This window comes from Budorcas taxicolor, chromosome 2 (genome assembly GCF_023091745.1).
Source record: "Budorcas taxicolor isolate Tak-1 chromosome 2, Takin1.1, whole genome shotgun sequence".
Taxonomy (NCBI): Eukaryota; Metazoa; Chordata; class Mammalia; order Artiodactyla; family Bovidae; genus Budorcas; species Budorcas taxicolor.
Genome location: NC_068911.1, coordinates 165,571,996 through 165,716,174, shown reverse-complemented (window position 1 = coordinate 165,716,174; position 144,179 = coordinate 165,571,996). Strand labels below are relative to the sequence as shown.

Below are 144,179 nucleotides of genomic sequence, written 5' to 3'. Positions count from 1 at the left end.
CTGAGCACATGAGCACATAGCACGTGAATGATGGGGTTATTGGGATGGTATTTTCCCTGGTTTATGTAAGTCTCAAGGAATTTGGAGCGGTGGATTCAGACATGTACACATGGGGTATAAAAGATTTTCACAAATGCTGGTCGGGGTCCTTGGCTAAGAGGAGACTCTGCCTTGGGCCCGCTGGTGTAATAAACTGCACTCCACTATCTGCATTGTCCTTATGAGTGAGTTTGTTTCCCAGAACGCATGGCTACAAGTTGAGAAGATCCCCCTGGAGAAGGGCTAGGATACCCACTCCAGTATTGTTGCCTGGAGAATTTCATAGAGGAGCCTGGCGAGTTACAGTCCATGGGCTCACAGAGAGTTGGTCACAACTGAGTCACACACACACACACACACACACACACACACACACACACACACACAGTAGCCTGCAGCAGACTGGAGCCACTCCTTATGCTGAGCCCTGAGGAAACTCAGGGTGTGAAAATATAAGATGCTGACTCCAGATAGCTGTGGTAAATATCAAAGGAATAATTTCAGTTAGTCCAGACTCCTGCATCTTCCCATATATAGAAAAGCACTAAACTCCTTAACTTGACATATCTGGTTTCTTTAATTAACAGTAATCTTTTGATGTTTCTGACTACCCGCCCTTTGTCAGAAAACTCCTATATATTTTAGCTTCTCCTCTTGCCTCCTCAAGGCAGTTTCTCAGTTATCTGAAATGCTGTCTTCTGGGTTGCAGTCCTCATTTTTTCCCACATGAAACTTGAGACTCATGTTGTGCATATTTTAAAGTCAGCATTAGATCACTAAGTAAAGAATCTGCCTGCAGTGCAGGAGACCCAGGTTCAAACCCTGGGTTGGGAAGATCTCCTGGAGAAGGAATTGGCAAAGCACTCCAGTCTCCTTGCCTGGAAAATCCCATGGACAGAGGAGCCTGGTGGTGGCAGTGTATGGGTTCATAAAGAGTTGGACATGACTGAGTGACAAACATATACTATAGAACTCCTCACTATCCCTTCCAGGTTCGGGCATACAGTCGAGGGCATTTTCCCTCTGTGGTCCCTTTTGCCTAGCAAAGCAGTAAAGTCTGTTCTTTTACACTTTATCCAACATTTTGTCTCTGAGGTTCAACTCAGTACCAGGGTATAGAGGCCAAACTTTGGCTACACCAGCCTAGGTACTAGATCTGTGAATGAAAAAACCTCCGGATGATTCCAGTTTCCAGCAGTTTAAATCACTCTCAGCCACAAGTCTTCCCAGTTAGACTCCAGACATTGTGGAACAGAGACAAGCCATCTCTGCTGGGACTAGTCAAATTCTTGACCCATGGAATCCATGAGCATAATCAAAGTCTTTTGACATATGCCTCGATGTTTGGGCTGGCATGTTACACAGCAAAAGTAATTAGATTATCACTTTTGTAACCAGATCTCTCAAGAACTGCCTATTCTCACCATCTCAATTTCTCCATCCCCACATAGTCCGATCATCTGGAATTTGCTCCCTTAAATCAAGCTCAACAGTGTTCTCTGAAATTAATGATTTCCAAGTTGTTAATAGATATTTGCTCTTGGAGTGTGAAGAGATGTATTGAACACTACTGTTCGGTTCTTCCTTTTTGAATTACTCTCTTCTAGTTTTTACAATACCACACTATCCCACATCTCTTCCTTTCACTCTAGTCACTTCTTAAGACTCAACCACAGATTCACCTTCCTCCAGCCAGCCACTAGATGATGAAGCTGGTGATGTTTGGTTTTGAGTTTCTCCTCTTCTTACTTCATAGGCTCTCTCTCCATCTATATCTATGGTTTTAGTTCCCATCTATATAACGGGGATGACATTTTACCTCCAACAATTTCATCTGTTGTAAAAAGCTATATGGCTATATGTCCAAATGCCTTTTCATATTTTGTACCAGGTAGGGTTCTTGGTTGCACAAAGACTGGCCTTGACTGATTTAAACAGAAGTGAATCATTAAAAGTCCACAGATTCACAGGAAGAGCAAAGCACAGGGGTTGGAGCTTATGTTAACCAGGCAGAAACAACAGCCAAGTCATACCATAGAACTGGCCTGGTGAGGATACCAGCATTTCTCCATGGCAGCTGGCCCCACTGATAGCACTGGCACTGGACACCTTGGAGATTCTGTCTTGCTGCAACTGTCACCACGGCTAGAAAAGATTCTTTGAGTTTTCCTGCTTCTTACAGCTCCCTCTTCAAAGTCCCTGGAGGGTGCATCTGACTATCAAAGTGTAGACCATGGCCCTTGTCTTAACCACAAAAGATTCTGGGAAAGCAAACCACTGGCATTTCCAGATTCTGTTGCAGATGGCCAATTCAACCTCCCACCAATTACTCATAATGTAAGGAATTCTCCAACTATATAAAAGAGTTTCAGAAGCTAGAGGGGGAAGTTGAGGGAAAAAAATCTTACTATTTCTTCCGTGGCCTTTGACTGTGTGGATCACAATAAACTGTGGAAAATTCTGAAAAAGATGGGAATACCAGACTACCTGACTTGCCTCTTGAGAAACCTATATGCAGGTCAGGAAGCAACAGTTAGAACTGCTCATGAAACAACAGACTGGTTCCAAATAGGAAAAGGAGTACGTCAAGGCTGTATATTGTCACCCTGCTTATTTAACTTATATGCAGAGTACATCCTGAGACACGCTGGGCTGGAAGAAGCACAAGCTGGAATCAAGATTGCTGGGAGAAATATCAATCACCTCAGATATGCGGATGACACCACCCTTATGGCAGGAAGTGAAGAGGAACTAAAAAGCCTCTTGATGAAAGTGAAAGAGGAGAGTGAAAAAGTTGGCTTAAACCTCAACATTCAGAAAACGAAGATCATGGCATCTGGTCCCATCACTTCATGGGAAATAGATGGGGAAACAGCGGAAACAGTGTCAGACTTTATTTTTTTGGGCTCCCAAATCACTGCAGATGGTGATTGCAGCCATGAAATTAAAAGACGCGTATTCCTTGGAAGGAAAGTTATGACCAACCTAGATAGCATATTCAAAAGCAGAGACACTACTTTGCCAACAAAAGTCCGCCTAGTCAAGGCTATGGTTTTTCCAGTGGTCATGTATGGATGTGAGAGTTGAACTCTAAAGAAAGCTGAGTGCCGAAGAATTGATGCTTTTGAAGTGTGGTGTTGGAGAAAACTCTTGAGAGTCCCTTGGACTGCAAGGAGATCCGACCAGTCCATCCTAAAGGAGATCAGTCCTGGGTGTTCATTGGAAGGACTGATGCTAAAGCTGAAACTCCAATACTTTGGCCATCTCACGCGAAGAGTTGACTCATTGGAAAAGACCCAGATGCTGGGAGGGATTGGGGGCAGGAGAAGGGGACAACATAGGATGAGATGGCTGGATGGCATCACCGACTCGATGGACATGAGTTTGGGTAAACTCTTGGAGTTGGTGATGGACAGGGAGGCCTGGCGTGCTGTGATTCATGGGGTCGCAAAGAGTCAGACATGACTGAGCAACTGAACTGAACTGAACTGATTTCTTCCTTGCAACAAAGAGTTTATCACTAATCTGATGTGCTCTACTGAGGAACAAGTTTGTAGAACTCTTTTGCATGTTTCAATTAAAGCTAAAAAAAAAAAAAAACCAAAATCTTTTCTATAACAATGCCCATGTCTTTCTAGGAGAATTATCAATGGGGATGCTAGTAAAATAGTCTGAGTACATTCAACATTCCTGATACCTAATGGTTTTCAAACACATTTTTAATGATCTGTGCAGAATAATGTGAGGAAATGGAACTAAATAGCAAAATAACTGGAGAGCAATACAGAAGTGATATTAAGAGATAGTTGTGTTTTGTATCCTATGAACTGTAGCCTGCCAAGCTCCCCTGTCCATGAGATTGCCTAGGCAAGAATACTGGAGTGGGTTGTCATTTCCTTCTCCAGGGGATCTTCCCCACCTAGGGATCAAAACTGCATCCCCTGCATTGTAGGAATATTCTTTACCACTGTGCCCCTAAGGAAGCCCTTCTAGTAGAGAATATGGTCCTCAAAGCACATAATTATGATGAAACCAAAGTAAGAAACTTTGTCCAGTATAACTGAATATGACATGAGAGAAGTCCATCAAAGACTAAATATTTTGAAATTTTGAGTCTTGTTTGTTTTACTATATCACAGAACTTTTCAGTACTTTACTCCAACATAAGGAACTAGAAAACTAATTTATAAAATTGTTTCTATAGTAACAATGAAAATTCAGTGATTATAAAGATTTTAGCAAATACATAATCTGACGTCTGAACTCTGAATATTAGGGACATAAATATGTCAGAAGAAAGACTTGATCTACAATGAATTTTTGTATTTGAAAACACAAAATCTGCTATTCTTACTAGTTTTTTATTTTCTTTGAACTTAACCAAGAATTATTTTCTCTTATCTCAGCTTCTTGTTAGCCTCTTCAAAGAAAATGCAATGCTTGTGACCTGTAGAGATTTAGAAAAGGTATCCCCGACTAAAATGAGTGCCTCAATAAAAAGAAAAATTCTGTACAGATCTCTTCCATTTGACGCTGCTAAACTTAAGTACAATAATGTCACATGTACTTATACAGTAATTGTGGGCACGCCTAAGTCCCTCCCTCTTTCCTAAACCAAATTCCCCAGATCCTAGAAATCCAGCCCTTCTGCCCTCCGGAGGCGCCTTTCCCAACGTAAAGTACAATTTAAAATTTAAGCTCCTGACTAAATAATGATTCCGTAGCCAACTGCTCGGGGATCTGGGCACCCCAGCGCCTCTGGAGCGTGCAGCGGGGTGTAGGGAAGGGCAGGGGGAGTGGGCGAAGCTGCTGGTTGGTGCCTGAAATCTGTGCGTTGCCCCTTTAATTGTGTCCCCAGCCCTCGGGCGTTTCTGTCCAACGCCCACGTCAGCAAATACCTTTTGTTTCTCTCACGTTGGGGCTACTTGTTTTGGGGCGCAAAGGAACGGCTTCGAAAGGGGGAATTTCCCCCGCCGAGAACCGGGAATCTTCCCCCCAGCCCGCGCGCGCGACCCGCCGTTGCGCCGCGGCCCGCGGTAAGTGGCTGCGCGCCGCGCGGGCGGAGGGCGGGCGGGGCGTCGGGGCAGCCTCGCACGGGCCCGCAAGCCTCGCTGCGGGCGGAGGCGCGGGCGAAGGCGCCGCGGGCTTTGCTCCCCGGGCGGTGGCGGCGGGAGACGGCCCGGGCGCTGCGCCCCCAGACGTCCCCGGGCTGGGAGAGCGGCGGGAGGCGCAGAGGCGAGCGGGCGCCATTTGCAGCCCCGGGCGCAGCGGCGGTGGCGCGCCGGTCTGAGGGGCTGGAGACGGTCACAAAGGAGGCGCGGCCGGGCGGCCGGCGCCGAGAACCTGGCCTCGCTGCGGTGGCCGGCGAGGAGAGGCGGGCGGCGGCGGCGGGGCGCACCGGTTCCCGGACTGCGCGGCCGCCGCGCCCGCCCTGCCGCCCGGCCCTGTCCGCCTGCGCGCCCGGGAGGGGCTGCGGGACAATGGCCGCGCCGTCGCCGCCCGCGCCCGCCCGACCGCCCCCGCCGAGCGCCGCGCCCGCCTGGCCGCCCGGCCCGGCCCGGCCGTGGCGCGGGGAAAGGCGGGAAGGCGCGCGGAGCCTCCTGGCGGCGGTGGCGGGAAGGCGGCGCGGGGCCGGGGCCGGTGCCGGGCGTGTCTGGAGCCGTCGGGCGCCGCAGACTCCCGGAGGGTCGGCGGCCGGCGGGGCTCGGGCTGCGCGGCCAGTGATGGGTGGCCCGCCGGCTGGGGCGGCCGAGGTCTGGGGCTTGTCACTTGCGGCCAGGAGTGCGAGTTTCTCCGTACATCTTCCATCCTTTGGTTTTATATCGTGACGCGACAGATCCGGGCTTAGAACCCAAGCAGACTTACTATACCTAACTAATATTGTGCTGTAATTACTGTTTTATGACGGACTCACACATACGCACCTTCTGCCCATGTAGACGGCATCTTTTGTAAGTTAATAGCGGTTTGGCACCTTCGCCTTCAAATGCGCTTATTTATTTTTGATTGTGCCAGTAGCCAGGTTCTGTATCTTTCAAAGGCGGTACCCCCCCCCCCCCGCCCCCGGCTTTCGTTTTTCTTTTTAAATTGAAATATAGTAGACATATAACCTTATGTTAGGCTTAGTACAAAATGCGTTTGCAAGCGGTAGATTCTCACCTATTGGGCTTTTAAACTGCATACATCAGTATTACTTCTGTTCTTAATAAGCCTTTATATTTGCAGAACTTTAGTAAATGGAGTGCTTTCGCCTATATGAATTATTTCACTTATTTTCACATAAAACAACCATCTAGTCAGGCCGGTGGTTTTTCCACTTTCTAGGTGAGGAAACGCATTAAGCATTTAAACGTTAAGCCAAGAAAGAGGTGAACAGTGGCAGGCTTCCAGCGCCCTTGCCTCCTGTTCTTGCTCTTCATTTCCTCCTAAAGTCATCTCCATAGTCTTTAAGTAAGCAAGTCATATCGTTCCCATGCTCTAAAGCCCTTAACCGATCTTATCAGAAACAAGTCTAAAATCCTCAGCAGAATAAACCTCAGGCTCAAAACTTCCTCTCTAATCTTCCCCGAGTCTCAGATAAGGCTTGAGTTTGTGGGACCCCTGGAGCAAGAGCCCTTCACTGAAGGGCTGTCAGGCAGAGTATAACCAGGAATCAGATACCTTTATTCCTGGGAGTGCCCCTGGCCACACAAATGGTAAATGGGAAGTGAGAATCTAACCTGCCACCCTCGGCCAAATGGGCATGTTTGGGTTAGGCTGTGAAATATTAGACCGGGGCATCCTGAGTACCTTGGCTTCTATCAAGTGGTGAATTCCTCATGAAAGAGAGCAGCCTGCCAGAACTTATCTTGCGGCCTTGAAATCACCAGCTCTGCTGTTGATGATGATTTGAGCCCCCAAACTTTGTAAGATGGGTAATACTTGATTCATCCTGTATCATTTAAATCTTATTTTCTAGATAAAATGGAATTTATGTCTAATAGGCTTAACCTTTTCAGTGACCTATCTGTTTATAATAATTAAAGAATTTGGTGCGAGTGTTTTGATCCCCTTGAGGAAAGTTCCTGTCACTTTTTTGCTTAGAGTTGGTCAGTGGCTCCTCATCTTCAGTGGGTCCCCGTCTTACTCAGACCAAAAGCCCAAGGCCCTAAAGAGTCTACCAAGTCCACAGGAACTGGTCCCACTATGTCCTGTGAATGTCACTCAGTCGTGTCTGACTCTTTGCGACCCCATGGACTATACAGTCCTTGAAATTCTCTAGGCCAGAATACTGGAGTGGGTAGCCTTTCCCTTCTCCAGGGGATCTTCCCAACCCAGGGACTGAACCCAGGTCTCCTGCATTACAGGGAGATTCTGTACCAGCTGAGCCGCAAAGTGAGCCCCGGGATGTCCTACTGCCCCACAATCTATTGTTCCTTTCTGACTCCGTCTTTCCTTACTCTCCCCAGCCTTCCATTTTCTACATTTCTTTTAGCTCCCCGACTCGGGATCCAACCCATACCCCTTACATTGGGAGCACTGAGTCTTAACCACAGGAGTGCCTGGGAAGTCCTCCCCAGCTCTTGATGTTTCTCCAACCTCCTTGCCTGCTTCTCTTCAGAGCCTTTGCATTTGCTGTTCCATCTGCCTGGAACACCCTTCCTCCAGATATCTGAATAACTCTCTTACCATCTTTGTACTTTAAATGCCATCGTCTCATTGAGACTTTCCTCAACTATGGTTTTTATTTTCTTAACATTTTTATATGTAATTCTGATTCCAATTGCTTAATTCTAATTTACAGGGGTAAAAGATATGTATCCATACAATTACCGCGCCAGTTTGCTGAAGTTTCTCATGGCCCAGGGATTTATCCTAAGGAGACTGACCTTTGTATTTGTGACCTTTGTATTGGTGATACATTAAATTCTTAATTAATAGCTATGTACCTTTAAAAGGGGTGTTTCAGTGGTAAAGAACACACCTGCCAGTGCCAGAGACACAGGAGATGCAGGTTCGATTCCTGGAGGAGGAAATGGCATCCCACTCCAGTATTCTTACCAATGTTCCACGGACAGAGGAGCCTGGCAGCCACAGTCCGTGGGGTCACAAAGAGTCAGACATGACTGAGCACACACATGCCTTTAGAAAGATGGTCTTAACCGGCCCACAACCGTAGTAAGAGTTATATTTGTTACCTAAATCTTTTCCTTTAGTTGTGGAAATGCATGTCTTTTCCTTCTATTCCAAAGACTTTTTAACTTCTGTTCAGTTCAGTCACTTAGTCGTGTCCGACTCTTTGCGGCCCCGTGAATCACAGCACACCAGGCTTCCCTGTCCATCACCAACTCCCGGAGTTCACCCAAACTCTTGTCCACCGAGTCGGTGATGCCATCCAGCCATCTCATCCTCTGTCGTCCCCTTCTCTTCCTGCCTCCGATCCCTCCCAGCGTCAGAGTCTTTTCCAATGAGTCAACTCTTCACATGAGGTGGCCAGAGTATTGGAGTTTCAGCTTCAGCATCAGTCCATCCAAAGAACACCCAGGACTGATCTCCTTTAGAATGGACTGGTTGGATCTCCTTGCAGTCCAAGGGACTCTCAAGAATCTTCTCCAACACCACAGTTCAAAAGCATCAATTCTTTTTAACTTAATGTTTCCTAAAATATGTATATTGTCTTTTATATCCACCTTTAAAGATCTTGAACTTGGTGGGAATCATTAATTCTTTAGTATTCTTAGGACTGTTATAAATTAAACTCTTACAGATATTTAAAATGTTTCAAAGTTAATTTTTGTGTATTTATTTTTGGCCGCGCTGGGTCTTTCTTGCTGTGTGCGAGTTTTCTGTAATTGTGGCAAGCAGGGGCTACTCTCTAGTTGTATGTGAAATCTCCCCGGGCCAGAGACTGAACCCATGTCCCCTGCATTGGCAGGCGGATTCCCAGCCACTGGACCACTATGAAGTCCTCAATTGAATTTTGACTGTCTGCATGAACTAGTATAACTAGCTGTTTCAACTTATAAGGTCAATCTACTGGAAAGAAAATTTGAAACTTATTACCCATTTCCATGACTTAATCACATACTTGGAGAATAACCTAAACCTTTCCTGCTGACTCAAGAATACAGTTATGGCTCTTTCCCTCTGAGAAGGCTGCAGAGGCAGACTATACAGCCATGGCCGAGATAAAGGCTCAAGACCTTCGTGGCAAGAAGAATGAGGAGCTGCTGAAAAAGTTGGAAGACCTGAAGGTGGCGCTGTCCCAGCTGCGTGTGGCGAAAGTAACAGGCAGTGAGCCTTCCAAACTCTCCAAGATTCTCGTTTGCAAATCCATCGCCAGGGTACTCACCGTCAGTAACCAGACTCAGAAAGAGAACCTCAGGAAATCTGTAAGGGCAAGAAGCCTCTGATCTGCGACCCAAGAAAACGCGAGCCATGCACCGAGCATGAACAGAACCTGAAGACCAAGAAGCAGCGGTGGAAAGAATGGCTGTTCCCACTCCGGGAATATGCGGTCAAGGCCTGAGCATCCAGGCATCAAAAAACAAGCAAACTGGCAAAAAAAGAAAAAGTACAATTATGAGCGCAAGTTACGTTAACGCTTTGTAGGTGGAAATATTAGTATATCGAGTTGTAACTACCCCAATTTATAGGACAGTTCCTATTTTCTTGGAAAAATTCCTGTATATCACTTCTGTTTTTCAGTCTCTATGCCTTAATTTAGTTCCTCACCATTTCTTACTTTGACAACTTCATTAAGCCTTTAAATTAATCTCCCTGGCCCTGCCTCTCCCACTATTTCTCCATGCTGTTTGGGGTTTTTTTTTTCAGGGTATACAAACTGGCTCATCATAACAATAATACCTAATAATTATTGAGCCCTAACTGCATGCTGAGCCACTAGGATATTAAAAAGCAGAGATAATCACTTTGCTGACAGATGTCCATCTAGTCGAAGCTATGGTTCTTTCAGTAGTCACGTATGGATGTGAGAGCTGACCGTAAAGAAGACAGAGCACCGAAGAATTGATGCTTTTGAACTGTCATGCTGAAGAAGACTCTTGAGAGTCCCCTGGACAGCAAGGAGATCAAACTAGTCAATCTTAAAGGAAATCAACCCTAAATACAATATCCATTGCAAGGGCTGATGCTGAAGCTGAAGCTCCAATACTTTGGCCACCTGATGTGAAAAGCCGACTCATTGGAAAAGACCTTGATGCTGGGAAAGATTGAAGGCAGAAGGAGAAGAGGGTGACAGAGGATGGGATGGTTGGATGGCATCATTGATTAAATTGTCATAAACTTGGGCAAACTCTGGGAGATGGCAAGGGACAGGGAAGCCTGGCGTCCTGTAGTCCATGGGGTCGCAAAGAGTCAGGCACGACTTGGCGACTGAACTTCGACAAACGGCATGCTAGGCTTTCCAGGTGGCGCTAATGGTAAAGAAATAATGCCTCTCCTGCCAGTTCAGGAAAGGCAAGAGACACTGGTTCCATCCCTGGGTTGGAAAGATCCCCTGGAGAAGGAAATAGCAACCCACTCCAGTATTCTTGCCTGGGAAATCCCATGGACAGGGTAGCCTGATCCATGGAGTTTCAAAGAGTTGGATGGACATGAATGAGCACACACACACACACCTGCTTGCTAGGTCTTTTGCATACATTATGTCCAGAAAAAAAGTGCAGGACTTAAAAGAGTGCTGGTTTGGGGTCAGTCAGCCTGAATTCCAGTCTCTGTTCACTTGCTTCATGTACAGTCTTGGAGAAGATTTTGTTTTTATTCCTCTGTGTCTCTCTTTCTTGATCTATACCACGTGAATCCCAGTAGCACTTACTTCATGAGGCTGTTGTGAGGACTGAAATAAGATAATGGGTGTAAAATGCTTACTACTGTGCTTAGTAAACCTTCAAATATTAGCGATTTACTTTTATGAAGATATAACTCATAGAGCATAAAATTCACCTTTTAAAGTGTACAATTCAGTGTTTTTTAGTGTATTCACAAAGTTATGCAGCCATCACTACTCTCTAATTATAGAAACACTTTACTGCATAAAGAAAGCCCATATCCATTAATAGCCCCTGACAGCACTAACCTACTCTCTTGTCTCTCACCTGCCCATGCTGGATATTTCATATAAATGAAATCATAAAATATATGGTGTTTTGTGACTGGCTTCTTTCTCTTAGCTTGAGGTTTTTAAGTTTCATCCATGTGGTAGCAAATAGGAAATCAGTTTTTCATTCCTTTTTAATGGCTGAATAACTTTCTATTGGATGGATCTACCACATTTTGTTTGTCCATTTCCCAAATGCTGATGGACATTGAGTTGTTTCCACCCTTTCACTGTTATGAATAATGCTGCTATAAACATTAGTATACAAATTTCTATGGGCATATATAGTTTCATTTCTCTTAAACATAAACATAAACCTAGGAGTGGCATTGCAGAGTCTTGTGGTAACTCTATGTTTAATCATTTAGGAACTACCAGGCTGTTTTCCAAAATGGGTGTACCATTTTACATTCCAACCAGCAGTACGTGAAGGTTCTGATTTCTACACATCCTGGCCAACACTTGTTATTTTCCTGTGTGTGTGTGTGTGTTTATAGTAGTCAGCCTAATGGGTGTGAAGTCGTATCTCACTGTGACTTTTACTTGCATTTCCTTAATGACTCCTGATGCTAAACATATCTTCACGTGCTCATTGTTGTTTGTCTTTATTTCTTATTGCTGTTAATCTTATTTATCTTAGCTATTATCTTACTTAATCCTCTCAACAGACTTCCTTAGCACCTCTTAACAGTCAGTATGTCCATTTTACAAAAAGGAAACTGGTGGTTAGGGTTAAGTAACTTGACTAAGTCACATAGCTAGTCATTGGTAGACCTATAACCATGTCACTCTTCTTAAAATCCTTCAGAAGTGTCCAGACCCACAGAAGTGGAGGGGTTTCAGGAGCTGACACCTACATACCCTTCTCTGTTCATCTCTGTTCATCTCCCATGTTCATCTCCCTGAGTCTCTAGCCATAGCAAACTTTTTTGAAGAGGTCATGCTTTTTAATACTTGCTATACCTTTGCCCTTGGGGTTTCTGTCTAGAATGTCCTTTGTCCTCTTCTCCATTATGAACTTTTATTCATCCTTCAAGACTCGACTGTTACTGCCTTTTGGAAGCTTTTGTGGACTTGCTTCTCAGGTGGCACTAGTGGTAAAGAACTCTCCTGCCAATGCAGGAGACTTAAGAGACGAGGGTTCAATCCCTGGATCAGGAAGATCTCCTGGAGAAGGGCATCGCAACCCACTCCAGTATTCTTGCCTGGGGAATCCCATGGACGGAGGAGCCTGGCAGGCTACAGTCCATACGGTCGCAAAGAGTTGGACATGACTGAGGCGACTTGGCATGCACGCATGTGGACACTGCCAGGCAAAGTCATTTGCTTCCTTGGTTTTAGAGTTTCCTTCTCCTAGGAGTACTTTCTTTCTCTTTCTCTCCCTCTGCTGATGGACATTGAGGTGTTGTAGAGCACCGCTCTTTGATGTGTCATCCGGTTTGTATTCCCAGGGCCAGGGATCGCCTGGCATTGAGCAGGTGCTCAATAGATATTGAATGAATACATTTCACATTTCAGAATATCTGTTCTCATGAAAATAAAAGATTTTTTCTTTAAAAAAAAGGGAAAGAGAGACTTGCCTGGTGGTCCAGTGGCTAAGACTCTGCACATTCAATGCAAGGGACCCAAGTTCCATCCCTGCCCAGGGCACTAGATTCCACATGCCACAACTAAGAGTTTTCATGCCCAAACTAAAGATCCCAAGCATTGCAGCGAAGACCTGACACAACCAAAAAATCATATTTTTTTTAAAAAAAGAACAAAATATATATGACAGTGAAAGTCGCTCAGTCGTGTCCGACTCTTTGCAGGCCCCATGGACTATACAGTCCTTGGGATTCTCCAGAATACTGGAGTGGGTAGCTGTTTCCTTCTCCAGGGGATCTTCCCAACCCAAAGATTGAAACAGGGTCTCCTGCATTGCAGGTGGATTCTTTACCAACCACACTGTCAGGGAAGCCCCAAAATATATATAGCTGTATGATTTTCAGAACAGTGTAAAAGTAGTTATTGTATCAAAGCATGAAGTTTCTTTCTTTCCATTGTTTTTCTAACCCTTCAGTAAATCTTCACTGCTCTGAGTCTTGGACTTTCTGCAGCATCTGAACTGTCGAGGGTACAGCAAACACCTTTGTATTGGCTTCAGGGCACTCTCTCCCACTGGTTGTTGGATAAGGTGAAACACAGGGTTCTTACAATTTCAGCATATTGTGGGGGGAGCTTTATTCCAAAATCTTTTTTTATCATCAGAATACACTTTTTTTTTTTAACACAGCATTCACTTCTGCACACCAAACCAGGCCATAATTTTATCTAAGACCTTCTTAATAAGCACATTAGAATAGCATTCTAAGCCTAAACTTAGAACTTTAAATTTAAAAAATTTTAAACTTCCAATTTTCAAATCTTACAGAATACTGATCTCATTCTCATGAAGTCGCCTCTCTGGTAACATTTTTAAAACAATCTAAGTTTTAAATAAGTGTCTAAGTGTCTGATAATGGACGAATGGATAAATAAAATGTGGTTTATATATAATAGGATAATATTTGGTCATGACTAAAAAGAAATCCTGTCATGTGTGACAACATGGATGGACCCAAAAGATGATATGCTAAGTGAATTAAGCTAGGTGGAGAAAGACAAATACTGCATGTTATCACTTATATGTGAAATCTGAAAAGTCCAACTCATAGAAACAGAGTAGAAAAGTAGCCGGGGACTGGAGGGTGGGGAAAATAGGGTGAGATTGTGAAAAAGGCACAAAATTTTCAGCTATAAGATGAATAAGCTCTGAGGATCTAATGTATACCATAGAGACTATAGTTGATAACACTGTATTGTATAATGGAAATTTGCTAAGGGAGCAGAAATTAAATGTTCTCACCAAAAAAAGAAAGAAAAGGTAAAGATGGCACAGTGGTCAAGAATCTGCCTGCCAGTGCAGGAGATGCAAGAGACACAGGTTCTATCCCTGGGTCGGGAAGATCCCCTGAAGGAGGAAATGGCAATCCACTCCAATATTCTTGCCTGGAAAATCCCATGAACAGAGGAGCCAGGTGGGCTGCAGTTCATAGGGTCACAAAGAGTCAGACACAACTCAGCAAATCAGCACGCATTAATTAACTAGGTAGGAGGAATCCTTTCACAATGTATGTGTATATCAGATACCATAATGTACACTTTAATATCTTACATTTTTATTTGTCAGTTCTATCTTAATGAAGCTGAAAAAAAAAAATCTGAATAACACACACCCTGGTTTATCAGTTCGGTTCAGTAGCTCACTTGTGTCTGACTCTATGCAACCCCATGGACCGCAACATGCCAGGCTTCCCTATCCATCATCAACTCCAGGAGTTTACTCAAACTCATGTCCGTTGAGTCGGTGATGCCATCCAACCATCTCATCCTCTGTCACCCGCTTCTCCCACCTTCAATCTTTCCCAGCATCAGGGTCTTTTCAAATGAGTTAGCTCTTCACAAGCAGGTGGTTAAAGTACTGGAGTTTCAGCTTCAACATCAGTCCTTCCAATGAACACTCAGGACTGATCTCCTTTAGGATGGACTGGTTGGATCTCCTTGCAGCCCAAGGGACTCTCAAGAGTCTTCTCCAACATCACAGTTCAAAAGCATCAATTCTTCTGCACTCAGCTTTCTTTATAGTCCAACTCTCACATCTATACATGACTACTGGAAAACCATAGCTTTGACTAGACAGACCTTTGTTGACAAAGTAATGTCTCTGCTTTTTAATATGCTGTCTACATTGGTCATAACTTTGCTTCCAAGGAGTAAGCATCTTTTAATTCATGGCTGCAGTCACCATCTGCAGTGATTTTGGAGCCCCAAAAAATAAAGTCAGAGCATAATTAATGAGGTAGTATTTGTAATGGGAAAATGGCAAAAATTGTTACTAGAAAATTACTCTTCCTTAGGGTGAGACCCTCAAAAACTAGTTAGAGTAACTAATTAGTTGGCTAGTTTGCTATCCTCAGGTACACTGTGGTTCTGAAATCGTCACTCTCTCTGGGTATACATATATGATGAAACCAGTCAGATCTTTTCTGTGACCACTTGTGTGTAAGTTAAAATCCTTGAGGTCACAATAAAATGTATGGTAATTCTAAAATTAAAAATTCTAAATGTTTACATTTTCTACTCAATTAAAGCAGTGTTTTAAAGTGGTCTGCATAACTAGTAGTATTATTACTGTGATAATAGCTAACATCTCTCGGGCTTTTTCTAAGATTGCTGCTGCTAAGTCGCTTCAGTCGTGTCTGACTCTGTGCGACCCCATAGACGGCAGCCCACCAGGCTCCCCCGTCCCTGGGATTCTCCAGGCAAGAACACTGGAGTGGGTTGCCACCTCCTTCTCCAAGGCACGAAAGTGAAAAGTGAAAGTGAAGTCGCTCAGTCGTGTCCGACTCTGAGTGACCCCATGGACTGCAGCCTACCAGGCTTCTCCGTCTATGGGATTTTCCAGGCAAGAGTACTGGAGTGGGTTGCCATTGCCTTCTCCGTTTCTAAGACAAGTCACTATTATAAGCACTTTTAGTTCAGTTTAGTTCAGTCGCTCAGTCGTGTCCAACTCTTTGCGACCCCATGGACTGCAGCATGCCAGGCTTCCCTGTCCATCACCAACTCCCAGAGCTTACTCAGACTCATGTCCATAGAGCTGGCAATGCCATCCAACCATTTCATCCTCTGTTGTCCCCTTCTCCTGCCTTTAATCTTTCCCAGCATCAGGGTCTTTTCCAATGAGTCAGTTCTTTGCATCAGATGGTCAAAGTATTGGAGTTTCAGCTTCAGCATCAGCCCTTCCAATGAATATTCAGGACTGATTTCCTTTAGGCTTGACTGTTTTGATCTCGTTGCAGTCCACGGGACTCTTCAAAAGCATCAATTTTTTGGTACTCAGCTTTATAGTCCAACTCACATCCATACATGACTACTGGAAAAACCAGTACTTTACTTAGATTATGTTTTCATTTACTATGTCCCATAACTGGAAGATATTATTGCTAGTCCCATTTTGCAGATGAAGAAACTAAGGTACAGGGATGTTAACATCCCAGGAAGGTTAATGTATGGCAGAGCCAGAATTTGCACCGCGGCAGTCTGATTCCAGAGCGTATATCATCAAGCACACTGCTCAGTACTGCAGTTCACAGACAGACCAATCACCCTTCTGCTTATGTATTGAGGCAACTGATGTGCTAATATGTCATCTGGGCCCAGTTGCAGGAAAGAGAACCCACTCTAGCATTTTAGTCTGTTTGCAGAATCACTGGAAGGGCTGGGAGGTGTGGGCCTTCAGAAATTATTTCCAGCACCAGACTACCTATCAGGCCCTCCAGGAGAGGGTCTCAGGAGGCCACCCCAGCCACATCTGAGTTCCAGATGACATTGCTTGCTGCAGTTCAAGGGTCAGGAAATTGCTATTCTGAAACTGCCCCTCAACACCCACCAACTAGAGACAGCTATCTCCACCAACTTGTCTCTTGACAGTTGTGAGGTTCGGGATGCTGGAACACTGCAGAAAAACCCAATGTTTCCATAAATGTGCTTGCCAGGATTAACAGCCAGAAGAGCAGAAATATGGCTCCTGCCCCATTTCTGCCTTCCAAATCTCACGAAACAGCTGACAGATAGACCTCATTTCACATGGGGAAACATAACTAGAGGAGTCTGGGAAATGGACATTTTAATTTTCCACAAGGAAGTTAGAAAGGATGCTGGGGGTTAATACACAAATCTACTCAGATAATTTTCTGCCAGGGTAGAATTTGGTGGTTATCACTAAAGATGACATTTCATCAGTATATATAAACTGTTTCTGGTATAGACTAAGTTCAAAAGTCAATTCTCTTTAAAAAAAACCCCAGAATTAACTTTACTTGCCTCTGTACAGACCCAGTACAGTGGACAGTGCTAGTTAGTTTTCTTAAATAACATTGTTGAAATAGTTAAAGCTAAATAGTTACAGCTATTAAAGCTGTCAAAGTGAATACCCTTTACTGAGTGCCCTTTTTACTCACTGGGGCTAAGAGTGGATGAGATTTTAGGGTTGGGAGGAGTTGTTCTCCAAAGTTATTAGGCTTCCCTGGTGGCTCAGTGGTAAAGAATCCTCCTGCCAATTCAGGGAGCAGAGGTTCGAACCCTAGTCCAGGAAGATCCAATGTGCCACGAAGCAACTAAGCCTGTGCGCCACAACTGTTGAACCTGTGCTCTCGAACCTGGGAGCCACAGCTACTGAAACCTGCACACTGGAGAGCTCATTCTCCACAACAAGAGAAGCCACTGCAAGGAGAGTAGCCTCTGCTTGCTGCAACTAGAAAAGAGTCCATGCAGCAACAAGGACTCAGCACAGCCAAAAATATAGGAAAAAAAGCAGGTTATGTATTTTGTTCCCCCAACTACAGAGTCCTAGTTTACCTCTGAATTAGACCCTGCTGTTTTAATGATGGGTATTTCTTAAAATCCTTTTCATAGCCAATTCTATTCTTTGCTGTACTTCAAATGTAAACACATAAAAAGTGTTGATAACCCATCTCCACAGGTTTGCTGCTTCCCAGCTCCCTCACCTTTTGCTCTCAGCTTGTTTTTTGTCCCTTTATTTAAAAAAAATTTTTTTTTAATCTCCCATTCTTCCCAGCTGTAGAGACTGTGGGAATGTTTTTTTACGTAAACTTTGCCAATCATAAGAGGAAATCACATTGCACTTTATGGAATACTCAGATCATCTTGGCTGTTTTCTCTTTTGGTTGCTGCTCAAAATTTTTTGTTGTTGTTAACTTCCAGGTCAGTGTTTTGAATGCTTTAATTTGCCAGAATTCAGACCTCCTCATGAGTGGGTAACTGATGTGTTTATTTTATTAACTAAAGTATATTTGAGCAGTTATCTTTTGTCTGGTGGTGTTTTCAGGATGCTTATTTAAAAGTTATTTCATTCCATTTTCTTCTTTATAATTGCTTATATTTTAAACTTTTTCTAGAAGTATATAATGCTTTTATTTTATTTTTTAATTTAATGAATTTATTTAGTTTTGACTGTGCTGGGTCTTCATTGCTGTGCGGGGGCTATTCTCGTTGCAGTGTGCAGGCTTCTCATCGCAGTGGTGTCTCTTGTGGCGGAGCACAGCTTCTAGGGAGCATGGGCTTCAGCAGTTGGAGCACTCAGGCTCAGTAGTTGTGGCACACGAACTTAGTTGCTTTGTGGCACGTGGGATCTTCCTGGACCAGGGATCAAACGTGTGTCCCCTACATTGACAAGCGGATTCTTTACCTCTGAGCCACCAGGGAAGGCCTATAATACCTTTTTAAAATTAGAAATAACCTGTATTATTTTAAAAATGATTTCACTAATTTAGTCAGAATTATTTTGATGGGAATTCCTAGCTTAATTGATTGATTTAAAAAGCATTTAATTCATTTTCCCACTGCCTATGAGTGTAAAGCCTTAACAGTCTCTACATTAACAAAACTTCATCAATGAGCAAAATAGTTGAACAGATTTGTTTTGTTTTTGGTAATGAAAAAGGTTTGGATTAGAGTAGAAGTGCATGGGCTCAGTTACTCTATGGCATGTCGGATCTTCCCATACCAGGGATTGAACAGCTGTCCCATGCATTGCAAGGTGGACTCTTCACCAGTGGACCATCAGGGAAGCCCAAAACTGAAACATTTTTAACACAAGAATTATATTTGCAGCTGCTCCTGCAGATTGAACACTGGTTCAATCAGGCAAACAAATAAAAGATCTGGGTGACTGTAATATGCCAAAGCCTTTGACTGTGTGGATCACAATAAACTGTGGAAAATTCTGAAAGAGATGGGAGTACCAGAACACCTGACCTGCCTCTTGAGAAACCTATATGCAGGTCAGGAAGCAACAGTTAGAACTGGACATGGAACAACAGACTGGTTCCAAATAGGAAAAGAAGTACGTCAAGGCTGTATATTGTCACCGTGCTTATTTAACTTCTATGCAGAGTACATCATGAGAAACGCTGGGCTGGAAGAAGCACAAGCTGGAATCAAGATTGCCGGGAGAAATATCAATAACCTCAGATATGCAGATGACACCACCCTTATGGCAGAAAGTGAAGAGGAACTCAAAAGCCTCCTGATGAAAGTGAAAGAGGAGAGCGAAAAAGTTGGCTTAAATCTCAACATTCAGAAAACAAAGATCATGGCATCTGGTCCCATCATTTCATTGCAAATAGATGGGGAAACAGTGGAAACAGTGTCAGACTTTATTTTTTGGGGCTCCAAAATCACTGCAGATGGTGATTGCAGCCATGAAATTAAAAGACGCTTACTCCTTGGAAGGAAAGTTATGACCAACCTAGAGAGCATATTAAAAAACAGAGACATTACTTTGCCAACAAAGGTCCATCTAGTCAAGGCTATGGTTTTTCCTGTGGTCATGTATGGATGTGAGAGTTGGACTGTGAAGAAGGCTGAGCACTGAAGAATTGATGCTTTTGAACTGTGGTGTTGGAGAAGACTCTTGAGAGTCCCTTGGACTGCAAGGAGATCAGTCCTGGGTGTTCATTGGAAGGACTGATGCTAAAGCTGAAACTCCAATATTTTGGCCACCTCATGCGAAGAGTTGACTCATTGGAAAAGACTGATGCTGGGAGGGATTAGGGGCAGGAGGAGAAGGGGACGACAAAGGATGAGATGGCTGGATGGCATCACCGACTCTATGGACATGAGTTTGAGTGAATTCCGGGAGTTGGTGATGGACGGGGAGGCCTGGCATGCTGCGATTCGTGGGGTTGCAAAGAGTCGGACACGACTGAGCTACTGAACTGAATTGAATGGGACTTTGTGAACATATGTAGTAGGACTTTTTCCTCCACTTCCCTGTTAACCATAGAGTTTTAAAGAAATGTTTAACTTTGTAAGTTGAATCTTTAAAGCTATTCTGTTTGGTTTTCTTGCAAATCATATTGATGTCATTTGTAAGAAAAGGGTAATAGAACATATGTTGCTGTCTTGGTGTTTCATCTGTTGGCCAGCCTTTGAACAGCTGTTGTCTTTAAAAGTTTATTTTATTCTTAAAGTTGAAAAGTATGTTTGCTTTCAGTCTGCCATAATATATTTTAATTTTGGAAATCTTTATTACAGACTTTAATATTAAGAGGTTCAGGATTCCCATTAACTAATATTCTGTGCTAGATCTGTTTTTACATGCTAAAGAAATGATACTTGATAAATGCTCCTATATAATGTATTTCCATAAATATTTATGTACCTTAGCAGTTGTTTCTGTCTCTATTACAAATGTTTATTATAAATAGCTCTTTTCTCTCTCTACAGGACAATCCTTCATATACAGACTGTGTCACTTGGACTCTTCTATTTTTATTCTATTCAGCCAGCTTAGCAGGGTTTCAAGAACAGTATTTATAAATTTCCAGGTATGAAAAATTTTAATTGATATTATATCTAACTGAAATATATAGATAAAAAGTTTTTCAGTTATAGATTTTATATATCAGAGTATGGGTTTATTGCTTGAAAATACACTATATAAAAGATTCAGCATTCTGATCTTGGCCAGGTCTCCCTGCTCACTTATGGCTAAATTTCCAATTCATTGCCCATCTTGTGTATATATATCTCTACCATTCTGCCTTTTTTAAAAAAAAATTATTTATTTATTTGGCTGTGTTGAGTCTTAGTTGTGGCACATTGATTCTCTAGTTGTGGCCCATGCGCTCCAGAGTTCACAGGCTCAGTAGTTGCAGTTAACGTGGGATCTTAGTTCCCCAGTCAGGGATCAAATCGAAGTCCCCTGCATTGCAAGGTGGACTCTTAACCGCTGGACTGCCAGGGGAGTCCCTCTTCCATTTGGTTTTAATCAAAGACTCATATTACATAAGAGCTAGAGATTATCTAGACCAATCCCCTCAATTTTCAGAGAAGGAAATGAAACCTAGAAAGGTGAAGTTGCTTGTCCCTGCACATATAGCTAATTTAGTGGCAGAACTCGTGGCAGAACTCTGATCTCCCAGCTCTCCCAAGGAAGCAATGAAGGACTATAGCTCATCAGTTACATCCTGCAGCTTTGAAGTCACTTTCTGAATTAATATCCTCCCCACTTTTTTTTCATCTAGGCTTCACTGCAACTTTTGGGATTTTAGTTCCCTGACCAGGGATTGAACCCCCAGCCCTCAGCAGTGAAAGCTGAGTCCTAACCACTGGACCATCAGCGAATTCCCTGGGTTACTCTTTTCTGTAAAATGGAGCTAACAATACTGTCTACCTTCTAGGTTGCTGTGTCAGGATTCAGGAGATAGAGCACATTGCTACTATTATTATTGCTGTGGCTCTTTCATTTCGCAATGTGTAGACCCCTTCACTGCTTCTTAAAGCTCCTCACCCTCGGTGTACCTGTCACATGCTCTCCTGATTCTTCTTATATTTCTCTGTCTGTAACTCTGCCTTCTCTTTCCCATTCTGCTCCACAGTCAGGGCAGTCCTCCAGCTTCTCCCCACAGATCTCTCCCACATCACCACCTTGAAGTCTGACGTCCCCTCTGAACTTCAGACTAGGATTTACAGTAGCCCTCTGGTCACAGCTACCTGATTTCCCACTCACATCAGACACCATGTACTTAAAACCTAAGTCATTGCTTTTTCCCTAACTTGGCTTTCTTCCTTCTGGCTTTCTAATATCTGTTAGTGATACTGCTAAACACCAAATCACTGGGTTCTCTTTCTTTCTCTCTAGCCTTCCACAGCCAATTACAAATCATGGTGCACTTTGGTACAATTAGGTAAGTCGAATAAGAGTTGTAAAAGCTCTGGAGACTGCAGTGGGGCTCTCTGAACATACGCAGTAGAATTTTTCAATCAGCCATCAAGACCCATGGATTTATATCCCATTCAGGTCATTTGTATCTTTCCCTTCCTTCCCATTCCTGCCATCATCACTGTGTTCAGACCAGTAAGCAGATTGACAATTGCAATAGTATAGCTGTTTGTTCACCGAGCACTCGCTTGGTTTGTTCTCTCTTTCTTCCAAGAAATATAACTTCCTGACGTGTCATAATGGAATGTGAGCTTGTCATTTGTTCATCTGGCACATGAATCTTGACATAAGTAGACACAGAATATTATTACTCTGTGAGCTCCCACGATATCTTACTCATGAATTATAACCTAGATCTGGATAAATGTGAGACTGATAGTTAACATTTCACCCACTTGTTTGACACACTTAAAAAAATTTTTTAATATATATTCATATGATTCCAAACTCAGAATGTTAAAAAAGTATACCATATAACGTCTCCCCTCCATCTTTGCCTCTATGTCCCAGATACCAGCTTGCCTCCAGTTAGCAATCACCATCCTGGTTTTCCAGAGTTTCCACTTTTTTCCCTTATATTTTGTGTGTGTGTTCCTTGCTTTTTAAAAAGACTTAGCTGTGTGTATCATGTGTCATATTTGTATCTTAGCCGTCTTTCCATATGGCTTTCCTCCCCTGCTGATGGGCATTTTTCTAGTCTTTTGCTGTTGCAGACAGTGCTCCAGTGGATAACTATGTGCACGTGTCACCTCGATCATGCACCAGTATGCCAGTGCTAAGGCTCAGTCGCTCAGTCGTGCCTGACTCTTTGTTACTCTGTGGATGGTGGCCCGTCAGGTTCCTCTGTCCATGGGATTTCCCAGGCAAGAATACTGGACTGGATTGCCATTTCTTCCTCCAGCGAATCTTCCTGACCCAGGGATTAAACCCATATCTCTTGCATCTCCTGCATTGGCGGGCGAATTCCTTACCACTTTGCCACCTGGGAAGCCCCATGTACTAGTATGCCTGTAGGATAAATTTCCAGGAGTGAAGTTGCCTGGTCAGAGAATATATGCATTCATCGTTTTGAGAACTGTTGACAAATTGCCTTGCATGAAATGACACCAATTTATATTCCTACCAGTCAAGATTGAATGTGCTTAGTTTCCCACAGTCATCAATATTATCAAATGTTTGGATTTTGTTGCTCATTTGAGAGAGGAAAAATGAAACATCAATATAGTTTTAATTTGCATTTATAGTTTTATGACTGAGGTTGAACATCCCTTCATATGATATTTGTATTTCTTTTTCTGTGAACTATTCTTTGTCTTATTTTTTCTTAGGTTATCATTCTTTTCTAGCAAATTTCTTAGAAGCTTAGTGTATATTATGGAGATTGCCATTTCTCTAATAGATGTTTTTGCCATGTTGTCATCTGTCTTTTGCCTTTTCGTGGTATATTTTGTCATACAGAATTTTGTTTTATCTTTATGTCGTCACGTGTATCAGTCATTTATGGCTTTTGTATTTTGAGTCATGGTTATAAAGGCCTTTCCCAATTTGAGTTTATAAACCTTCTATATATTTTCTTAGCACTTTTATGGACTTATTTTCACACCTAAGTCTTTGATCCATATGGCATTTATCGTGGTATGAGATGGGGGTGTAAATCCAGCTTATTTTTTTTTTCCAGAAGGCTAAAAATTGTCCCAATGGCACTTAGTAAATTGCTCATCTTTTTAACGCAGGTTCATCATATATTAAATTCCCACATATATTGGGATGCTTTTCTGGATTTCCTAGTATACTCCACTGGTCTGTCTTTGTCTTTATCATCAGCATCACAGTTTTAATTACTGATGAAGTATATAATATAACTGAATGTCTGCTGGTGCTAATTCCTTCTCTTTGTTCTTTTTCAAAATTTAACTGGCTGTTGTATATTTATTTTTCCATAAAACTTTAGCATCAACTTGTATTGATCTTAAAATGACCTCCTGTTATGTTTATTATGATCATGTTATATTATAAAATGACTTAGGAAGAATTGATATCTTAATAATATGTTGAACATTCCTATTCAAAGAGTTTGATTTTCTGCAGTCTTCTCTTGTGTCCTTAAGTTTTTTTCATGAGTCTTATGCATCTCTTGTTAAATTTATTCCTCCATGTTTTGTATTTTTAATGCTATTGAAAATAGGAGTCCTTTATTTCATTATATTTCTTACCTGGTATGTTTTTTTTTGCACATATATATATATAAAAGTTAATGGGTTAATGATTTCTAATATGAATTTCATAATCTCCTACCCCCTGTTAATACTCTTTTTGTTTGTGGTAATTTTACAGTTGATTCTCTGTCGTTTTCCAGGTATATAGTCATATCCACAAATAGTGGTAATTTCACCTCCCACTTTCTAGTTTTCCTTTCTCTAGTTTCTTTCTCAAGTCTTATTGCATTGGCTAATGTCTCCAAAATGATGTTAAATAATAGGTAGTGGGAATAGATGGCATCCTTGTTCTGTTGCTGACTTTACTGGGTAACTTCTATTAAATACTAGGTTTGGGGCTAAAATAGATATATTTTTATCAGGAACAAACTTTTAATAGATTATAGACCAGACTCTGTGCCATAAAATGGAGATTAAAAAAATAAAATGAATATGACTATACCTGCCTTCAAAGAGTTTATAGGAAAAGATAAGTACAAAAATTAGTGTGAAAGGTGTCACAGTAAAGTTATGTATAGTTCACAATGGGGACACACAAAAAAAGTGATAACTAATCAGCTTGAACCCCACGTCAAGAGAAAATCCTAAAGAACAGTGTACTCCAAACGTATTGGCTTAGTTTGCCTTTGAAATGTTTTCATTGAATTAATTATAGAATGTCCTTAACTTTAAAGTCAGGATATAGGGAAAGTCATATAAATAACCTTTGTTATTCCTGCCCTGCAAATAGGTTCATTATTACCATTTTTCTAGATTCTATATATATACATTAATATACAATATTTGTTTTTTTCTTTTTGACTTCACTCAGTATAACAGGCTCTAAGTTAATCCACCTCACTAGAACTGACTCAAATTTGTTCCTTTTTATGGCTGAGTCGGAGAAGGCAATGGCAACCCACTCCAGTACTCTTGCCTGGAAACTCCCATGGACGGAGCAGCCTGGTTGGCTGCAGTCCATGGGGTCGCTAAGAGTCGGATATGACTGAGCGACTTCACTTTCACTTTTCACTTTCATGCATTGGAGAAGGAAATGGCAACCCACTCCAGTGTTCTTGCCTGGAGAATCCCAAGGATGGAGGAGCTGGTAGGCTGCCATCTGTGAGGTCACACAGAATCGGACATGACTGAAGCAACTTAGCAACAGCAGCAGCAGCAGCATGGCTGAGTAATATTCCATTGTATGTGTTCAGGGCAGTAATAGAGACATATAGATACCGCAGGGGATGGAAAGGGTGGGACAAATTGAGAGGGTGACATTGAAACATATACAATACCGTATGTAAAATAGCAGGAAGTTGCTGTATAACACAGGGAGCTCATGACAACCTAGAAGGGTGGAATGAGTTGAGGGGTGGAAGGGAGGTTCGAGAGGGAGGGGATATATGTATACTTGTGGCTGATTCACATTGTTGTACAGCAGAAACCGACTCAACAGTGTAAAGCAATTATCTTCCAATTAAAAGTAAATTTAAAAAAAAAACAACCTTGTTAGTTCAGTAAGGAGATTAGTGAAGATATTTATTGAATGTCTCAAACATTAAATCAAGGCTTGGGCTTCCCTGGTGGCTCAGTTGATAAAGAATCCATCTGCAATGCAGGAGACCCAGGTTCAATCCTTGGGTGGGGAAGATCCTCTGGAAAAGGAAATGGCTACCCACTCTAGTATTCTTGCCTGGAAAATCCCATGGGCAGAGGAGCCTGGCTGGCTACAGTCCATGGGTTGCAAAGAGTCAGACACAACTGAGCGACTAAATCACCACCACCATACACATAGACACGGTCTCTCCTCATGTGATTATTTCCAAGCAGGCAAATGAAATGCATTCCACCAATTGCCATGGCATACATGTATACAGTGCAGTGGGTCCTGGAAGAAATAGCCATTAGCATGAACCCAGGAAAGTCAAGGAAAGCTTCCCAAGTGATGCTGTGTTTGAGCTGACTCTGAAGGAAGAGTAAGAGCTTCTCAGACTGAGAAGGGTGGTTTTAATTGTAGCATAGGAACAATATATAAAAAGCTTGGCAGCGTGAAGGGTATAATGTACCTGGGAATGGCATAGATCTTAAGAGTGGGAGGTAGGCAGCTGGAAGGAGATGAGCATACAGAGATTGGCAGAAGTTGGGTCCCAAGGGGTATTAAATCCATTCATAGAAATATGGACTTCATCAAGGAGGCAGGAAGGAGCACTAAAGAATTTTAAACAGGAGAATCTGGAAAAATCACATACTTCAGGATGGATTGAAGGGTAAAAGATAAAAGGCAAGGAGACCAGTTAGGAAGTTTATTGTATTGGTCCAAATATTCTCTATAATGACATTTAATGCCCTCAGAAGAATTCACATACAGATTCCTCCTAGAAGTTAGCGCCAGAAAAATGCTCATTTCATAGTGGGCAAATGTTGCGAGCATTATATAAATTGTTTTTATTTCTGTTTTGTTTTGTTTTTTGCCTTGGATTACAGTACAGTTCAGTTCAGTTCAGCCGCTCAGTCGTGTCCGACTCCTTGCGACCCCATGAATCGCAGCACGCCAGGCCTCCCTGTCCATCACCAACTCCCGAAGTTCACTCAGACTCGAGTCCATCAAGTCCGTGATGCCATCCAGCCATCCCATCCTCTGTTGTCCCCTTCTCCTCCTGCCCCCAATCCCTTCCAGCATCAAAGTCTTTTCCAATGAGTCAACTCTTCGTGTGAGGTGGCCAAAGTACTGGAGTTTCAGCTTTAGCATCATTTCTTCCAAAGAAATCCCAGGGCTGATCTCCTTCAGAATGGACTGGTTGGATCTCCTTGCAGTCCAAGGGACTCTCAAGAGTCTTCTCCAACACCACAGTTCAAAAGCATCAATTCTTCAAATAGTGCTCAATATAAACCTACAGAAACCATCTCATCTCCATTTTAAATTTCTAATTTCTGTTGTAAAGTATGCTTCATATATATGTATTTAAAACTACTTTTTAAAAGATATATGATCACTTTGGAAAATATACACAAATATAATGAAAAAATATAAATTCCTGACATCACTAGTGCCACCGCTCCCCAAGTGGTTCCATCCTAAATCAATGACATTCTACCTCCATCTCAACTGCAAATAGAACTCATTATTTGGCAAGGGGGCAAATTCTGTGTTGAGCAGCTTAACCTGGTATTACTCAAAACAGTTTTTTGGTTTTTTTTTTACCAAAACAGTAAGAAATACTACATTTCACCTCTTGACCAGGACTTAACCTGGTAACTCAGCTGGTAAAGAATCTGCCTACAATGCAGGAGACCCTGGTTCAATTCCTGGGTCAGGAAGATCCCCTGGAGAAGGGATAGGCTACACAGTCCAGTATTCTTGCCTGGAGAATCCCCATGGACAGAGGAGACTGGCAGGCTACAGTCCATGGGATCCCACAGAGTTGGACACAATTGAGCGACTAAACACAGCATATCTAGACCTCTACACACCTGGGATTCTGTATATTAATCTATCTCTCTATCTGAAACAGAAAATTCATGTAAGAATTCTTACTACTTGCAATAAGCTCTAATATTTTCAATTCTATTTTGCGTTCTTTAAAATCCTACTTGTAGCCACTAAATTGATTTCACGGCCCACTAATGGACTGAGATAAGCAGTAAAATAACCACTGACTTAAAACTTCCCAAACCTTAGTGTGCTTGCATATAAATATGAAGACACCAGATCAAGACACCTGAGTTCAAAAAATCCCATCAAGTTCTCATTTTTAAGAAACTGTTCTTCATGTTGAGTTAACATCTGCCTCCTTTTAGTCCTATCCATTGGTCCATTTTGCTTTTCAGAACCACACTGAAACATTTATTCAACAAATATGACTGAGCACCTGTGTGCCAGACATGCTCTGTGCTACGGATGCTGAACAGTCAGCCCTTGTGGGACTTAACGTTCTAGTGATCAGTCCAGAGGACTCGTCTACCGGAGCTGCTGGAAGAATAGTTCTGCTTCCTCTTCCACATAATTGTTCTTCAGTATTGGAAGACAACTATCATGTTTCCTTTTAATCTTTTCTCCTAGTTTCTAAACTGACATAGTTTCTGTGACAACAGCTGTTGAGTCATAGTGATCAACTGAAACTTCCCATACTAAAGATGGACTTGCCAAGGTAACCTCTAATAGTGATATTGAAGCAAAGATTTGTTTAAAGTTGGGGAACAAGTTATGTGAAGATCTGGGTGAGGAGGGTTCCTGACACAGGGGCTATCAGGAGTGCATTGGCACGTTGGGAAACATCAAAACCATTGAGGCTAGAGCTAGGGGCAGATAGGGGATGGGAGGAAAGATCTTGCAGTCCTTTTAGAGGAGAGTAATGATTTGGGAATTCTTTCTGAAAAGAAAACCTCTGGAAGTTTTGAGAAGAGGAATGATAACGACATGGCTTATATTTTAGCAGATCCCTCTGGTAAAAGCAGAGCCAGAAAGAAAGCTAAGGCATTAGTCTGTTTATTCAAGTGTTATTTTATGATCCTCCTTATAGAGTTTTATCATATGCTTCTTAAACTTCCTGCATATTTCTTAAGATATTTAATTTTAACAATTTTGCGAGAACCTTTCATTGCATTGGATAGCTAGCTACTCATTTTTGTGTGTTCACTTTGTGTGTTTTATAACTGGATATCTTCGTATATTCTCTTGTTTCTAGGAGTGTTTTGTTGTTTTTTTTTTTACTTTATTAAGGTATGATTTACATACAGTAAGAGGTACTGTGTTTAAGTGTACAGGTTCAGTGGGTTTTGATGTGTATTCATGTGTAACAGTCACCATAAACGAGACAGAACATTTCTATCACCCAGAATTTCCCTCTTATTTCCCCCCCATGCCTTTGATCAGCCTCCTTTCTGTCACTCTCTATTCGTCTTGCCCGTTTCTAGAATTTCATGTGACTGGAATCACACACTATTGACTGTTTTGTATCTAGCTTTTGTGGAGGCTAATGCTTTTGAGATTCATTCATGTCATTTTGTGTATCAGAGGTTTGTTCTTTTCTGTTGCTCACTGCTGTTCTTTGGTATGGATGTACCACAATTTATCCATTCACCAGTTGATGGACATTTCTTTTTAGATGAGGATGAATGTGGATGAAGCAGCTCTAATTTCTTGTACAAACCTCTTCTGTGGACATATATTTTCATTTCTCTAGGGTAAATACTTAGGAATGGAATTTTGGGGTCCTGGAGTAGGTTTAACTGGAACTGCTAAACAGTTTTCCAAAGTAATTGTACCATTTTACATTCCCACCAGCGGTGTATGAGATCCAGTTTCTCCACATCCTTGTCAACACTTGGTACTGTCAGTCTTTTTAGTTTTAGCCATTACAGTGGGTGTGTAATGACCTTTCATTTTTCATTGTGTACTTCCCTAATGGTTAATGATATTGAACATTTTTTTCATGTGCTAATTTGTGTATCTTTTAGTGAAATATCAGTTCAAATCATTTGCCAATGAGTTGTTTGTCCTCTTATTGAGTTTTTTAGAGTCTTTATCTATTCTAGATACAAGTCTTTAAAAATTATCTTTATTTGTTTATGGCTATGCTGGATCTTTGTTGCTGTGTGAGGACTTTCTCTAGTTGGGGAGAGCAGGGGCTATCTCTCGTTGCAGTGCGTGGGCTTCTCACTGTGGTGGTGTCTCTTGTTGTGGAGCATGAGCTTTAGGGTGCATGGGCTTCAGTAGCTGCTGCACGTGGGCTCAGTAGTTGCAGCTCGCAGGCTCCAGAGCACAGGCTCAGTAGTTGTGGCTCATGGGCTTAGTTGCCCTGAGGCATCTGGGATCTTCCTGGGCCAGAGATCAAACCCACATCCCATGCATTAACAGGCAGATTCTTAACCACTGGACCACCGGGGAAGTCCTGTCTTTCACTTTAGATTGGACTGATCCCAACATGTCCCAGATCCTTTGACCTCTGAAAATGTCAATGAGGAGGCAAAACTCTCAGTCTTCATGGTGTTTGTCTCCTACCTTCTAGCATACATTTTTCTTACTAAGGTATCTAAGATACTTGCTACTTTCTTCTCATTGTGTCCAATCAGCATTATAATATCGATGTAGTGAACTGTTGTCCCTGACAGGTGAAAACAAACTGCTACTAATCCATATAGAGACAAAACATCTCTCAAGTCAATGGCTGTATTCCAAGGGCCTGGTACCATGTTGATTTGCTTCAACAGAAAGATCACATCTGGAAAAACAGCTACAGTCAGAATTACCCAGTGACTAAGCATGCTAATGGAGAAGGAAATGGCAACCCACTCTAGTATTCTTGCCTGGAAAATTCCATGGACAAAGGAGCCTGGTGGGCTACAGTTCATGGGGTCACAAAGAATCAGACATGACTGAATGACGAACAAGCATACTAAAATCTACACTCAGTGCCCAAGACCTGTCCACCTTCTGCAGAGGCGAGAGAGGCAGATTAAATGCAGAAGTTATAGGAATCACTACCCTAACATCTTTGGAGCCTTTGAAGGTGGCACTAATCTCTGTTGTTTCAAGGGATTTAGTGTTGGTTTTGGTTTATGCTGGTAGGAAAGGAAAGTTAAGAATTTCTGTTTGTTTCAAAGTCTCTGAGTCGTGTCTGACTGTTTGTGACCCCAGGGACTGTAACCCCCCAGGCTTCTCTGTCCATGGAATTCTCCAGGCAAGAATACTGGAGTGGGTAGCCATTCCCTTCTCCAGGGGATCTTCCCAACCCAGGGATTGAACCCTGGTCTCCTACATTGCAAGCAGATTCTTTACTATCTGAGCCACCAGGGAAGCCCAAGAATACTGGAATGGGTAGTCTATCCCTTCTCCAGCGGATCTTCCCAATCCAGGAGTCGAACTAGGATCTCCTGCATTGCAGGTGGATTCTTTATCAGCTGAGTTACCAGGGAAGCCCCTTATCATAATAGCCCCCATACCATGATTAGGGAGCTACAGTGGGGTTTTTGCCAGTGGCTAAGTAGGGTTTTTGGAAATGTATTTCAGAAATAGGAAAAATAACCATAGCGTGAGATAGACACAGACCAGAACTCCATTAACATTGCCTCAATAAATGCCTACTTTGATTGGTGGATCACAATGGCGTTTTGGGTACCCCAGGATTAATGCCCATTCAGAACCAGTATCTCTCAGTTCCTAAAAGATCTAGATAGTTCCGTTCTCCTAGTGTTCAGGCATCCTAGTAAATGGCTTCACTTATATTCATTTAGTAATGATCTGCTGCTGCTGCTGCTGCTGCTGCTGCGAAGTCGCTTCAGTCGTGTCCGACTCTGTGTGACCCCATAGACAGCAGCCCACCAGGCTTCCCCGTCCCTGGGATTCTCCAGGCAAGAACACTGGAGTGGGTTGCCATTTCCTTCTCCAATGCATGAAAGTGAAAAGTGAAAGTGAAGTCGCTCAGTCGTGTCCGACTCTTCGCAAACCCACGGACTGCAGCCCACCAGGCTCCTCCATCCATTGGAGTTTCCAAGCAAGAGTACTGGAGTTGGGTGCCATTGCCTTCTCCGTAGTAATGACCTACTAGGACATTATTTCAGGTCCCTTGAGGAAGACTTGTAGGAGATTTTTAATATGTACTTGTGGGAGTTGTAGTGTCCTTCTTCAATCAAATATTCTATAAATCCAGTTCTGTAAAGCAGCTTCAAAATTCTCCAAGCCAGGCTTCAGCAATACGTGAACCATGAACTGCCTGATGTTCAAGCTAGTTTTAGAAAAGGCAGAGGAACCAGAGATCAAATTGCCAACATCCTCTGGATCATGGAAAAAGCAAGAGAGTTCCAGAAAAACATCTATTTCTGCTTTACTGACTATGCCAAAGCCTTCGACTGTGTGGATCACAATAAACTGTGGAAAATTCTGAAAGAGATGGGAATACCAGACCACCTAACCTGCCTCTTGAGAAACCTATATGCAGGTCAGGAAGCAACGGTTAGAACTGGACATGGAACAACAGACTGGTTCCAAATAGGAAAAGGAGTATGTCAAGGCTGTATATTGTCACCCTGCTTGTTTAACTTATATGCAGAGTACATCATGAGAAACGCTGGACTGGAAGAAACACAAGCTGGAATCAAGATTGCCGGGAGAAATATCAATAACCTCAGATATGCAGATGACACCACCCTTATGGCAGAAAGTGAAGAGGAGCTAAAAAGCCTCTTGATGAAAGTGAAAGAGGAGAGTGAAACAGTTGGCTTAAATCTCAACATTCAGAAAACGAAGATCATGGCATCTGGTCCCATCACTTCATGGGAAATAGATGGGGAAACAGTGTCGGACTTTATTTTGGGGGGCTCCAAAATCACTGCAGATGGTGATTGCAACCATGAAATTAAAAGACGCTTACTCCTTGGAAGAAAAGTTATGACCAACCTAGATAGTATATTCAAAAGCAGAGACATTACTTTGCCGACTAAGGTTCGTCTAGTCAAGGCTACGGTTTTTCCAGTGGTCATGTATGGATGTGAGAGCTGGACTGTGAAGAAGGCTGAGCGCTGAAGAATTCATGCATTTGAACTGTGGTGTTGGAGAAGACTCTTGAGAGTCCCTTGGACTGCAAGGAGATCCAACCAGTCCATTCTGAAGGAGATCAGTCCTGGGATTTCTTTGGAAGGAATGATGCTAAAGCTGAAACTCCAGTACTTTGGCCACCTCATACGAAGAGTTGACTCATTGGAAAAGAGTCTGATGCTGGGAGGGATTGGGGGCAGGAGGAGAAGGGGACAACTGAGGATGAGATGGCTGGATGGCATCACGGACTCGATGGACGTGAGTCTGAGTGAACTCCGGGAGTTGGTGATGAACAGGGAGGCCTGGCGTGCTGCGATTCATGGGGTCACAAAGAGTCGGACACGACTGAGCGACTGAACTGAACTGAACTGAAAGCAGCTTAGGTCTGAGGTATCGATGGCAGGATATCATACTCCAATATGACGAACCAAATCAGATTCCTAAAAACAAACAAACAAACAAGTCAGATTCCTGCTCAGTAGACCTAGAGTTTCTGTTTGGTGGTTGGTTGGTTTTTTTGTTATATAGACCGAGTTAATACTCCAGTAAGCTGTTTGTTTAGACAGTTCCGAGAGACAAGATCAGTTAGTCATCACCAAAGATCCATCCCTGCTGTTGTTGTTTAGTCACTAAGTCATGTCCGACTCTTTGTGACCCCAGGTACTGCAGCATGTGAGGTTTCTCTGTCCTCCACTATCTCTCAGAGTTTGCTTAGATTTATGTCCATTGAGTCAGTGATACTATCTAACCATCTCATCCTCTTCCAGTCCCTTCTTCTTTTGCCTTCAGTCTTTCCCAGCATGAAGGCCTTTTCCAATGAGTCGGCTCTTTGCATCAGGTGGCCAAAGTGTTGGAGCTTCAGTTTAGCATCAGTCCTTAAAATGAATATTCAGGGTTGATTTTCTTTAGGATTGACTGGTTTGATCTCCTTGCTGTCCAAGGAACTCTCAAGAGTCTTCTCCAGCACCACAGTTTGAAAGGATCAGTTCTTCAGTACTCATCTTTCTTTATGGTCCAACTCTCACATCCATACATGACTACTGGAAAAACCATGGCTTTTATTATATGGATCTTTATCAGCAAAGTGATGTCTCTGCTTTTTAATATGCTGTTCTAGCTTTTCTTATCATAGCTTTTCTTCCAAGGAACAAGCATCTTTTAATTTCATGGCTGCAGTCACCATCCACAGTGATTTTGGAACCCAAGAAAATAAAATCTGCTACTATTTCCACTTTTTCCCTATTTGCCATGAAGTGATGGGACTGGATGCCATGATCTTAGTTTTTTTAATCTTGAGTTTCAAGCCAGCTTTTTCACTCTCGTCTTTCACCCTCATCAAGAGTCTCTTTAGTTTCTCCTCACTTTCTGCCCCAGTATTCTTGCCAGAAGAATTCCCTGGACAGAGGAGGCTGGTGGGCCACAGTCCATGGGGTTGCAAAGAGTCGGACATGACTGAGCGACTACACTTTCACTTTTTCACTTTCTGTCATTAGAGTGATATCATCTGCATATCTGAGGTTGTTGATATTTCTCCCGGCTTGACTCCAGGAGAGTCTTGACTCCAGCTTGTGATTCATTCATCCTGGCATTTCACTTGATGTACTCTGTATATAAGTTAAATAAGCCAGGGTGACAATATATAGCTTTGATGTACTCTTTTCACACACAAAGGCTTTAGTGTAGTAGTGAAGCAAAAGTAGGTGTTTTTCTGAAACTCTTGTTTTCTCCATGATCCAATGAATGTTGGCAATTTGATCCCTGCTGTAGACTATGGTAATCATATGCACATCGTCACCAGCATTTAACCACTGTCACCTGGCCTTTTGCACTCTGGGATCTTATCATCCCATTTCAGTGAGGACTTTTTCTCCTGTCATCCCCATCCTACAGATGATAACCTCCATATCTAAGTGAAGGAAGTGTCCTCTGGACATTTGGGTTTCTTCCTCTACATTCCAGAATTTTTAGCATCTCAACTTCATTGAATATAGTTCAGTCTTGAGTTCAAGTTGTGGTCAGCCAGTGAAACATTTTCAGAGACATTTCTAAGTGCTTTAACTCACTAACAACTCTTCCTACATGATAATTTTACATTATCCTCCCTGGGAAATACTGGGATCTGACTCTGGCCGTGGTCTGGTGGTAGTGGGAAGTGGGGAGGTATGTCTGGAGGAAAAGTGGCGTCTCCTTGCAAAGCAGTTGCCTCAGGTGAATTTCTTCTGTCTTCAGGAAAAGGAAGGCTGGTCTCCTCAGACTGAGAAGGACAGGCAGCTTCCTTGGTGAGGGAAGCTCTTGGGAATTTAGAGGTTCAAGGTTCTCAGAATCTATTCAGATGTTCCCATTCCAAGTCTTAGGGTCTCCCTCACCATCAGTGCCTGTCGCATCAGAGACTTGGTCAGGGTGTTAAAACAACCTGTGTTGTTATTTTGCCACCCACACATTTGGGGTCTAATTTTCAGCTATATGCACCATGTGATTTCACAGAGAGCTTTGTTTAGGGTCATCATCAAAGTTCTCTGATTCTCTGATGGTGACTTGAGTTCATGGACTGGAAAGTATCATTTCCTCTCTGTAAGTGCTTCAGTACAGTCAGAAGCAGATGGTCTCCCAAGTCCTTGTAGTCATCATTACTATCATGATGGTCAAATGCAGCAGCCACTTGGTCTCCCAAAGCATTGCCTTTGATAGGACTTCATCCTGAGCAAACATGAGTGATGAGGTAGGTAATCATAATGCCGCTACGTTTCCACTTTCCATTGACAGTAAGCCCATTGCTCTGTTCAAGCTCAAGCAGTCAGCAAACCAATCCCCAAATCCTATTTTGGAGGGTCTATTTTTCCTGGGACCTTTTCTGTTGTTAAGATTGTTTAGTAAGAGTCCTATCCAGAAAACAGAAGTCATTTCAGATATTCCAAACAGAGATAATATACTACAGGAAATTGCAAGGGTGTGGGAAGATCTGGAAGAGCACAAATTAGGATGGGGGCTGGAGGAACAAAAAAGAAGAAGGAGATGATACTCAGAGACCACAGGGCTTGAGAGTTCACAAGCCCTTAAAGCTCAACCCACAAGCATGTGCTGCCTGCTGCCCTTCTGGAGACACAATCAGTCTTGGATCTGCTGAAGAGTTGCCACCTCAATCAGAACTTGAATCACCAAAAAGATTCTGTATCTGCCTCAGCTGCTGTCCAGAATCATCCCATCGTGCTACTATTACAACTGTGAGAGCTAAAGGGTGGAAATTTCTCTCTTCCTCTGGTCTTCTGTTTCCATTCTGACCCATTTAGCATATCTTACAGGAAATTAACTGATGAGAGATCCTGGGTCATGAGATTTCAGACTCTTGGCCCCAGACTCTACTTATCAGAACGTAGCGGAATACAAAAGGGCAGTTGTTTGGCTTAAATAGGTATGCTATAGGTAAAAATGATCAGTTCAGTTCAGTTCAGTCCAGTCGCTCAGTTGTATCCAACTCTTTGCGACCCCATGAACCGCAGCATGCCAGGCCTCCCTATCCATCACCAACTCCCAGAGTCCACCCAAACCCATGTCCATTGAGTTGTGATGCCATCCAACCATCTCATCCTCTGTCGTTCCCTTCTCCTCCTGCCTTCAATCTTTCCTAGCATCAGGGTCTTTTCAAATGAGTCAGCTCTTCGCAAGCAGGTGGCCAAAGTACTGGAGTTTCAGCTTCAACATCAGTCCTTCCAGTAAACACCCAGGATTGATCTCCTTTAGGATGGACTGGTTGGATCTCCTTGCAGTCCAAGGGACGCTCAAGAGTCTTCTCCAACACCACAGTTCAAAAGCATCAATTCTTCGGTGCTCAGGTTTCTTTATGGTCCAACTCTCACATCCGTACATGACCACAGGAAAAACCATAGCCTTGACTAGAAGCTACCATCATTTTGACTAGTGACTACCATCACTTTGTTGACAAAGTGATGTCTTTGCTTTTTAATATGCTGTCTAGGTTGGTCATAACTTTCCTTCCAAGGATTAAGCGTCTCTTAATTTCATGGTTGCAATCACCGTCTACAGTGATTTTGGAGCCCAGAAAAATAAAGTCAGCCACTGTTTCCCCATCTATTTGCCATGAAGTGATGGGACTGGATGCCATGACCTTAGTTTTCTGAATGTTGAGCTTTAAGGCAACTTTTTCACTCTCCTCTTTCACTTTCATCAAGAAGCTCTTTAGTTTTTCTTCTCTTTCTGCCATAAGGGTGGTGTCATCTGCATATCTGAGGTTATTGATATTTCTCCCGGCAATCTTGATCTTGATTCCAGCTTGTGCTTCATCCAGCCCAGCATTTCTCACGATGTACTCTGAATATAAGTTAAATAAGCAGGGTGACAATATACAGCCTTGACATACTCCTTTTCCTATTTGGAACCAGTCTGTTATTCCATGTCCAGTTCTAACTGTTGCTTCCTGGCCTGCATACAGGTTTCTCAAGAGCCAGGTCAAGTGGTCTGGTATTCCCATCTCTTTCAGAATTGTCCACAGTTTATTGTGATCCACACAGTCAAAGGCTTTGGCATAGCAGGTTCAAGCTGGTTTTAGAAAAGGCAGAGGAACCAGAGATCAAATTGCTAGCGGGATTATCGAAAAAATGATCAGTACAGAAACCAAAACCTGTTGCCTTAGTTACGAAAGCCTGGCAAGAGCAAAGAACAAACTTACTTAACCCTAGATGGGCAGATTAAGGAAAAACAGCAATTTCTCCTGCCTGTCAGTTGCTATAGTCTAGCAATGCAACAGTTTCACCAATACAAATCCACTGAATATTTATTATCTAATATGGGTTAAGCTCAGTTTATCTTGTGATACTTTAATCTTGTGATTTGAGTGAAAAGTATAAATCAGAGTAGATTAAAGATCAGATAAACATTTTTATATTTAATAACTGTAATTCTACTGTATTACTCCATCTGCATCATTTTCACAAATAGTGATATTTACTTAGAGACCAAAGGCGTCCATAATGAGCTCCCATCCTACTCCCTTCTAAGGGAGTACACTTCGTCTGTACACTCTGTCACTGTCTCTTCCTGTTGCAAAGAGGGTATCCATCCCTCCCATCCCTCACTAATCCTTTCTGATAGTAACCGTTTTCATGTGTTCTCAATCTTCCTGTTTCATCTGGAAGTTTATTTCTTCAGTTATCTCTCTTTTTCTTTACAAAATATTCAAATTCTTCTTCAGCCTTGACCCCACTTTCCCTTACTGTCGCTTCCTCCCTTATTCTCTTTCTCTTTATAGCAAAACTCTTTGAAAAGAGTTGTGTGTGCTTCTCTCTCTCATCCCATTCTCCCTTAAACCCACCCTAACACACACATATACATACACTCTCCACTGATAAATCCAGTGGTCAACCCTTAGTCCTCATCTTACCAAAACTAACACAGCTGATCTACCCTTTCTCCCTTGAAACACTTTCTTCCCCTCCAGGATATTTCTTTTTTATCCTCCTGGCTTTCCTCTCAGGCATCTTTGCTTGGTCCTCTTCATCTCTGTATTCTCTAAATGTTAAGAGTGCCAAGGACTTGTATCTGTTCTATGTAGTCTCCTCCTTTGTAATCGCATCTAATTTCGTGACTGTAAATACCATCTATATGCTGATGGTTCCCAGTCTTATATCCCCAGCCTGGACCCATTTTCTTAACTCTACTCATGTGCCCAGCTGCCCGCTCTTCATCTCTTATTGGATGAATAATGGGACATGTTAAACTTAACGTGTCCAAAATTGAGCTCCAGGTTCCGGCCCTTACCACCTGTTTCTCACCTAGTCTTTCCCATTTCAACAAATGGCAAGTCCCTTTTGCCAGTACTCAGGCCATAAAGCTTGGAGTCATCCATGATCGTTCTTTCTCTTCCCTGCCGTATGTTTGTTACCTGGTTGTGTGTGTGTGAATTACCTCCTTCCTTTTATCTATTGGAATCTTTTCATTAAGCCCCTGGAACTCAGTCTCCATCCTGTCGTGAAAGTATACTTCTCTTTTCCGGACTGGAGTACACAGCTCTAGGAGTTCATCTGCTAACTTGAGGTATTTCACTTTAGGGAAGAATCATGTGACTGCCCTTTGACACAGTCTGTTGCTAAAATCATTCCCCCTGCTCTCAGCCTTTTCAGAGGTCCTCTTCTTTCTTCTGCTTTTCAAAACAGTGTTCAAGTCTCTGCAGTGAGGAGAAGATAATTTTCCACTTTACTTTCACTGTTAACATCCTCCCACTCCCCATCAACTCTCAGTGAGGAGCCTGTTTAAATTTGTACACAGTGACTACTGTTTGCAACTTTTAACAATACTGATGCTCACTTTGAATGTCTACAAATTGCTTGCATAGCAAATTCTTGTTGACAGTTAGACTGAAAAAGAAAATCTGTTTCTCCCCCAAGGAATTAACATTTATTAAATCTTTTAAAAATAGAATTAGTGTTTATGTAAGATATGTCTGAAAAGGAACTGGCAATGACTTGGTCATCAATTTATCTTTCCTCTGTGAAACCAACTTTGATTCCTTTCAGGGTTAAGAATGGATTTTAAAGAACAGTTAACACTAATAGTTAGATGAAAGTTAACAAAGAATTCAGAATCTTCAGATATAACATAAGTTGAGATTATATGGTTACAAGTTAAAAGGAAAACCACCTCAGATTGACTTAAGGAAAAGGACATTCATTGGCTCAAGTAACTTAAAAGTCCAAGGATCGATATAGCTTCAGGTATGACTGAGCCTAGGGCTGGGGTCAGCGAAAGGAGCCAGTGTCTGGTTTTGTTTGTTTGATTTTTGGCCACATTGCACAGCATGTGGGATCTTAGTTCCGGACCAGAGGTTGAACTGGAGGCCCATATGTTGTAAGTGTGGAGTCTTAATCACCGGACCACAAAGGAAGTCCCCTGTCTGTGTCTATTTTTGTAAATAAAGCTTTATTGGAATACAACCATGCCCATTCCTTCTCATGTTGTCTTGATGTTTTTATGCTCTGAATTGAAGCATAGTGGTGAAGCTGAATAGTTGTGAAAGAGATCTATGACCACTGTGTTTTGTGGGTTTTCCCCCTTAACCCCAAGTCCCACAAGAGTGCCCCTATTTCAGATGCTAATCAAAAGTCAGATTGTTCCCTATTTCAGATGCTAATCAAAAGTCAGAGTGTTCCCTATGCTTCTGACCAACTGGCTATAAATCAGAGGTTCCCAGGACCCCCTCCTTGATTAATCTGCTAGAGTGAATCACAGAATTCAGAAAACTAGTTACTTACTGGTTCATTACAAAGGGTATTAAGCGGTCATGAATGAACAACTGGATGAACAGAGACATAGGACAAGATGCTGAAACCAGGAGCTTCTGTCCTGTGGAGTTTGGAGCTGGCAAGTGGGTGAGTTCTGGCTCACCAGCCTGCAAGTTCAGAACCCCATCCTTCTTGGTTTTTATGGAGGCTTCATCACATAGGCGTGATTGATTAAATCATTGGCCATTGGTGATTGACTCAACCTCCAGCCCCTCTTTCTTCTTCAGAGGTCATGAGGTGGGATTGTTAATCCACTAATTGTTCTCCCTGGCAATCCCCCATTCTTTAGGAGACTTCCAAAAGTCACTTTATTGGGACTTCCCTGGTGGTCTGGTGGTTAAGACCCGGCACTCCCAATGCAGGGGGCTCAAGTTCCATCTCTGGTCAATGAACTTGATCCCGAATGCTACAACTAAGATTCAGTGCAGCCAAATAAATAGTCAAAAAAATGTCACCTTATTAACATAAACTCAGTTATGGTTGAAAGGGACTTGTTATAAGTAACAAGATGCCCATTTCACCTTCATGACTCTGATATGATTTCAAATATTATAACACAAGTTGCTCCCATTGCTCTCACCACTTAGAAAATTCCAGGGGTTTGGAGAACTGTGAGCCAGGAACCATGGACAAAGTCCAAAATACATATTTATTATAAATCACATTTTCACACCCACAAACCCTGAAATATTTCCTATCTCGCCCTTTACAGGAATGAATGACCAGCCTCTGGTCTAGAGAAAAAATGATGTCGATTGGATCTGGTCTTTCTGTTTCTCTGCTCTGCTTTCCCCAGGGTTGATCCCTTCTCGTGTAGGTTCTCTTATGGTGACAGAAAATCTGCATAGCTCCAGGCTCACGTCCTCATAAGACTGGTCTTCTTTCCTAGTTGCTCCAATAAAAAATGCTAAGACTTGCTTTGATTGAACCTCCTTTTGTGGCCTTGTTTGATATGTCCATCCCCAAACCAATAACTGGCCATGGGAATGCAGTACTCCGATTTGCCAGGTCAAGGTCACAAGTTGCCCTCTGGAATGATGAGTCAAGTGAGTATCTTCCAGACCCATAAGAACTGAAGAAGTGAAGGGTTGATCTTAAGAAAAGTTGAGGAGCTATTTCCAGAAAAAGGTATTGAATGAGTAGGGGGAGTAGTAGGAATAGAATAATGAGTAAACAGAAGGGAAATTACATAACAAGCTGGTAACCAAAAGTGCCCTTTGAAACAGTTAGAATAGCAACTTTAAATAGCTACAGCTTCTTCCATTAATACAGAAACAAATACTTTCCCTTTTCACCAATTCATTTATTTTTTAAAAAAATATTTATTTATTTTTTAAAAAGATATTTATGTATTTTTTTGGCTGTGCCGGGTCTTAGTTGTGGCACACGAGGCCTTCAGTCTCGGTTGCCACACGCAGGATCTTTAGTTGCAGCACGCAAACTTTTAGTTGCAACATGTGAGATCGAGTTCCCTGACCAAGGATCGAACTTGGGACGCCTGCACTGGGAGCATAGAGTCAACCATTGGACCACTAGGGAAGCCCCTCACCAGTTCATTTTAAATCAAGATTTAGGTCAACTAAGTGAAATTACTGTTTTTATTTATTACAGTTTGATATTGGCAATTTCATGCAGTTTATATTAGCTTCCTAGGGTAGGCTACAACAGAGCACCACAAAGTGGGTGGCTTAAAACAACTGAAATTTATTCTCTCAGTCTGGAGACTGGAAGTCAGAAACCAAAGTGTCAGCAAGGCCACACTCCCTCCAAAGCTCCAGGGAGAATCCTTCCAGCTGCTGGTGGTTGCAGGTATTCCTTGACTTGGAGTTGCATAACTCCAATCTCTACCTCTTCACGTGGCTTTTCTTTCTTGTGTGTATTTATGCATCCTCTCTTCTTGGTATAAGGACACCAGTCATTGGACTTAGGGCCCACCCTAATCCAGTATGGGCTTCCCAGGTGGTGCTAGTGGTAAAGAACCCGCCTGCCAATCCAGGAGACATGACAGACACGGGTTTGATCCCTGGGTTGGGAAGATCCTCTGGAGGAGGGCATGGCAACCCACTCTATTATTCTTGCCTGGAGAGCTACAGTCCATGGGGTCACAAAGAGTCGGACATGACTGAAGTAACCTAGAACGCATGCTCTAATCCAGTATGAGTTCATCCTAATTATATCTGCAGAGACATTCTTTCCAATAAGGTTACATCCTGAGCTTCCAGGTAGACATGAATTTTGAAGGGACAGTATTCAACCCACTACTTGGTTTATACATATATTATTGGAAAATTGAAAAAGCAGAAGATTTATCTTTTCAGCCTCTAAATAAATAGAAAAATAAAGACTGGGTTAGTGTGTATTCCAGGAATGCAAAGATGATTCAATATCCAAAAAATCCATTAATGTAATATATCATTTTAATAGATTGTTATGGGTTGAATTGTGTTCCTCCTAAAAAGATATATTGAAGTCCGAACCTACAGTACCGTCTTTGAAAGTAGGGTTGTTACAGGTGTAATTAATCAAGATGAGGTCATACTGGAGTATGGCTCTTTCATTCAAAATGACTAGGGTCCTTATAAGAAGACATTGTGACGATACAGGAGAGATCTCCCTGTGGAGACACAGAGACACACAGGGAGAAGATAGCCCTGTGAAGATGCAGCAAAGGTGGAGGTTCTGCAGCCGCAAGCTGAGGAACACTTGGGGCCACCAGAAGACAGGGAAAAGCAAAGAAGGGCTCCTCTCTTAAAGATTTCAGAGGGAGCCTGGCCCTGCTGACTTTGATTTCAGATCTCTAGATAGACTCCAGACTGTGAGACAGTATGTTTCTGTTGTTTTAAGTCACCCAGTTGATGGTATTTTGTTAACAGCAGCCCTAGGAAACCAATGGCCAGATTAAGAGAAAAAAGCATATAAATACAGAATAAGCATTCAATACAATTTAGCACTCATTTACGATACTGATTTTTAATGAATGTATTTGTTTATTTTTGGCTGTGCTGGGTCTTTGTTGCTGCTCAGGCTTCTCTCTCGTTGTGATGAGCAGGGGCTTCTCTCTCCTTGCGGTGTACAGGCTTCTCACTGTGCGGGCTTCTCTTGTTGGGGAACGTGGGACCTAGGACTGATGGGCTCAGTAGTTGCTGCACATGGCTCAGTAGTTGCAATCCCTTGGCTCCCGAAGACAGGCTCAATAGTTGTGCCCAGGCTTAGTTGCTCTATGGCACGTGGGATCCTTCTGGACCAAGGAGCAAACCCCTGTCTCCTATATTGGCAGGTGGATTCTTTTACCACTGAACCACCAGAGAAGCCCCTAAACATTCTTAATGGTAAGATTTTAGCAGCATTTCCACTCAGCCCATGAAGCCTACAAGCCCATTCACTATAGCAATAAAACCTATAAGCAACAGAAATAAATCTAACAAAAAACATTCAAGATCATAAAGAAAATAAGGAAACATTACTGAAGAATATGCAGGAAGACCTAAATGAGTGGTGACTTATACCATATTCATGGATAACAGGACAATAGTAGAGGTATTTCCCTGGCGGTCCCGTGATTGACTCCATGCTTCCATGGCAGGGGGCAGAGGTGCAGTCTCTAGTTGGGGAAGTTCCACGTGCTGTGAAGTGTGGCCAAGAAAAAAAAAAAGAAAGAATATTTTTTAAGAAAAAGACTCAGTATTATAAAGATGTATGGTCTCACATAATCTCTAAATTCAATTCCGGAAATAATCCCTATAGGATATTTTAAAAGTGAAATATGATAAGCTTATCGTAATTTTTATATAGACGAACAAGAGACAATCATATTTTTTAATGTTATTTGAAGAAGACTTATGAGGGAGAGTTTTAGTTTTCTAAATTTAGTTTAAATTTGGAGTTTAAATTTAAACTCAATTTAGAGTTTTAGTAATTAAAGCTGTGCAGTATTGGGGGAGAGAAATAGATGAATTGAACCAAAAAAGGAGCTTAGAAATAGACCCATGAATTTATGGAAACTAGATGTATAACAGAAGTAGCATTACAAATTAGCAGGGAAAGGATTTTCTGTTCAATAAATAGTGCCAGAAAGATTGGTATCTTTATGAAAAATATTAGAATACCATATGCAAAATCAATAGTTGGTTAAAACCCTAAAAGTGAGAAACAGAACTTTGTTAATTAAAAAAAAAAAACTCTATGTCCTTGAGATAGGGATTTCTTAAATAAGATAGAGAAAGCACGTTAACAGACTGATGCATTTGACCATACTAACACTAAAAGCTGCTGTTTAATAAAAACTCTACCGTTAAGGTAGTTAAAAAGACAGACCACAGATGGGAGACGATATCTGCAAGACTTATAACCAATAAACGATTAGTTTGTTGGATATATAAAGGATACCTATAAATCAATAAGAAGAAGATAACCAATTTAAAAAATAAGAAAAGGATATTGTGTAGACAGCATTATTGGCCCCAGTTCATCACCCTCTACCAACATTCACACTCTTTGCTGTATGATTTTGCAGTTCTTCCCACTAACAGACCAGAAGATATTTCTTCTCCTCTGTACTTAAGATTTGGCCATGTGATTTGCTTTAGTCTGTTAGGACGTGGTGCATGTGACACAGTGGCAGCTGCAAGCCTAAGCTTTAAGAGACCTCATGTAGTTCCGCTTGGGTTTATGTCCTTTAGCCATTGTTGTGAGAAGAAATTGTCCAGGCTGGCCTACTAGTCCCGGGAGGAAGATGTAAGACCATGGAGTAACAGCCACTTTAGACACGCTGCCGCATTTAACCCACAAGCACATGAGTTAAATAAATACTTAATTATTGTATAACATTGTTTTGGTAGTTAGCTGTTATGCAGTGGTACTTAGCAACATTGTAATGAGCAAAGAAATTCACTTAATCAAGGTCAACAAACATTAAAAGTTGTTCAGCCCATTCAAATAAAAGCAATAGCATACCATTGTATGTTTTGTTGGAGAAGGCAATGGCACCCCACTCCAGTACTCTTGCCTGGAAAATCCCATGGACGGAGGAGCCTGGTGGGCTGCAGTCCATGGGGTCGCTAGGAGTTGGACACGACTGAGCGACTTCACTTTCACTTTTCACTTTCATGCATTGGAGAAGGAAATGGCAACCCACTCCAGTGTTCTTGCCTGGAGAATCCCAGGGACGGGGGAGCCTGGTGGGCTGCCGTCTATGGGGTCACACAGAGTCGGACACGACTGAAGTGACTTAGCAGCAGCAGCAGCAGCAGTATGTCCATAAGATTGGCAGAATTTAAAAAGTCTGATGATATTAAGTGTTGGCAAAAGCTGAGAAGTAGAAATTGATCTATACCATTAGTGAAAGTGCGCACCTAGAGACTAGGTGACATGATTCTAGTCACTGAGTTGCAAGTTCCCTGGAGGTGGCATCTAGAAAAAACTTTTTTTTCCCCCCCTAATAAAAAAGATTAAAATTGCCTGGTAATTGCCTTTTGTCTTTTCACCTTCTTCCTGCCAGGAATGTGGACGTGAAGCTGCAAATGGGGCACTCATCTTGCAGCATGAGGTGTTTTAATTTCATTACTTATGTTTTTCATATGTTCATTTGATTCCTTTTCAAACCTGCCTTTTCTTTTTTCTCCCCATTCTTGTGGATAATAATAATAAAGTAAAAGAAGAATAGCTAAAGTAGTACCTCACAAAGAACTACATTTGTGAAGTACTTACTATGTCCCAAACACTGTTTCAAGTGCTCTAGATATTGGGTTGGCCAAAAAGTTCGTTTGGATTTTTGCAGCCGATGTTGCGGAAAAACCTGAGAGAATTTTTGGCTAACCCAGTCCTTCAACTCATTCAATCCTCACAGTAATCCTATGAAATAAATGCTATTTTTGCTTCTATTTTACAGATAAAGGAAACAGTGATACAAAGGTTAAATATTAATACATTGCCCACGTTCACATAGCTATTAAGTGAAAGAGCCAGACTTTCAGTCAAGCTACCTGGTTCTAGTGTCTGTGTTCATGACTATATGCTAGTGTATGTCACATTTTATCTTTGATCATTTTAAACATGCTTATTTAATGGCCTATTAGATTTTTATTCTGTTTTACTCAAATTTGGGGGGTTCTAATTCCCTGCTTGTCATGCCTGCTAATTCTTCTTTATATCTTTTAATATTTTTGACTCTTTCATTCAACAGGATTGATTAAGCACCTGTTGTGTGCTCAAGTGCTGTACAGGGGGACCTGGGGATATAAGTAAACAAAACAGGCAAACTCTCTGCTCTTGAGGACCTGAAGTTTAAGGAGAAAACAGAGAGTAATCAAATAAGTGGATGAAGAGTAGGGGGAGCTGCATAGAATGGTAAAGGAAAGCCCCTCTGATAAGGTGACATTTTAGCAGAGATCAGAAATGTGAGAATGGGAGCTATGTGTGTATCTGGGGGAAGAATTTCCAAGCAGAGGGAATAGTACCACAAGGCTTCATGGCAGGAACTTGCCTTACATGTTTGGGAATGAGCTTTGGAGCTGGAATGCGGTGTGTGAGGGCTAGAACAGAGGAGATGTGGGCAGAGGGGTACTGCGAGGGACAGGGCGCAGATGGTGTAGGGCCTCACAGGTCAAGAGAGGCACTTTGGGGTTGGATGGGGAACTTTGGAGGGTTTCGTGCAGAGAAGTGACTTGATTTCACTTGCATTGTAGAAAGCCTGCTCTGGCTGCTGTATTCAGATTAGACACTCCACACATTCATTCTAGGAGAGAAAAGTGTTGTGTAAGATATGAAGTGCCATTTTTAAAATTACATCTTAAATATAATGGTTATTTGGGTTTGTTTGTTTTGAACTTTTTCTTTTGTATTGGGGTATAGAGGATTAACAGTGTTGTGATAGTTTCAGGTGAACAGTGAAGGAACTCAGCCATACCTGTATCCGTGCTCGTGTGCAGGCTCAGTCACTCAGTCGTGTCCAACTGTTTGTGACCTGATGGACTGTAGCTCGCCAGGCTCCATGGAATTTTCCAGGCAAGAATACCGGAGTAGGTTGCCATTCCCTACTCCAGGGGATCTTCCCAACCCAGGGATCGAACCTGTGTCTCTTGTGTTTCCTGCATTGGCAGCCGGATTCTTTACCACTTCACAACCTGGGAACCCTCCATGCTGTGCCATGCTAAGTCGCTTCAGACTCTGTGTGACCCTATGGACTGTAGCCTGCCAGGCTCCTCTGTCCATGGGATTTGGGATTCTCCAGGCAAGAATACTGGAGCAGTTTTCATGTCCTCCTCCAGGGGATCTTCCCAGCCCAGGGATTGAACCTGCATCTCCTAAGTCTCCTGCATTGGTGGGCGGGTTCTTTACCTCCATGCATGTATCCATTCTCCCCAAAACCCCCTCCCATCCAGGATGTCACATAACAGTGAGAAGAGTTCCATGGGCTACACATTATTAGATCCTGTTTGTTATCCATTTTAAATATAGACTTGTGTACGTGTCCTTCCCAAGCTCCCTAACTACCCCTTCCCCCCAGCAACCATAAATTCCTTCTATAAGTCTGTGAGTCTCTTTCTGTTTTGTAAGTAAGTTCATTTGTATCATTTCTTTCTAGATTCCACATATAAGGGGTATCATGCGATATTTCTCTTTGTCTGACTGACTTCACTCAGTATGACACTCACTAGGTCCATCCGTGTTGCTGCAAATGGCATTATTTCTTTGTTTTGAATGAAAAGAAGGCTGAGTACTATTCCATTGTATATTTGTACCATATCTTCTTTATCCATTCCTCTGTCCATGGACATGTAGGTTGCTTCTATGTCTTGGCTATTGTAAACAGTGCTTCAGTGAACACAGATGTGCATGTATCCTTTTGGATCATGTTTATCTGCAGATACATGCCCAGGAGCTGGATTGCAGGGTCATTTGGTAGCTCTATTTTTAGTGTTTTTAGGAACCTCCATACTGTTCTCCATAGTGGCTATACCAATTTACATTCCCACCAACCGTGTAGGAGGGTTCCCTTCTCACCACAACCTTTCCAGCACTTACTGTTTGTGAATTTTTTGATGATAGCCATTCTGAGTGGCTTAAAGAGAAGTGTTATAGTTTTTATTTCTATTTCTTTAGTAATTAGGGATGTTGAACATCTTTTCACATGCCTATTGGCTATCTGTTTGTCTTCTTTAGCTCAGCTGGTAAAGAATTTGCCTGCAATGCAGAAGTCCAGTTCAATTCCTGGGTCGGGAAGATCTGCTGGAGAAGGGATAGGTTACCCACTCCAGTATTCTTGGGCTTCCCTTGTGCTCAGCTGGTACTGAATCCTCCTGCAATGCGGGAGACCTGGGTTCAATCCCTGGGTTGGGAAGACTCCCTGGAGAAGGGAGCAGCTACCCACTCCAGTATTCTGGCCTGGAGAATTCCATGGACTGTATAGTCCATGGTGTCGCAAAGAGCTGGGCACAACTGAGTGACTTTCACTTTCAGGTCTTCTTTGGAGAAGAGATTATTTAGGTCTCTTACCCATTTTTTAAGTGGGCTGTTTGTTTTGATGCTGTTAAGTGTCATAAACTGTGTGTAAATTTTGGAGACTAATCCCATATCACTCACATCATTTGCAAATATTAATATTTTCTCCCAATTCATGTGTTGTCTTTTCATTTTGTTTATTGTTTCCTTTGCTATGCAAAAGGTTTGAGTTTAAGTAGGTACGACTTGTTTATTTTTATTTCCATTCTTCTGGAAAACAGATAAAAAAAGATATTGCTGTGATTTATGTCAGAGAATGTTCTGCCTATGTTTTCCTCTGAAAGTTTTATATTAAAAGTGTCCAGTTCCACATTTAGGTCTTTAATCCATGGTTATTTTTTAACATGATAATTATGGCATAAGCATAATTTGAATATTATGCAGCCTGGAGAAAATCTGCACTTTGTGAAGGATGATTCCATGACATCAAGGTTAACTATAAGGAGGACAAGAAAAAAGCAACTTCTTGAAGACAACACTTGACAAGAAGACCTTGAAGATGCTGGCACCCCAGGTCTTTCCAATGTCCAAATGAAGCTGCATGGTCAACAAATGCCTAAATTGGTGTTTATGGCACCAGAATTTATATCAGGTTTTCCTTACCTAGCTTAGGAAAACTTCTTGTGCAGAGATGTCCCATGGTTTTTTAAGGATATCTTCATTTTTAAGATTTGGGGATTCTGATTCTTTAAGTAGTTCCTGTTACTAACAAATGACCAATATTTGTTAAATATTTCTTTGTATGTACCAAAAAGTATTTTAAATTCTGCCAATTTCACTTCAAATCAGTTACTTCTACCTATTACTGAGTCCTAACTTGACTACTTATTTATTCATTGTTTCAACCAACACATCTTGACCACCTACCATGTGCAGTTTGCAGGCTGTTGATAATAGGTGGCGGACTGAAGCGGTATTTGCAGTAGTGGACAGAAGTGGTAGGATTTGGATTTATTTTGAAGGTAAAGCTGACAACACCGAATCAAAGATGACTCTTAATGCTTTGGGTCTGAATAAGTGGGATGAAGTTACCATTTCCCGGGATGGATATAAGACCGTCGAAAAGGCAGGTTTAAGATGAGGATGTATGAAGAGTATGGTTTTGGATATGTTGAGCTCAGGATGCCTATTAAATATCTAAGTGGTGATGCACATAAATATAAAAGTCTGGGGCTCAGGGAAGACGTCAGGGCTAGATGTGTAAATCTGTGAGTTATAAGCTCAAAGATGGTATTTAAAACTATGAGCCTGGATGAGATCACATAGGGAATGATATAAGTAGAGGAAAGGTCTGAGCCTGAGGCCAAGGACATTCCAGCTATAGAGGAGAAAAAATTTTCCTTGACCTTCTTCCTCGCCTGTGTCTGAAAATTAAAGTGACAGATTAGCAGGAGAAATGTATATGAATTTACTCAAAGTAGGTAGGCTTCAGAAGGAAATGAAGACCCAAAGAGACAGATCTGTGTGTTTTTTGCTAGGCTTGATAAAGAGTGGACAGTCGTGGGAAAGAATGTGGTAGATAAGGAGTAAGAGGTAAACTCAGTGAACTGGGGACACTCAGTACAGCCTGTTTGTTCAGATTCTTCTCGGTATCCCTTCATTTCCTGAGATAAGGAGGCTCCTTTCCTCTGTGTCTAGGGAGGACACCTCTCACCTGGGATTTGTGATCTGATGCAGCAGAGAGGGGAGGGGGTATCAGAGTGACCTTCCTGCTTCTGCCTATTTACTCAGACTCCTTCAGTTCATAACATTCACTAGCAAGTTGCCGTATTTGGGGGTAGCATGTCCTGAATCCCATAGCAAAGAGATTAGACAAGGAAGAATTAGGAGAGGAGCCTGAGGAGTGGGCAGTTGAGAACCATGAAGGAGTGGTATCCTGGCAGCCAAGTAAGTGAAACAAGGGTTTCAGGTTGAAAAGAATGATCCACAGTGTCAGTGAAACAAGGACAAAGAAGTGACCACTGGATCTGACAACATGCAAGTTATTAATAATGGTCTTTCCAAAAAATGGGTTTTGATGGATGGGCATGAAAACCTGATGAGAATAGGAGCAGTGAAGCTAGCAAATGAAAAAAACCAAGACAAAAACTCTTTCAATGAATTTTCTGTAAGGCAAGCAGAGAAATGGAGTAGAAATCTACTTGGAGTAGAAACCTATTTCTGGCTAGAAATAGATGTGAAATCAATGGGAGTTTATTATGTTTTTGTTATTTTTTTTTTTGTTTGGCTATACTGGGTCTTCACTGCTTTACGTAAACTTTCTGTAGCAGCAGCTAGTGGAGTCTACTCTGAGCCGTGCACAGGCTTCTCATTGTAGTGGCCTCTTGTTGCGGAGCTCTAGAGCGCGGTGGCTTAGTAGTTGTGGTGCACGGGCTCAGTTGCTCCGAGTCATGTGGAATCTTCCTGGACCTGGGATCAAACCTGTGTCCCCTGCATTGGCAGGCAGATTCTTAACCACTGGACCATCAAGGGGAGTTTTTAAGGTAGGAGATATTAGACATCATGGTGGTACAATACTGGAAATGAGCCAGCCACTCTATATAGCGAAGAGAATGACTTTGAGTTCAGTTTAAGCAGAGCTCATTTTCCACCTGGTTCAGTATCCTTGCCTGGAGAATTCTGTGGACAGAGGAACCTGGCGGGCTACAGTCCGTGGGGTCCCAGAGAGTCAGACATGACTGAGTGACTAACACTTTCACTTTTTTCGGGTTCTGAGAGCTTCCCTCCTAAGCAGCTTGGCATTTGCTTCTGCAAGGTGTCCCCACGGACACCACCAGCCCAAGACTCATTCCCATGTTAATTTTTCAGCTTGAGGTTTTCCACACCAAGCAAGCAAAATGAATTTGGACTCCAGAACTTCACAAAGCACAACCTTGGATTTGATATCTCACCTAGGGACTTTTTTCCTCTCAACCAAGACAAGCTTTCTTTGCTTTTTCTCTGGACTTAGGGGCAAAGTTTACTATTCTATTTTCAATAAGGTTGAACCCTTCAGTTCAGTTCAGTTCAGTCGCTCACTCATGTCCGACTCTTTGCAACCCCATGAACCGCAGCACACCAGGCCTCCCTGTCTATCACCAACTCCCGGAGTTCACTCAGACTCACGTCCGTCAAGTCCATGATGCCATCCAGCCATCTCATCCTCGGTCATCCCCCTCTCCTCCTGCCCCCAATCCCTCCCAGAATCAGAGTCTTTTCCAATGAGTCAACTCTTCGCATGAGGTGTCCAAAGTACTGGAGCTTCAGCTTTAGCATCATTCCTTCCAAAGAAATCCCAGGGCTGATCTCCTTCAGAATGGACTGGTTGGATCTCCTTGCAGTCCAAGAGACTCTCAAGAGTCTTCTCCAACACCACAGTTCAAAAGCATCAATTCTTTGGTGCTCAGACTTCTTCACAGTCCAACTCTCACATCCATACATGACCACAGGAAAAACCATAGCCTCGACTAGAGGGTTCCAGTTTCTGTTACTGATGAAAACCAGAGCCCATGTTGCTGCCCCAGCAACTCAACCATACCTTTAAAGTTTTGACTGAATTTTAGCCAGCATCTCTAGAGATTTGTGACCAGAAGTTTCAATAGTTTCTAGACCACCATTTTGCTGAGGTCAGAAATCATCTCCCTTCTTTCTTTACCTGGCTAATTATGCCTTTGAGGTCTCAACTTAAATGTGACTTCTCAGAGAGGTCACACTCTGAGACCTCTAACACACTCCATCTCAATCTAAACTAGTTTATACTTTTATACCAAGAGTACCCTCCTTCTGTCTTAGCACTTGTCATTTATAACTCCACATGAATATTTGTTTAATGCTGATACTCCCTTTAGGTCAAAAACTACATAAGATGCAAGAAAGAAGCCTATTTAATTTACCATATAGCAGAAGGCCTGATTTATAGAAGATGCTCAAACCAGGTTCTATGACTGAACAAATAATTGTCTAAAAATTAAACAACTAAGAGTAGAATTAACTACCCTTCCCTGGTGGCTCAGCTGGTAAAGAATCTGCCTGCAATGAGGGAGACCTGGGTTCTATCCCTGGGTTGGGAAGATTCCCCTGGAGAAGAGAACGGCTATCCACTCCAGTGTTCTGGCCTGAAGAATTCCATGGACTCTATAGTCCATGGGATCGCAAATAGTCAGGGGGCTTCCCAGGTGGCTCAGTGGTAAAGAATCTGCCTGCTAATGCAAGAGACGCAGGAGATGCCAGTTCCATCCCTGAGTCAAGAAGATCCCCTGGAGAAGGAAATGGCAACCCACTCCAGTATTCTTGCCTGGAAAAGCCCATGGACACAGGAACCTGGTGAGCTTCAGTCCATGGAGTCTCAAAGAGTCAGACACGATTGAGCACTCACGCACGAGAGTAGAGTAGGGACTTTGCTGCCTGTCCAGTGGTTAAGACTCTACACTTCCACTGCCAGGGGCATGGGTTCGATCCCTGGTCAGGGAACTAAGTTTCCACATAAAAGAAGTATTACATGGTATCCTAAAACCTATTATCTTCTGTGTCTGGGAGATGATATTCTCTAAGGAGAAGTGTTTTTAATGGAAAAAGGACAGAGGTTTCTGTCATTTCACTTGGCTCATCTTAGAGAAGCAGTGTTACTCCAGTGTTGGTAACCACTGTGTCTTTTCCTCTCTAGAATGGAGATCTCCTCTCATCAGTCTCACCTCCTGCAACAACTGAATGAGCAGCGCAGGCAGGATGTATTTTGTGACTGCAGTATTCTGGTTGAAGGGAAGGTCTTCAAAGCCCATCGAAATGTCTTATTTGCTAGTAGCGGCTACTTTAAAATGCTCCTTTCTCAGAACTCCAAGGAGACAAGTCAGCCAACCACAGCGACATTTCAGGCCTTCTCTCCTGACACTTTTACAGTTATCCTGGACTTTGTCTATTCCGGCAAGCTCTCTCTCACGGGTCAGAATGTCATAGAAGTGATGTCAGCTGCTAGCTTCCTTCAGATGACTGATGTCATCAGTGTATGTAAGACCTTTATTAAATCTTCGTTAGACATTAGTGAGAAAGAAAAGGATCGCTATTTCAGCCTCTCTGATAAAGATGCCAGTTCTAATGGTGTAGAACGCTCCTCTTTTTATAGCAGTGGCTGGCAAGATGAAAGCAGTTCTCCTCGTTCTCACCTAAGCCCAGATCAAGGAGCAGGTATAATAAGCGGGAAATCTTGGAATAAGTATAATTACCATCCAGCCTCCCAAAGGAATACTCAACAGCCTCTGACCAAGCATGAACAAAGGAAAGATTCCATTAAAAAGTCCAAACATTTGAGGTTGTCACAGCCTTCTGAAATGACTCATTATAAGTCAAGCAAGCGAGAAGCACGGACATCTGATTCTTCCAGCCACGTTTCCCAGTCTGAAGAACAGGCACAGATGAATGCCGAAATGGACTCTACTCCTGTTAGCTATCAGTATGGTCAAGGATCTGATGTCACGTCAAGAAGTTTTCCAGGTACCCAAATAGAGAATTAGTCCTTTCAGTCAGGTTCCAAGACTCCAATGTAAATCAATCCTGTCTCAACATGCCCTTGGTTTTAGGGCAGTTGAACCAAGTCTGTTTTTTTGTTTTTTTTTTTCTTTTTAAAAGGTCATGCTTCGCTAATGAAGAGAAGTACTTCTTCTTCTATACATAAAAGGTTAATTTTTAAAATTAAAATATTGGATAAATTTAGTAAGTCAAAACAACAGAGTTCTGAGGGTCAGAAACCCCATGATTTTCCAGACCTGCTTTTCTGTAGATGATTAGATTACTGTTAGATGTTTAAAATTCTTTTGTAAATGGCTCAATCCTTAAGAAACCTATTTTCAATTTATTTTTTTTAAGTTTTATATTAGAGTACAGCTGATTAACAGTGTGGTGTTAGTCTTAGATGTACAGCAAAGTGATTCAGTTATACATCACGCTTTCACTTTAACTAGTTTATTTATTTTTTTCTGAATATTCACTCAGGAGGAGTATTTTTATATAGAAAAATTAAATAGAGCAATCATGCATATTGGCAAAGGTTTACAGCCCTAATACCTAAAAGAAATTAAATCTGACTTTATTAAGATATAAATGCATAATTTTTAAAAACATAACATTTATACTGTAACTCTGTGTGCAACACCATGAGATATCTCATTTCTATGATAGTAAAATGCAGAGAGATTATGTAGGCTGATAGTTTCAAAGCAGAGAACAAAGATTAGAAATGCATACCATCTGTTGCTGTTGCTGTTAAGTTGCTTCAGTCATGTCCGACTCTGTGCAACCCCAGAGATGGCAGCCCACCAGGCTCCCTGTCCCTGGGATTCTCCAGGCAAAAACACTGGAGTGGGTTGCCAAGTGAAAGTGAAGTTGCTCAGTCGTGTCCGACTCTTAGCGACCCCATGGACTGCAGCTGGAGTGGGGTGCCATTGCCTTCTCTGGCATATCATCTAGTCCCCCCAATTAATCGTTAGCAGATTTGCTTAGTAGTTTGAAAAGTGAAAGTGAAAGTTGCTCACTCACGTCCCAGTCTTTGCGATCCTACGGACTATACAGTCCATGGAATTCTCCAGGCCAGAATACTGGAGTGGGTAGCCTTTTCCTTCTCCAGGGGATCTTCCCAACCCAGGATCTCCCACATTGCAGGCAGATTCTTTACCACCTGAGCCACAAGGGAAGCCCAAGAATACTGGAGTGGGTAGCCTATCCCTTCTCCAGCGGATCATTCCAACCCAGGAATTGAACTGGGGTCTCCTGCATTGCGGGCAGATTCTTTACCAAATGAGCTATCAGGGAATCCATGCTTAATAGTTTACATGTGAATTTAAAGGAAAATTGTGATAAAATTAAACTGCAGAGCATAAGATTTAGGCTATATATTTAAATTTTTTAATTTTAGAAAAGTTCCAAATATATATATATATATAAGTACAGAGAATACTATAATTAACCCTATGCACCCATTATTACCCAGTCCCATTCATGACCAGTCTTGTACCTCTGCTCTTGACTCTTCCCCCTTTTTATTTTAATAATCTTTTATTGTACATAGGATATTCAGAATACAAACAATTTTTATGTACATTATTTTAGAACAGCATCCACTGCTCTGCTTTGTTCAGTCATGTCCAACTCTTTGTGACCCTTTGGACCCACCAAGCTCCTCTGTCCATGGGACTTTTCAGGCAAGAATACTGGAGTTGGTTGCCATTTCCTTCTCCAGGTCTTCCCCTTTTTAAGTAAATCTCAGACATCATATGTCTTCATCTGTAAATATTTCAGAATGTGTCCCTAAAATATAAACTTAAAAAAACTACAATACCATTATCATCATATGTAAATAAAATTAACAAGTCCTTAATATCACTAAAAGCCAGTCAATATTCACATTTCCCTGGTTGTGATATAAATTTTAGAAAATAATCCTGTTGTAGATAACATTTAAAAATAATATTCATCCCAATTGACTTTTACTGATCACATTTTCCTGTAGGATGCTACCATGAAAATAGTTAAGATTGTATCATATTGCAAAGCTTACTGAAAATCCTGAGGTGCTCTACCACTGGCCAAGGCAGACAGAAATAACAGAGCAAATATGGGAAATCTTTGTTGTATTTTAAAACAGCAAAAAAGTTATTGTTTCTTGGGCTTTGCCCTTTTATAATTCTAGGTTATTTAAATCTGACTTCAATAATGAACCATTGGGGGACCTTCCTGGTGGTCCAGGTGTTCAGACTCTGCACTTCCAGTGCAAGGAGCAAGAGTTCAGTCCCTGGCGGTGGAACTAAGATCCCACGTGCCACACAGCACAGCCAAAAAATACAAGCAAAATAACAGTAAGAATGAGAAAATAATTTTTTAAATGAATAATGACAGCTGAATTTAACTATTACTAAATTGATGATGTTTGCCTCCAACTACAAGTAACATTTTGAATCCATATGAGTTTTGAAACTAAAGGGTAAAATATCCTTGAAACTTTTTCGCCTTTGAAAGAAAAGCAGTACAACTGTATGAAAAGTAAAAGCAGGGGGGATAAATATGTGTAAATAAAATAAGTTACTTAAAAACATAAACAGTGAACACTTTAACTTTTGGAGTGTGTCTACAATTTTAAGATCGTAAAGAATCCACCTGCCAGTGCAGGAGACATGGGTTTGACTGCTGGGCAGGGGAAAATCCCCTGGAGAAGGAAATGGCAACCCCACTCCAGTATTCTTGCCTGAAAATCTTATGGACAGAGAAGCCTGGTGGGCTACAGTCCATGGGGTTGTAAAGAGTCGGACACAATTGAATGATTAAACACGCAGCTACCACTTTACTTTTCAAATCTAGTGACTCTAAGACATTAAATAAAAAGATAAGTTGGACAGTGTAAATTACCCAGACTTTGTAAATAAATCAGATCCTGAACTTATAGTTCTGTACTTAGGATAACATCAACAATCTAGTCTTCATTAAATGTCTTCCTTCTCCTTTTTGCCTACCTTTCTGAGATTGGACTTGCCAGCTCCTTTTGGATTCTTGATGTTATTAGAATTGCGATGACAAACTTTCTGGTAATTTAATCAAACTGTCTCCTGACAGATGACCTGCCCAGGATGAGGTTCAAGTGCCCATACTGCACACATGTGGTGAAGCGGAAGGCAGACCTCAAGCGCCACCTCCGTTGTCACACTGGAGAAAGACCCTACCCCTGTCAAGCCTGCGGGAAAAGATTTAGTCGGCTGGACCATCTAAGTAGCCATTTTCGAACAGTATGTACATGGTTTTACATTGTTTCACTTTTAGGAAACACATGCATTTATCTGCCTTAGGATAATTTAGTTTACTAGGAAAATCTTTTCGTATAACTCTGCAGTATCTTTTTAAGTTTCTAATGTTAATGCATTGTCTTATTTGTTGATTTTATTTTTTGGCTGCTCGGGATCTCTGTTGCTGCGTGAAGGCTTTCTCTTGCGGCCATCAGGGGCTACTTTCTAGTTGTGGTGTGCTGGCTTCTTACTGTTGCGGCTTCTCTTGTGGAACACAGGCTGTAGAGAACAGGCTTCAGTAGTTGTGGCCCACCGGGTTAGGTGCCCCCCAACATGTGGGAGCTTCTTGGACCAGGGATTGAACCCCTGTCCCCTGCATTGGCAGGGGTATTCTTAACCACTGGACCGCCAGGGAAGTCCCTATACATTTTTAAAAACAGATTTTCTTAGTCTCCTTTGAAACCTTGAAGTACGGGATGTTCTTTTTTTTAAAGCTCTTATGCATCTTTGGCTGCGCTGAATCTTCGTTGCTGCGAGCAGACTCTGTCTAGTTGTGAGGGGGCTACTTCCGTTACGGTGTGTGGGGAGGCTTCTCTTGTTGCGGGGCAGGGGCTCTAGCGCACAGGTGCAGTCGCTGTGCCCAGGCCCAGTCACCCCGTGGCACATGGAATCTTCCTGGACGAGGGACTGAACCTGTGTCCCCTGCATTGGTAGGCAGACTCTGGACGCTGGACCACCAGGAAAGTCCAAGCGACGTTCTTTTGAATATCCATCTCAATTCACTTAAAATCTAACGTGTTTTTATATCCCAGTCATTTCAGAGCCAAAGACAATGTAAGCTGTAAAAATGTCTAGGTCAGAATCACCACTGCAGATACTCGGCATCCACTGGTGACTCTTGAATCCTTTTCTGGTAGGCTGTCGGTCTGGTTTCTGCTGTCCGACGTCTCCACACTACGCCCTCTCCATCACGCCTCTCCAGTTTCTCTAGTCTCAAGGAAGGGAATAAGAAGGGTTAGAGAGCGACTCTCAATCAGGGAGTAGGCTGTCAACAGTCAGAAAGATCCCAGGGAATTTTCTGTTCAGTGCTCTGGTGGTTTAATAAGGTAGTGAGTGACATAGGATTTATTCCACTGTTCATCTTGCAGCAAGAATTTTTTTCAAAATCTGTGAAGTATTATTCATACTTTTATTCTATTTATACAAACTCCTTTTAATTTTGAAGGGCATTGGGTCACTTGGTGCATTACTTTATAGTTATTTATTCAACAAATATAAATTGAGCACACTCTGGGCCAGACCCTTTTCTACATGCTAGATATACAGCAGTGAGCAAAACAAACTCTCTGCTTTCCTTAATTTCTGAAGCTAAATTTTTAAAAATTAAAATAACCTTTTATTATTACAGAAGCAATAAATATGCATTATAAAAAGTAAGAAAATAAACAGAAGTAAGAATAAGAAAATAAAAATATCATATTTACCACCTAGATAGTACCATTCTTAACGCTTTATCATGAGGCTTCCCTGGTGGTTCAGTGCCTGAGACACGGGTTTGATCCCTGGTCTGGGAAGATTACTGAGCCAGTTGTTTCACAAAATATCCTACATCTGGGTTTCTCTGCTTGCTTCTACATGGTGTCATTTAGCTTGTCCTTCTATCCCCCCTGCATTTTCCAAAAACTAGAAGTTTAGTCTAAAGGCTTAATGGATTCAAGTTAAATACTTTCATCAAGGAAGAAATTATGTATTTCTTATTGTATCACCTGAGGAGGGGCTTCCCTGGTAGCTCACCTGGTAAAGAATCCACCTGCAATGCAGGAGACCCTGTTTTGATCCCTGGGTTGGGAAGATTCCCCTGGAGGAAGGCATTGCAACCCACTCCAGTGTTCTTGCCTGGAGAAGCCCCATGGACAAGTGAAGCCTTGTGGGCTACAGTCCATGGGTTCGCTATGAGTCAGAAATGACTGAGCAGCTAAGCACAGCACAGCACATTAGGAGACACATAATATCTGGTGGACCCATCATTCCCGTTATGATCGATCTCTGGATTAGGGTGATGATACCATTGCATTATAATTAGAAAAGAATCTCTGTGGAACTACTTTGGTATTATATGACTATTTCCCCATCAGTATTCATTTAATAATATTAATACCAATTGGTAATCTCTGTCCAAATGATTAATTTTACTCGGAGTTGTAAAATGATTTACTGATTTTATCCTTCCTTCTGTCTTACTAGCTGGAATTCTATAAAGTAAAGCTTTCCTTCATCACCTGGAGCTATTTGATTACTTTGAAATAGGTTCCTACAGGAAAAAGCATATAAATGTTTATTTCCCTTTAATTAGCAATTTTCAGAGTAAGGAGTTGATTTAATAGTAGCCTCAAATGATGTATGAGTTTCTTCTGGCTTTATTTTTTTTTAATAACATACAGTCTCATGAATTTTCATTGATTCATTGTGTTTGGATCCATAACAGTTATTCTTTTTGATACTCAGGTTTTCAAATTTGTACAGTGGGTACCCTTGAAGCTGGCTCACAACCCATTAAATTTTCAAAGTGTCTTAGTTTTCTGGCTCTAAAAGAGCCCTAGGCCAGTCTTGTACTTCCCCAGACACAAAACTGGAATCAGCCTTTTCTCAAAGGAGCTATGGTACATTTCAGTGGGGGATGAAATTAGAAACCAACATTTGAATACCCAGGGCGCTCACTGTTATTAGGGCATTCTTTTTATATTCTTTCTGAGCTGGTGATGGTTCAGTCACTAAGTCATATCCAACTCTTACAACTCCATGAACTATAGCCCACCAGGCTCCTCGGTCTGTGGGATTCTCTAGGCAAGAATACTAGAGTGGATTGCCATTTCCTTCTCCAGGGGATCTTCCCAACCCAGGAATCAAACCTGGGTCTCCTGCATTGCAGGCAGATTCTTTACCAACTGAGCTATGAGGGAAGCCCCTTTCTGAGCTAGAAGATGCATATTTTTAAAATAACAAGTTCATGATAATATTTTCACTTTTAACATTACAGTGTTTCACTTAATTTGTCTTCTTAATTGTGTTGGATTTGAAGGGGGGTGAACATGAATCTGTGTCAGAACTTTATAACAAGAATAATGCCTCACGATAACCATAATACTGCTACTGTCTCAGGAGAAATAAAGATACACTTAAATTATGTACTTTCAGCATTTAGTGAGTAATATGTCAGTGGTTAAGCAGAAGATAATAAGTGTACTGAGTGTTAGTCCCATACATATTCTTAGCTATGTTACCAGACAGCATTAGTTTTCTTGGGTTTTTTGATTACTTGTATTTGGTGGTCTATTTCATAGCATTCCAACTTCATCTGAATGAATGAATATGCCATAAATATTAATTTAGCATTATATAGTTAATATTATGCAATAATTTTTAGGTTAGAATCTATAATCTACTACTCTGATAGTTATTGAACAAAGTTATTTATTACTAACTATAATATATAATTATTCATATCAATTATAACCTCTTCCCAAAGCATTTCACACATATTAACTCATTTGGTCCACACAAACTGAAGTGTATCCCTGTTGGTAATAAGGGAGCAGTTGTGAATAGTAATAGACCAATATGTAGCAGAACCACCATCTTGGTTGTTTATAACTAGTATCCGTTCTGGTCATCAGGCTTCTGTTCTGTTTGTGTGGTACCCATACCTTACCAGTTTTTAAATACTTTGACAGTCACCCTGGAGGCAGGTTTCTGTTTTAAATGACTTGCTTCACTATACATGGTTAGTAAATGACAAGATTAGAAAATAACAGAAGCAGAGAGACCAGTCTTCTTTCTACTACATCTTTCATTAATAAAAGTGGCAATAATCCTTACATCAAAAAATATTCTTTTATAAATTTACATTTGGGACATTATTTTTTCTTCCTCAAGCAAAATAACAAAATAGTTTTTTCTCCTGAATTAAGATATGTAAAGTCCTTAGAATAGTATATGGCAGATATTAAGTGTTTACAATTATTATTCTCGGAATATGTCCCATGTTACCTCAGATATGGACTTCCCTGGTGGCTCAGATGGTAAAGTGTCTGTCTACAATGCGGGACACCCGGGTTCAATCCCTGGGTTGGGAAGATCCCCTGGAGAAGGAAATGGCAATCCACTCCAGGACTATTGCCTGGAAAATCCCATGGGCAGAGGAGCCCAGTAGTCTACAGCCCATGAGGTGGCAAAGAGTCGGACACAACTGAGCGACTTCACTTACCTCAGAAATAAAAATACTATTGGATTAAGGGATATGTGAAATTATTAAGTATGTAATATTAACCATGAAAACATAATAGACATAATTTAGAGAAAGCTAGTGTTTGATATTTCTGTGACATTACTTTATTACCAAAACCTGTGACCTTTTTCTAATAAACTAGATGTTAATTTAATATTAATGCTTGGGTTTGAACATGTTAAATTTATGAACTGGTACTTAGAATATCAAACTATTCTGCTTTTGAAAAATCTTTTTTTTTTTAATCGCTATTTAATTCTCTACACAGATTCACCAGGCATGCAAACTTATCTGCAGAAAATGCAAGCGCCACGTAACTGATCTAACAGGCCAAGTGGTACAGGAAGGAACCAGGCGCTACAGACTCTGTAATGAGTGCCTTGCTGAAGTTGGCATAGACAGCCTCCCCATTGATTTGGAAGCTGAACAGCATCTTATGTCCCCATCAGATGGAGATAAGGATTCCAGATGGCACATGGGTGAAGATGAGAACAGATCGTACGTGGAGATAGTCGAGGATGGGTCTGCCGATCTGGTCATACAACAGGTGGATGATAGTGAAGAAGAAGAAGAAAAGGAAATAAAGCCCAACATCAGGTAGCTGGAATGTGAACCAACAGAGCCTGCAGCTTACAGTGACGTTCGTGTGTCACTCTCTTTCCACGGTCAGAGTCTAATCAACAAATTATCAGATCAACTTAAAAGTAATGGCCTGACACCACTTGCATGCTTTCTGAACAGGCCATTGTATCCATTCTGAACTTTACCGCCCTAAAATCTGTTGCTGCACTAGAAAGAAAGACCTAGCTTGAGTTGACATGCTGGATGAACAATTTAATCCTCTTACTTTTATTGTGTTATAGAAATACCTTTTTAAAAAATATATTGAAAAATCTACTTAGGGAACTTTTTTCAAAGAAAATATTTTCAATAAATTCACCACAACCAAACTTTATATAAAATAATTTCAAAGTATTTCAAAAACATGTAAACTACCACTATTAAATTTTCACAGGGAACTAGGTCAGAGCACATTTAAGGGTCGGGAAACCTACCTGACTTAACTAATTAGACTTTCTATTAACTTTGGATCTAAAATGACCTATCATAATTCCAATATCCTAAGTGTTTTAGGATTATGGCAGAAGGCAAGTCTAAATGTTTGAAGTCGTTCATATTTGAAATTTTTGTCATTAAATTAGAAGTTACTCTTATGTAGTCAGTATTTAAAAAAAAAAAAAAGAAGAAGAAGCTGACCAGAGATTATATATAGACATCATTTTCTTAAAGCAGGAACCTAATATTGTCAACGTAGTTTTTGAAGATTGGTCAATATAGCTATCTTCCTTTCTAAAGAAAAAAAAGAGTGAAAACTGGAGGTTCATACCAGTTCTTAAGAGTAATTTCCTACATTTATATACTGCTCTATTATTTATAAAGTGCTCTTTCTTGCATTTCCCCACCTAATCAGCAAGGTAGATAGCACTGTCTCTAATGTACAAATAAGGAAATTAAGGTCAGAAAGTGTAAGTGGTGGGACCAGAGATTGGACAGGTTTTGGTTTTAAATAGTCCTCTTTCAACTGTCTCTCCTTGAATTGTCAAACCTCACCAGTCTGCAATAATTATAAAAGAAGCCTATGAGAATGAGAACATATGAAAGAAGAAGAATTTAATCACCTTCGACAACATATAATACCTTGCACTAGAGCTATTCAATAAGTGTCAAGCAATGTCCCTACAGTATCTATTGACATGTTTTTATGTTATTTATATGTAAAATTTATATATAAAACTATTTGAACAAGTTATTCTCCTAAGTTCTTTAAACATCTTTGCTTGTTTATGTAATTTTTTAAAACAAACTTTTCTACTAGGATACAAAATGAAGTTTTAACTCCTCCCCTACATAAATTATAAAACATTCCAAAATAACAGTCAAAGTGAAGAAGCAATATTTTAGTTGTAAAGATTAAATACTAGAAGTAAAAATTGTCCTTCATAGAAGTCTTGGCAAGTTATCCCAATTAAGCTTCTTTTAATTTAATTTTGATAGAGAGAGGCTCCATGTAGTACTCTGTATTTTGAACTGCCATGACATACCTCAAGATAGTTTTTATATTATTATTTTCTCTTATTCTTTAATTAACGATTGTCCTTAACACCAATTTGTGGGCTAAAGTGGTTAATTTCTTTCATTTTTTTAAATTAATAGGTGATAACCACTTTGTTTTATGGTACTTAATTCTGATATTTTTTTTCAAGAATCTCCTGATGGTAAATTTCCAGTTGCTTCGAGACTGGATAGTGTGCGTTGCGTTTGTTGTCTCCCAGTATGACCATTCCTGAATCAGGAGTCTTAAGAATTAAACTGTTACACATGAGAGAGGGAACATAAGTATAATATGATTCTGAACCATTGGAGCCAATAAGAAAAATGACTGATTTGAGCTTTATTTATAGAAATGAAGTCATGCGTGCATGTGTATACTTTAACGCACTTTAGTCTATGACCTAAATGTTCTTTAATGCTACTATATTCTGCATGCAAACATCAGCATGAATGTCAGCAACGTCCACGGAACACAGTGCCACCAGCTCTTGTAGAGCCTTATCAGAGATATGCTTTCTCATAATTGTTTATAACAAGCATTGAGCAATCCCCACAAAACAGCTATCAGATTCACTAAATTAGATAGCACATCTGTTCTGTTATTTTAGTAAATAAAAGAACATTTGTGACATGTTTGTAAGTTGTAAATAATAGCTACAGTATCATATCATATTTAATCTAAGACTTTAGAGACCAATTCTTTCCTAGAGTGAAGCTGTTGATTAATGGTTTCTAAGAAAACTGAATTCTTTGGCTCTTAAATGTGGGAAAATGTTACATGGGGTATAATCTGTTAATATAAACTTTATTTATGCCAAGATTTTTTTTAACATTAGGAAAATAATGGAAGTTGGTTAGACCAAAGTTTGCTCTTACAATAATGCTGTTTGTCAGCTTCTGAATACCCTTGTAAGGCTATGGTCCTCAAGAGTATCTGGTTGACGGGATGAAGTTTTGCAAAAATAAAGCACCACTGCAGTCATGCCTAGTGTCTGGAGGAAGCAAAATAGACTAGCTTGGTGGTTTAAAAGGGTTTTTTTTTTTTTTAAACTCACTAAACCCTTTCTTCAAATAAATTGTTTCATAGAGAAGTTCAGCATTTAAAGGAAACAAATAACAGAGCTGCTCTGGTTAAAGCTCTTTGCAAGCCTTTCCCCACACACTTCTGCAGAGCTCAGGAGTCCAACACTGAAAACCCTGGACTGGATCACTTTTTAAATTCCCTTTGAGCATTACACTCTCACTTTATTACTCCTGCTACTCCTGGCACTTCTAAGCTGGTAACCATAGAATCTCTTAGAGCAGCAAATCACATCTTTACAAGGTTTCCTCTATAGTTACCACATCTTAAGACCTTTTTCAGAACAAATTTTTCAATATTGTATGTTTGAATGATGAAATCAAACATGGTTACTTCTTTTATGTGGCCAAGTTACCACTGAATGGATAAAAAGTTTAGTGTTTTATGAGCTCAGAACTCAATTCATTAAAGTTATTTTGTCAAGTCTTGCTAAGATGTATTGAAATTTCCACTCATACTGGTTATATGTATTTGGAGTCCTAAACTTCATGCTGTGGAAAAAATCACTAAAAAAAAAAAATATAGCATAAGATGTGTTTAACTGGGAAGCTTGATATTAGTAGGTACTGGAGGACCAACTTTATAAATGGAAAGTTGTATGTTATTTTATATTAGAATGGATCAGTATTACTATTTATCATTTATATAGCATTTTATATTTGCAAAGTATTTAATAATTTTTATGTTATTCTGTAAGTATCTATGAAATAGGATGTTTATCACATGAAAGGTAAAGAAATTAAGGCACAGAACAATAAAGCAACCTACCTAAGACAACCCAGTGAAACAGTGCAGAAATTGGAATTAGAATAATCAGATTTTCTGAATCCTAGAATATCAGCTTAAATCACTGAGGTGTGTTGTGTATTACTCTATTTTATAAGATGAGTTTATACAAGTAACAATTGTTTTAAAGCTGACGTCATTGTATGTGGATAATAAATCCTATACAGAATAAATATTATGTAAAGGGTGTGACTTTGGTTACAAGAGTTTCAGTGATAAAGATTCAGATTGTTATGCCAGTGGCATTATTTTGCCAGCTGCTTTATATATTGTAAAGTATAATTAATATTTTATTTTGATACAGGAGTTTCTTAACTATTGATGCTAATTGTGCCAGAAAAATGAAATCCACAGAGAATCTAACAACTTCATTTTCTAACTTGTCAGCCTTCTCCATAAAGTATTAGTGCCAACAAAAAGTGAAATATGTTAAGATAGACAGGAGAAGCCAAAGGACTAACTCTAAAGGCAATTTTTTTAATTTCTTTTTTTTTTTGCAGTGGAAAGTTCATTTTACTGTGTTTTACTTTTATTTGGCCATACTGACCAGCATGCGGAGTCTAAGCTCCCCAACCAGGGGCTGAACCTGTCCCCCTGCCGTGGGAGCACTGAGTCCTAACGACTGCACTGCCAAAGTGAAGGAAGGTGAAAGTCGTTCAGTCGTGTCCAACTCTGTGCGACCCCATGGACACAGTCCATAGAATTCTCCAGGCCAGAATACTGGAGTGGGTAGCCTTTCCCTTCTCCAGGGAATCTTCCCAACCCAGGGATCGAACCCAGGTCTCCCACATTGCAGGTGGACTCTTTACCAACTCAGCTATTAGGGAAACACTGGACTGTCAAGGAATTCCCCAAAGGCAAAACATTTTGAAATGTACTTATTTGAAAGCATGATAAACACTTTTCCTCATCTCTTTTTGTTTTCTTCACACCAGTGAAAACCATTGCATATTTCATCACTGTTAGATAGGAAGCCAGTGACCAGGGTAATGCCAGTCATGTCTTTACCTTTGGCCTTGATTTGATTATTTGCAAACATTATTACATTAAAGACAACTTGTCAAATACGTCTGAGAACTGATTATACTTTACTTCACTGTTTCAGATTTCTAAATACACAGATCCATTATACAGTTTCTTGATTTGTTCATTGGGAAAATCTTTTTAATTCCTTATTGATATTATTTAAAACTGTTTAATTCTTTTATTAACTTATTCAGCCCATAAGGGAAAAAAATGGAACATTTTTACCTAGATCAGTATTTCTCAACCTTGACTGCACTTTAGGATCACTCGTGGAGCTTTTAAAAATACAGATGCCTAATTAAAGCAGAATCTCTGGCAGATGGGGCCTGCGTATAAGGTTTTGTTCTTTTTTTTTTTTTTTTTAATATTCCTAGTGGTTCTTTTATGTACAAAATAGGTCCCCTAGTCAAAGTTTCCCTTTGTCCTCCCCCGATAGGTGCTAAGGATGGGCAGTAGAACCATTTCACCTTCCAGTCCACTGGTTCTCAACCCTATAATTAAGGGGGAAGAATTTAAATATGGATGCTGAGTTCAAGAAAACATTTTTTGTGAAGTTTCAAGATACTGTGCCTGTTCCCTCATCTGAAGTTTTTATTAGGATCAAATAATATGGACACTAAATTAGTGGGTAGTCTTAAAATAACCCATTTTTACTTTGGGATGTATTTGCATTTTTATTTGATTTTCAGTACCTATTGCAGTCTGGGAATTCACACAGTACTTCAGAGTAATAAAAGAACTATATTAGGAATATGTGATTGAAATAGTATGTCCTGAAATTTTGCAAGCTTTAATATTTCTTCACTTTTTATAAAGAAACCAGAATACTCTCCAAGCACTGTGAAACTTAATTGTTACACATTTACATTCCATCAATGAAATGGATTAAATCAGTTTTTAGTCAAGTTAAATCTCATACCAGAGAAATAGAACTCAAAAGCAAGATGTCTTATTTAAAGAAGGCTTCAGATTAATTTGGAAGCAAAAATAAATGTCTTTGCTTTATTCAAGTATTGCCATTAAACTTTTTTTTTGAAAATAACTTGAAACAATTTTTGCTTCGAGCATCATCCTCATTCTCACAGTTGCGGTTATGTTTGCAATTCAAACATGAGTATATCTGTTCAGTACTAGTGTGTATTGCAGACACCACTTCTTAATCTCTTACCAAAAGAAAAAATTAATCCAATAATGAAGTGGCACTTTCTTGCAGAATTCAAAAAGGTTAAACGCTGAAATAAAAGAGATAGTGTGCCTTTTGTTGCATATTTGAGTTGATTTAAAACTTTTTTTCTCCTGGGGGAAGAATTCACAAGGAATACAGCAGTGGAAAACGGAGCCTATAAGCACTGGCACCAGATGCTCCAGTATTTGGGGGCCGTGTTAAAAAAATGAAAGCCCGTGTTTTTCCCTGACCACCAGCAATACTATTCGTGCTCAGACAGATGGTCGTGTGGCTTCACATTCTTATTTTCAGGGAAGACTACACCAGTGAGTGGGATTGAAGAGTGAGAATCTTTTGCTTTTCAGTCCTATTTCCCCTACAATTACTTTTCCTAGAAAGCTATCAGAGAATCTGACAGTGAGACCCCCAAAGAGGGCCCCAACCTACCAGACACCCCTAAAGCTAGATTCTGGAAAGCAGGATGGTGACTAGAAAATGCTGTGTTGTGCGTAGTGGGCGCCTGATCAAGAGCCTCAGTTAGCCGGGTCTTTACTAGATCTAATGCCACTGAGCTAGGCACTTACTCCTCCCAGTTTAAAACAGGAGACTGAAGGTTAAGAACTGACCACAAAGTCTAGCCCGCAGAGTAGGTTGGCTTAGTTCAGTTCAGTTCAGTCATTCTGTCGTGTTCGACTCTTTGCGACCCATGGACTGCAGCACGCCAGGCCTCCCTGTCCATCACCAACTCCTGGAGTTTACTCAAACTCAGGACCATAGAGTCAGTGACACCATCCAACCATCTCATCCTCCGTTGTCCCCTTCTCCTGCCTTCAATCTTTCCCAGCATCAGAATCTCTTTTAGTGAGTCAGTCCTTCGCATCAGGTGACCAAAATATTGGAGTTTCAGCTTCAGCATCAGTCCTTCCAATGAATATTTAGGACTGATTTCATTTAGGATAGACTGCTTGGATCTCCTTGCAGTCCAAGGGACTCTCAAGAGTCCTCTCCAACACCACATTTCAAAAGCATCGATTCTTTGGCGCTCAGCTTTCTTTATAGTCCAACTCTCACATCCATACATGACAACTGGAAAAACCATAGCTTTGACAAGACGGACCTTTGTCGGCAAAGTAATGTCTCTGCTTTTTAATATGCTGTCTAGGTTGATCATAGCTTTTCTTCCAAGAAGCAAGCATCTTTTAAAAAATTTCGTGGCTGCAATCACCATCTGCAGTGATTTTGGAGCCCCCCCAAAAATAGTCTGTCACTGTTTCCACTGTTTCTCCATCTATTTGCCGTGAAGTGATGGGATGGATGCCATGATCTTAGTTTTCTGAATGTTGAGCTTTAAGCCAACTTTTTCACTCTCCTCTCATTTTCATTAAGAGGCTCTTTAGTTCTTCACTTTCTGCCATAAGGGTGGTGTCATCTGCATATCTGAGGTTATTGATATTTCTCCCAGAAATCTTGATTTCAGCTTGTGCTTCATCCAGCCCAGTGTTTCCCATGATGTACTCTTCATAGAAGTTAAATAGGCAGGTTGACAACATGCAGCCTTGATGTACTCCTTTCCCTATTTGGAACCAGTCTGTTGTTCCATGTCCAGTTCTAACTGTTGCTTCCTGACCTGCATACAGATTTCTCAAGAGGCAGGTCAGGTGGTCTGGTATTCCCATCTCTTGAAGAATTTTCCACAGTTTGTTGTGATCCACACCCTCAAAGGCTTTGGTGTAATCAGTGAAGCAGAAGTAGATATTTTTCTGGAACTCTCTCACTGTTTTGATGACCCAGCAGATGCTGGCAATTTGATCTCTGATTCCTCTGCCTTTTCTAAATCCAGCTTGAACATCTGGAAGTTCACAGTTCACATACTGTTGAAGCCTGGCTTGGAGAATTTTGAGCATTACTTTGCTAGCATGTGAGATGAGTCAATTGTGCAGTAGTTTGAACATTCTTTGGCATTGCCTTTCTTTGGGACTGAAATGAAAACTGACCTTTTCCAGTCCTGTGGCCACTGCTGAGTTTTCCAAATTTAATGATATATTGAGTGCAGCACTTTCACAGCATCATCTTTTAGGATTTGAAATAGCTCAATTGGAATTCCATTACCTCTACTAGCTTTGCTTGTAGTGATGCTTCTTAAGGCCCACTTGACTTCTCATTCCAGGATGTCTGGCTCTCGGTGAGTGATCACACCATCATGGTTATCTGCGTCATGAAGATCTTTTTTGTATAGTTCTGTGTATTCTTGCCACCTCTTAATATCTTTTGCTTCTGTTAGATCCATACCATTTTTGTCCTTTATTGTGCCCATCTTTGCACAGGCTTCAACAGTATGTGAACTGTGAACTTCCAGTTGTTCAAGCTAGATTTAGAAAAGACAGAGGAACCAGAGATCAAATCGCCAACATCTGTTGGATTATTGAAAAAGCAAGAGTGTTCCAGAAAAACATCTAACTTGTACTTCATTGACTATGCCAAAGACTTTGACTATGTGGATCACAACAAACTGGAAAATTCTTCAAGATATGGGAATACCAGACCACCTGACCTGCCTCCTGAGAAGTCTGTATGCAGTTCAAGAAGCAACAGTTAGAACTGGACATGGAACAACAGACTGGTTCCAAATAGGAAAAGGAGTACGTCAAAGCTGTATATTGTCACCCTGCTTATTTAAGTTATATGCAGTGTACATCATGAGAAATGCTGGGCTGGATGAAGCACAAGCTGAAATCAAGATTTCTGGGAGTAATATCAATAACCTCAGATATGCAGATGACACCACCCTTATGGCAGAAAGCAAAGAAAAACTAAAGAGCGTCTTGGTGAAAGTTAAAGAGGAAAATGAAAAATTTGCCTTAAAACTCAACATTCAGAAAACTAACTTCATGGCAAATAGATGGGGAAACAATGACAAACTTTATTTTGGGGGGCCCCAAAATCACTGCAGATGGTGATTGCAGCCATGAAATTAAGAGACGCTTGCTTCTTGGAAGAAAAGCTATGATCAATCTAGACAGCATATTAAAAAGCAGAGACATTACTTTGCTGACAAAGGTCCATCTAGTCAAAGTTTTGGTTTTTCCAGTTGTCATGTATGGATGTGAGAGTTGGACTATAAAGGAAGCTGAGCGCCAAAGAATTGATGCTTTTGAATTGTAGTGTTGGAGAGGACTCCTGAGAGTCCCTTGGACTGCAAGGAGATCCAAGCAGTCTAAACTAAAGGACATCAGTCCTGAATATTCATTGGAAGGACTGATGCTGAAGCTGAAACTCCAATATTTTGGTCACCTGATGCAAAGAACTGACTCATTGGAAAAGACCCTGATGCTGGGAAAGATTGAGGGCAGGAGGAGAAGGGGACGACAGAGGATGAGATGGTTGGATGGCATCACCGACTCAATGGACATGGGTTTGGGTGGACTCCGGGAGTTGGTGATGGACAGGGAGACCTGGCGTGCTGCCGTCCATGGGGTCCCAAAGAATCGGACATGACTGAGGAACTGAACTGAACTGAACTGAACTGAACTGAACTGGCATGAAATGTTTCCTTGGTATCTCTAATTTTCTGGAAGCGATCTCTAGTCTTTCGCCTTCTATTGTTTTCCTCTATTTCTTTGCACTGATAACTGGGGAAGGCTTTCTTATCTCTCCTTGCTATTCTTTGGAACTCTGCATTCAAATGGGTATATCTTTTTCTCCTTTGCCTTTTGCACTCTTCTCAGCTATCTGTAAGGCCTCTTCAGACAACCATTTTGCCTTGTTATATTTCTTTTTCTTAGGGATGGTCTTGATCACTGCCTCCTGTACAATGTCATGAATCTCCACCCATAGTTATTCAGGCACTCTATCAGATCTATCCCCTGAATCTATTTGTCATTTCTACTGTATAATCGTAAGGGATTTGATTTAGTTCATACCTGAATGGTCTGGTGGTTTTCCCTACTTTCTTCAATTTAAGTCTGAATTTGGCAATAAGGAGTTCATGATCTGAGCCACAGTCAGCTCCCAGTCTTGTTTTTGCTGACCGTATAAAGCCTTTCCATCTTTGGCTACAAAGAATATAATCAATCTGATTTTGGTATTGACCGTCTGGTGATGTCCATGTGTAGAGTCATCTCTTGTGTTGTTGAAAGAGGGTGTTTGCTATGACCAGTGCGTTCTCTTGGCAAAACTCTGCTAGTCTTTGCCCTGCTACATTTTGTACTCCAAGGTAAATTTGCCTGTTAATCCAGGTATCTCTTGACTTTCTTTTACATTCCAGTCCCCTATAATGAAAAGGACATCTTTTGGGTGTGTTAGTTCTAGAAGGTCTTGTAGGTCTTCATAGAACCGTTCAACCTGAGCTTCTTCAGCATTACTGGCTGGGGCATAGACTTGGATTACTGTGATATTGAATGGTTTGCCTTGGAAACCAACATTATTCGGTCGTCTTTGATATTAACAAAACGTCGTTTCCGTCGTTTTGGCCCAATACCGCCAGGGGGAGCTAGTGTGCTTTACCCCGACTTTCCGTTCCCTTAATGCGGTCTGTGGATCACAGCCCATCAGTGCCTTGGGCGCCCCTGCCCCTGGCGCGCCCCACCCCAGCCCACCCCCACCCCTCCACCCCCCGCTCGCCGGTAGGGAACGGCGCGCTTGGCCTCACCGCTGGGAGAGGTGAGGGGTCATAACTCTTTAGCCTGACGGCAGGTGAGGTAGGTAAATATGGTAGATGAAGAAACTGAGGCCTAGAGTGCTGAAAAGTCTTGGCCAAGTTTAGAAAGTTAGGATGTTTCGAGAAGGAAACTGGAAGCGGAGGCCCTGAGTCCTACCTTTAGGTAACTGTGTGTGTGTACTCAGTCGCTCAGTCGTGTCCGACCCTTTGCCACCCCATGGACCCACCAGGCTCCTCTGTCCATGGAACTTTCCAGGCAAGAATACTGGAGTGGGTTGCCGTTTCTTTCTCCAGGAGATATTCCTGACCCAGGGAACAAACCGGCTTCTCCTGCATTGGCAGGTGGATTCTTTACCACTGAGCTACCTGGGGAGCCATAGATATAAGTATCCACATATTGGAAGATGAGGCATTTGTAATGACTTTGGGAACCCCTGTCACATGCAAGGGAAAGTCCTGGAGGAACCTTACATTCCAGAGAGACATATATATATATATCTATATATATATATGGTCAATGATGGTGTGTGGTAGAAAGTGCCAAGTGCCAGAGGTACACCCATTTATTCAACCAATGTCTCAGTATCTACCATCTGCTGTCTCCTCTAAGCTCTCAGATTCCTAGGTGGAATTCAGACAAAGAATTTAGGCGGGAAGAGTATCACATTTATTAATTTTGTTTTTACTCAAAAACAAACATAGGTAACAAAAATGGTCTTTAATGCCAACATGCAAAATAACACTGCTATATTTGAAAGAAAAAAAAAGATAATGGAAAGAACATCCAATTAGGAAATACAAGGGAAGAGCGAGAGAAATGACCTATAACTAAGGAAAACTAGCAAATAGTTGAGCACAGGGGATGGAAATGTTAGAGTTCAAGTAAATGCCAGTGTGAGCTGTGGGGGGATAAGGGCACTGCTGATAGAAACAAGACTTGGAATTTGGATATGAAAACATGCTAAAGATCTCTCCCTAAGAAGCGTATCAGCAACGGCTTTGGAATCAGGAAGAAGTGGAAGCATCACTAAAACAGACCATTAAAAGCCGGAAGGTACAAAGAACCAGAAGCCAGTTCTCTTGCTCCTTAAGGCGCTTGCAACATGAAAAGGGAGTTGACTACTACATATATTAACTGACTTAAGGAACTTTATGAAGTTTGTATTCATAGTTTAAAATGTCTGAGGATTTCACTGGGGTTCCCTAGTAGCTCAGTTGGTGAAGAATCCACCTGCAATGCAGGAGACCCCGGTTTGATTCCTGGTTTGGGAAGATCTGTTGGAGAAGGGATAGACCACCCACTCCAGTATTCTTGGGCTTCCCCTGTGGATCAGTTTGTAAAGAATCTCCCATCAATGTGGGAGACCTGGGTTCACTCCAGTATTCTGGCCTGGAGAGTTCCATGGACTCATAGCCCATGAGGTCGCAAAGAGTCAGACACGACTGAGCCACTTTCACTTTCAAGCCATTTTTCACTGGAAATAAAAGGACTCAGAGAGTGGTGTTCAAACAGGTGGGATGAGTCCAAACAGCTTCTAAGAGGAGAATTTCCAATTATATTTTTTTAAAAAAGGACAAGATTGGCAGCTAAGAATCTGGGCAACAGGTTAGATGGATTTGCAGAACAGAAAGTAGATTACTTGGTGATTGCCTAGGACTGGGAGGGCTGATCTGGGGGGGGTTACTGCTTAAAAGGTAGCGACTTTCTTTTTAGGGGGAAAAGGTGCTAAAGTCGATCATGGTGATGGCTGCACAACTGTGACTATACTAAAAGCCACTGAATTGGGTTTAATGGATGAATTGTATGGTATGTGAATATCTTTAAAGTGTATAAAAACAAAGAGAAAAAGAATCTGGACAAGAATTCAAAGGTAGGAACTGATGAGTTGTGTGGTATGAACTTTGGTGGATGGGCTGCACTGGTACTGAGAACACTGGGTGAGCCCTTGGGAACATCCATAAAAAAGAAAAGAAAGATACCCTGTAATCGATTCATCTTTCTTCTCATTGTGACACAGCCCTTGAATGGTTAATACTGAAAACTGCAAGGAAATCAGGAAGGGACAATCAATGGAAGGGAGTCCTGTAGAAGGCACCTAGCTTGGCACAGCTTTTGAACATAGCGCAACCCAGATATGGAAGAAAGAAAACTGAAAAGTGGAAGAGAGAATGCAGGAGGAAAGACGGAAGGGAGTGGCTTTGTTTTCCCTTCTGAATTAACAGACTGGAATGGCACTGGCTGCCAGAGTTGTCCTTAGGCTGGTCACACTCCCTAGCCAAGCACTGTTTGTTTTTCTTTTTTTCTGTTCTGGACTTCCAAAAAAAATAAGTGAAAAAGTAAGGGGGCTGTTAGCATTTAGGCTTGTCCTAGTAACAGTACTAGCCCTCACTTAGCATTACTGTGTCAGGCACTGTCTTGAGCTTTGTTATCAGTTCAGTTCAGTTCAGTCGCTGTCGTGTCCAACTCGTTGCGACCCCATGAACCGCAGCATGCCAGGCCTCCCTGTCCATCACCAACTCCCGGGGTTGACTCAAACTCATATCCATTGAGTTGGAGATGCCATCCAGCCATCTCATCCTCTGTCATCCCCTTCTCCTCCCGCCTTCAATCTTTCCCAGCATCAGGGTCTTTTCAAAAGAGTCAGTTCTTCTTTATGTGTATACATTCATTTAATTCTCTCAACAACCCTTCACCAGTTAGTTTGGAAAGTAAAGCACACAGACTTTCACCAACATGCCCCAAGTTAGACAGTGAGTGGAGGAACCAGCACTTCCACCCCTGTGATTTGGCTCCAGTTTGTGCTGTTAACCACTGCACTCCCAAAATCCTCAAAATAAAAATGTTACCACAGCACTGTTTAAATTCCAGAGCTCCAAGTATAATTCCAAAATGACTCCCCTTCTTTTTAATAAATTTTTAATTGGTTTTGGCATACATTGACATGAATCCGCCACAGGTGTACATGAGTTCCCAAACACGAACACCCTTCTCTTCTTTTACAGAATAAGCTTCTTTTAAAAAAATGTTTCTTTTTGGCTGTGCTGGGTCTTCACTGCTGAGCAGAATTTTCTCTAGTTGTGGGAAGGGGGGCTGCTCATAAGCTCTGAGTAAGTTTTTTTCTGGAAGGAGCTTTCAGAGAGTATCTTTTCCAATTTCCTGATTTTTTAGATGAAGAAACTCAATTCTCAGTCTGTCTGGAATTTCCCAAACCTTCTGAAGCTCAGACTTCAGAAAGGGGCAGAATTCTAGTCTCTAAGGGGCACTTTACCAACTTCCAGGAGGGTATAAACTATTTTCCCACCCTTTCTTCTTGAACATTCTTTGCCAGAGCCCACGTGGTAATAGCAAGGTGGAGAGAGAACTGACAAGAGTGGTTGTAGGCACATGTAACCACTTAGCCAAGGCATCAGTGAGAAAAAGTCATCACATCACTACTGATGCTTTCCTGAAGTAGGTGCCGTCATGTGACACACCACTTGTACCATGACAATGGCTGACTAGTAGCAGAGCTGCTACTGCTGCTCAGTCGCTTCAGTCGTGCCCGACTCTGTGCGACCCCAGAGACAGCAGCCTGCCAGGCTCCCCTGTCCCTGAGATTCTCCAGGTAAGAACACTGGAGTGGGTTGCCATTTCCTTCTCCAATGCATGAAAGTGAAAAGTGAAAGTGAAGTCGCTCAGTCGTGTCCGACTCTAGCGACCCCATGGACTGCAGCCCATCAGGCTCCACAGTCCCTGGGATTCTCCAGGCAAGAACACTGGAGTGGGTTGCCATTTCCTTCTCCAATGCATGAAAGTGAAAAGTGAAAGTAAGTCGCTCAGTCGTGACCAACTCTTCTCGACCCCATGGACTGCAGCCCACCAGGCTCCTCCATCCATGGGATTTCCCAGGCAAGAGTACTGGAGTGGGCTGTCATCGCCTTCTCCAGTAGCAGACCTAGATGGTGTGATTTGGACCTTTTAGGCTAAACGACTGTTCCAGTCTTCCAGGTATCTTCTCTTCCTCAGCTCAGTTGTTTAAAATATATTACTAGATCACAGACATTTAAAATTGGAAAGAAACTGAGGAATCACTAATGCACACCTTTCATACATAGATGAGGAAATAGGCTCACGGTCAAGCAGGAGAGCAAAGGCTAGGAATCGAAGATTGTGACCTACAGTTCCAGTGTTCTTATAGACATGCTCAAGCAGCTGATCTGCGGTCTCTGCTAAAAGTGACGGCGCTCTGAGAGACTTAGTCCACTGACCACTGAGTAGTAATGTGTATTATGTGTCATCTAGACTAGTGAACACCCACTCCAGTGTTCTTGCCTGGAGAATCCCAAGGACGGAGGAGCCTGATGGGCTGCCATCTATGGGGCCGCACAGAGTCGGACACGACTGAAGCGACTTAGCAGCAGTGGCAGCAGACTAGTGAACATGAAACAAGTAAAACTGAATAAGCCTGCAAATCTTTGGTTGCTGTTGTTTAGTCGCTAAGTCATGTCCGACCCTTTTGTGACCTCATGGACTGTAGCCTGCCAGACTCCTCTGGGATTTCCCAGGCAAGGATATTGGAGTGGGTTGCCATTTCCTTCTCCAGGGGATCTTCCCGACCTAGGGATCAAACCCAAACTTCCTGCTTCACCTGCACTGGCAGACAACTTTTTTTTTTTTTTTTAACCACTGAGCCAACTGGGAAGCCCAAATCTTTAAAGCTAAGTAAAGAGGTGTAAGTTCAAAGACCCCTGAACCTTGAGTAGTTAGGGAGGCAGCATGGAAAAGTGACTTGAGCTAGAATGAACTAAGATCCCGAAAGCTACTTGGTGAGGCCGATCAATCAATCAATGAACATACAAAATGTGCCTGAGACTAAGAAAGGTGAAGGAGTGCTACCTCAGCGATCCTTGAAGAGCTAACTATCCAAACCATAGGCTCTTGTCCTTGTCTTTGTGCTAAATCCCCGGAGAAAAATAAGGTGGTGCTCAGAGAGAACACGCAGAAAGCTCACAGACCATCTTGTAGATCAAGTTCATGTAATGATATTTCACACCACCCAGTGGTAATCTTTTCTCACTAACATGAATAAACAGCAACTTCCCTGGTGGCTCAGACGGTAAAGCATCTGTCTACAATGCGGGAAACCCGGGTTCAATCCCTGGGTTGGGAAGATCCCCTGGAGAAGGAAATGGCAATCCACTCCAGGACTATTGCCTGGAAAATCCCATGGACAGAGGAGCCTGGTAGGCTACAGCCCATGGGGTCACAAAGAGTCAGACATGACTGAGCGACTTCACTTTCACTTTCCAAGGAAGACTACCCCAATCCATGAACAGAGAATGGAATAATACTGCAAGTCAAATGAAAGCAGTTTGATTTTTTTCAAAGTTATCTACTTCGAAAAGTTCAGATCATTTTAAAGTTGTTTTCCTGGCCTCTTGTCTTCTTAGAAATGAAGAGCTTAGGTAATTTTTAAAAACCAAAGAAACTTTAAAAAAATTCTCCTTTTCTCTAACTGTATAAATATACTGGCTTTAATATAAAATTGTATGTTAGAAAGAAGGGCCCATTTGTATATGCATCAGGTTTTATGTTACGGGAAAAAGTGTCAGTATATCAGTGCTAAAAAAAAACTGAAAGTAAATCAGGACTGTTTCTAGAAAAGCCTTCCAATTGTTCAAATATAATTATTTCATCTAAGAAAACCAACTGGAGTACAGGATTGGGCTCTGTCCCATAGCAATCCAAAACACAACCTCTTTTAATGTACATATAGAAAATATATGTGTTAACTACTTTGGAAAAAAAGCAAAATACTGGTTGTAGGATTTCTCAAATTACATTTGCTCCAAGGTGCATTCAGTAAGAGTACACGGGCTTCAGAGTCTCTCAGGCTGCTCTTACATCAATGATCGTCCTTGGGACCAGGCTGGAGGACTTGTGCATTCCATTGGAAAGGTGTAAGGCACCTGCTGCTACAAAGGGGAATTAATGAAGGAGAAGCCATGCTTGCCACTTAAGAGAATTATTTAAAATTTGATTATTTGGGTAACAAAGACCAAGGTTGTACCTTGATTTTTCATTTCTGAAAGTCACACTTTAAGTCAAAAATTTCTGTTCTGCAAAACTCCATATATAAATTCTCCATGTAGAGTTTATATCATGGTATCTTGTCAAAAGGAAGAGAAAAAAACAGTTCTTCATAGGAATCTCTCTCTCTCTTTTTTTTGTTATCTTAAATGTCAATGATCACAAAAACTTCTGGCTTCTCTTCATTATAGACCTGCATTGCTGAGTACGTTATTGCTTTGACTTCAGTTCCCTAAAGTTGGGGTTAAAAAAAAAGACATTGAAATCAGAACCATTAACTCTAGTAACAATTGGCAGAAAGTCAAACTTTTAATGTTACTCTAAAACACTCATATGAAACAATCAGTTATCAAATTAGTATTATCCACTGAACCAGTAAAAATGAGAGACAAATGTGCACAAGAAAAAGCACTGACTTGACTTAGGAGATGGAGCATACTATAGTCCTGGCTTGTTTGCACCTGGACCAGAAGCTGTCTGACCCCTCTGGGCACCAGCCTTTACATTTACCAAATGGGTTGACTCCAAAAACACAAAGCTTTTTTATTGTTTGGGTCAGGGCTCCTTCTTAAGGCTTCCTCTTCTGTACTGTCTAGCCTGGGCCCTGGGAACTCAGCCTATTCCCTTCTCTATATAGCAGCCATCCTACAGACAAATGCCTACTGTTATCCAATATCTCTATTTAGACATCTAATAGGCATCTCAAACATAATACATTCAAAAGAAAATGCTACTGTAATTTATATTATAAAAATATCTTGTTTTCAGTCCACATGCTCCACCTCTACTGGTTTCTGTCCTTAAGTTTCTCTGCCCCGAGGCTCTCTCACGAAGCTTCATTTTATTACACTGAAGAAATGCTGCTGCAGCTGCTGGAAGCTACTACAGGATTTCTCAGTCAGCTCCAATGAATTTAAGTCTTCTTGGCCTAAACACAGGGGTCAGCAAACTACAAATTAAAGGTCAAATTGGCCTCCCACCTATTTTTGTACAGCTCCACACATAAATGTAAGCCCCAATTGTAAGAATAGCTTTTATATTTCTAAATGGTAGTCGGGGGAGGGGAGTGAAAAAAAAACACTTTACTGGAACACATTCACATTCATTCATTTAGGTGTTGTCCATGGCAGTTTAGTGCTATATATGAGTAGAATAGTTGCTCTTCTATCGTTATCAGTCCACAAAGCACAAAACATTAGGAAAAAACAGCCTACCCCTATTCGGACAGATTTGACTAGTACACAGTGAAGCCAGATACACTGGCAAATACTGAATCTGGAGAAGCACAAAAGAGAACACCTTTTCTTAGGCTTTCTAGTATCCAAAACACTGGATGTTTAGAGAACATCCAATCCAACATCTTCATTACAGGGAAAGATATGAAAGCTCAAAAAGGGAAAGGGACTCTTCAGCCCCAAAACACTCTGTAACAAACCTGACCCTATAGCCCAAGGCAGACTCCTAATGTTCCAAATCAGAAATTCCAGGGTTTTAACATAACATGTCCAGACAGGTCATATTAGTCTGGGAAAAATTTAGGAGTTTATACCAACTTATGAGAACTAGTAAGTTAACTGTAACATATACTGACTTTTTCACAGTAAGGTCAAATAAAATATTTTTAATGGCTGGATTTTAAAACATACCTGAGGGTGCTTGGACAATGAGAATTCTTCTCCCCACCTTGAGAAGAAAGAGTAAAACATGATTAAGATTTCCAGGATTTAACATTTATTCTCTCTTTCTACGTTTTAAGATAAGCCTTATAAATGTGGTTAAGATACAGACTTCCCAGGTGGCTCAGTGTTAAAGAAACCGGCTGCCAATGCAGGTGATACAGGAGATGTGGATTCGATCCCTGGGTCAGGAAGATCCCTGGAGGATAAAATGGCAACCCATCCCAGTAATTTTACAAGGAAAATTCCATGGATAGAGGAGCCTGGCAGGCTGCAGACCATGGGATCACAGAGAATCGGACACAACTGAGCACACACGCATAAGACACTAGAAAGCCTAAATGGATGAAGGGAGAAGGGAGCCATCAATTTCAGTTTGATGGTCAGCAGATATAGCTACTGAACTTGTACGATATCCTTTTCAACAAGGTTGATCATGTCATAGTACAGTGTACATAGGTAGACTCTCAATAACATTGTTTAATGAATACTGGTTCATAATAGAGGAGCATTTCAAAATTTTCACTGTACTCAGGGCTATAGAACTGATTAAATAATATCTTCCATTGGAGAAAGCAGGTCTGAGCACCATAAAGGCAAAATACAAGATTCCATAATATGATCTGAACTTAAGTTTGTATTTTATGACTTTTCAAAAAATGGCCATGGTATGTACCTGGTAGGCCCTAGAAGGGTACTCAGTCTCCTAGAACTTGAGATGAGTATCCTCTCTCCCTTCAACACTAAAGTAGCTGAAGTTCACAGTAGTAAAAGCAGTAGCAGTATCAGAAAGAGCATAGTTTTAAAACTCTGTTCAACTATTTATTAGTTAATTACCCTTGGACAACTCTGTTTACTTATTCATTTAAAAAAAAAGGAGTAGGAGATAATAAAAGATCTCACTTTACAAAAGAAATGTAAACAATTCAACATAAAATGGAAAAGATAAGTTTTATATAAAAGTAACCTAAAAGATCATTAGATGACTGAAGAAACTTGGAAAACACTAAATCCAATCAAAGTGCCCTAATCAAGTGTTTGCAAACTCAGGAAGGAAAAGTATAAGTTGTTAATAGAAGGAACTGGTTTGAATGGAGTCTAGGTGTGAGGATCTATAAGAAAGGCTACATCAGCATTTCTCATCACCAAGCGAGGTTGTATGCAAATATCTGCACCATCCATCAATGATATATTTTTTGTGTCTTGAAAATCAACAAATTGGGAATTCTGTTTACCAATCCAAATCACATGTGTCCTGACAAGTTTCTGGTCCTCCAAAGCTGAGGTGAACCCTTGCTCTTAGGTGGCTCACCAAGCTTAACCTGCAAAGCCCTACAGGGATGCAACTGGTCTCCTGATTTAATGTTTCTATTTGTCTTCCTGCTCACTGAGTACACTGAAGACTGTAAGTTAACATTTTACATGACCTGTAACTTAAAAGGTTTTCAAAACTTACCCAATTGACCGTATTTTGAAATTTCTTTGGTCGATATTAAGTACTTTGACTTCCTAAAGAAGAAAAAAGTTTTCTTTTAATTTTAATAGAAGTTCATAATAGACCAGCTATTAAAACATGTCAAGGTTATCACTTTTCCAAGATAATAGCATACAACTTCTCTGAAGCAAAGAAAATTAAAATGTTAACAACAAACTATGTATTTTAAGAAAATAAGGCTTTTTCTTACCCATTCAAGGGAGGTATTCTTGAAAATGTACAATTTATAAGTCATGAGAATTTTTCTGTAAGATACATAGTGGAGGATGACCTAGGTAGGATTTCAATCATTCTGGGGTTTTTTCAGCTTTATGGATTTAGAGGTGATAAAACTTTCTGCCTATTTTTATATAATATTATAGGCTCTTGAACTCTGTAGGACAAATGACCCAGTTAGAAGAATATATGTAGTGGAGCTGGTAAGGGAGTAAATGGAGGAATTATGGAGCAAGGAAGGCCAGGTGTGTTAGAAACAATACGGTTGCAGAGGTGTTCCCTTCTGGAGGCTGATGGCAAAAAGTAACCTCCATTTGGCTTTTCCCTTTTCACATTAAGGAAACCAAAAGCACCATTTTATTTTTTTTCTGGCTGTACTGCACAGCTTGCAGGATCTCAGTTCCCCAGCTAGGGGGCCATCAGCAGTGAGAGTCCTAACCAGCGGACCGCCAGGGAATTCCCTAAAAGCACCAGTGGCTCAGGGGTAAAGAACAGCCTGCAATGCAGGAGACAGGTTTGATCCCTGGGTCAGGAAGATCCCCTGAAAAAGGAAATGGCAACCCACTCCAGTACTCTTGCCTGGGAAATCCCATGGACAGAAGAGCCTGGTAGGCTACTTTTTCAAGAAAAAAGTCAAACACCACTGAAAATTAAACAACAATAACAACATAGCAGACCTGCTAAATATCAAATGGGACAAAAGGAACGTATGGACGAACATTTAAAAAGCTCAAACTTGAGAGACATAAAACATGCCGACAGAGAAGAGAGTATGTGCATTCTTCTGACTCAAGACACAGTGAGTGGCAAGTGTATGACATCTAAATGCAAGATGCACATACACAGGCAAACTGTAGTTAACCTAGAGCCTATGGTCACCATAATTTCTGCACGTCATCATCTTACATATCTGAATGGTTTCATTTTACATCATATATTCTATTTTAAATAGAATGTTCTGTTTTAAATCACTAGTTTTATTCTAAAATATGGACTCAAAATCCATTTGTTCAGTAAAAAAGAAAAACTTGCTTACCCGGGGTATGAAGAATTCATCAGCACTGAATTTATAAAGCCACTCATCCAGAAAGTGAAACAGAAGAGACTGTAAGTCATCGCCTACACAGGGTCAGAAAGAACCATAAAGAATGGTGTTTAATAATTCTCATCTCTGAAAACCTGTTTGAATTTTACAGTGCAATAAATTTCTTAGGCTCCTTGAAAGAACAAGCTCATAATCAACTTTGTTGTACCTCCTGTAAGTGTATACTGAAATTATACAGCATCTGAACACTTGTATAACAATTTCTTCCTTGTGAACAAATTGATTACCTTGGGTTTCTACTTCTATTGTTTGCAGGGGCTCCACAGTCCCAGTATCTGTCATGTAACCAAACATGGCCATTGCACATTGTTCAAAAGCTTCCTCCAGAGTGTCTCCCCAAGCATGTAACCTAAAGAAAGGCATTCGTGCCTTGTGTAATATGATTCACTGCAAGACAGAAAACTCGACAGCAAAGTCAAAGTAAAATCAACACTGTAAATGCAAAAGCAAAGGCCTCAATCAATTTAATGACACTGAAACCAGGTGCTTTTGAACCATCATTTTCATGTTCTAAAGAAACCAAAACAGAGGAGAAAAATTAAAACTAGGGACTGCAAGATTAAAAGATTAGTCTTCCTGTGTTAAGCACATGATTTCAAAGGCATAAACTCCAGCTCTACTCACTGGACATCGGCTGTATGATCCAAATCTGAGGGAGAGAGGAGAAAACAATAATAAGTAACTAGACTTGACTTGCAAATCACAAGAAAATGACTCTAGATTATTATTAAGAACATCATTCTTGAAGAACAAGAAAATGTAGGTTGACCATCTACCTTTCACTAACAATTTACACAAAAGTTGTCATTGTTAAGGTTTATTTTTAAAAATTTCTTCTAAAAAATAAATAAATAAATAAAAATTTCTAAGCATTTATAGTTACTATTCAATTAATATTAAATGAATGAACTAATATTAAGTAACAGAATAGTTATATAACATTAGCATATTGATGATACAGGGTTATTTCTTTTAAAGCCAAGATTTATATTTAAATGAATGATGAGAATTCCCTGGCAGTCCAGTAGTTATTAGGCCTCCACACACAGGTTCAATCTCTGGTTGAGGAACTAAGATCACACATGCCCTGCAGCGAGGCCAAAAAACCTAAAAACTAACTAAATAAATAAATGAATGATAGTTTCTAGAAGGCAGCAAGGCCATGGTCTTCTAGGTGATCTCAAAAGTATGTACTACAGTACACACACTTTTTGTGTGTGTGTGCCCAGTCATGTCAGACTCTGCAATCCCATGGACTGTAGCCCACCAGGCTCCTCTGTCCATGGAACTTTCCAGGCAAGAATACTGGAGTGGGTTGCCATTTCCTACTTCACTAATACATCATCGTTTTTCAATAAACAAATGCCTTTCCTGCTATTAGTTACATTCCCCAACAAAACAAATCAATATCTTTCCTAATATCTACTTGTGTGTGTGTTAGTCCTCAGTCATGTCTGACTCTTTCAGTTCAGTTCAGTCGCTCAGTCTTGTCCAATTCTTTGCGACCCCATGAACCGCAGCACGCCAGGCCTCCCTGTCTATCACCAGCTCCCGGAGTTTACTCGAACCCATGTCCATTGAGTCGGTGATACCATCCAACTATCTCATCCTCTGTCATCCCCTTCTCCTCCTGCCCTCAATCTTTCTCAGCATCAGGGTCTTTTCAAATGAGTCAGCTCTTCGCATCAGGTGGCCAAAGTATTGGAGCTTCAGCTTCAGCATCAGTCCTTCCAATGAAAACCCAGGACTGATCTCCTTTAGGATGGACTGGTTGCATCTCCTTGCAGTCCAAGGGACTCTCAAGAGTCTTCTCCAGCACCACAGCTCAAAAGCATCAATTCTTCGGTGCTCAGCCCTCTTTATAGTTCAACTCTCACATCCATACATGACCACAGGAAAAACCATAGCCTTGACTAGATGGACCTTTGTTGGCAAAATAATGTCTCTGCCTTTTAATATGCTGTCTAGGTTGGTCATAACTTTCCTTCCAAGGAGCAAGTGTCTTTTAATTTCATGGCTGCAATCACCATCTCCAGTGATTTTGGAGCCCCAAAAAATAAAGTCAGCTATTGTTTCCATTGTTTCCCCATCTATTTCCCATGAAGTGATGGGACCAGATGCCATGATTTTAGTCTGACTCTGCAACCCCATAAACTGTAGCCTGCCAGGCTCCTCTGTTCATGAATGGCCAAAATTCTAGAAACTACTTCATCAAAGATATAAAATTCCAGATTTCCCGGTCTCACCTTTTCATGAACAGCTAGCCAAATCCCAGACAAAACAGGCTTTTATTTTTAACAAGAGTCAACTTTTATATTTGTTAATTTCTTGCATTTGAAGGAATCCTCATGATATCCTTGGTCAGTTAAATAGTTTTAAAAAGTAAACTCCACAGTATGTATCACAAGCTTTTTCCTGATAGTCTCACAGCAACACCGGGAAGCAACAACTGCAGCTGTGTAATCTGTGGATCTGTTGTTTAATATTTCAGAGCCTATTCTTCACTCTTAACCCTGACTCCCATCTGTTCCTCCTACTTAAGATCATAGGATACTCAAGCTAGAATGAAACCTCAGAGATCATGTAACAGAAATCCTCCAATTACAAGAAGAAACCTGAAATTCTGAGAGACTGTATAACTTGTTTAGGACCATACTGCTGATGAGAGTTAGGACTAGAACTGAGATTTTCTGACTCCCAGTTTAGTGCCCTTTACATCATAACACATCTTCTTCTGGTAACACTCAGGGTTTAAGCTCACCTCTGATTTACTCAAAATACTACTGAGGCCTCAGTACATTTTAGACACTAATGGGGTCAATGACCAGCAGAGATGACAAACAAGTTAAAGGAAAGCAACACATTTTAATGCTAGAGAAATGAAAGCATGTGGCCACAAAAGGACATGGCAGAATGTTCACAGCAACTTTACTCCTCCAAATTAAAAACCCAATGTTTGTGAAGAGAATGAATAAATAAACTGAGGATTACTATGCCACACTGCTCAGCAATAAAACAGCATGAATTAGTGATATTGCATTAACAAGAGTCTCAAAAACATCAAGTGAAAGCTGCAGAACTCTCACACACATATCTCCATCCAAACCCCCCGCACTAAGAGACCTGACCAACTTTAGCGTGGTTTCCAGCAGCTTAAGCCTGTGTACCTAGGATCATCATGGCCCCACCGTTACAATGCCTGCCTGAGAAAGCTATACACTGTAGGAGAATTTATCGTTTGTTCCGAGACAACCCCTGACAATAGGTCCTTGACCTCCCTTTCTCAGAGCATTCACTAAAAAGGGCTTACGACTGTGATACTTATCTCTTACAACTCAGAAGTGTCTCTCCCATTCCTCTGAAATGTAATCATCAGGAAGAACTTCCAGGCTCCGTGGGAGAGAATTCTAACTTGGTAACTGCCAGCTAGCAAACACTGCTGCTCCAATGACATTTACACTGACCACGCTTTTGTAACTTTTCATTTCTAGTCTCTACTGAAACCCTTGCTCTCCCCCATCTCTCATTCTTCTTTTAAAAAGTCCAATCTCCTCTGCACAAATCCAAAGGGATCTCAGCTCTTTCCCCTGCTCTCCATAATTACTGAATAAAGTCCACTCACCACTTTAATGTCTAACATTTATCAGTGATACTCAGTGAAGACGCCGGATATAAAAGAATGAGTACTATGTGATTCCATTTATACAAAACTCTAAAACAAACAAAAGTAAACTATGGTAAATGAAATCACAGGGTGTGAGGAAAGAGGCACACTCATACAATGCTAGTGTGAGTATAAATTGGTGACACTTCAACAGACAGTGAGTTCGCAATAATTACTGAAGTTTAAAATGCAGGTATCAAAAAGAGTATATATAACTGAATCACTTGACTGTACAGCAGAAATTAACCAACACTGTACATCACCTAGGGGCTTTCCACCTGGTACACTGGTAAAGAATCCATCTGCCAGTGCAGGAGACCCAAGAAATGTGGGTTTGATCCCTGGGTCAGGAAGGTCCCCTGGAGGAGGAAATGGTAACCCACTCCAGTATTCTTGCCTGGAGAATCCCATGGACAGAGGAGCCTAGTGGGCTGCATTCCATGGTGTTACAGAATCGAACATGATTCAGCAACTGAGCAAAGCACACACAGTACATCAACTATACTCCAATTTTTAAAAATACTGATAAAACGCAGATACCCTTTACCAAAGTAATGTAACTTTTGGAAATTTATTCTACAGATGCACACGTGCCAAACAATGGATGTACGGGTATTCACTGCTGCATTACTTCTAATAGCAAACGAGTACAAATGTAAATGTCCACCAACTAGAAACTGAGTAAATTAAAGTACATTTTTGCATGTACACATATGAAAATGTTATGACTGGCTGATCTAGAAAGCAAGACCAAGGGGCCCGGGATTAGAGCTGACTTTTCACTGCATACCTGTCATACTTTTTGAATTCTGAATCAAAAGAGAAAAATGATGGGAATACCAGACCACCTTACCTGCCTCCTGAGAAATCTGTATGGAGGTCAAGAAGCAATGGTTAGAATCAGACATGGAACAACAGACTGGTTCAAAATTGGGAGAGGAGTACTTCAAGGCTATACACTGTCACCCTGCTTATTTAACTTATATGCAGAGTACATCATGAGAAATGCCAGGCTGGATGAAGCACAAGCTGGAATTAAGATTGCTGGGAGAAATATCAATAACCTCAGACACCACCCTATGGCAGAAAGAGAAGAGGAACTAAAGAGCCTCTTGAGGAAAGTGAAAGAGTGAAAAAGTTGGCTTAAAACTCAACATTCAAAAAACAGAGATCACAGCACCCTATCCCATCTCTTCATGGCAACTAGATGGGGAAACAGTGGAAACAATGACAGACTTTATTTTCTTGGGCTCCAAAATTACTGCAGATGGTGACTACAGCCACGAAATTAAAAGACACTTGCTCCTTGAAAGAAAAGCTATGACAAACCTAGACAGCTTATTAAAAAGCAGAGACATTACTTTGCCAACAAAGGTCCGTCTAGCAAAGGCTATGGTTTTTCCAGTGGTCATATATGGATGTGAGTTAAACTATAAAGAAAGCTGAGCATCGAAGAATTGATGCTTTTGAACTGTGGTGTTGGAGAAGACTCTTGAGAGTCCCTTGGACTGCAAGAAGATCCAACCAGTCAATCCTAAAGGAAATCAGTCCTGAATGTTCATTGGAAGGGCTGATGCTGAAACTCCAATACTTTGACTAAACTGACTCATTTGAAAAGATCCTGATGCTAGGAAAGATTGAAGGCAGGAGGAGAAGGGGATGACAGAGGATGAGATGGTTGGATGGCATTACCAACTTGATTGACATGAGTTTGAGCAAGTTCTGGGAGCTGGTGATGGACAGGGAAGCCTGGTGTGCTGCAGTCCATGAGGCTGCAGAGTTGGAACTGAGTGAGTGACTGAATTGGTTGAAGAGAAAAATGAGCTAGGGAGACATGCAGGGTCTAGAAAGTACACAGCCTAGTATGCTATGATAAACAGTTGTACTCTATAGAAAGGACTTTCCCAGGTGGCTCAGTGATAACAAGAGAATCTGCCTGCCAAGCAGGAGACGGTTTTCCAAGACCTGGGCTGGGAAGATCCCCTGGAGAAGGAAATGTCAACCCACTCCAGTATTTTCCCTTGGGAAACCCATGGACAAAGGAGCCTGATGGGCTCTAGTCCATGGGGTCAAAAAAGTTGGACAGGACTTAGCAACTAAACACCAGCATACAGAGAACAATGTGAAATTAATTAAAGAACTTTAGAGGGCAAATAAGAGCCAAATTTGTGCTCCCAAACCACATCCACCTTTAGGGCTAACAATTTAACGTTTATATAGACTAACTTTAGAATCTGCACTATATTTTCACATTTATTATTATCTCATTTTGCCCTCACAGGAAGGAACAGAATGCAAAAAGAGGTTATGTGATTTGCCTAAAGTCACTAAGCTACAAATGGCAAACCAGGTCCTTTTACTAACACAGGATACAAGTAAGACATTAGTAGTCCTCTACTTATAACTTTCTTATCCTCCACCCTAGCCACATTCTAACTACAGGACTGTTGGAGATAGATGGGGATGGGGGTGGTTACACAAAACACTTGAAAACATGGCTCTCTTCACAATGAATACACCAGTAAAACTCCCTCAAAGGTCTGTGTAGACAAAGCTATAGCTTTTCCAGCAGTCTTGTATGGATGTGGGACTTCCCTGCTGGCTCAGACGGTAAAGAACCCGCCTGCAATGTGGGAGACCTGGGTTCGATCTGGGATGGGAAGATCCCCTGGAGGAGGGCATGGCAACCCAGTCCAGAATTCTTGCCTGGAGAATCCCCATGGACAGAGGAGCGCGGTGGGCCACAGTCCATGGGGTTGCAAAGGGTCGACAGGACTGAGCGACTATGCACACACACGGACTGATGTGAGCGCTGGACCATAAAGGCTGAGCGCGGGACAATTGATGCTTTTGAATTGTGGTGCTGGAACAGGTCTTGGGAGTCCCTTGGCCTGCAAGGAGATCAAACCAGTCAATTCTAAACGACATTAACCCTGAATATTCATTGGAAGGACTACAGTTGGAAGCTGAAGTTCCAATACTTTGGCCACTTGGTGCAAACAGCCAACCCACTGAAAAACACCCTGATGCTTCCTGCTGGCTCAGCTGGTAAAGAATCCACCTGCATTGAGGGAGACCTGGGTTCCATCCTTGGGTTCTGAAGATTTCCTGGAGAAGTGAAAGGCTACCCACTCCAGTATTCTGGCCAGGAGAACTTCATGGACTATATAATCCATGGGGTTCCAACAGTCCGACACGACTGAGCGACTTTCACTGATGATGGGAAAATTGAAGGCAAAAGGAAATCGGGGCAGGAGGTCAAAGGATTAGATTGTTCCATAGCATCACCGACTGAATGGACATAAATTTGAACAAATTCCAGGAGATGGGGCGGGGGAGGGGGCTGGCGAACAGCGGTCCCTGAGGTAGCAGAATCTGACAGGACTCAGCAAATAAACAACAAAAATTCCCATAAGATAAATGTGACTAGCATATACAGGGAGAGTTCAAGATATTGTATATGGGGGAGCCCAGGTTTCCCGACTCTCAGACCAGGTGTCTTTATTCTTCAGCGTTTCAGCTTTCCCGGGATTAGTTCAGAAGAGCATTCACACAGGGCGAAAACGGGAATGCCTGAACCACCCTATGGCGCAAAGTGGAAGAGGAAGCCAGAGCCCTCCCGCAAGGAGAGAAGTGAGCCACCTACTCACACTCGTACTTCCGACTGACTGGAGGATACTTGGCCTTGATCGCCTTCTGCTCCTCAGTCAAATTGTAATCTCTTACATCTTCCCCTTCCTGCGCCATGATTGCGGGTTTGGACCCAAACTCAACTTCCGCCCTTCATCAGCCGGACTTCAGCCCGGACTTTCAACATCCGCCCAAGACTCCGCCCCTAGACAGATACCCTTAAAGGGCTAGGACACCATCCTCGAGGACTTAATCCCCTAAACCTTAATCCTTAAGACTTCCGTTCTAGGTCTCGCCGCTTGGAGTTCTTTAAAAGCCCAAGGACCCATTTTCTGGACGTGCTTCATCAATAGTCCTAAGAAGTAAGGGAACAAATATATTGGAGGATCTAGGAATAGGACAACACTTGAATTAGATACCTCGAGGTGAAATAAAGGCCTTTCCTGCCAGTTTACCCCTAGAGTGGCCAACTAGACCCCAAAACATCCTAGATTTCTCATTCAAAGCCCTACTTTCAAGGGGTCGCTAGCTGAACACTCTTCAAGAAAATGGCTGCCCCCCCAGGAGCGTGCGGCCTAAGCCTCTCACGTGACCTCGGGCGGCTCACTCTCACCAACCCGCGCGCGCGCTAGCGAAGGAAGTCGGCTCGGGGCCGTGTGGGGGCAGGGGCGGAGCGCGCGCCTCGGCCCCGCGGCAAGAGACTCTACGCGTCTGGATAGGTTGCGAACGCGACTTCCCCGCCCACCTCGCCGCTCGGCGCACTCCGATTGGCCGGTGTTGGCGCGAAGGTGCGCGAGTCATCCCTCACGCAGGGGCGGCAGGAAACAATAGAGGCCGCGCGCGCAGAGCGAGCGCCCGCAGGCTCCCCGCCCCTCCCGCAACGCTCAACCCCGGGATCCCCGCCGGCTTGCCTACCCGCCATGGCCGACAAGGAAGGTGAGGGTTCCGGGGCGGCCCCAGGAGAGTGGGGGGTGCCGGGGTTGCGTAGCGGCCTCGAAACGGCCTAACAGTGAGGACAGGCCAGACTCAGCTGAGTGTCGTCCCCGCCATCGCAGGCGTGAGGAGAATCGCCCCGCGGGGCGGGTTAACGGCGCGCCAGCTCCTCCAGAGCAGAGGCCCCGGCGCAGCGGCTTGAGGCAGGCGTTTGGTTCCCCGGCGGGTGTTTGGTCCTTCTCCACACGCCCTGTCGGTCTGCTCGCCTCTCTTCGGGTCCTCCCTGCAGTGCTTGCTACCCGCAAGGGTCGGTGCTCCGGCCTCCCCGCCGGTTCTGTGCTCCTCCCGACGCCGTCGCCCGAGCGGCTAACGGCATTTGGCAGCGATGAGCCCAGCAGTTAAAGCCCCGCGAGGCCGGAGAGCGGCGTTGGTGGCTGTGCCTCGAGGAGATTTAGACAGATCTCCATTTCAGAATCGGGATTTAGGAGTGCCGGTGGCTTTGGAAGTGTTTACTCGGTTTCCATTTGTGGTCGCTAACTTAATTTGTTTTTTTATTTTTTAGCAGCCTTTGATGACGCAGTAGAAGAACGTGTGATCAACGAAGAATACAAAATATGGAAAAAGAACACCCCTTTTCTTTACGATTTGGTGATGACCCATGCTCTGGAGTGGCCTAGCCTAACTGCACAGTGGCTTCCAGATGTAACCAGGTGATAAGAATCCGTTGAATGTTATTTTGTTGTGTTCTCAGTGTAGATTTCTCACATTGATTATCCTTGTTTTCCTCTCTGCAGTCACCCGGAGCGGACACGTGATCAGAACCTATTGGGAACATTTTTTTTCTAGGCCAAAAAAGACAAAATGTGAAACTACTTTGCAATTTACCTGATAAGTGAAAACATGTTGATGTCTTCTTTTTCTGATAACTGAAGTGAATAGGCGTATTATAACTGTAGTAGACCAAACAGTAATGTAAAATGTGTCAGCTTCCAAAAAGTGATTATGGTGAATGCAGTTCTTTCAACAAAAAAATGTTGAATCTCACAGTCATTTGTACTATCTGGTTAATACAAAGATGATTGTGACATGATAACCTGCCACTCAGAACAACCTGTAAAAATTACATGTGTGTTGAGTAAGTACATTTCTTCAAAATTCAGGACTTTGGAAGTTAGGATATTTGTGAATTGTGGTTGTTTGACTTTGTTTCTGCTCAAAAAATAACTGACAATTTATGCAAATATTGTTAATAACAATATGAGCCTGCTAACCTCCCGTTGACATTTAAAAGGGGGGGAATCTGTTCTAAGAATTTTTTAAATTAATTTCTTTTTAATTAGAGGATAATTGCTTTACAGTATTAATTTCTGCCATACATCAGATGAAGTAGCAATAAGTATACTTACCTCCCTTCCCTTTTGAACCTCCCTTGTTGTCCTAAGTATGTGAATTAGGAGTTCCCATATTCAGTTGATTATCAGAATTATTTGAGTTCAGCGTAAGAGAAGTCATTTCTGTTAGGAGTTGTCAGTAGTTCAGACCACTTAGGAACTTGTGGCAGGATACTTAAAAATAGTTTGAGTAGTAATTCTAGATTTACTATAGTCAGGTGCTAAATTATATTGGACCAAAGGGTCCCAAATATTGGCCACCCCGTCCTTACTAAATTATTCTGGACAAGCTTTCCATGTAATGTGATTAGCTAGGCTTGGAAAACAGACTGAAAAACCCAAGGCTGAAATCTGTGCTTTGCTCTTAGTAGCTTTCTGCTTTACAGATGTAAATGAATAAGCCTTTCTGCAGGATTAGACATTGGTCCAAATACCCTTCCTTGATTTAGGTATTGTACTTGTATAACAACAGTGTTACTTATTTTTTTAGGATGGGATTACTTAACAACAACTCTCCCTAATATCTGTTTAATGTGTGTCTGTGTTTTGGTGTTTATTTATATTCTGTTTCTTAGAATGATACAGTTGTAGTTTTGTAATATTATTCTTCACTCCGCACTTCCTTTAGTTGTTTAACTTTGTAAATACAAGTAGCCCAACTTTATGTTGGCAGCCCTCTTATATTTCGTCTTCTATTTCCACATAGGGTATCTGAAACTGTGCAGAGGAATTGTTGCTGGTTATCTCTAAACCCAGCTTCTGAGCTCTACTTGAATTTCCACTTGCCTGTTGTTATTGGTGTCTTCTCTGGAGTATCTTATTAGCTTCCCCAACATTATGTATTCCAAACTAAGTATATTTTTTCTATGGCGATACCAACCTAGCTTTTTTCTGTTGTTTCTATTTCTCCTTATCATAGTTGACTTTGGTTTGACATTTCTTAGGTCTGTTCCCGCCCCCCCCAGCCCTTTCTTGATTTGACAGTCTGTTTATAAGCCCTGATGGATTCTTGTGTAGCATCTTTCCCATCTAAACGGGGGTTCTCGGACTTCTAACAGGCATCATAATGAGCTGAAGGAATCGGAAAACTTTTTTTTGTTGTTGTTGTTTACACTGGCCATGCCATGAAGCTTGCAGAATCTTAGTTCACCAGCCAGGAATTGAGAAAGCATTGAGTCCTAACCACTGGACTACCAGGAAATTCCCTGTAGAACAGATTGTTAAGCACCATAAATCATCCCCCCTAAGTTTCTCATTGAGTATGTCTATAGTGGATTCGAGAATTTGCATGTAGGAGTTTCCAGATAATGTTGATGCTTTTGTTCCCCATACCACACTTGAAGAACCTCTGCTTTATGCTTTACGCTGAATTAATCCTTCTGACACAACTCACATTATGGTACATCCCTTATAAATGTTCCATGGTTCTTTGTTCCTTTTAGTAGAGTTCAGAATACCTTAAGCAAACATTCAGTACCCTAGAGTGTGATTTCAGTCTGCTTTTTGACCTACTCTCCCACTGTTTTCCCACATTTAAAGTCAGATTTAGATTTCAGTCCTAGTTCTGTTACTTACTTAGTTAATCTTAGACCACCCCACGGGCTATGGCCTGCCAGACTCCTCTGTCCGTGGAATTCTCCAGGCAAGAATACTGGAGTGGGTAGCCATTCCCTTCTCCAGTTGATCTTCCTGACTCAGTGATTGAACCCAGGTCTCCTGCATTGCAGGCAGATTCTTAACTGTCTGAGCCACCAAGGAAGTCAGTTTTCCCAAACCATCTTTAAATTAGAATATTACTTCATAGTGTTAATAACCTTCATCTTTGCTTACCTCCCTTGGAATACTGTTTTTCAAAGCTCTTGTCCTCCTCTTCTGGGTTTTATCTCATTTTGAGACATTAGCTTACCTGATGTCAGTCCCTTTCTGTTTTAATGAAGTAACCAGGAGTGTTCATATACCCAACAATTGGTTTTTTTCTCTCCACCTCCTTGTAAAGGATGAATAATTAATTTTTATTTTATTCTGTCGGACTTTTTCCTCAAAAGTAATTGTAAATATTTGGCCAAGTTAAGAAATAATTATGAAATTAAGTGGTGTGTGGTACCTGCCCTCAGCTCTATGGAAGATATGTTGAAAGTAAGGAAATATGGCTCTTAATGACTTCTTTCTCTCAAAACCTGTTTGTAATAATGTCTTGTACATACGTGTATGTCACTGACTTTGTGGTCTCTCTTAGTTTACTAAACTGAATATTGACCATATGTTGCTATTACAGACCAGAAGGGAAAGATTTCAGTATTCATCGACTTGTCCTGGGGACACACACGTCGGATGAACAAAACCACCTTGTGATAGCCAGCGTGCAGCTCCCTAACGATGATGCTCAGTTTGATGCTTCACACTACGACAGTGAAAAAGGAGGTAGGAGTCCTAATTAAGGTGAAGGAAGGAATGATATTTAGTTTGGTTATATTTTTGTGTCTCTGAATTATCATAAAAAAGTGTGTACAGTTTGATAAAGTAGCCTCTCAAGTTAAGAATAAGATATTAAGCTTTGGAAAGCCTGATTTTCAGTATAGATATTAGATATCAGAAGACAGGTAACATGTACTTGGTTCTGTACTACTTCTATAAACTTTCTTCAACTAAATTTGGTGGTAGGCAAATTTCAAGAAGCTAAAATCCACCGTATATTATTGCCATGCATGCTTGCATTCTCAACATGGAAGATACTGCCCCTGGGGAATTGAAAATTGATTCTCAGAGTGGGGTATATGTGAAAACAGTCTTATTCTTTGAACTGTTTGAAGCATAGATATACATAGCATGCATAAACAAATACACAGGTTATCTGTGGTATTAGAATTTCATTAAGGTGTCAGAATATCTTATAGGGCAATAATGGGGGGAAAAAAGATTGAAAAGCGTTGGCTTAAATTACCCTTTCCAGGTTTAAGTGATAGAAAGGACTTAACTATGGTATTTGCTGTATAGTATATAAAAATTAAATGAGTGTTTAATTATATCCTAATTTTAGGTGGTAACCTTAGGGCTTAACTATTTATGAATTATTTTTTTCCCTTTCAGAAGAGATAGAAATGAGTGGGTTTCCTTTATTGTCCTTGAACTCAAATTACTACCAAAGGTAGAAGATAGACTTTCAGTATTGAGATTTGTGGCCCCAGAAAATGAATCTGTAATGTTTTCTTATCTTAGATTTCTCCTGATTAATGGAGTCCATTCCTTTATCTAAGTTATTTTGGTTTCCAGTTATTTGCCAAGATTGTAATGTGCAGTTATTCTTTTGATCATTCCGTATTTAGCTTAGCAGAATGCAAAATAAGTTCTTAGGATAAGAGCCAGCAAACATGATTTTGCGTCACTGACCTGTGTGTGTGAACTATAGGATATGGTTACTGCAGCAGTATTCTCTGGGTAGGCATTAGTAGTGATGGAGGGGTCTCTGCTTAAATTGCAAGGGGCATAGGTTCAATCCCTGGTTGGATAACTAAGATCCCATATGCCGCACAGCCAAAAATAGCAAATTTTTTTTGTTGTTGGAAAGAAAGAATCAGAAGACTAGGGCTTAGGACCCTGTTGTGCTGCTCACTAGCTGTGTAGTTTGAGGATAAATCTTTCAGCCTCCCTGAGCTTGTTTTCTTTTTATTAAGACAAACTGTCTTTAAATAGAATTTTTAGTTATTTAGGCATAAAGCAAATATTCTGATTGGTAATGTAATAAATCATCTTTAAAAATTGAAGCAGGGCTTTCCCTGGTGGTCCAGTGGTTAGGACTTCCTGCTTTTAGTGGGGAGTGGGGGATGTGCTGTTTGATCCCTGGTCTGGGAAATAAGATGTCACAAGCCCACATAGTGCAGACAAAAAAAAATGGAAGCAACTGTGTGAACCCCTCACCACATAAATCTGTCCTTTATGGATCGCTGTTAAATTGATAGTTTTCTGAATGATTTATCCCAATTATTGGATCACTCACTCAACAGATAACGTTAAGTACTTAGGCTAGGCAGTTTTTCTTTGTACTGGGAATATAAGATAAAATATACTTCCCAGCCTCATGTATCCCAGCCATCTTTTTTGTTAGCATATGGGAATGTGCCTCCTTTTGATGGCTTATACTATGCTGTAGTTAACCATCCCTCAATTAACATTTAAGTGGTTTCCAATCTTTTGACTTCAAAAACAGTCTTTGTGCATATATCTTGCATACTTTTGCTGTAGAACAATTACCTAAATTGAATGTTGATTAATTCGCAAGGACATTTTCAAGTGTATTGGTACTGCTAAGTTGCCCTCCAGAAAAGACTCAATTTCACTAGTAGCAGATACATGGATGTCTGTTTCTGCATGCTTTAACCAACATTGAATGCTGCGCTCTCATTTTACTTTGTTGTTGTTGGAGGGGTGTTTTCTTTCTTGGTTTTGGTGTTTGTGTCATTTGGTTTTTAATGGCTGCTTCACGGGGCTTACAGAATCTTAGTTCCCCCACCAGGAATTGCATCAGCACCCTTGACAGCAAAAGTACAGAGTCTTGACCACTGGACCTCCAGGGATTCCCTAACTTGCTTTTTAAGTTATTTGTGATGTTGGACTTATTTTAAAATATTTATCTTTTGTCTGTCTCTTGAACTGCCTATTTATGTGTTTTCCTCATTTTTTCTTTTGGGTTAACTATATATGTAATGTAAGTTATCCCTAACTAACAGGTTATAGATAATTTTTCCCCTGTTTATTTTATAATCTGTTTAAATTTATGACTGCTGGATCCTTGCTGCTGGGCAGGCTTTTCTCTAGTTACAGCAGTAGGGCCTCCTTGTGGTGCACTGGCTTCTCATCGCAGTGGTTTCTCTTATTGCGGAGCACAGGCTCTGGGGTGCCTGGGCTTCAGTGGCTGTGGCTCCTGGGCTCTAGACCACAGGCTCACTAGTTGTGGCACATGGGCCTAGTTGCTTCGCAGCATGTGGGATCTTCTCAGATCAAGGCTGGAACCCATGTCTCCTGCATTGGCAGGCGGATTCTTGACCACTGAGCCACAGCTATTTAGTTGTGTTCTTTACCACTGAGTCCCCTATTTACTTTAGAAGCTGTGAAGTTTTAATTATCCACCTTTCCTTTGGTGTCCTTCAGATTTTGTCATTCTTTGAAAGGCCTTTATCACTCCAAGGTTTTAAAATAGTTATCTGTTTTCTGGTACTTCTCTGTTTTGACCATTAAAATTAAAAATAGATGATTTACAGTGTTGTGTTTCAGATGTTCGACATAATGATTCATTGGGTGTTTCGTTTTTGTTTTTCCCATATTTCATTAAGGCTACCACAACATTGGGTATAATTCCTTATGTTGTTGTTGTTTAATCGATAAGTCTGTCCCACTCTTTGCATGCCCTTGGACTGCAGCACACCAGGCTTCACTATCTCCTGGAGTTTGCTCAAACTCATGTCCATTGAGTCAGTGATGCTCTCTAACTATCTCATCCTCTGCAGCCCCCTTCTCCGTTTGCCTTCAGTCTTTCCCAGCATCTTCATATCTGAAGTTGTTAATATTTCTCCCACAATCTTGATTCCAGCTTGTGATTCATCTAGCCAGGCATTTCACGTGATGAACTCTGCATATAAGTTAAATAAGAAGGGTGACTGTATACAGCCTTGACGTACTTCTTCCCCAATTTGAAATCAGTCTGTCGTTCCATGACTGGTTCTAACTGTTGCTTCTTGACCTGCATACAGCTTTCTCAGACAGATAAGGTGGTCTGGTATTCCCATCTCTTTAAGAATTTTCCAGTTTGTTGTGCCACACAGTCAAAGCCTTTAGTGTAGTCAGTGAAGCAGAGAATTAGATGGTTTTCTGAAATTTTCTTGCTTTCTCTATGATCCAACAAATGTTGCCAATTTGATCTCTGGTTCCTCTGCCTTTTCCAAACCTAGCTTGTACATCTGGAAGTTCTAAATCCTTGTTGATTATCTATTTTGTTTTTTGAGTGGCATCAAACCAATTTGCTTTTGCCGATTTGCTTTTCTGATGATACCTTTATCCCCCTAATACTTAACACTAGAGAAACTATGAAAATAGAAGTAATATATATGATAGGATTGTATGACTACATACATCCCCCTATTTAATCCTCACAAGAAAACTGGGTAACTTCCCCTAAAGTTACATACCTTCCTTTTCTCTTCCTTTTCCCTCTCCTTCTTCCTTCAAATCACTCAGATGGCTGGACAAGCTTGGAGCTTAAAGGGGAGCAGGTGCTCTTTCCATATGGTCTCAACAATGGCGGAAGTAGATGCATACCAGTGTCTGTTAAAGCTTCTTAAGTGGTTGTTACATAGATTTCTAGTCCCTCCTTGCTCTCAGATGAAGTGTCCTAAACTCTGAGATCGAACTATTAAATTGATTACCGTTTGCTTAACCCCATTTGATCTGAGGTACTTGGTGACAGATAGCTTCAAAAAATCATTGAACTTTCAAGATGAAAGAACAGAAAATTGACTTAGGCTTGTTCTGACATTTAAAAGAATTTATGTATTTGTATTACATTCAGCCCAGCTGTGATCACATTTGAAGCCCTGAAAATAGATTAGGTTTGAAATTTTACTTCAGACTCTGTTACCAAGATCTTGAAATATCGAGTTTATTTTTAGCAACTTATTGGGGAATTGGTTTTGAGGGGGAATGTTTGTTTTTGAGTTATATTTAGTCTTCTACTTCAGCTATATGTAATAAACTAGTATTAAGTCATGGTGAAATAATTAGAATATTTGACTAAAGATGTTGCAACTTATTCTTAGTTTCAAAATGTTTATGGACTAAAAAAATGGCAAAGTGGTAGAAATTAGAATGCTGGTTATCTAGTTTGTCCAGCAGTATTAGTTGGGAGGGATACAGAAGTGTCGTGTGAGGATGAGAGGGCTAGAGCTGTTCCATGTTTTTATCTGGGTGGTAACTCCCCTGATGTATGCATATGTAAAAACTCATCAGGCTACACAGTTTAAGCATATTGTTATGTTTCAGTCTTTTTAAATAGTATTTTACGAGGGAAGCAAACAAAATAGTAATGTAGTTAAACCTTGATAGTCATTCACTGTACTGTACATTGATACCTCAGTCTTTCTTCCCTACATCAGATTTGGTGTTTTTGCTCTCACCTTAAATTTGGTCAGTCTCTGATTATTTGTTAAATAGATAAATCCTCACCTTCATAAATCTCAGTTGTGAATCCTCTAAGCTGATTTTTTTTTTAACACGTACACACTGATATCGTTACGCGTTTGTTTATTTTTGGCTGCACTGGTTCTTTATTGCTGTCTGCGGGCTTTGTCAGTTGCAGAGTGGGGGCTGCTTTCTCGTGTCAGAGCACAGGCTCTAGGTGCATGGGCTTCAGTAGTTGCACCACAGGGGCGCATTAGTTGTAGCTTGCAGGCCCTGGAGCATGCAGGCTTCAGTAGTTGTTGCTCTGTGGCGTGTGGAATCTTCCTGGACCAGGGATTGAATCCAAGTTCTGTTGTACTTTAACCGCAGGTACCGGGGGAGAGGGTGCCTCTGGTTAGTAGTATGTTGTTGTTGTTCAGTTGCTAAGTCTTATCTTGACTCTTTTGCAAGCCCATGGACTGTAGCCCACCAGTATTCTCCATCCATGGGATTTCCCTGGCAAGAATACTGGAGTGGGTTGCCATTTTCTTCTTTGGGGGATCTTCCCTACCCAGGGATCGAACCTATGTCTCCTGCATTGGCAGGCAGATTCTTTACCACTGAGGCACCAGGAAAGCCCTAGTAGTATATAGCTGATAAATTGTGTGCTTATCTCCCTGTATTTGGACTAAAAGTTCTTTGAGATCACATATCCTAATCATGCCTTCTTTTTGCATTATAGATATTTGTGGTCTAGAATTCTGGAGGGAGATTGGTTTAATGTTTTTCTTTCCCTCCTCTTTGAGAATCTGTTTTGAACTGTTTTTAGGCTGTTAGCTTGTTTGAACCACTGCTTTGCAGTGTATAAATTATTTTGAGGTTGAATGTTATCTGCTGACCATATTACCCAACTTATCAAACCTGTGTCTCCTGCATTGGCAGGTGGATTCTTTACCATTGAGCCACCTTTACCAAGATTTATATAATGACAAATTATATTCTTAAACATTTTCTAATGGTACTTGGGAGAACTCTGTAAGTGCAAGCAGTCAAATGTGAATAAAATATGTTTTTGTCTAGTTCTTGCCTACGTAGTTTATTTCAGCCAAGGACTCTGGTTGGCAAGTGTAAGTGAAGGGTCAGGAAAATTGAACCAGCTGTTGTGGCTCTGTTTTTCCTCGCTAATACGAGCAAAGGTGTCAGTGTTTCAGAAACGTTAGCCCAAACTAGAGATTGAAAGGGACTAGAGAGAGTCCCTCAGGAGGGAGGGACTCTTTAGTACCTAGCACACTGTGTATGTATTTGATATTCATTAAAATAGTAACTTAAGATTTTATTTATTGAGCGTAGTTTTGTTTTTTTACAAAGTGAGGCTTGAAAGCCACTTAGAATCTTTGAAGTGGAGTCAATAGTGTTTCTTACTTTTAGATAGTGATATAATACTTATTGGGTATATAATTACCGAAATCATTTTAGTCATAGCTGAAAGAGTATCATAGCCAAAAGGGATCAGAAAAATGGGAATTCATTTTAGGTTCTGCTATAGCCATGTCACCATGAGCAAATTAATGCAGGTCGTCTGAGCTCCTCTTTTTCCCATGTGAAGTATTTGGAGGTGATTCCTCCCCACTCTGTAGAGCCAGGGTGAGAAATAGTTGGAGTAAGGAGTGTGCACTTTGTGTTGCTAATAAATACTGATACTGCTTCTAGTATTACCCCAGTTCATTCATTGAAAGCCTTGCCTGTGTCAAACTTGGAGTGACATAGAGTCCTTCTTGCTTTGTCCTCATTTGCAATTACTATCTTATTTACAGAATTTGGAGGTTTTGGCTCGGTTAGTGGAAAAATTGAAATAGAAATCAAGATCAACCATGAAGGAGAGGTAAACAGGGCACGCTATATGCCCCAGAACCCTTGCATCATTGCAACAAAGACTCCATCCAGTGATGTTCTTGTTTTTGACTATACAAAACATCCTTCTAAACCAGGTATCTTCTCTCTTCTATTCAAAGCAAATGATATATCACTACAGGAATACATTGCTTCTCTCAGTTTTAATTGCTAACTTATTCTTTGTGTATCTTAACATCTTGTGAATTATGTTGATATGTGTACTACTCCTTCATCCTTCTTGCCTACATCTGGAAAAAGAAATTGCTTTTTTACATAGAACAGAATGTGACGCTTTTAAATATTATGTATTTGGTCATAGTCTGTATTTCTCATAAAAAGTAAGAGCTTTAGACCTCTTGATAAAAATTCCATTATGCTAAGTAGGTCCAACCAGGCAGTGGACTGGATAGTCTTGATCTGTCTGTTACTTTGTAGACCCTTCTGGAGAGTGCAACCCAGACTTGCGTCTCCGTGGACATCAGAAGGAAGGCTATGGGCTTTCTTGGAACCCAAATCTCAGTGGGCACTTACTGAGTGCTTCAGATGACCACGTGCGTATCCTTCCCAGTGTGAAGCACATCTGGGCTAGTTGTATCAACGTTTTCCTCTGGGGTGTATGAGGAAGTGAGACTCTTTCTTTTATATAATAGCTCATTTTTCTCATTTAAGACCATCTGCCTATGGGACATAAGTGCTGTTCCAAAGGAAGGGAAAGTTGTGGATGCGAAGACCATCTTCACAGGGCACACGGCAGTAGTAGAGGATGTCTCCTGGCATCTGCTCCATGAGTCCCTCTTTGGGTCGGTTGCTGATGATCAGAAACTCATGATGTGAGTTGAATCCATCTTTTTCTCAATATATTATCTAAGTTGTATAATATTTGATTATCCATTTTAAGCTTTCCCCCTCCCCCTGTTTTTTTTTCTTTCACTAAAGCTGGGATACTCGTTCAAACAATACTTCCAAACCAAGCCACTCAGTTGATGCTCACACTGCTGAAGTGAACTGCCTTTCTTTCAATCCTTATAGTGAGTTCATTCTTGCCACAGGATCAGCTGACAAGGTTAGTGTGATTTATTTTTACAAAAAGACAAAGGGTGATTTCTCTGGCTTCTTTAGAATGCACAGAGATCTTTTAGTTGTGGATTTTCTCATTAAAAAAATTTTTATTGATTACTCTTGCTTTCCTTTCTGTACATAGACTGTTGCCCTGTGGGATCTGAGAAATCTGAAACTTAAGTTGCATTCCTTTGAATCACATAAGGATGAAATATTCCAGGTAAGAGAAACTAATGCTCCTAGTGTTTTTAATCAACCTTATGCCTGACCTGTGTCTCTTCTCTTATTTCCATTTCTTGGTAACTTGCCATATCCATTTTAATTTCACAGTTCAGTCCTAAAGTACTGACTCCCAAATTTTCTGCCTAATCAATTTAATTAAGCTTCTTTCTTAATATGCAGAGCCCTCTGACTCAGTTTAAGAAATATTTGTTACATTATGTTAAAAACTGAATGCAAAGGTACTGTGTGTAACACTGAAAGTACTTGGGTAGATTGTGTGGGTGAGCTGTACTTTAGTTCTTAGGTCAGTGTTGGATGACGTTTGGCATTTACCTGTTTCGGCTGCGTCAGGTCGTCATTGCAGGGATCTTTTGTTGCATTGCACAGGCTTCTCTAGGTGTGGCTTGTGGGTTTTTGTTGCCCTGCAGTGTGTGGGATCTTAGTTCCTTGATCAGGGATCAAACATTTGTCTCCTACATTGTAGGGTGGATTTTTAAGCAGTGGACCACCAGGAAACTCCCCGCTCCTCAGTTTTCTAATTGATAGATTTTTTTCTCACATACAGGTTCAGTGGTCGCCTCACAATGAGACTATTTTGGCTTCCAGTGGTACTGATCGTAGACTGAATGTCTGGGATTTAAGGTACGTCTTGTTAAATTACTCTTTGTGAAGTTCTTTTCTTACACTTTCCAGAATTACTCAAGGTAAATTTAACTTTAAAACTTTTTTGTGCTAGTAAAATTGGAGAGGAACAATCCCCAGAAGATGCAGAAGATGGGCCACCAGAGTTGTTGGTATGTTACAGATATTGAGCACAACTGAAATAGTTGATGAATTATTGTCCTCTGTCTGCTTTTCATCTCTGTTTTCCTCCCTCTTTCAGTTTATTCATGGTGGTCACACTGCCAAGATATCTGATTTCTCCTGGAATCCCAACGAACCTTGGGTGATTTGTTCTGTATCAGAAGACAATATCATGCAAGTGTGGCAAATGGTAAGTGTTTAGATGAATGAAACCTAGCATTATTCTGTTTATGTATACTTCAGTGCAGCTGGCAGCTGTTAGTTTAGTCCCGCCATGTGACTTACCTGCACAGTATCAACTGCCTACTCTTATCTGGTTGTCCCAGTGTCACAGCGTCTAAGAATACTGTTTCTCCATGAAACTTGCCTAGATTTCAAAAACATTCCCTGCCTTTTTATGCCTTGGTTAAAGGTGATTGCCCTGCTTTGAATTTTCAGAGCACTTGGGATTTAATAAAAATAATTATAATGTCTGATAATGTTGCAACCCAAGAAATGATTGCCTTCTGGACATGGATGGTGGTGATACTTGCACATACAATGTGAATGGACTTAATGCCACTGAACTGTACAGTTAAAAATGGTTACGATGATAAACTGTGTCTTTTACTACAGTTTAAAAAACAGTTGCATGACTTTTAAATGACAGTGGCGGAATAAATGAAAATTAATTCTAAATAAACCTTTTTTGCCTCAGAGTAGATCTAGAACCAGGAAGAAGTGCCAGAGGTGAGATTTTGGTTTAGCATGAGGAAAAACATTTTGATATTCAGAACTTTGCTATGGAATAATGCTATTAATCAAAAATAAGTAAGATGGGAATGTTTGTGTTCTATGAGATTAACACATGTTCTGCATCCATACTTGGGAATATTATGTATCAAAAAGAAGTATACTAGTTTTGTAAGCTATTCATGATACACTGATAAGCTGAAAAAAAGCAGATTGTAGAACATGATAGAATTTCCTCATATTAAAATTTGGGTTTCTGGTCTTATGTTTAATTATATGTAACTATTTGATAGAAGGCTATTTGCCAAAATGTGGTTGGTATGTTTAGGGAATGCTTGTACTCTTGAGATTTCCTGAGTAGTAGGAGTCTCTCTTGCTATTTATACATAGCCCCTTGTGCCCAGATGGGGGCGGAGGGTGGCGGGCAAGGTTGTGAGAAAATTTACAGCCAAGTGGGACAAAAGTGCTTTGGTAGCCTGAGCTATCCGGGCTTGACACTGGCCTCTGAAGTCTTGTGGGCGTGAGCCCTTGGTCACAGATTTGCCTCCAGGTGGTTAGCATCAGGATTGAACTGAATTGTTGGACACCCCATTGGTGTCGGGGGAAAGATACCACACAACTGTTGTCAGGCTACTCGTGCAGTTGCATACATTCTTTGTCTCTGTAGTCAGGTTATAAGCTGTGACTATCCCATCCTCTGCAGCATCTATCCTAGTGGTTTGTGCATAGTTCATACTAAGAACAACCGAGTAGTACATGTAGAGTTAACTTTATGCAAGAACAGTTTCTCTTTTAAAAATATTTATAAATTGAGATTTGATTTTGAAACATGGTTTTGTTACAGCCTGGGGATTCTTTTTTCCCCCATGTACAATTCAGCAAATTTTAGTATAGTCACAGAATTGTGCAACCATCACTACCATTAGTTACCCCCGAAATCAACCCCATACCCAGTAGTCATCCCTCCTGTTCACCTCTAGTCCACCCAGTACTAGGCAGCCATCACTCTACTTTTATTTATCCATTCATTCATTGATGGATATTTGTGTTGTTTTTACTTATTATTGTGAGTGTTGTTTTTACTTCTGATTAGTGTCTGATTAAAAGATTCAAGGTTAAAGAAAAGATTCAAGGTTGATTATCAAGACAAACAGTAACCATACTTCAGTTTGGGGGGAATATCTTAATGGGGAAGTGGTTGGCGTATGGCCAACTGCCTGTTTTTATTAGTCCACAACTATGTTCATCCATTTGCAGGCGCCTATGTCTGCTTTTAGCAAACCGCTGCAGAGTTGAATAGTTAAAACAGACTATATACCCCACTGTCTGTCTTCCTCAGTTCAGTCGCTCAGTCGTGTCCGACTCTTTGCAACCCCATGAATTGCAGCACGCCAGGCTTCCCTGTCCATCACCAACTCCCGGAGTTCACTCAGGTTCACGTTCATTGAGTCAGTGATGCCATCCAGCCATCTCATCCTCTGTTGTCCCCTTCTCCTACTGCCCCCAATCCCTCCCAGCAGCAAAGTCTTCTCCAATGAGTCAACTCTTCGCATGAGGTGGCCAAAGTACTGGAGTTTCTGCTTTAGCATCATTCTTTCCAAAGAAATCCCAGGGCTGATCTCCTTCAGAATGGACTGGTTGGATCTCCTTGCAGTCCAAGGGACTCAAGAGTCTTCTCCAACACCACAGTTCAAAAGCATCAATTCTTCGGCGCTCAGCTTTCTTCACAGTTCAACTCTCACACCCATACGTGACCACAGGAAAAACCATAGCCTTGACTAGACGGACCTTAGTCGGCAAAGTCATGTCTCTGCTTTTGAATATGCTATCTAGGTTGGTCATAACTTTTCTTCCAAGGAGTAAGCCTCTTTTTATTTCATGGCTGCAGTCACCATCTGCAGTGATTTTGGAGCCCCCCAAAAATAAAGTCTGACACTGTTTGTACTGTTTCCCCATCTATTTCCCATGAAGTGATGGGACCAGATGCCATGATCTTCATTTTCTGAATGTGGAGCTTTAAGCCAACTTTTTTGCTCTCCTCTTTCACTTTCATCAAGAGGCTTTTTAGTTCCTCTTCACTTTCTGCCATAAGGGTGGTGTCATCTGCATATCTGAGGTTACTGATATTTCTCCTGGCAATCTTGATTCCAGCTTGTGTTTCTTCCAGTCTAGCGTTTCTCATGATGTACACTGCATAGAAGTTAAATAAGCAGGGTGACAATATACAGCCTTGACGTACTCCTTTTCCTATTTGGAACCAGTCTGTTGTTCCACATCCAGGTCTAACTGTTGCTTCCTGACCTGCATACAGATTTCTCAAGAGGCAGGTCAGGTGGTCTGGTATTCTCGACTTTTGAAGAATTTTCCACAGTTTATTGTGATCCACACAGTCAAAGGCTTTGGCATAGTCAATAAAGCAGAAATAGATGTTTTTCTGTCTTCCTAGCCTCATCTATTTTCACCCTTAACTTCCAGAAGTAACTTTCATGTTTACTCAATACCCTTTTCTCTGTTTTTGGCAGGCTGAGAACATTTATAATGATGAAGACCCTGAAGGAAGTGGGGATCCAGAAGGACAAGGATCTTAGATCATGTCTGCACTTGTGATTTTTAGGCTCCCCTTTTCTTCCTCTCAACTCTGAGATTGATTTAACACTGGTTTTGAGACACAGACTTTGTTTGGTTATCCCTCTATAATAAGTTCTATCAACAATGTTATTAGTCCAAACAGAAGATGTTTTCTAAGTATTAACTGGGGGCTTCTTGATTCAGCAAAGCCACAGACTTATATTTAAATTTTCTTTAGGAATTTTCTAGTAACAGAGGTCTAAAAGTAGCCACAAAAAGGGGGAATATTGTGTGTGGTTATTTTTCTTCTTATACTATATCCCCAAGTTTTTCAGACTCATTTAAGTAAAGGCTAGAGTGAGTAAGAAATAGAGCTAAGTGAGGTAGGTGTCTGAGCCATGAAGTATAAATACTACAAGATGTTGTTTTTATTCAGGAAATAGGGGAGATTCAAGTCATAGAAATTCCTACACGCCGAACTTTCCAGGATGCACATTTCCTAACATAGACCAGTCTCCTCAGTTTCTTCAGTTAAGTCAAAACAGTGTGTTCCTCCTTCCCCATATATTTTTGCTTGTTAGTGTATTTCTTGAGCTGTTTTCATATTATTTCTTTCCTTTCTGTGAAATGGTTTTTTTTAAAAACTTGGGACCACCAAGTTGTAAAGATGTATGTTTTTACCTGACAGTTATACCGCAGGTAGACTGTCCAGTTAAGTTGAGAAGAGTGAATCAATAGCTTGTATTTGTTTTTAAAATTAAATTAATCCTGGATAAGAGTTGCTTTTTTTTTTTTTTTTAAGGAGTTAGTCCTTGACCACTAGTTTGATACCATCTCTATTTTGGGTGACCTGTTTCACCAGCAGGCCTGTTACTCTCCTTGACTAACTGTGTAAGTGCTTATAATGGAATAAATTGCTTTTCTACATAATCCCATGCTGATGGGTTTTATTTAGTGTATAACATTCATCAAACACCAGTCTCTGGCTTCTAGAAAAGTTGTTCAGATGACAGTTATTTTCTGTGGTCTTTGACTACCGAGAGCAGAAGTAAATATAGTAGACCCAGAGGTATAGAAAAGAGCTTTACTCCTTCCTAGGGGAAGTGAAAGACGTGAATCAGGTGTACAGATTAGGCTTTGGTAAGATAACATTTTTTTGAAGTCTTACCTCCAGAGAACCACATGAACTTTTAAGAATGTTAGAGGCAGTGTGGCAGAGAGAGTTTAAGGCAAAAATTAAATTTTGAAAAGGTGTTTGACCTTTTCTCATAGAGGTTGAATCTCCCCAGTGTAATTCACTGGGGCCTGTACTTAGAGGTTAGAAAAGTAGGCTGTTTAAAGCCAAGTACCATAACCAGATAAAATGCTTGGTTCTTTACCAAACACCCAGTCTAACTGAATAGATCACTCTGACCCAAAATCATTTTCATAAGGTAAGATATTTTGAGAAATCTGGGTTGGTTCTTGTTTGTCTTGAAGTGAGTAGTTCTTTTGGAGTATAGTGAAAATACCTTGACACAAGAGTAAATCTACATGAATCAGCATAGACTTTAAAACTTTGTAGAGGAATTCAATTAAAGTATAACACTCATGGCACAAAAGGATCCAGATTGTAAACCATACACAGTTTACCCTTGAACAACATGGGTTTGAAGTGCACAGGTCCACTTACACAGATACTCTTCAGTAGGAAATAACACAGAATTCACAGAGGTGAAGGAATCTTTGATACCAAGGGCCAACTAAGTTACATGCAGATTAAGCCCCACATTGTTCAAGGGTCAGCTGTAATGATAACACGGTGCCTTTTTTACTTCACCTGTGTTCCTGAAAAACTTTGTTTTGGGTCAGCACAAGGCAAGGTACATTTTTCACTAGAGTGTGTCCGTACATTCATCCTTTACTCAGTGTGCCTGTGGAAGGCTGCTGATGGCTGACAGGAGACTCATTTTTCCATTCCTCAGTGCACTGAGATCAGTATCAGCAACGTATGAAACCGAATACAGCTAAGAGTGGACTGACAGTGTTCTGCCTCCAGCCAGCCCTAGAATCTTTTTAAACAGGTCAGCCAGTATTTGTAACTTTCCCAGAGAGAACTGCTTGCCAAATCCATGACACTCCCTTCTCTGTTTAGAAAAAAGTATGTCCAAAGGGTACTTAGTGATCCTTTGCTAAGAAGTTTTTTTTTGTTTCTTGGTTACAGATTCGGCCGTATGTTTCTAAACAGCCCCTGTAAGGTTGAGAGAAAAAAGGATAAGTTTAAACTTTGCAACTTAATACAGTATATAATAAAGTTTTTGTGATTTTTTTTTTTTTTTTTTTTGGCTGTGCTGTGTGGCTTGCAGGATCTCAGTTCCCTGACCAAGGGTTGACCAGGCCCCAAAGCATTGAGTCCTAATCACTGGACCATGATGGGAATTCCCATTATAAGGTTTTTAACAATGAATTTCTGAAGCTTAGTGCAGATATGTTAGGGAGAGCTTGCTAGAGTGATTTGCATCTAATCAGGGATGACTTTGGTAGGGGCTCACTAAAAATTTCATCTGCTCACATTAACTTTACACAGGTATAACAAGGTCTGAAATTCTGTAGTTTTGATTCTTTGGATTAATCATTGTCTTCTCCCAGTTGTACTTTTCATCTGATCCACACAAAGGTGTTTAGCAGCTCATTTTCTTCAATTACAGGGTTCTAGTAATCTCTCAAACAACAAGCATGGTCTGTTATGCCTAGATAAAACACAGTAGAAGACAATTCTAGTATGGGAGTTCCCTGGTGGTCTAGTGGTTAAGATTGGGTGCTTTTACTGCCATGGCTGGGGTTCAGTCTTTAGTTGGGGAACTCTTGCAAACTGGAGGAGCCAAAAAAACCTAGTAATTTAGGAAAAGCATCAGTTATAATAGTTACTAATGAATTTGTATCCAAGATGTAGGGTTAACTAGGAAATTAATAAAGATTTATGGACTTAATCTAATATCCAGTTTCATCTTTTTTAATCCTTAGTGTCTGTCTAAGAGAATCTAGGACTTTTATAAAGAATGCGAGAACATTGGAATGTAAAGAAATCACTGGATAGGTGTGTTGCTTGTCTCACAAATGAAGCAATAATCAATGTCCTTTGGTCTATAAACAACACCCTCTTCAGCTTTTTAAGTGACTGTTAACAGGTTGCTTTAGCCTTCTTGGCCTCCTTAGTCATAGTCTGAATTAGATGTCCTAACTGCCCTCTGCTATTCTAAGGAAACTGTTTATGAACAGCAGATAGGGTCAGGTAGGGTGAGGAAAGTAAGAATGCACAGAGCCTAGATGTTTTATCCTGTTACAGATTTCTTGGTGACAATCAGGGTATGTTTTAAGTCCTACTAGAAACTGAAACATTGCAAAGGAAGCCTGAATACTTGAACCAGGCAACTTGGAGGTATGTGTCATCCTGTTACTCCTAAATGATGTAATTTGTTACTGGACACAATTTTTTTTGAGGCATTAGTCTTGTTAGGAAAGCGGCAACAGGGCAGACACCACTCTTGTAACCGTAAGTATCACCTTGAGACGGTGTCTCGATTCCACTTGCCTCAGAAGTGGGAGCATTAACCTGTTCCAGGCTCTTAGGTAGCATAGCCCTTAAAAAAAAAAAAATTTTCTTTCTGTTCATGGATGAGCACAATTTGACAGTTTTCCCCCCAATTTTTTTTTCTGCTTTTCACTGTCAAATTTCTCATGAGCAACATCTGCCCTCCCCACCATCCCCTCAGCCAGTGTTGGTTGAGATTTGGGGAGCAGCAAAAACTGACTTGTAAGTTGCGAGCTCTTCAGCAAGGCCGACTCTTAGCTGCTCAATCTCTTTGTTCTTCTGTTGCTGGAGTTGCACACCGCTTCTTAGCTGCCTCTGTCGTTCTTCCATTTCCTCCAGCTGTTCCTGCATGAGGGCCAAACACATCTCTTAATGAGCCAAATAGTAAAAAACCTGATGTCCATTATTATAAAGCATTTCTTTACACATTGTTTATCTCCACAGCAGTGTTGAGATTGAGGAAATGAGATTCAGAGAACGTATTTTGATGGATGTTTTTGAAAATGGTGACCCAAAAGCAGTCTTGCCTGAAGTATTGGGGAGGATTTTGATCACCTAGTTGGTGAACTAAGAATTTTTATAGACCCTTAATGTGCAAGTTTGTTTCCATTAAGATAATCAGTTTTTAATAGTACCCTACAACTTAATTGAAGTTGAAAGAAACCAAGTATTTATGTAAGCAGGTATATTTGAATAACTCTGAAGCTCCTTGAAGTCAGACATAGCTTTACTTAGTACTTACCACAAGACAGACAAGCAGATGCTTAATTAATGAGGGTATCATGGTGAATTTCCTATATCCTTTGCTTATTATATCAGGGCAATTTGTTCTAAAGTGCTAATTTGGAAAATGAAGGTGCTATGCCCTGGAGGCCCTTGGGTCTCAGTTAACTTTCCCATTGTGCCAAAACCAGGCAGGATCATTCTACAGATTTTCTGTGTGGATTAATGTCTGGAATGATGTAAGGAAGATGTCAGCAAGTCAGTCTGTGGCTTGCGTACTAGCTGGCATGGATCCTCAGCGTGGGGGACTTGGGAAGGAAAGGGAGTGCTGAAATTGGAAGGCATATTTTTAAGGAGCAATGACTTTATCTCAGATTTTGAAGAATAATAAACTTGGGATCCAGTTCGGGTGCATATTCTTGATGGTGGTTGCTCAGTTGTGTCCAACTGTTTGCAACCCCATAGGCTCTGTAGCACACCAGGCTCCTCTGTCCATGGGATATTCCAGGCAAGAATACTGGAGTGTTGCCATTTCCTTCTCCAAGGGATCTTCCCCATCCAGAGATTGAACCTGGGGCCCTGCATTGCAGGGGGTTTCTTTACCAACTGAGCCAACAGGGAAGCATGTTCTAAATAGAATGATGTAAATAATTTGTTCTCTGAGTCATCCTTGGTATACCTGAGACATGTCAGTCTGCAGCGTTTGATACTGTAGCTGAATCTCAGCTTTCATCATATATTGTCAAAAGGTCGTTTTTTAGTGCCTAGTCAGGTGGCACAGTGGTAAAGAATCCACCTGGCTATGCAGAAGACTGAGAAACTTGGGTTTGATCCCTGGGTTGGGAAGATCTGGAGTAGGAAATAGCAACTCACTACAGTATTCTTGCCTGGGAAATCCCATGGACAGAGAGGCTTGGCAGGCTATAGTTCATGGAGTCACTAAGTCATATGACCGAGCAACATCCAACACATAACCATGCTTTGACACCACGCAGAAATGTGGCTTTACCATCTAAGAGTGTGTTATCTAAAAGCGTCTGTATACCTCTCTGCCCCAGTTGCCCAAGCCTTGTATCTAGTAAACCTGTCATTTGCTGGATATACAAAAGAACATGCTTGTAAAGACAATCTGTACTGTCACTGATAAGCTCTTGACAGGGCGAAGCTGTCACAGAATGAAGTATTAATACAGTGACAGAAATGAAGGACAATCTCCATTCTTTATCGTATGTAGCATCACTGGGTTAACATTTTTAAAAGTGCTTTATCAGGACTTCCCTGGTGGTCTAGTGGTTAAGACTGTGCTTCTACTGCAGCAGGGCACAAGTTTAATCCCTGGTCAGGAAACTTAACATCCCACATGGTGCAGCCATAAAAAAGTGTTTTATCACTCAGTCTCCATAGGCTTTCCACTTTCTTTAGTCTGGCATTCAGACTCCTGCTAGTTTGACCCTCACTTCTAACTAGGACCTCCATTACTCCTCTAGTCTACACTGTCCAATATGGAAGTCACTAGCTACATGTGGCTTTTGTTTTGTTTTGTTCTTGTGGCCACGCTGTCTGGCATGTAAGATCTTTAACTCCCAATCAGACTGTAGTTTCTTGGATCTTAGTATGTCTGGCACCCTGCACATAAAATGCTTATTGATGTGAAGCATGCAGATAGTAAGCATATTCCATCTTGGCACTAGAAGTCTTCCAGTTTCAAGGTAAAAACTTGATCATTCTCAGCAAACACCCCACGCACTGCAACCAGTCACCAAATCTGCCCATTTTCCCTCACATCTCTCTCCTCTTCCACTAAGTGGTCTTTCCAGGCTCTTTGAATCTACCCTCCAACACTGCCACTTAGAGTGCCACTTACTTCTGTGCCAGGCACCATTAGAAGTGCTTTACGGATACTACTAACAAGTTCATTCCTTGCAGCAGACCCATTAATCCCATTTTACATGTGAAGGAGCTCAACCACAGGTTAAGTAATTTGTCCAAGGTTTCACAGTTAGTGGTAGACCCAGGATTTGCCAGTAGCTTAGAGCTTATACTCTTAACAGTTGCTTTACTGCCTTCACATAAATAGATAAAAAAGTAGAGAAAGAACATAGATGCATGGGTGCTAAGTTGCTTCAATAGCCTGCGACCCTATGGACTGTAGCCTGCCAGGTTCCTCTGTCCATGGGATTCTCCAGGCAAGAATACTGGAGTGGGTTGCCATGCCCTCCTCCAGGGGATTTTCCTGACCCAGGGATTGAACCCATATCTCTTAACATCTTCACTGCTAGGCGAATTCTTTACCACTAGCTCCACCTGGGAGGCCCAGATACATAGATAGGCAGACTCTTAAATGGTCTTCAAACTTTCCCATGAAACCCCAGGAGGAGGCCGTGGCTGGAGTGTGCTTGTCACTCTTTAGTTAGTAGCGCTACTTTTACCTGTGGGTTGGTTTTTTTTTTTTTTAATGTTTACACGTTGCCATTCCATATAACATTGTTTTTGGGGAAAAGTCTGTGGCTTTGAAGAAAACCTTTTCAGGAAAACTGCTGACCTAAAGAATACATAAAGCCCTTTACAATCTGGTCCCATGTTACTTCTCCAGCCTCATACACGTCTCAGATTTGTTATGGTTCAGGTACACTTCCCATAACATGTCTGTGTTTCATGCTTTATGAGCGGTTCCCTTGGCCTAGAATGGTCTTCGTCCCTTGTCTACACAGTGAATTCATTCTTTAAGACTCAGCTCAAACACCTTGTAGCATGAACTTGAACTGGATTTCCCAGGGTTACATCCTACCTCCATCCCTTCCTAGCTGTGTAACCCTGGACAAATGACTTCTGTGACTCACCTGTTTACTTGTTTCTCAAATGGTGACAATAATTACACCAATCTCAGAGGTAAGAATTAAATGAATTATTACATGTAAAGAACTTCAAGTACATGCTAGCTATTTTTAATCTGTATAAAATTTCCCCCTTATTTCCCCAAGGGTAATTAAACCTGCTTCATCAGTGTAATGTTTTATTCCTACAACTATTACATTGTCTATCACATTGAAGTATGTTAATTATTTCATTGATTCTAAAACTCACACTTTACATTCTTAGATCCAGATGTCTTAGATTTTAGGAAGTTTTATCTTGTATCCTTCCTGTACTATAAACTTTATCATTAATTTTTTTCTTCTTGGTTCTTTTTCTGTTTTTTAATTTCTTTTTAATTTATTATTTTTTAATTGAACTATAAACTTTTTGAGGACAGTGACTGTCCGCCACCCCTAACCCCTCACCACGAGTTCTTATCTCTTGCCACCACATAGCTCATTGCCTGGCACAAAAAAAGTAGGCTAAATATTTGTTGAATGAATGGGTGATGGTGATGAAAGCAAATTTAAAGTCACCAGGGTGAGGTGTACCCTTGAAAAGTAATCAGATGCCATACATGGCCTTTGGCAAACAGTTTGGGAAAAAGTCATTTCAGAAAGAATTATCTCTGTCAGACCTTTTTTCCCACTTTATTGTGGTATAGAAATAGACTTTCATCAGGGTTGTTTCTCATAGAGTGATCTTTGGAAAGCTGCACAGATAATCAAATCTGAAACAAATCCAGTATAGTGATGCAAATCACTCGGGAAACAGTTCTAGAATTCTAACACTATATAAGGAAATTCTAATCCCAAGGATTCCCTACTTAGTGCATCACCATCTGAGTTAGCCTTGTCTGAAATCTAAGCATCCTCTGACTGACTTCTCACCTCTCTGCCCCACTCATTCTGTAGTGAAAATTATTCTGTTTGTTCTTTCTTCCTTTTCTTTTGCTACTGTTGTTTCCTCTTACCTGTAGTAGTTTCCTAATCAGTCTCCCTTGCCTGTCGGCTCTAGCCCATTTTACACACTGCCACCAATAATGTTTCTAAAAGGAGAGCAAGGGGGACTTCCTGGTGGTCAAGTAGTTAAGAATCTGCCTGCCCTGGCCCAGCGAGATTCCACAAGCTTGGAGCGACTGTCCCCATGGCCACAGCTACTGAGCCCCTGCTCTAGAGCCCAAGAGCCGTGACTGCTGAAGCCCTCGTGCCTAGATAGAGCCTGTGCTCCCAAATGAGAGGCCAGCACAGCAAGAATCTCGTGCACTGGGATTTAGAGTAGCGCCTGCTCACTACGACTAGAGAAAGCCTACATGCAGCACCAAAGACCCAGTGTAGCCAAAAATGAATACCTTTTTTAACTAAAAAAAGAGCGAGGATCGTGTTAATCCCTCGACTAAATTTCTTTAAGGAGCCAACTGACCACTGAATAAAGTCCAGACTCCTTAGGCTGGATTTCAAAGTCTAATGGGATCTGCCCTGACCTACCTCCACAGTTCAACTCACCTCTCAGTTTTTCACCTTTCACCTGCAGCCAAGTTACTAATTATATTTTTATATCTATTGGATTAAATAATATGTTAATTACCTTCACCTATTTCTTTTATGTGGCTATTAGAAAATTTTAAATGATATTTGAGGCTTGCATTATATTTATGTTGGACAGCACTGGTCTAGATCTTGCCTATACTTAAGTACTTAAATAACACTGTCTTCTGTTACAGGTTCTCTGATTTAATCCATGGCTAAAAATAATCTCATTATCCCATAGCACTCTTATCTGTACCTCTCTTAAATCACATGTTACTTTCTACCCTGGGTTACAGTTATTAAAGTAACATCTGATTGAGTATCAGGTGTTTAAGAATAGTATTTGTTTATGCAAAAATAATTACCACCCTTTCACTAGATTATGACCCAATAAAAAGTGCAGTGGAGGTGGAGGGCAGTGTTGGGTAAGTGAATATGTATAGCTTGAAGGCATTCAATACTATGACCCCCAAACCCTATTCTTTTCATAATATAAGCTATAGAAAGCTTGACAAAATCTTCAGTGAAGTGAATGCAGCCATTTTCAACAGAGGACATCTTCCTTAATGGATAAGTCAAAATCTCTGGGATTTTTAAGTTCATCCAAAAAATGTGTGTTTCAAAAGACAAAAATACTGCTGTGAAAAGCACCACAGTGTGGGGTTCTCATAGCACCCAGCAGCACCAAGTCAGCACTTAACTGATGCAGACTCAGCCTGGTGGCAGAGATAAGTAAGCCATACTCCCTACCTTCTGAAAGCTCAGCCTGTGGGGGAGAGAGAACTGTTTATGCACTGAGTGTTTAGATCCCATTTTGTTCTAAAAGGGATTAGGACTGGCTCACAATCAGAAATATCTTGAATACGATTGAAATGGTGACAAATGCACAAAAAAGGAGAAGGAGGGATAGAGGTTTATAGATTTCATCCCAGCTTTTTAAGACTGGAAAACTTCAGAGCAGAGATCAGATAGGTGAGACTTGAGAGTGAATACCGCGGAGGGGAGAGAATGAATTCTACCTGGCCTCATTCCCTCCTGCTCTATCTAAACCCAAGGGCTATTCACTCTGAATCGGAAAATGGTGCTATGGAAAGAGCACTGAAATATTTGGGGTTGGTCAGACTAGAGTTCAAATTACTCCGACTCACTGGGCCTCAGTTTCCTCATCTAAGAAAAATGATAATAGTTGACTTGGAGGCTTAACAAAGATCATTGGTGTAAAAGTGTCGTGGAAACTAAGAGTGCAGGTTAACTTTCAGCCCTAGCAGGCCTGAATGAATGAAATGGAAAATGGCTTAAAGAAGTGAGTGACTGGCCCATGAAACAAATTGCTCTTCCTACCTATGCTAGCCTGGTGGCTCAGATGGTAAAGCGTTTGCCTGCAGTGTGGGAGACCTGGGTTCGATCCCTGGGTCAGGTAGATCCCTTGGAGAAGGAAATGGCAACCCTCTCCAGTACTCTTGCCTGGTAAATTCCATGGACAGAGGAGCCTTGTAGGCTACAGCCCATGGGGTCGCAGAGTCAGACACGACTGAGTGACTTCACTTCACTTCACATATGCTAGCATCCTTCAGCCCAAAGACCTTTGGCCCGGTCCCCTTTTCCTCCCTAGACTAAAAGACTGTCCTTCCTCCCACGCCCAGTGGGCCTACCCGGTACTGCTGCACCTCCTCATCCCGCTTTTGCCTCACAAGGGTGATCTGGTCCTCCAGGTTCCTGTTTTGCAAGTGGAGCTGCTGGGCTTCTGCCTGCAGAGGTCTCAGGGCCTCCTTCATCTCCTGGATCTCGGCCTGGGTTTTCTGCAGAGCTTTGGCCGCAGCTTCTTTCCTCTCTAGGAGCCGCAGCAGCTGAGGCTCGTACTCCTCCTCCAGGCCCTGGCGGCTCTCTGCCATGAGGCTCTCGAACTGGGCAGAGAGCCGCCGGCTCTCCTGGAGAAAGTGCCCATCCCTCTGACTCGGAGGTGCTTCGAGCTGTTGCCGTAACTGCTCCTTCTGCTTCTGATAGGCCTCCCGGAGCTGGGTTAGTTCCTCTGAGAGCTGGGCTGCCCGGGTGGTCAGTGCTTCCCGGAAATCGGCGAACTGGGCCACGTCCTGCCGGCGGCACTCCAGCTGGTACTGGTAGGCCACGCACTCCTTGGTCACCTTGAACAGCTTCTGCTTGACCAGCCGGATCTCCTCCCTCAGCCCATCCCTCTCGAGCTCTGCCTGGGCATGCAGTTTGTAGGCGGCCAGGATATCCCGGTGGACCTGCTGCACCTCCTGCAGGGCAGGCTCGCGGAGCAACACAAGCTCATGGATGAGTTGATCCCTCTCCTCTTCCAGCTGGGCCACGGCTTCAATGCACTGCTGGAAACGCCCCTCCAGCAATTCCAGGTCCTCTATGCTCAAGCTCCCCTCTGTGCTGGGACTGGGCCCGGCTTGGAGGCTCTCCTTGGGGTTAGACTTAGCCTCGCTCAGGAGCGTGTCTCCCCTGTGAGCTATCTGCTCTGGGCTTGCAGTCTTCACGGGCTCTTCCACATATAACACCCCCTCCAGCTTCGCTGGCTCTTCCACACATAAAGCCTCCTCCGGGCTCGGCTCCTCCAGGTACAGGGCCTCATCCAGCGCCCTGGTTTCCTCGATGTGCAGCGTCTCCTCCGGCAGTTCAGTTTCTTCCACGTACAGAGCCTCATCAAGGTCGCCTGTGTTCCCCAGGTAGAGAATGTCCTCTAAGTTCAAGGTCCCCTCCAAAGACAGAGTAACTTCTGGGTTCCAGGTCCCCAGCTCATACAGGGATGCAGAGTTCTCCTCTTCAAGAGGAGAAATGACCTCTGGCCTTGTTTCCCTGCAAAAGAAACGACAAGGTGAGAGGGCAGTCACAGTCCTGGGAGGGTTTGTGACTGGAGCCGCCAGGACACAAGCCTAGCCGACAGCAAATTCTCACATCTCGAAGGGCAGTCGTCTGCCCCCTCCCTTCATTGATCCACCACAACACAGCCCATCGCTTAGCTCTGACACCATCCCCACGAGGTAAGTGTTGAGTCTCTGCTTCCGTACCATCAAAGGACAGGAACCCACACCTGAGCGACTCTGTTCCACTATCATAAGAAACTTCTAGTGTTGAGGTATGACCTTCCCCACAGTTTTCACCTGGACTTCATTCTTCTTTCTAGAATCAGATACTCTAATTTCTTTTCCATGTCAGTTCTCTGAACACTTAAAGAGAGCTACTTAAAGAGAACCACCTGAGGAGCCACCCCGCGCCCGAGGGCAGGAGCAGCGGCTGGGAGGAGCAACCGGAGGAGCGGTGGGTGGGTCTAGAGGAGCTATCCCACGTTGAAGGTCAAGGAGATACCCCTCGTCCAAAGTAAGGAGCGGCAGCTGTGCTTTGCTGGAGCAGCCATGAAAAGATACCCCACGCCCAAGGTAACAGAAACCCAAGTAAGATGGTAGGTGTTGCAAGAGGGCATCAGAGGGCAGACACACTGAAACCATACTCACAGAAAACTAGTCAACCTAATCACACTAGGACCACAGCCTTGTCTAACTCAAAGAAACCAAGCCATGCCGGTGGGGCAACCCAAGACGGGTGGGTCATGGTGGCGAGGTCTGACAGAATGTGGTCCACTGGAGAAGGGAATGGCAAACCACTTCAGTATTCTTGCCTTGAGAACCCCATGAACAGTATGAAAAGGCAAAATGATAGGATACTGAAAGAGGAACTCCCCAGGTCAGTAGGTGCCCAATATGCTACTGGACATCAGTGGAGAAATAACTCCAGAAAGAATGAAGGGATGGAGCCAAAGCAAAAACAATACCCAGTTGTGGATGTGACTGGTGATAGAAGCAAGGTCCAAAGCTGTAAAGAGCAATATTGCATAGGAACCTGGAATGTCAGGTTCATGAATCAAGGCAAATTGGAAGTGGTCAAACAAGAGATGACAAGGGTGAACGTCGACATTCTAGGAATCAGTGAGCTAAAATGGACTGGAATGGATGAATTTAACTCAGATGACCATTATATCTACTACTGCGGGCAGGAATCCCTCAGAAGAAATGGAGGAGCCATCATGGTCAACAAGAGAGTCCAAAATGCAGTACTTGGATGCAATCTCAAAAATGACAGAATGATCTCTGTTCGTCTCCAAGGCAAACTGTTCAATATCACAGTTATCCAAGTCTATGCCCCAACCAGTAACGCTGAAGAAGCTGAAGTTGAACGGTTTTATGAAGACCTACAAGACCTTTTAGAACTAACACCCACAAAAGATGTCCTTTTCATTATAGGGGACTGCAATGCAAAAGTAGGAAGTCAAGAAACACCTGGAATAACAGGCAAATTTGGCCTTGGAATGTGGAATGAAGCAGGGCAAAGACTAATAGAGTTTTGCCAAGAAAATGCACTGGTCATAGCAAACACCCTCTTCCAACAACACAAGAGAAGACTCTACACATGGACATCACCATATGGTCAACACCGAAATCAGATTGATTATATTCTTTGCAGCCAAAGATGGAGAAGCTCTATAGAGTCAACAAAAACAAGACCAGGAGCTGACTGTGGCTCAGATCATGAACTCCTTATTGCCAAATTCAGACTGAAATTGAAGAAAGTAGGGAAAACTGCTAGACCATTCAGGTATGACCTCAATCAAATCCCTTATGTTTATACAGTGGAAGTGAGAAATAGAGTTAAGGGACTAGATCTGAGAGATAGAGTGCCTGATGAACTATGGAGTGAGGTTCGTGACATTGTACAGGAGACAGGGATCAAGACCATCCCCATGGAAAAGAAATGCAAAAAAGCAAAATGGCTGCCTGGGGAGGCCTTACAAATAGCTGTGAAAAGAAGAGAGGTGAAAAGCAAAGGAGAAAAGGAAAGATATAAGCATCTGAATGCAGAGTTCCAAAGAATAGCAAGAAGAGATAAGAAAGCCTTCCTCAGCAATCAATGCAAAGAAATAGAGAAAAAGAACAGAATGGGAAAGACTAGAGATCTCTTCAAGAAAATTAGAGATACCAAGGGAACATGTCATGCAAAGATGGGCTCGATAAAGGACAGAAATCGTATGCACCTAACAGAAGCAGAAGATATTAAGAAGAGGTAGCAAGAATACACAGAAGAACTGTACAAAAAAAGATCTTCACGACCCAGATAATCATGATGGTATGATCACTCATCTAGAGCCAGACATCCTGGAATGTGAAGTCAAGTGGGCCTTAGAAAGCATCACTATGAACAAAGCTAGAGGAGGTGATGGAATTCCAGTTGAGCTGTTTCAAATCCTGAAAGATGATGCTGTGAAAGTGCTGCACTCAATATGCCAGCAAATTTGGAAAACTCAGCAGTGGCCACAGGACTGGGAAAGGTCAGTTTTCATTCCAATCCCAAAGAAAGGCAATGCCAAAGAATGCTCAAACTACCGCACAATTGCACTCATCTCACACGCTAGTAAAGTAATGCTCAAAATTCTCCAAGTCAGGCTTCAGCAATACATGAACCATGAACGCCCTGATGTTCAAGCTGGTTTTAGAAAAGGCAGAGGAACCAGAGATCAAATTGCCAACATCCACTGGATCATGGAAAAAGCAAGAGAGTTCCAGAAAAACATCTATTTCTGCTTTATTGACTATGCCAAAGCCTTTGACTGTGTGGATCACAATAAACTGTGGAAAATTCTGAAAGAGATGGGAATACCAGACTACCTAACCTGCCTCTTGAGAAACCTATATGCAGGTCAGGAAGCAACATTTAGAACTGGACATTGAACAACAGACTGGTTCCAAATAGGAAAAGGAGTATGTCAAGGCTGTATATTGTCACCCTGCTTATTTAACTTCTATGCAGAGTACATCATGAGAAATGCTGGACTGGAAGAAGCACAGGGTGGAATCAAGATTGCCGGGAGAAATATCAATAACCTCAGATATGCAGATGACACCACCCTTATGGCAGAAAGTGAAGAGGAACTAAAAAGCCTCTTGATGAAAGTGAAAGAGGAGAGTTAAAAAGTTGGCTTAAATCTCAACATTCAGAAAACGAAGATCATGGCATCTGGTCCCATCACTTCATGGGAAATAGATGGGGAAACAGTGGAAACAGTATCAGACTTTATTTTTGGGGGCTCCAAAATCACTGCAGATGGTGACTGCAGCCATGAAATTAAAAGACGTTTACTCCTTGGAAGAAAAGTTATGACCAACCTAGATAGTATATTCAAAAGCAGAGACATTGCTGACTAAGGTCCGTCTAGTCAAGGCTATGGTTTTTCCAGTGCTCATGTATGGATGTGAAAGTTGGACTGTGAAGAAGGCTGAGCGCCGAAGAATTGATGCGTTTGAACTGTGGTGTTGGAGAAGACTCTTGAGAGTCCCTTGGACTGCAAGGAGATTCAACCAGTCCATTCTGAAGGAGATCAGCCCTGGGATTTCTTTGGAAGGACTGATGCTAAAGCTGAAACTCCAGTACTCTGGCCACCTCACGTGAAGAGTTGACTCATTGGAGAAGACTCTGATGTTGGCAGGGATTGAGGGCAGGAGGAGAAAGGGACGACAGAGGATGAGATGGCTGGATGGCATCACGGATTCGATGGACGTGAGTCTGAGTGAACTCCGGGAGTTGGTGATGGACAGGGAGGCCTGGCGTGCTGCAATTCATGGGGTCGCAAAGAGTCGGACATGACTGAGCGACTGAACTGAACTGAACTAAAGAGAACACTTAAAGAGTCCTACTGTATAGCACAGGGAACTATATTCAATATCCTGTGATAAACTATAGTGGAAAAGAATATGAAAATATTTATATATATATGTATTACCTAATCACTTGGCTGTGCATTAGAAATTAACACAGCAATGCAAATCAATTACTCTTCAATAAAATAAATATTTAAAAAATAAAGGGACTACAACCACTAGTGGTCCAGTGGTTAAGAATCCATCTGCCAATGCAGGGGACGCGGGTTCAATCCCTGGTCCTAGAAGATTCCACATGCCATGACACAACTACTGAAACCTGCTGCAATGAGAAACCCACACACTTCAACTAGAGAGTAGCCCCTGCTTGCCGCAACTAGAGAAAGTCTACGCACAGCAACAGACACCCAGCACAGCCACAAATGAATGAAATAAAGAGAACTGATTTTTCCTTGACTATTCCATGCAAGCCAAGGTTTCCAGTACCCTCCTCATTTGGGTTACTTCTTACAGGTTCCAAGTTGATTCATTATCCCTTGGGGATAGGTATAGAAAGCAGAATCCAGGTGTACTCTGAGCAGTGAGTCTCTGGACCTTATATTCCTACTGAGGTAGTCAAGTTGCCCTTAACATATAGGGCACCTCTATCGTATTCTTTTTTGACCACATGTGGCATGTGGCATCTTAGTTCCCTGAACAGGGATCAGACCTGTGACTCCTGCATTGGAAGTGCGGAATCTTAACCAATGGTCACCAGGAAAGTCCCTCTTATTCCCCATAAATGCTGAGTTTGAGTAAAATCCTTAAGACTTTTTCACAGCAAGTGCTTTAAAACCGTATCTCTCGTTCCTGTAAAACCTCATCTTGGAACTGGCCCATCCTTCTAGGCTGTCAGATGCTCTTGAATTCAGATTCTGTGCTTCTAACACATGAGCCCCTTAACGCAGCTCCAGCTGCCGGCTCGCTCTCTTGGTTCCTGCTGAGGAATATACTCCTGCTGCTGTGGCTCTCAAGTGGCTTTAGTCTTCTCTGTTTCAAATGCATCTCACTTACCTTGGATCTCTGAGCAATTCTTTGAAAATATAAAATACTCTGGAAATAATAATAATAAATTACACTTTTAAAGGTCCTGTTACATGTGCCAGGCTGTTCTAAATGCTTTATATATATTGATTCATTTAATCTTCATACCAATTCTATGAGGTGGTTACATTTATTATTAACATTTTACAGATCAGGAAATGGAGGTTAAAGAGATCAAGTAATTTGTTCAAGGAAACTCAGATACTCAGAGAGTGCCAGTTATAAAACAGACTAAATTTGAATAAAAAATTTTTTGATAGTGTAAATGAAAAGCCTCACATATGAAACAAAGAATTTGATTTGTTTTGGAAAGGTTTACTTGTATCCAGGTTTTAAGCTCTATTTCTTAGCTCCAGGTTCCCAATAAAGACTATTTTTATTCTAAATCATTGTGTTCTCAGTCCTCCTCTCTACACCCCAGGAATCCCTGGCTTCCCTTTTGTAACCAACCCCTGATGGCACTCGGGAAACCACAAAAGTGTGGCTTCACCAGGCCCCAGACATCACTGGCCTCATTCAACCCCAGCACCTCCACCAACACCTAAAGCTTGCAGACAACGATCACCTAGTCCATTCACTTCCCTTTACCAGACATGGAGTGGGTTGCTTTTTTTTTTTCACCTAAAGTGCCAAGCATCAGCAAACTCAACTGCCAAAAATTATCCTTCTCTCTGAGCTTGTTACACCTATATTCTCCAGCTCAGAGAAATATATCACTGTGTATCAGGCTGTATATCAGTGTTGTATTTTTTTAATTGGGTATAGTTGATTTACAGTGTTGTGTTACATTCTGCTGTATAGCACAATGAATCAGTTATACATCTATTTACATATATACATACATATATATAGATCCACTTTAAGATTATTTTCTCATACAGGCCATTACAGAGTATTGAGTAGCATTCCCTGAGCTATACAGTAGGTCCTTCTTAGTTATCTATTTTATATATAGTAGTGTGTATACATCAGTCCCAATCTTCAATTTATCCCTCTCCCTGCTCCCCCGCCCCCTGTAACCATAAGTTTGTCTTTTACATCTGTGATTCTATTTCTATTTTGTAAATAACTTCATTTGTACCATTCTTTTAAGAACCACATATAAGAGATATCATATGATACTTGTCTTTCTCTGAAGTATTCACTCAGTATGACAACCTCTAGGTCCATCCATGCTGCTGCAAATGGCACTGTTTCATTCGAGGCAGTGGCACCCCACTCCAGTACTCTTGCCTGGAAAATGCCATGGACGGAGGAGCCTGGTAGGCTGTAGTCCATGGGGTCACTAAGAGCTGGACACGACTGAGTGACTTCCCTTTCACTTTTCACTTTCCTGCATTGGAGAAGGAAATGGCAACCCACTCCAGTGTTCTTGCCTGGAGAATCCCAGGGACGGGGGAGCCTGGTGGGCTGCCGTCTATGGGGTTGCACAGAGTTAGACCCGACTGAAGCAACTTAGCAGCATTCTTTTTTAAGGCTGAGTAATATTCCATTGTATATATGTACTACATCTTCTTTATCCATTCTTCTGTCGATAGACAAGTGGTCTTTAAACAGCCTGCTCACTAAAAACTGATATTTCCATCTCAGAAAGTCTCCAGTCTCCATCCTCCTCTTCAGCCCACTGCCAGGACCCTCATCCACGTCATCATCCCTCACCTGCACTCTTGTACCAGCCTTCCCATAAGCCTTCTTCTTTCCCATCCCAGTCTAGTTTTGACAGTGCTGCCGCTTGCTCTAATATAAAACAATCCATCTTGCTCCACTTCACCCGTAGAGAGTGAACTGCTTTGCACAGATTCCAGGCCCTTCAAGATGTGGCCCCAACATACCTTTTCAGCCTCACCTTGAATGACTCCCTACTGCCCACGCAATGCTTGACACTCTGGAACACACATTAACTTTATCTATTTATATTTATTTTTATTTACTTGACTATGCTGGGTCTTAGTTGTGTACACAGGACCTTTTAGTTGTGGCATGTGAACTCTTGGTTGCTGCATGTGGGATCTAGTTTCCCAACCAGGGATTGAACCCTGGGGCCCCTGTATTGGGAGTCTTAGCCACTGAACCACCAGGGAAGTCCCTCAGAACATGTGTTAACTTTTAAATCTCCCACTCCTATCCCACAATGTCTAAAGGGTCCAGCTGGGAACATATAGTTCATTGTATACTGCCTGGAGCTCCTCCCACCAAGAAGGATGCACTGATCAGTCAGCCAGACCCACCCAGATCCTCAACAGAGTCCCTGCTTTGCCAGCAGACCGCCCTCACATCATGTTCCAGCTGAGTCCTCCACCCTGGAATGACATAATTGCATTCAAGGCAGTATTCTAAGCATTCTCCATAAATACTCAGTTATACGACGCTCACTTGTGTGTGTTAGTCACTTAGTCATGTCCGACTCTTTGTGACCCCATGGACTGTAGCCCGCCAGGCTCCTCTGTCCTTGGAATTCTCTAGGCAAGAATACTGGAGTGGATTGCCATTTCCTTCTCCAGGGGATCTTCCTGACCCAGGGATCAAACCCCCAGTCTCCTGCATTGCAGGTAGATTCTTTACCATCTGAGCTATAGGGTTTCTCCCCAATTTATAGATGAAGAAACCAAAAAGCACCAAGTAAAGAACCCACTCAGAGTTCTACAGCCTGTATGTGGTAGAGCCTGTTGAAGGCCAGCAGTCTGGCTCTAGAGCCAGGGCTCCTTTTTACCACTCTCATCTTAGATAGAATAAGCGTTGGGTCCAAAAGACCTAACAGATACAGCAGGTATAACAGAGCTCAGCCCTAGAATTCAAAATATATTTATATCTATTTACTTAACACATTTCTACTCATCTTTCAAATCCTGCTGGAACCCCACCTCCTCTGGGAAGCCTGTCCCAGCTGACTTCCATTCTTGTGTCCTCAAGGCACTCCATATGCAGCTCATCTTTGCACTAAGTGCTTTGCGTTCCAAAAGTGCATCTGTCACTCTCCCCTGATAGTCCGTTTCCCGACGACAAGCACAGTTATTCTCTGTATCCCAGGGTGGGGCTCTGTAGATGTAGGCAGCGGCAACTGACTGAGCTCCAAGGAGGAAACTTGCCCAAGGTCAAGTGGCAGGACTGGACGTAGAGTCCAGGTCTCCTGACTTACAGGCAGCGCTGTCCCCACACACGGTGTTGCCTCAGTCACCTCACCCGAAGTGCCAGGCCTCTGCTAGCTGCTGCCCTCACCCAGCTGCCTCTCTCTAAAGAGCTGTGGATGGAGAAGGAAATGGCAACCCACTCCAGTATTCTTGCCTGGAGAATCCCATGGACAGAGGAGCCTGGCAGGCTACAGTCCATGGGGTTACAAGAGTCAGATGCAACTTAAGAGACTAAACCACCAGAGAAAGACTACCCCCAATTTGGCAGCAAGTGACAACTGGCCTTAAGATTTCTTTTTTTTTTTTTTTTTCCCCTGATAGAAAAAGAAAACACTTGGAAAATGAAAATAATAAATTTTCTATTCAAATGTTAAAAAAAAAAAAAAAGAGCCAGGGAAAAGTAGATTATGGGAGGCCTCCCTGGTGTTCCGGTGGTCAAGAGTCTGCCTTGCAATGCAGGGGACGAGGGTTTGATCCCTGGTTGGGGGACTTTGTTGTTGTTTAGTTACTAACTTGTGTCCAACTCTTTTGATACCCCATGGACTGTAGCCCACCCGGCTTCTTGGCCCTTGGGATTTCCCAGGCAAGAATACTGAAGTGGGTTGACATTTCCTTCTCCAGGGGATCTTCCCGACCCAGGGATTGAGCCCGTATCTCCTGCATTGTTACCACTGAGCCAACTGGAAGCCCTGGCTGGGGACTACAGGTCCCCTAATGAAACATGCCATAGAGCACTAAGCCTGCGTGCCATGACTAGAGAGCTCCACAACTACAGAGCCCTCGTGACACAATGAAGATCCCACACGCTGCAACTAAGACCCAAGGCAGCCAACAAGTAAATGAATGTTTTGTTTTAAGTAGACTACAGGAGGTCTAGGGGCAAGGCAGCCAGCTCAGCTGGGGCCCCTGACCTCAGGCCTCCTTGGGCGCCAAGCAGCCTGCCTCTGCTACTCTGTCCCTGTCCCTGTAGGATCCCAGCAGCTCCCAACCCCGGCCATCAGAGCTGCACCTGGGCATGTTTTTGATACCATGCAGGCCCGGGTTGGTGTGTGGCTGGCTCTGCGTGTACAACAGTACAGGTGAGTGCATGTGTAAAACTAGGCATGTGTGGTGGTTACAGGGAAGAGGTGACAGGTGTGTGTGTGACTGCACTTCTACCTCGTGGTACAAGAGGAAGTCCAGGGCTACAGGCTGAGCTGGGGCAGAAGCGCTCCCTACTCGCCCCGAATCCATCAGCCACAGATCCCTTCCCCTCACCAGGGGCAAGCTGATAGTGTGGATGATGGAGAGGGCTTTCCCTCCAGGGCCCCGTACAGCCAAGGTTCTCCTGCTGATCTGGGATTGGGGACCCTCCCCCCACGCCCTCTCAGGCCCAAGACCAGAGAGAATGAGCTGCCTGAACAGACTCAACTCCAAGCTGGCAGCCGTCCAACCTTGCACCAAGTCTCTTCCACACGGCAAATTCAGCGACTTGGAGGGTTCCATGTCCAGCTGTATTTGGGGTGAGGAAGGAAAGAAAGTGGGGAGGGTCTTTGGCCACTATGGGCCATCCGGCATCTGATGGTTGATGCCGGCTAGTGTGAAGGGGTTAATCCTCACATCTCCCGTGGGAGGCGGAGGGGGAATTATGAAAAGCCCCCAGACCAGCGGAGGTGTCGGAACCCCGGGCGCCCCCCCCCCCCCCGCCTCGCCCCGGGCCAGACTCCCCTATCACCCTTGGCGGGTGGCTCCACCCTGTGCCCCACCCCCGCCTGGACCACCGCCCGCGTCTGGCGAAAGGCGCTCCTGGGGAGAAGGGATCCGCCTAGCACCCCCTCCCCAGGAGGGGGTGGTGGCCCGGGCCTGAGAAGGTCCTTTCCTACCTCGCGGCCTGGGCGGAGCCGTCCCCGCCGCGCCGGGGCTCCGGGCTGGCCATGGCTGCGCGACCCGGGCTGGGCGGCCGCGGTATTAATAGCCGGCCCCGCCGGCCGCCCGCGCCCGCCAGCCGCACTGCCAGCTGCAGCCGACACCGGATCCGCCGGCCCGGGGCGGGCGCGCCCACTTGGCCCGGGCTCCGGCCGCGGGAGGAGGGAGCGGGCCTCGCGGCCCGGGGGCGGGGAGAGGCCGCCCCTCCCGGGACCAGCGCGGGGGGTGGAGTGGGGTGGGATGGGTGGAAGGTGTGGGAGGGGAGGTTGGCATCTCTCAAACGCCACCTCGGGGTCTTCCCGGGTCTTCTTTCTCCCCATCCTTCCCTTCCGAGTGTCCCCAGTTGCAGGACCGGGGAGGAAGGTGGTTCTGCCTTAGAAGGGCGCTCTTCCTGCCCGGCCAGCCCGGGAAGGGGACAGGGTGGGTTGAGGGCCTTGGGGGAGTCGGCACCCTGCGCGCTGCCCGCAAGGAGGTCGGGGGTGTCCGCCGCCGCCTGGCGCCCTGCGATAAACCCCTCGCCTGAGCACTGTGCACCCGCAGCTGTCGCCCAGGGCTGGGAGGAGGAGGGGGGACAACACCACACCCCGTGCGTTTGGGGACAGTCGGGAGCCTGGGGCAGGGCGGTGGGAGGACCACGTGGGAGGGTTGAGTCCATATGTAACCCCACTTCCTGTTCCCCCCTCCCACGCCGCGAGGGTTAAGGGGCCTCTCCGCTTGTTCCACCTGTCATCACCCACCCCCCGCACCCCGCTTCTGTCCACTCTAGGCGTGACCCCTCCCCCAGGTCCTTAGCCCCGCCGGGGTCAAGATCAAATTCCACACTAAAGGCTGTCTGGGTCCCTGAGCGGGAAGTGGCCAGGCCCCTTCCCAGACCTGGGCCTCTGGCATGCTCCCTCCTGATGATTTTCTTTCCACTTAGCCCCTCTGTCTGGGGAGGTCTTTGACTCAATCGCAGAAGAATGCCAGGCACTATAACAAGCGGAGGGGCTGGATGTGTTTAATCAGAGAGGCCTTGAGTAAGGGGTGGGGGTGGGGTGGCCGTGTGGAACCACTTGTGGGCCAGTGTGTTGTGATCTGTAGGCCTGCTGGCTGTGTGCATGCAACATGATTGTGTGTGCACTGTGTGGAGAGGGAGACTGTGGAACTGTTGTGTCCACATGTGACTGATGACTGTGGGGTGCACGTCTGTGAAGGGGGTATGTGGGTAGGTGACTGTGATCAGGGGGAGGGATTATGCGAGTGGTGATGGTGCTGGTTGTGGAGTGTCTGCGAGGCTGGCTGTTGTGACTGTGTTGTGGGGCATCTATATAGTTGTGTGTGTGGTTGTGTGCCTGAGAGAGACTGGGGACTGAAGCGTGTAGGTGTGGGAGGGGGTGCTCACAGCTGCTCTATGGCGTGTCTTCTGAGTGTGACTAGGGCCCCCGAGTATATGGTCATTAATCCATGTTTCTGAGTGTACTGCCTGGTGTGGTATATTTATATCTCTGTCTAGTGCAAGGGGGTGGGGGATTAACACCCAGGGCAGCCAAATATACCCTTGTAAGGTATGCACAAGAAAAAGTCAGGTTTTGGAGGCTGCTGGTCATTTTCTGACTTACCTCAAAAATATTCCAGGGGAGGAGGTTGGCAAGGCCTCCGGGGCTGGTCATTTGACAGCCGCTGCCAGTCCGAGGGGAGCTGAGGGAGCGCGGGGAAGGCCTGCCAGCAGCACTGTTTAGTGTGGCGCTAGGCAACAGGCAGAAAGGGTGGCGCTGAGAACTGTCCCTTCCCCTCCAGCCCCCAGTGCAGGACCTGGCTCCAGGCAGCCCCCCAGCACTGATTCCTTAACCTGTCTCAACCTCCCCCTAAGCGCTTCTTCAGGCTGAAACACTGAATCCCCTGGGGTCCCAGGAACACCTCTAGCTCTTTGTTTTTGCTGTTCCCTCTGCCTGGAATACCCTTCCAGCTCTTCACATTCACTAATCTTCAGGTCTCAGCTTACATATCATCGCCTCAGAAAGGCCTTATGCCCATCCCCTACATAAATGTCCATCCATGTACCGTGTGTCCCGTCACCCTGTTTATTATACTGCAGTCTTTAATAATATTGTTCATTTTCCATTCCTTCCTTTTCTGCTTCCCCCACTAGAATGGAAGGCAGGAAGAACACTTCTGTGTCCCCAGGGCCAGCACAGTACATGTAAAATCTCAAAAACTCATTGAATGAATGAAGGAAAGAAGGATAATCCTCCCTAGGCCAGTTCAGGCAACATTTGATGCCTGTTGTGTGCCAGGTCAGGGCCACTTGCCACCAAAGAGTCCCTTTGAACTCAAGGAAACAGATACACACATGTGCCCAGGCTGTGTACACCAAGGCAGAGGGAGGTGGGTGAGGCCACAGGACTCCATTCACTCAGCAAACATAGGCACTTGTCCTGGGCTGGGCCCTGTGTCAGAGCAAATGGCCTTCTTTGGCCCAGGGCCCTGCCTGCAAAGAGCTCACAGTGAAGAGGATGCTAGAACTGTACCCTGGGGAGACAAACCCCTACAGAGAATAATGCCAAATCACTGAGCTGAGTGATAGGCGAGGCACTGGGAACTGAGGAAGCCAGGGATGGGAGAGATTTACTCCAGGCCTGGAAACAGCCTCCTGGTCGAAGTAACTTGGGCCTTGGAGAGGAGAAGGGTGTGTTACGGTGTCAGGCTGCTTGGAGAGACAACCACAGCCCTCTGCCTCTCAGCCCCTCCACAAAGCTGAGTTCACAAAGAGAGGAGAAACCTCCTGGCTGCCTACTCTTTGCCTACCCTGAATTCTCTGTGCTTCTCTGCCCTGCCCTGTGTCCAGGGGCTGACTCTCGCTGACCTTGGCCTCCTTGCCTTATGGTTTCAGGTGAAGTTTGGCTAGTAGGAGACATTGCCAGAGGATCAGAGGGAAGGAGGAGAGTGAGACCAGGATATTTATAATACTGTTATTTTTTTCGTTGTTCAATTGCTAAGTTGTGTCCACACATTGCAACCCCGTGGACTGCAGCCGTCCAGGTTTCCCTGTCCTTCTCTCTCTCCCGGAGTTTGCTCATGTCCGTTGAGTCAGTGATGATATGATTTTGGCAGGTACTATGTTCCTCCAGTAAAAGTCACAGCTCCTGTTGAGTGGCCAGCGACCATGGATATGAGTCTGGCCAGGTTCATTAACAAGGCTCCCTCCCTTACCTCTTCAGGCCCTGAGACTAGTGACTCTATTCCACTGTTGTGAGCCCCAGGGCGGTTCACTGTTTGTGCCCACACCTCTGTAAATAGCTCCTTCATTAAACCTTCTTCTAAACAACAAAATTCTGTAAAGCAATTATCCTTCCAAAAAAACTAATTAAAAAAAAAAACCTTCTTCTGGCAAATGCTTTGAACGGTCCTTTGCTTCCTGCTGAGACCACTAACGTAAGAACTAGACCTAGGGAAGATAAGTCCTTGGCAGAGAATTTGGGGAGATATTCCTTCTTTCTTAATTTTCTTGGCTGTGCCATATGGCATATGGGATCCTAGTTCCCCGATCGGTGACCAAACCCAAGCCAGGGAAGTTCTGAGGAGACCCTCTTTTTAAATCACAACTCAAAACTGGAATCAGAAGATGTGGTGAACTATTACAAAGCCACAGTAACCAAAACAGCATGGTACCGGCATAAAAACAGAGACATAGGTTAACAGAACAGTATAGAGAGCCTAGAAATAAACCTGCACATGGGCTTCCCTGGTGGCTCAGAGGGTAAAAGCGTCTGCCTGCAATGCAGGAGATCTGGGTTCGATCCCTGGGCCAGGAAGATCCCCTGGAGAAGGAAATGGCAATCTACTCCAGTACTCGTGCCTGGAAAATCCCATGGACAGAGAATCCTAGTAGACTATACAGTCCATGGGATCGCAAAGAGTTGGACATGACTGAGTGACTTCACTTTCACTAACGTATAACCACCCTTATGGCAGAAAGTGAAGAGGAACTAAAAAGCCTCTTGATGAAGGTGAAAGAGGAGAGTGAAAAAGTTGGCTTAAAGCTCCACATTCACAAAATGAAAATCATGGCATCCAGTCCCATCACGTCATGGGAAATAGATGGGGAAACAGTGGAAATAGTGTCAGACTTTATTTTTTGGGGCTCCAAAATCACTGTAGATGGTGACTGCAGCCATGAAATTAAAAGACGCTTACTCCATGGAAGAAAAATTATGACCAACCTATACAGCATATTGAAAAGCAGAGACATTACTTTGCCGACTGAGGTCCGTCTAGTCAAGGCTATGGTTTTTCCTGTGGTCATGTATGGATGTGAGAGTTGGACTGTGAAGAAGGCTGAGCGCCAAAGAATTGATGCTTTTGAACTGTGGTGTTGGAGAAGACTCTTGAGCGTCCCTTGGACTGCAAGGAGATCCAACCAGTCCATTCTGAAGGAGATCAGCCCTGGGATTTCTTTGGAAGGAATGATGCTAAAGCTGAAACTCCAGTACTTTGGCCACCTCATGCGAAGAGTTGACTCATTGGAAAAGACTCTGATGCTGGGAGGGATTGAGGGCAGGAGGAGAAGGGGACGACAGAGGATGAGATGGCTGGATGGCATCACGGACTCGATGGACGTGAGTCTGAGTGAAGTCCGGGGGTTGGTGATGGACAGGGAGGCCTGGCGCGCTGCGATTCATGGGGTTGCAAAGAGTCAGACATGACTGAGTGACTGAACTGAACTGAACATATAACAGTGGAGGCAAGGGTATACAAGGGAAGAAAGAAAATCTCTTCAGTAAATAGGCAATAGGAAAAACTGAACGGTTACATGTAAAAGAATGAAGTTAGAGTATTTTCTCACATCATATGCAAAAATAAACTCAAAATGGATTAAAGACCTAAATGTAAGACTGGAAGCCATAAAACTCCTTGAAGAAAACATAGGCAGAACACTGACATAAATCATAGCAATATTATCGTCATTCTGTCTCCTAAAGCAAAGGAAATGAAGGCAGAAATAAACAAATGGAACCTAGTTAGACATAAAAGCTTTTGCAAAGGAAACTATCAACAAAACAAAAAGGCAATCAGCTGAATCAGAGGAAATATTTGCTAATGATATTATCAATAAGAAGTATATAAATGTATAAATATATAAAATATATAAATAACTCATACAACTCAACATAAAAAAAAAAAAAATTGAAAATGGACAGAAGACCTAAATAGACATTTTTCCAGGAAAGACCTACAGATGGCCAACAGGCATGTGAAAAAGATGCTAACCATCATTAATAACTGGAGAAATGCAAATTAAAATCACAATGAAATATCACTTCACACCTGTCAGAACGACTGCCATCAAAAAGACCACAAGTAGCTCTTTCCCATCTTGAAAGATGGCAGGTGAAAAGGCTGAGAAGCCAGATACGAAGGAGAAAAAACCTGAAACAAAGAAGGCTGATTCTGATGGCAAAGCTAAAAAGGTTAAGAAGTGCCGCTGAAATCCTGTCCTGGTCAGAGGAATTGGCAGATACTCCCAATTGGCTATGAATTCCAGAAAGGCCTTGTACAAAAGGAAGTATTCAGCAGCTAAATCCAAGCTGAAAAGAAAAAGCAGCTGAAGGTTCTTGCTACTGTCACAAAACCAGTTGGCGGTGACGAGAATGTGTGTGCGTGCTAAATTGCTTCAGGCCTGTCCGACTCTGCAACCCCATGCACTGGGGCCTGCCAGGCTTCTCTGTCCATAGGATTCTCCAGGCAAGTATACTGAAATGGGTTGCCATCCCCTTCTCTAGGGGATCTTCCTGCCCCAGGGATTGAACCTGGGTCTCTTGAATTGCAGGCAGATTCTCTATCATCTGAGACACCAGGGAAGCCCAAGAATGGTGTTTCCCTAGTGATTAAATTTCACAAAATGCCTAGGTATTATCCTACTGAAGATGGGCCTGGAAAGCTGTTGAGTCTTGGCAAAAACCCTTCAGTAACATATGAGAAAACTGCATGCTAGCATCTCTCCTGGGCCCATTCTGAGCATCCTCACTGAGTGCCACAAAGGTGAGACGGTTGTTTCCCTGAAACAGGTGAGCAATGGCTTGCTACTTGTGACCCGGTCTTTCCCCTCAATCGAGTTCCTGGGTATAGAACAACATTTGTCATTGCCACCTCCACTAAACTGGATATCAGTGGTGTGAAGGCCCCAGAACATCTCACTGATGTTTACTTCAAGAAGAAGGGGACTTCCCTGGCTACCCGGTCGTTAGAACTCCACATGTCTGCTGCAGGGGGCACTGGTTTGATCCGTGGTCAGGAAAGTAAGATCCTGCAAGCCCAGTGGCGTGGCCAAAAAAGAAAAAAAACTATGTAAGCCAGGCACCAGGAAGGTGAGATCTTCGATGGGGAGAGAAAGAAGTATAAAATTACAGAGCAGTGCCAGGGTGATCAGAAAGCTGTGGACTCACGGATTCTTCAAAGAATCAAAGCTGTTCCTCAGCTCCAAGGCTATTTCTACTCTGTGTTTGCTCTCACAAATAGAATTCATCCTTGCAAAATAGTGTTCTAAACTTCTTATGAAGAACCTAATTAAATAACTGGTCCATTAAAAAAAAATCATAAATAACAAGTGTCGGTGAGGATGTAGAAAGAAGGGAACCCTTGGGAAATTCCCTTGGTGGTCCAGTGGTTAGGGCTCCATGCTCTCACTGCCAACAGCCCAGTTTTTATACCTGATCAGGGAACTAGGATCCCACAAGCCACCCAGTGTGGCCAAAACATAAATTAAAAAGAAGGGACTCCTCGTACACTGTGAGTGGAAATGTAAATTGGTGCAGCCACTGAGGAAAACGGTGTGGAGGTGTCTTAAAACTCTAAAAATAGAACGGCCATCAGTTCAGTTCAGTCACTCAGTTGTGTCCGACTCTTTGCAACCTCATGGACTAAAGCATGCCAGGCTTCCTTGTCCATCACCAACTTCCTGAGCTTACTCAAACTCATGTCAATTCACTCAGTGATGCCATCCAACTACCTCATCCTCTGTTGTCCCCTTCTCCTGCTGCCTTCAATCTTTCCCAGCATCAGGGTCTTTTCCAATGAGTGAGTTCTTCACATCAAGTGGACAAACTATTGAAATTTCAGCTTGAGCATCAGTCCTTCCAATGAATATTCAGAACTGATTTCTTCTAGGATGGACTGGTTGGATCTCCCTGTTGTTCAAGGGACTCTCAAGAGTCCTCTCCAACACCATAGTTCAAAAGCATCAATTCTTTGGTGCTCAGCTTTCTTTATAGTCCAACTATCACATCCTTACATGACTACTGGAAAAGCCAAAGCTTTGACTACATGGACCTTTGTTGGCAAAATAATGTCTCTGCTTTTTAATATGCTGTCTAGGTTGGTCATAACTTTTCTTCCAAGGAGTGTCTTTAATTCCATGGCTGCAGCCATCATCTGCAGTGATTTTGGAGCCCCAAAAAATAAAGTCTGTCACCGTTTCCATTGTTACCCCATCTATTTGCCATGAAGTGATGGGACCAGATGCCATGATCTTCGTTTTATGAATGTTCAGCTTTAAGCCAACTTTTTAACTCTCCTCTTTCATTTGCATCAAGAGGCTCTTTAGTTCTTCTTCACTTTCTCTTATAAGGGTGGTGTCATCTGCACATCTGAGGTTATTGATATTTCTCCCGGCAATCTTGATTCCAGCTTGTGTTTCTTCCAGTCCAGCGTTTCTCATGATGTACTCTGCATATAAGTTAAACAAGCAGGGTGACAATATACAGCCTTGACGTACTCCTTTTCCTATTTAGAACCAGTCTGTTGTTCCATGTCCAGTTCTAACTGTTGCTTCCTGACCTGCATATAGGTTTCTCAAGAGGCAGGTTAGGTGGTCTGGTATTCCCATCTCTTTCAGAATTTTCCACAGTTTATTGTGATCCACACAGTCAAAGGCTTTGGCATAGTCAATAAAGCAGAAATAGATGTTTTTCTGGAACTCTCTTGCTTTTTCCATGATCCAGTGGATGTTGGCAATTTGATCTCTGGTTCCTCTGCCTTTGCTAAAACCAGCTTGAACATCAGGGAGTTCACGGTTCATGTATTGCTGAAGCCTGGCTTGGAGAATTTTGAGCATTACTTTACTAGCGTGTGAGATGAGTGCAATTGTGCGGTAGCTTGAGCATTCTTTGGCATTGCCTTTCTTTGGGACTGAAATGAAAACTGACCTTTTCCAGTCCTGTGGCCACTGCTGAGTTTTCCAAATTTGCTGGCATATTGAGTGCAGCACTTTCACAGCATCGTCTTTCAGGATTTGAAACAGCTCAACTGGAATTCCATCACCTCCACTAGCTTTGTTCATAGTGATGCTTTCTAAGGCCCACTTGACTTCACATTCCAGGAAGTCTGGCTCTAGGTGAGTGATCACACCATCGTGATTATCTGGGTCGTGAAGATCTTTTTTGTACAGTTCTTCTGTGTATTCTTACTACCTCTTCTTAATATCTTCTGCTTCTGTTAGGTCCATATCATTTCTGTCCTTTATCGAGCCCATCTTTGCATGAAATTTTCCCTTGGAATCTCTAATTTTCTTGAAGAGATCTCTAGCCTTTCCCATTCTGTTCTTTTCCTCTATTTCTTTGCATTGGTCGCTGAAGAAGGCTTTCTTATCTCTTCTTGCTATTCTTTGGAACTCTTCCTTTAGATGCGTATATCTTTCCTTTTCTCCTTTGCTTTTCACCTCTCTTCTTTTCACAGCTATTTGTAAGGCCTCCCCAGACAGCCATTTTGCTTTTTTGCATTTCTTTTCCATGGGGATGGTCTTGATCCCTGTCTCCTGTACAATGTCACGAACCTCAGTCCATAGTTCATCAGGCAATCTATCTATCAGATCCAGACCTTAAATCTATTTCTCACTTCCACTGTATAATCATAAGGGATTTGATTTAGGTCATACCTGAATGGTCTAGCGGTTTTCCCTACTTTCTTCAAATTAAGCCTGAATTTGGCAATAGGAGTTCATGATCTGAGCCACAGTCAGCTCCTGGTCTTGTTTGTGCTGACTGTATAGAGCTTCCCCATCTTTGGCTGCAGAGAATATAATCAATCTGATTTCGGTGTTAACCATCTGGTGATGTCCATGTGTAGAGTCTTCTCTTGTGTTGTTGGAAGAGGGTGTTTGCTATGACCAGTGCATTTTCTTGGCAAAATTCTATTAGTCTTTGCCCTGCTTCATTCCGCATTCCAAGGCCAAATTTGCCTGTTATTCCAGGTGTTTCTTGACTTCCTACTTTTGCATTCCAGTCCCCAATAATGAAAAGGACATCTTTTGTGGGTGTTAGTTCTAAAAGGTCTTGTAGGTCTTCATAGAACTGTTCAACTTCAGCTTCTTCAGCGTTACTGGTTGGGGCATAGACTTGGATAACTGTGATATTGAATGGTTTGCCTTGGAGACGAACAGAGATCATTCTGTCATTTTTGAGATTGCATCCAAGTACTGCATTTTGGACTCTCTTGTTGACCATGATGGCTCCTCCATTTCTTCTGAGGGATTCCTGCCCACAGTAGTAGATATAATGGTCATCTGAGTTAATTCACCCATTCCAGTCCATTGTAGTTCACTGATTCCTAGAATGTCAACGTTCACTCTTGCCATCGCTTGTTTGACCACTGCCAATTTGCCTTGATTCATGGACCTGACATTCCAGGTTCCTATGTGGTCCACTGGAGAAGGGAATGGCAAGCCACTTCAGTATTCTTGCCTTGAGAACTCCATGAACAGTATGAAAAGGCAAAATGATAGGGTACCAAAAGAGGAACTCCCTAGGTCATTAGGTGCCCAATATGCTACTGGAGATCAGTGGAGAAATAACTCCAGAAAGAATGAAGGGATGGAGCCAAAGCAAAAACAATACCCAGTTGTGGATGTGACTGGTGATAGAAGCAAGATCCGATGCTGTAAAGAGCAATATTGCATAGGAACCTGGAATGTCAGGTCCATGAATCAAGGCAAATTGGAAGTGGTCAAACAAGAGATGACAAGGGTGAACGTCGACATTCTAGGAATCAGCGAACTAAAATGGACTGGAATGGGTGAATTTAACTCAGATGACCATTATATCTACTACTGTGGGCAGGAATCCCTCAGAAGAAATGGAGGAGCCATCATGGTCAACAAGAGAGTCCGAAATGCAGTACTTGGATGCAATCTCAAAAACGACAGAATGATCTCTGTTCGTCTCCAAGGCAAACCATTCAATATCACAGTTATCCAAGTCTATGCCCCAACCAGTAACGCTGAAGAAGCTGAAGTTGAACGGTTTTATGAAGATCTATAAAACCTTTTAGAACTAACACCCAAAAAAGATGTCCTTTTCATTATAGGGGACTGCAATGCAAAAGTAGGAAGTCAAGAAACACCTGGAGTAACAGGCAAATTTGGCCTTGGAATGCGGAATGAAGCAGGGCAAAGACTAATAGAATTTTGCCAAGAAAATGCACTGGTCATAGCAAACACCCTCTTCCAACAACACAAGAGAAGACTCTACACATGGACATCACCAGATGGTTAACACCGAAATCAGATTGATTATATTCTCTGCAGCCAAAGATGGGGAAGCTCTATACAGTCAGCACAAACAAGACCAGGAGCTGACTGTGGCTCAGATCATGAACTCCTTATTACCAAATTCAGACTTAAATTGAAGAAAGTAGGGAAAACCACTAGACCATTCAGGTATGATCTCAATCAAATCCCTTATGATTATACAGTGGAAGTGAGAAATAGATTTAAGGGACTAGATCTGATAGATAGAGTGCCTGATGAACTATGGACTGAGGTTCGTGACATTGTACAGGAGACAGGGATCAAGACCATCCCCATGGAAAAGAAATGCAAAAAAGCAAAACGGCTGTCTGGAGAGGCCTTACAAATAGCTGTGAAAAGAAGAGAGGCGAAAAGCAAAGGAGAAAAGGAAAGATATAAGCATCTGAATGCAGAGTTCCAAAGAATAGCAAGGAGAGATAAGAAAGCTTTCCTCAGCGATCAATGCAAAGAACTAGAGAAAAGAACAGAATGGGAAAGGCTAGAGATCTCTTCAAGAAAATCAGAGATACCAAGGGAACATTTCATGCAAAGATGGGCTCGATAAAGGACAGAAATGATATGGACCTAACAGAAGAAGAAGATATTAAGAAGAGGTGGCAAGAATACACAGAAGAACTGTACAAAAAAGATCTTCATGACCCAGATAATCACGATGATGTGATCACTAATCTAGAGCCACACATCTTGGAATGTGAAGTCAAGTTGGCCTTAGAAAGCATCACTACAAACAAAGCTAGTGGAGGTGATGGAATTCCAGTTGAGCTGTTTCAAATCCTGAAAGATGATGGTGTGAAAGTGCTGCACTCAATATGCCAGCAAATTTGGAAAACTCAGCAGTGGCCACAGGACTGGAAAAGGTCAGTTTTCATTCCAATCCCAAAGAAAGGCAATGCCAAAGAATGCTCAAACTACCGCACAATTGCACTCATCTCACACGCTAGTAAAGTAATGCTCAAAATTCTCCAAGCCAGGCTTCAGCAATACATGAACCGTGAACTCCCTGATGTTCAAGCTGGTTTTAGAAAAGGCAGAGGAACCAGAGATCAAATTGCCAACATCCACTGGATCATGGAAAAAGCAAGAGAGTTCCAGAAAAACATCTATTTCTGCTTTATTGACTATGCCAAAGCCTTTGACTGTGTGGATCACAATAAACTGTGGAAAATTCTGAAAGAGATGGGAATACCAGACCACCTAACCTGCCTCTTGAGAAACCTATATGCAGGTCAGGAAGCAACAGTTAGAACTGGACATGGAACACAGACTGGTTCCAAATAGGAAAAGGAGTACGTCAAGGCTGTATATTGTCACCCTGCTTGTTTAACTTATATGCAGAGTACATCATGAGAAACGCTGGACTGGAAGAAACACAAGCTGGAATCAAGATTGCCGGGAGAAATCTCAATAACCTCAGATATGCAGAGGACACCACCCTTATGGCAGAAAGTGAAGAGGATCTAAAAAGCCTCTTGATGAAAGTGAAAGAGGAGAGTGAAAAAGTTGGCTTAAAGCTCAACATTCATAAAACGAAGATCATGGCATCTGGTCCCATCACTTCATGGGAGATAGATGAGGAAACAGTGGAAACAGTGACAGACTTTATTTTTGGGGGCTCCAAAATCACTGCAGATGGTGACTGCAGCCATGAAATTAAAAGACGCTTACTTCTTGGAAGAAAAGTTATGACCAACCTAGATAGTATATTCAAAAGCAGAGACATTACTTTGCTGACTAAGGTCCGTCTAGTCAAGGCTATGGTTTTTCCAGTGGTCATGTGTGGATGTGAGAGTTGGACTGTGAAGAAGGCTGAGTGCCGAAGAATTGATGCGTTTGAACTGTGGTGTTGGAGAAGACTCTTGAGCGTCCCTTGGACTGCAAGGAGATCCAACCAGTCCATTCTGAAGGAGATCAACCCTGGGATTTCTTTGGAAGGAATGATGCTAAAGCTGAAACTCCAGTACTTTGGCCACCTCATGCGAAGAGTTGACTCATTGGAAAAAACTCTGATGCTGGGAGAGATTGGGGGCAGTAGGAAAGGGGGACGACCGAGGATGAGATGGCTGGATGGCATCACGGACTCGATGGATGTGGGTCTGGGTGAATTCCGGGAGATGGTGATGGACAGGGAGGCCTGGCGTGCTGCAATTCATGGGGTCGCAAAGAGTCGGACACGACTGAGCGACTGAACTTAACTGAACTGAACCTGATGTAATATTGCTCTTTACATCATTGGACCTTGCTGCTATCAGCAGTCACATCCACAACTGGGTATTGTTTTTGCTTTGGCTCCATCCCTTCATTCTTTCTGGAGTTATTTCTCCACTGATCTCCAGTAGCATATTGGGCACCTAATGACCTGGGGAGTTGCTCTTTCAGTATCCTATCATTTTGCCTTTTCATACTGTTCATGAGGTTCTCAAGGCAAGAATACTGAAGTGGCTTGCCGTTCCCTTCTCCAGTGGACCATATTTTGTCAGACCTCTCCACCATGACCCACCCGTCTTGAGTGGCATGGCTTAGTTTCATTGAATTAGACAAGGCTGTGGTCCTAATGTGATTAGATTGACTAGTTTTCTGTGAGTATGGTTTCAGTGTGTCTGCCCTCTGATGCCCTCTTGAAACACCTACTGTCTTACTTGGGTTTCTCTTACCTTGGATGTGGGGTATCTCTTCACGGCTGCTCCAGCAAAGCACAGCCACTGCTCCTTACCTTGGACAAGGGGTTTAGGAATCGATAGTTTAGGAATCAGGAAACTAAAATGGACTGGAATGGGTGAATTTAACTTAGATGACCATTATATCTACTACTGTGGCAAGAATCCCTTAGAAGAAATGGAGTAGCCATCACAGTCAACAAGAGAGCCCAATATGCAGTACTTGGATGCAGTCTCAAAAACGACAGAATGATCTCTGTTTGTTTCCAATGCAAACCATTCAATAGCACAGTAATCCAAGTCTATGCCACAGCCAGTAATGCTGAAGAAGTTGAAGTTGAATGATTCTATGAAGATCTACAAGACCTTCTAGAACTAACATCCAAAAAAGATGTCCTTTTCATTATAGGGGACTGGAATGCAAAAGTAGGAAGTCAAGAAATACCTGGAGTAACAGGCAAATTTGGCGTACAGAATGAAGCAGGGCAAAGGCTAATAGAGTTTTGCCAAGAGAAAGCACTGGTCATAGCAAACACCCTCTTCCAACAACACAAGAGATGACTCTACACAAGGACATCAGCAGATGGTCCATACCTATATCAGATTGATTATATTCTTTGCAGCCAAAGATGGGGAAGCTCTATACAGTCAACAAAAACAAGACCCGGAGCTGACTGTGGCTCAGATCATGAACTCCTTATTGCCAAATTCAGACTTAAATTGAAGAAAGTAGAGAAAACCACTAGACCATTCAGGTATGACCTAAATCAAATCCCTTATGATTATACAGTGGAAGGGACAAATAGATTCAAGGGATTATATCTGAAAGACAGAGTGCCTGAAGAACTATGGGCAGAGGTTCATGACATTTTACAGGAGGCAGGATAATTGTACAGGATTGTACAGGATGATCAAGACCATCCCCAAGAAAAATAAATGCAAAAAGGCAAAATGGTTGTCTCAGGAGGCCTTACATTTAAAATAGCTGAGAAAAGAAGAGAAGCAAAAGACAAAGGAGAAAAGGAAAGATATACCCATGTGAATGCAGAGTTCCAAAGAATAGCAAGGAGAGATAAGAAAGCCTTCCTCAGTGATCAATGCAAAGAAATAGAGGAAAACAACAGAATTGGAAAGACTAGAGATCTCTTCAAGAAAATTAGAGATAACAAGGGAACATTTCATGCAAAGATGGGCACAATAAAGGACAGAATGTGGAACTTCCCTGGTGGCTCAGATGGTAAAGCATCTACCCGCAATGAGGGAGACCTGGGTTCAATCCCTGGGTCAGGAAGATCCCCTGGAGAAGGAAATGGCAACCCACTCCAGTACTCTTGCCTGGAAAATCCCATGGATGGAGGAGCCTGGTAGGCTACAGTCCATGGGGTCGCAAAAAGTCAGATATGACTGAGCGGCTTCATTTTTTTCACTAACAGAAGGAGAAGATATTAAGAAGAGGTGGCAAGAATACACAGAAGAACTGTACAAAAAAGATCTTCACGACCCAGATAATCATGATGGTGTGATCACTCACCTAGAGCCAGACATCCTGGAATGTGAATCAAGTGGGCCTTAGGAAGCATCACTATAAACAAAGCTAGTGGAGGAGATGGAATTCCAGTTGACCTATTTCAAATCCTGAAAGATGATGCTATGAAAGTGCTGCAGTCAATACACCAGCAAATTTGGAAAACTCATCAGTGGTCACAGGACTGGAAAAGGTCAGTTTTCATTCTAAGCCCAAAGAATTACCATATGATGCAACAATTCCACTCCTGGTTATATATCCAAAACATACACACACACACACACACACACATACACACAAAACTGAAAGCACGAATTCAAAAAGATACATGCACCCCAATGTTCGTAGCAGCATTATTTATGATTGCCAAGATATGGAAGTAATCTAAGTGTCCATCAGCGGGTGAATGGATGAAGATGTGGTAAATAAATACAATGGAGCTTCCCTGCTGGCTCAGACGGTAAAGAATCTGCCTGCAGTGTGGGAGACCTGGGTTTGATCCCTGGGTTGGAAAGATCCCCTGGAGAACTCCTCATTGGAGTGGCATGGCTACCCACTCTGGTATTCTTGCCTGGAGAATTCCATGGACAAAGGAGCCTGGTTGGCTACAGTCCATGGGATTGCAAAGAGTCAGACACGCCTGAGTGACTAACACACACACACACACATACAATGGGATACTACTCATCCATAAAAAAGAATTAAATTCTGTCATTTGCAACAACATGGATGGACTTGGAGGGTATTATGCTAAGTGAAATAATTAGATAGACATATGGTGGTGGTGGTAGTGATTTAGTCACTAAGTCGTGTCTAACTCTTGCAAACACATGGACTATAGCCCGCTAGGCTCCTCTGTCCATGGCATTTCCCAGACAAGAACACTGGAGTGGGTTGCCATTTCCTTCTCCAGGGGATCTTCCCCACTCAGGCATCGAATCCACGTTTTGTTTCCTGCATTGCAGGTGGATTTTTCACCACTGAGCCACCAGGGAAGCCCGAAGACATACGACGTATATGATACTATGT

The 144,179-nt window shown here is 42.2% G+C and overlaps 4 protein-coding genes and 2 pseudogenes across 4 annotated transcripts; 4 read left to right on the top strand and 2 right to left on the bottom strand.

Moving 5' to 3' along the window:
• The first annotated feature begins 9,197 nt into the window (after positions 1-9,197).
• Positions 9,198-9,547, top strand: LOC128043780 (60S ribosomal protein L35-like; annotated as a pseudogene).
• A 43,583-nt stretch (positions 9,548-53,130) lies between these two features.
• ZBTB8A (zinc finger and BTB domain containing 8A) lies at positions 53,131-62,114 on the top strand. The gene is made up of 3 exons (XM_052636191.1): positions 53,131-53,953; positions 57,062-57,231; positions 61,782-62,114. Exons 1-3 carry the CDS (start codon positions 53,131-53,133, stop codon positions 62,112-62,114), a joined length of 1,326 nt encoding a protein of 441 aa, XP_052492151.1.
• A 15,727-nt stretch (positions 62,115-77,841) lies between these two features.
• On the bottom strand, positions 77,842-90,338 carry ZBTB8OS (zinc finger and BTB domain containing 8 opposite strand). Its single transcript, XM_052661469.1, has 7 exons — positions 90,217-90,338; positions 83,527-83,551; positions 83,130-83,251; positions 82,834-82,916; positions 81,543-81,595; positions 80,057-80,093; positions 77,842-78,642 (listed from the first exon to the last, which is right to left on the bottom strand). Exons 1-7 carry the CDS (start codon positions 90,311-90,313, stop codon positions 78,556-78,558), a joined length of 504 nt encoding a protein of 167 aa, XP_052517429.1. The 5' UTR covers positions 90,314-90,338; the 3' UTR covers positions 77,842-78,555.
• Positions 90,339-91,004: 666 nt separating this feature from the next.
• Positions 91,005-107,720, top strand: RBBP4 (RB binding protein 4, chromatin remodeling factor). Its single transcript, XM_052635636.1, has 12 exons — positions 91,005-91,132; positions 91,692-91,839; positions 94,796-94,941; positions 101,481-101,654; positions 101,995-102,110; positions 102,229-102,389; positions 102,496-102,622; positions 102,761-102,838; positions 103,406-103,482; positions 103,577-103,634; positions 103,724-103,834; positions 106,899-107,720. Exons 1-12 carry the CDS (start codon positions 91,117-91,119, stop codon positions 106,962-106,964), a joined length of 1,278 nt encoding a protein of 425 aa, XP_052491596.1. The 5' UTR covers positions 91,005-91,116; the 3' UTR covers positions 106,965-107,720.
• On the bottom strand, positions 107,207-128,473 carry SYNC (syncoilin, intermediate filament protein). The gene is made up of 5 exons (XM_052635634.1): positions 128,371-128,473; positions 117,276-118,446; positions 110,736-110,860; positions 110,488-110,564; positions 107,207-109,174 (listed from the first exon to the last, which is right to left on the bottom strand). The coding sequence occupies exons 1-5, from the start codon at positions 128,421-128,423 to the stop codon at positions 109,164-109,166; spliced, it is 1,437 nt and encodes a 478-aa protein (XP_052491594.1). The 5' UTR covers positions 128,424-128,473; the 3' UTR covers positions 107,207-109,163.
• A 5,300-nt stretch (positions 128,474-133,773) lies between these two features.
• LOC128043316 (60S ribosomal protein L6-like) lies at positions 133,774-134,936 on the top strand (annotated as a pseudogene).
• The last annotated feature ends 9,243 nt before the right edge of the window (positions 134,937-144,179 follow it).

What these genes read in the sequence shown, in the direction of transcription:
- ZBTB8OS (XM_052661469.1), bottom strand. Translation starts at nt 90,313, where the DNA reads ATGGCGCAGGAAGGGGAAGATGTAAGAGATTACAATTTGACTGAGGAG. An exon ending in AGTCAGTCGGAAGTACGAGT is followed by an intron (nt 83,552 to 90,216) that starts GTGAGTAGGTGG and finishes TCTCTCCCTCAG; the next exon opens with ATTTGGATCATACAGCCGAT. An exon ending in GATCATACAGCCGATGTCCA is followed by an intron (nt 83,252 to 83,526) that starts GTGAGTAGAGCT and finishes GCCTTTCTTTAG; the next exon opens with GTTACATGCTTGGGGAGACA.
- SYNC (XM_052635634.1), bottom strand. Translation starts at nt 128,423, where the DNA reads ATGGCCAGCCCGGAGCCCCGGCGCGGCGGGGACGGCTCCGCCCAGGCC. An exon ending in GGCTCCGCCCAGGCCGCGAG is followed by an intron (nt 118,447 to 128,370) that starts GTAGGAAAGGAC and finishes TTTCTTTTGCAG; the next exon opens with GGAAACAAGGCCAGAGGTCA. An exon ending in GAAGAGCTCGCAACTTACAA is followed by an intron (nt 110,565 to 110,735) that starts GTCAGTTTTTGC and finishes TTTTTTTTTAAG; the next exon opens with GGCTATGCTACCTAAGAGCC.
- RBBP4 (XM_052635636.1), top strand. An exon ending in CCACAGGATCAGCTGACAAG is followed by an intron (nt 102,623 to 102,760) that starts GTTAGTGTGATT and finishes TTCTGTACATAG; the next exon opens with ACTGTTGCCCTGTGGGATCT. An exon ending in ATGGGCCACCAGAGTTGTTG is followed by an intron (nt 103,635 to 103,723) that starts GTATGTTACAGA and finishes TCCCTCTTTCAG; the next exon opens with TTTATTCATGGTGGTCACAC.
- ZBTB8A (XM_052636191.1), top strand. Translation starts at nt 53,131, where the DNA reads ATGGAGATCTCCTCTCATCAGTCTCACCTCCTGCAACAACTGAATGAG. An exon ending in CACGTCAAGAAGTTTTCCAG is followed by an intron (nt 53,954 to 57,061) that starts GTACCCAAATAG and finishes GTCTCCTGACAG; the next exon opens with ATGACCTGCCCAGGATGAGG. An exon ending in TAAGTAGCCATTTTCGAACA is followed by an intron (nt 57,232 to 61,781) that starts GTATGTACATGG and finishes TTCTCTACACAG; the next exon opens with ATTCACCAGGCATGCAAACT.